This window comes from Lissotriton vulgaris, chromosome 5, assembly GCF_964263255.1.
Source record: "Lissotriton vulgaris chromosome 5, aLisVul1.2, whole genome shotgun sequence".
In the NCBI taxonomy this organism is placed as follows: Eukaryota; Metazoa; Chordata; class Amphibia; order Caudata; family Salamandridae; genus Lissotriton; species Lissotriton vulgaris.
The window spans coordinates 115879189-116023367 of NC_141693.1; the positions used below are offsets into that span (position 1 = coordinate 115879189).

The 144179-nt window shown below is 45.6% G+C and overlaps 1 protein-coding gene across 1 annotated transcript; it reads right to left on the reverse strand.

Moving 5' to 3' along the window:
- Positions 1-12912: 12912 nt before the first annotated feature.
- On the reverse strand, positions 12913-111189 carry NOTCH1 (notch receptor 1). Its single transcript, XM_086921036.1, has 34 exons — positions 110921-111189; positions 96376-96457; positions 62295-62563; positions 61464-61796; positions 53268-53390; positions 52408-52641; positions 51180-51335; positions 50801-50986; positions 50366-50479; positions 48129-48242; positions 45269-45502; positions 44919-45029; positions 43069-43261; positions 41778-41923; positions 40676-40789; positions 37744-37863; positions 36298-36450; positions 35019-35247; positions 33442-33643; positions 33024-33177; positions 32432-32616; positions 31787-31919; positions 30787-31044; positions 30588-30700; positions 24515-25083; positions 23178-23606; positions 21190-21338; positions 20320-20536; positions 19996-20080; positions 19611-19776; positions 18172-18470; positions 17177-17324; positions 16991-17088; positions 12913-16268 (listed from the first exon to the last, which is right to left on the reverse strand). The coding sequence occupies exons 1-34, from the start codon at positions 110973-110975 to the stop codon at positions 14853-14855; spliced, it is 7587 nt and encodes a 2528-aa protein (XP_086777162.1). The 5' UTR covers positions 110976-111189; the 3' UTR covers positions 12913-14852.
- Positions 111190-144179: the final 32990 nt, after the last annotated feature.

Sequence of the window (144179 nt, forward strand, 5' to 3'; positions counted from 1 at the left end):
CTCTGTGTCATCTCCATGATCTGCGAGTACCATGTCTGCCTGGCCCACTGTGGCGCGACCAGTATCAGGGTCATGTTGCTCGCTCTGCACTTGCTCAGTACTCTGTGCATCAGTGGTATCGGGGGAAAAGCGTAAGCAAATGTCCCGGACCAATCTATCCATAGGGCATTCTCCAGGGACCCCTCTTCGGGTTGTCTGGATGCGAAGTTTTGGCATTTTGCATTCTGGCGTGTTGCAAACAGGTCCACTGATGGCGTTCCCCACCTGTTGAACAACCACCTTGTCTCCTGAGCATTGAGCTCCCACTCGTGGGATGCCGATGTCTGTCTGCTGAGCCAGTCTGCTTGAATGTTCTCCTTCCCTGGTAGGTGTATGGCTAGCAGGTCTATCCTGAGGGGGATGGCCCATCTCCATATCTCCTGCGCAATTGTTGAAAGCGTGGTTGACTGTGTTCCACCCTGCTTGTTGATGTAGAACATCGCTGTGGTGTTGTCTGTCTGTAGTAACACCTTGCGCTTGTACAGTCTTATTTTGAAGGCTTTCAGTGCAAGGAAGATTGTCTTCAATTCTAGGTAATTGATGTGCTTTGTCGCTTCTGTTGGTGTCCACAGTCCCCTCACTTTGAGTTCCTCCATGTTAGCGCCCCATCCCTTCAGGGATGCGTCTGTGGTGATGGTCACTGTTGGCGTTGGGGGCGTTAGAGGCTTTCCCCTTGTTATGTTCTCCATGGTCCACCATGTCATCTCCTTCTGCACTGCGTGCGTCACAACCAATAGATCCTCCCAACTGCCTGAAGCCTGTGACCATTGTTCCTGGAGCCATTCTTGCATGGGTCTCATGTGAAGTCGTACATTCGGTACCAGGTGGATGCATGATGCCATCATCCCCAAGATCTTGCTCGCAGTCCTCACTGTCCGAGCTTGTCCCCTCCGGTAGAGGCGAGTTTCCCTCACCAGTGCCCTTGCTCTCTTCTCGCTGGGGAACACCTTGCCCTGTAAGGTGTTGATCTGTGCTCCCAGGAAGATCTTCACTTGTTCCGGCTCCATTGACGATTTCTTCCAATGGATGGAGAACCCCAGGTTTATGAGCGTGCTCGTCACTGTATGTGCGTGTTGCTTGCATTTCTGGTACGAGTTTGCTTTCACCAGCCAGTCGTCCAGGTAAGGGTATACGTGTATTCCCTGCCTTCGTAGGTGCGCTGCGACTGCCGCGAGGCACTTGTGAAGACCCTCGGTGCTGATTTTAGCCCGAAGGCTAGTGTTGTGAACTGGTAGTGGCTTTCTCCGATCGTGAACCTGAGCATATGCTTGTGCTTTACGTTCATTGGGATGTGCAGGTAGGCGTCCTTGAGGTCTATTGTGACCATGAAGTCTCCGATCTGCAATTGCGGTAGCACCTCTTGCAGGGAGGTCATTTTGAATTTTTGTGTTCTTATGAATTTGTTCAGGAACCTCAGGTCCAGAATGGGTCTCATTGTCTCGTCTACCTTTGGTACCAGGAAGTACGTTGAGTATATTCCCTTGTTTCTTTCCTTGAAGGGAACCCGTTCTATGGCCTGCTTTTGTATGAGTTCTTTTGCTTCTTCCTGAAGCCGCTCTAGCTGTTTGTGTGCAAGTGGCTTTCTCTTTGGTTTCCTGCTTGTTGGCCTCCCTTCCAACTCTATGCAGTATCCGAATTGGATGATGTTGAGGATCCACTTGTCTGATGTGATTTCTCTCCATTCCTGGAGGTAGAATCTTAATCTTCCACCCACTGGTGTTATGTGGTGGTAGGTGTACAGTTTGTCTTGACCCCTTTGTAGGTGCTGCCCCCTGGGATCTTTTCTGTGGGCGGGCACACAGATCTTTTTGAAGTCATTTAGAGGTGGGCTGCTGGCCCCCTCTTTTATGCTGTTCTCGTCCATTTCCTCTCCCCTGAAATGACTGGCCTCTTGACTGGTACTGCCAGGACTGCTTCTGCTGACTCGGTTGCGCCTGCGAGTCTGCCTGGTGCGTCTGTTGAAAAGCCTGGTGTGATGTACCTGGCTGGTTTCCACCCCTCCCGCCGGGCCTCCGTGACTGGGTGCCCCTTTTGTTGCCTCTGAACTGCAATGCTCCCATGGATCTTGCAGTTTCATTGTCCTTCTTTAGTTGACTGAGTTTTTCATCAACTGTTGTTCCGAACAGCGTCACGCCATTGAACGGTGTGTTCAAGATGCTGTGTTGCACCTCTGGTTTGAAGCCCGAAACCCTGAGCCAGGCGTGTCTTCTTTCAGTGACACCCATCATCATGAGCCTGCTGGAGGTGTCTGCTCCATCCAGGGCCATCTTGAGGCAAGAATTTGCCGGATTCTTCCTGTCTTCCACCAGTTTCTCGGCCTTCTGCCTGGCCTCCTGGGGCAGGTCTTTCACCAGCTGTCCCAGCTCCTCCATGATCTGGTACATGTGCCTGTTTATGAGGGCATTGGAATTAGCCATGCGCCATTGGGTCGCGGCATTCCGTTCTATCCTTCTGCCCACTAGGTCCATCCTTTTGCTCTCCTTATCAGGTGGTGGTCCAGAAGTAGTGGGCACATTAGCCCTCTTCCTTGCTGTGGCCGTGATGATGGAGTCCGCTGAGACCGTGCCCCGAATGTAGGCTGGGTCCTTTGAGGAATGCTTGTACTTCTTCTCCGTTCTGGGAGTGACTGCCTTGCATGTTGTGGGCTCCCTGAACGCTTCCATCCCCTGAGCCAAGACGCTTTCGAGCATTGGCAGATACTGGCTCCTTGTTTGCGTGGGGAGTAATGTCTCGAGAAGAAAGTCTGCTTTCTGCTTCTCTTCGTCGAGTTTGAGTCTAAAAGCTGCTGCCGCAGACCTTATCACCGAGTTGTAGGCCCCGATGTCGTCCGGCGGCGATGGCCTCGAGGGATATGTGTCGACCGCCTCCTCCGGGCTTTCGGTGTCGACATCCAGGTAATCCTCCTCCTGCGGGTCAGAGGTGGCCGACTCGGCGTCCATCCTGCTGTCCTCTTCTTCCCCATAGTTGTAACTCTCGTAGGGGTTCTCGTCATCTTCCTGGTCGTCGACCATTTCGACGCCCGGGTCATGTTCCTCGACGTTTTCGTCTTCATCCTTGACCAGCTCCACCACGGGTGGCTTGGTCTTGTGGGGAATCGTGAAGGTTTTCATCTTGGCGTCGAAATCTTTCTTCCGCTGCAAGATGTTTTCCATTTCGGCTTCGAGGCGCCTTCTTTTCTTCTCCATCTCGGCCGCGTGATCCGCGCCGGGTGGTTCGGCCGCTCTCTTCGGCGTTTGGCTCGGCGCCGAGATTTTCGGTGCCGGAGACTTGGACGTCGAACTGGGTTTCGGGTCCTTGGACGGCGTCGGGGCCTTAGGGTCTTTCTCCCTCGGCGTCGATCGGTCCCTTTCGGGGGCGATTTTCGACGACTTCTGCTGTTCAACAGCTCTCGGCCCCGGGGACTCCTTCTCAGAGGATCCGCTGGGCCTGTGAGTAGTCGCGGACGCCAGGTGTTTCTGCGTCAGCGCTTTCGGGCCTTGCCCTCGTTTTTTCGAGACTCAGAGTCTCTCGGGTTCTTGGGGAATGAAGAGTCTCCTACCTTATCAGAAGTCTTCGTGTAATCGGTCTCTACGACCGTGTAGCTGTCGTCTTCGGCGGCAGCGTTGTCCTCTTCCTCTGAAGACATCCCCAGCTCGTACAGCGATGGCGTCGGGGCTTTTCCCTGCAGGGTGGCGTGCGCTACCCTCTGGCTCGCTCTCACACAAAGGGTCTTCGGGGCGAAGGCGGAGCAGGCGTTGCAGTCCTCGCTTCCGTGGTCTACCGGTAGGCAAAGGTTGCAAACCGGGTGTTGGTCCTTCTGCGCGTACTTGTGGTGGCAGTTACGGCAGAACTTGAACGGCGTGTTGTCCATCATCGAGTGTTCAGAGCCTCCCTGGCCGCGTGGACGTCGACGATCGTCGAAGTTCTCGATGATTTCTCCTTCTTCTTCGCTGGTCAGTGATCGGCGAAGTCTTCCGTAGTCTTCTGGTGAATTCCTTCTCCAATTTCAGTCTTTTCCTTGTACTTTCTCCAAAAATGTCTGGAGCCCAACGGGAACGATCCAGACCCGACCGCGGAAAAAAGAATCTGAAGATGGCGCCCAAGAGTGGGAGCTTCCGCAGGAAGCATGCCGACGTCACCGGAAATACACCCGAGGAGGTGTGACGCGACGCCCACCTGGGCTACAAAAAAAAAAAAAAAAAAGAAAAGACTACGAATCTGGACCCAACCACAAGACCACGGAATATGCACAGCATAGTGAATCCAGAAAGATTCACGCTGCAAAACTCATGCTTATGTGGTTTGGATATTTTAGTATTACCCTACAGACACAACACTCATTCCGCTGTCACCTAGGGGCATCGCCTGGTACAATGGGCCAGAGTGAGTGGACTGGTTTGCAAGCATCCAAGGCATGCCTACTTAGCCACCTTTATCCGTATGAGCTATGCATGTGCTATATGGTTGTGTTGGAATATAGTTGGTTTGTTTGTCCAGCAGTGCCTCTACTTCCCAGCTTTGTTTCTTATGCCACACAATTCAACACCACTCCACTCCACACAATTCAACTCAACACCACACAATGCCACTCCACCGAACTCCAATTCACTTCATCCACCACCACACATTTCCACTCCCCTCCACACAATTTCACTCCCACTCCACTCCGCACTATTCCACACCACACCACACGTCGCACAATTCCACTCCACTCCACACAATTCCAATACACTGCATTGATCTCTACACTACTCAAATCGACACCACCCAATTTCACTCGAATCCACACCACACAATAACACATAATACACCCCAAGCCACACAACTGCACACAATTCCACTGTACTCCATGCCACATAATAACACACAACTCCACTTCCTTCCGCTCCACTCGCATGCCATTCAATGCCACACAATTCCATGCCACATGCCACTTTAGTCCACGCAATGCAACTGCGAGAAGTATGGCTCAATGGTTAGAGGAGGCATACCCGGAAGCTGAGGTCAGACCCGGGACCAGGGTTCAATTCCCGACGCGGCAGGGTCTGAGCCCAAGTGTCCATGGACTCGATAATTCTCACTTCGGTGCCTACTCGAATCACGGGTTCACACTCTGCAACTCTGGGCAATAGCTTGCTTAATCTCCACTACGGCTTTCACCTTGGGGATGCCCAGTACGGGTTATCTCACAGGGAAAAGCCAGGACGGGTTCCCAATGCAAGCGCCGGGACACCCCGTTGGGGTAGCTGTGCGCTATATAAGACACACTAAAAAAAACAAAAACTTAACTGTAATTGTATTTTTATAGTGCTTACTACCCCATATGAGGTGTTTTTTTTTTTTAACATCATTTTTATTGCATCACCATTATAATTGTACAGACAAGACAATCAGCAATATAAATTCACTTTGTACAAGAGTAGTAGTATCCAGTCCGACTTTATCCGGGAGGTCCACCCTTTCCTCTGGTGCGGGTGGCCTTGTCCATGAGTTCTTCTCGTATCAACTTACATTGTCTGACAGTAGCAGTAGTCAAGTATTGCTGGGTTGCTTTTGTGATTTTCACCCCTCCCCCTCCCCTAATTTCGGTACCCCAACAGCCCGTCAATTCTAGCTTCCTTCCCACCCCCCCCCCGTGGTCGCTCTGCGCCGAATCAGCAGTGTAAGAGTGTCTGGTGCGTTGTAGGAGGAATAGACATTCGCTAAAGTGTGCTCTCCTGTATAGTGACAGGGTCTGCCCCATCTAGCTCACCCTCTCCCTCCAGCTCCTCAGCATCCATGTCGCGGAGCGCCTGCACCATCATTTCCCATGCAGTCGCCCTCTCCAGAGCCTTCTCGTCATTCATCCTCCAGGCCACCTGGTACCTCAGGGTACTTTCACATGCGGCCCACCTCAGGCATTCCCCATACCATCTTTTATATGTGGGCCCCACTCTCGACTTCCAGTTCCTCGTTATCTCCCGCTTGGCCAGAATAAGTCCCAAGTCTATAAATTTACTAGTAGTCTTGTTTCTAGGCGTGTGCGGGAACCAATGGAGGATGCCAACCGCTTTTGTGTACTGGATACCTCTGTCCGTCGCGCTGTTAAGGGCCCACCCAACTTCCTGCCAGTAGTCTCCCAGAGAGGGGCAATCCCATAGCATGTGACCCAGGTCTGCCCCGACTGTACTACATCTGGGGCAAGCAGCATCGTCTACCCCAAAATACTGTTGTATTTTCCCCGGTGTGAGGTATGCCCTGTGAATGACATAGAAGTGGATTAATTGAAACCTGGCGTTTCTCGAGCTCTTCCGTGCTCGCCTCAGTAACTGGTCCCAGGTCGTGTCAGGTATCTCCACTTGAAGGTCCAGCTCCCACTTGGCCTTCAGGGCCGTCAATGGTTGCAAGGCCTCCCGCTGCATCCTAGAGTACAAGCAAGTGACAGCCTTAAAGTTCCCCGCAGCCATCATCGTGTATTGACAGGCCATGGAGGTGCCCGGCTCCTGCAATCCTTCCCCCCAGTGGGCTTGCATAGCGCCCGTGACCGCTGCATGCAACAAGTAGTCGCCCCTCAGCAGGCCGAAACGCTCCTGCAAATCCTGAAACGGCAGCAATACCCCATCCTCATATAGATCACCCAACATTTGTATCCCCGCCTCCTCCCAACCTAGCAAGCGCGACCAGTCACCTCCATGCGGGAGGGTACCCCATATGAGGTGTTGAAGTGGTTTGTGGCATGCTACTCCACTCCACTCCACTCCACGCCACACCACACCATGTCACATAATTCCACTCCATGCCACACAAGGAAAATGCTACTTACCAGTATGCATCTGTTCTTGGCATGTAGAGCTGCAGAATCCTACATTTAGCAATAGATCGCCACCTGGTGTTGGGCTCGGATGATTGCAGGTTGTTGTCTTCTTGGAAGAAGTCTTTTGTAGTCACGAGATAGGTGGCTCCTCCCTTGGACAATACTGCGCATGGTCATCGACTCCATCCTCAGATTGTTTTTCGCCACAATGGGAAATGATGGAGTTAGTAGAAGTAAAAGAGAAAGGATGTCCATTCGTGTGCATCTAAGTAAGATGAGTACTGGAACGGATACAAGCCCCGGGGAGGCGGGAGGGCATGTAGGATTCTGTAGTTCTACATGTCAAGAACAGATGCATACTGGTAAGTAGCATTTTCCGTTTAAAGGCATATGAGCTGCAGATCCTACATTTAGCAACGATTGTGCAGCAGTGTCTCCCCTAGCGGTGGTCGCTTGTATCCGTTGCAGCATACTGAAAGAGTGTTTTAAGGACCGCTTGGCCTACTGCAGCTTGCTGCTTGGCTTGCACTTCAACACAATAGTGTTTAGTGAAGGTGTGTATTGTAGACCATGTTGCTGTCTTGCATATATCCTCTAATGGTATGTTTCCTAAGAAAGCCATAGAGGCTTCTAGTTTGCAAGTGGAGTGTGCCCTAGGAGGAACTGTCAGTGTACGTTTAGCCTTGTGATAGCATATTTGAATACACTTTACAATCCATCTAGCAATACCTCCTTTAGAGATGGGATTGCCTTTGTGTGGGGGAGAGAAAGATACAAATAGTTGTTTTGTCTTTCTGAAGGATTTAGTCCTGTCTGTGTAATATAGTAGAGCTCTTCTAACATCTAAGGTGTGTAAAGCTCTTTCTGCAACAGAGTCTGGTTTTTGGAAAAAACACTGGTAACTCTCCTGATTGGTTTAGGTGAAAAGGAGTAATCACTTTTGGTAGGAATTTTGGATTGGGTCTAAGAACCACTTTGTTAGGATGTTTTTGAAAAAATGGTTCTTCTATTGTGAATGCTTGGATTTCACTAACTCTTCTGAGAGAGGTAATGGCAACAAGGAAAGCAGTTTTCCATGTTAGGAATTGCAGTTCACATTTATGTAACGGCTCAAAAGGGGGTCCCATGAGTCTTGTAAGGACCACATTTAGGTTCCATACTGGAGCAGGTGGTAACCTGGGTGGAATTATTCTTTTTAATCCTTCCATAAATGCTTTTATTGCAGGTACTCTAAATAGAGATAGATGTTGTCTATTTTGCAAATACGCTGCAATAGCTGCTAGATGCAGGCGTATGGAAGAGTAAGCCAAATTGGACCTTTGTAAATGTAGAAGGTAGCAACTGATATTATGGATGGAAACATCCAAAGGATCAATATGATTGTTGTTACAGTATATTGCAAATCGTTTCCACTTAGCAGCATAGCATGCACTTGTAGTGGGTCTTCTAGCTTCTTTAATTATATTCATACAGTCTGGCGGTAAGTTTAAGTAACCAAACTCTAGGACTTCAGGAGCCAGATCGCCAAATTCAGTTGGCTTGGTTCTGGGTGTCTTATTTCTCCATGGTTCTGTGTTAACAGGGATGGCGTGAGCCGTAATTTCTGATGTGGAACCAATGAGAGATCTAGTAGCGTGGTGAACCACGGTTGACGTGCCCATGTGGGGGCCACTAGTATCAGTTTGAGGGACTGTTGTCTGAGCTTGGTACTACTAGTGGAATGAGTGGGAGAGGTGGAAAAGCGTACGCAAATCTGCCTGACCAGTTCATCCATATTGCATTCCCCTCTGACCGTGGGTGTGGAAACCTGGCGGCGAAGGTTGGGCATTTTGAGTTCTCGTGGGTAACAAACAGGTCTATTTGTGGATGCCCCCACATTTGAAAGAATAGTTGAAGTGCTTGTGGGTGCCACTCACATTTGTGATTCTGTTGTGATTGACGACTTAACAGATCTGCTATCTGGTAGTGGATACCTGGAAGGTGTTCTACTGTCAGATGTATGTTTTGAGGGATGGCCCATCTCCAAATGTTCTGTGCAAGTTGGGACACATTGCCACTTCACTCCACAGAGTGACACTCCACCAAAGCCAATAGGTCTCACCTATGAGAGTTTTTGGCTTTTCCATGTTTTGTGGTCATGATGTATGACAGCGTGAATGCTTAGCAGTGTAGGTAAAACTAATTTAAAGCGCTATGAGGCAGCCTGGAGTAATGCACTTTTTTTAAAAAGTGAATTCGCGTCTGATGCATCATAGCCCATTTTTTATTACTGTTAGCCATGCTGCACAGCTGCCACACTGCTATACAGAATGGTCACAATCATTACCAACATCAGCACTGCCCATTCCGTACAGCATGAACAACAGGCAATATCAGAGACAATAGTATTGTATTGTATTTTATTTGCATTTACATAGCACTTACTACCCCAGACCAGGTGTCAAAACGCTTTTTTCGGCGAGTAGCACGCTACTCTGGAATCCATAAGAAATTAGTGGTGAATTAATATAGTGAAATATGAAATTAATTTGAGAGGTGGACATGTTAATCTGTTATTTTGATTGAAAAGGATAGTGGAGGGATAGAAGAGGGAAGGATTTAGAATATTATTTTTATTGTTTTGGAGGTCATAGCAGTAGGAGGAGGCTTGGGATGAGTAAAAGGGGTGTGGAGGTAAGCTGTCAGCACAGAAGACGGTGTTCCATGTTCATACTAGAAGATGCTGCTATCGATCATACAAACAAATGGCTCCGGTAAATGTCTTGTTGTGAAAAACAAATTCCTGTAGGACTTGCATTCGGCCCCACACATTAAATACCAGCAAAAACTTGCTGTTAACATCTATCCTTAATGTCAAACACTATTAATAAGCAAGGACACCATCTGACTAAGGAACAGCCACATGGCACACTCTCTCTCGAACTATATGGATCAAAATTCAGAAGAAATTAAATGTGAATACATTAGAAAATGGCAACCTTTTTATGTAAACTGATCAAAAGTTTTGTTTTGGATTTTAGCATTCTCTCACAGAAAACGTAGCGCAGTGTATATGTATGTACACAATTAAACTTAAAGGGAAATAATGCCAAAACTAGAGAGTAGGAATAGTCTCAAAGGCGTAACCTACTTACTCTGCCAATGCTTGTTTTTTTACAGTCAGGACAGACGGTCTTTCTCACTCAGCTTTCCCCGTAACTATGCAGATGAGGTCACAATTTTACATTACATGTTCGAGTGAGTGGCATCCCTCCAATGACTCATGAAAATAAAGGGAGAAATACACAACAATCAACAAAACTTGGAAACGAGATTGATTATTTTGAGCTTTTCCCACACAATCAATGGCTTGGTAAAATAGAAATATAGGGGCATATTAACAAGGGGGTTTATCTCCGCTTTTTTGGCTTTAAAAGCCAAGAAAGCGGAGATAAAATTATCTCCCTATTACCTAGCTGTCGCTAACACCAGTTAGCGACAGCTAGTAGGAGATAGCGACCATCTTGGGCCCGCTTTGCATGTCAGTGATATTTATCACTAATGGTATGCAAAGTGGGCGTGCCAAGATGTTAGCGACTGAAAACAGTCGCTAACATCGCTATCTCCTATTACCAACTTTTGGAGATATTCGCGCTAAGCGCGATTTTCTCCAAAAGCTAACACCTGCCCTGAGCAGTTCTTAGCCATGTTATCCAATGGGAGGTGGATATCATGGCTAAGAGCATTAGCTCTGTAATGCATGAATATCGCTGACTTTTGAGCGATATTCATGCATTGCGTCGATTTTTATCGCATTTGCGATAAACCTTGGTAATACCAAGGTTTATTTGCGGTAAAAATCGCCGCAGCTCAGCGGTAAATTTTTGTCTCTAACCAAGCAATAGCGATAATTATCGCTATTGCTTGGTAATATGCCCCATAGTTATTGTATTTATATAGTGCCTACCTCCCCTGAGGAGGCGTCAAATCGTTTTTCAGCCAGTAGCAAGCTACTCCGGAACCCAAAGGTGGACTTGTGTTGAATTAGAAGGGGGAAATATAAATTGTTATTGGGAGTGGTAGACATGCGAGTCTGTTAGATGGATGAATAGGATAAAGGATGCATAGAGGAACAAAGAGTTTGGAAGGGCTGTTTGGGAGTTCATAGCAGTAAAATAAATTTGGGGGAGTCAGAGAGCGGAGGCAGGGAATAATAAATAAAAATATAGCATAACCTGTTGCATCTGTGTATCTACCAAATTTGGTGCAGATGGTCCTATGGTTATGGTCTCGAATCGATTTGTCAGGATTTACAAAAACGTAAAACATCCTCTAACTTCCACACTCTGAACTTGATTTACAATAATATGTAGAAATCTATGCATCGTATGTTCCTGAATAAGATCTGTGTTGGTGTAGGCAATTTTATTTCACAAAATCTTAAGATGCGGGTCTGCTGAATCTATGTACAGGGCCAGTTTTCATACCTATTCTCATCCCATATGCACGCTCCTGGGGAACGGTTTAAAATGTGGAAAATTAAACTTTGTATATTTAGGTATTTATTCACAAAGGGAAGCAAAGCCTTTGTTTGCACCCCTTGAAAATATGGGCACATTGATACCCTATTGGAATATTTACTTCGGCTTTTACCCCCTCTAATTTCAAGTCCACCAAATGGGAGTGCAGCTTTGTACCACATTCCCAAAGCCCACCATCTACTGGGAACACCCATAAAACTATATTTATGACTGCTCAAGATACACCACAATGGCAGCTTCTTCCATGGATGTAAGTGGGATTTATGGTTGGAAAATTCCCTTAACACCACTCTGTGAAGCAGGAGTTGGGTATTCTGACATTAAATACAACTTTCTCCACTTTTAGATATAACTCATGACAACAATATGTGTTTATGAATTATGCCATTAATAAAAATCTATTCTTAATTTTAGCACAATTGGTCCTCTCTTTTAAGATAAAGGCAAACTGATGGATGAAATGCTTGAGCTATTTTGAACCTCTAATATAGCCTTATAGCCTGCCGTAGCGGGCTATACCGGCTATTAAAGGCCTGCTGAATCGTTAAAGGCCCAAGCCGAAGTGGAGGGACTTTAACAAGACAGCGGGACTTTAATTACCAGTATAGCCCTGCTACGAAGGGCTATAAGGCTATTAGAACATTCTGCCACTAGAGGGCAGAATGTTCTAACAAACTAAACAAAAGGGTTTTCGAAGCTCGAGGGGATATAAATCCCCTTGAGCTCAGAGAAGCCTTTGCATTGGAATGTTGCTTTGCGGGGCTTTACCGGCCCGTAGAAGCAGGGAGCACTCCATTGTCTGCAATGGAGATCCCAACATTCCAATGTTCTAATCATTATTATGGACCACAATCCATGCCATCATTTTTTGATCACTGTTCGATTTAAGACAGGGAGAAACCATATGTAGCACGTTCTCAACTCAGTGCGGAAAGAGACAGTTGAGTCCGACTGCTAGGTCATGACCTTCTGGATGGGGTCCAAAGTAAATGGTGCAGATTTTTGGGGCCTCGTGACTCTGCAAATTGCCTCCCTCCTTCAAGGAAGTCTATATTTTCCATAGGTTATGATAGGGTTCGCCCCGCTTGTTAGGAAAGGTTACTTTCTATGTCTATGCACTCTACCAATTAATGTTGGGTGACACCCCCAACTCTCATATAGTCATCTACAGGAGAGAGAGATTTTGCCACTCTTGCCTCCCAACTGAAGAATACAGTTAAGGAAGGAACATCTGAAATGCATAAAACAGGGAACGTTGCAGTGATATCTCTCCGAAAATTGAGATCCGGAAGGGGATGTAGCATGAAATATTTAACACACTGCTAATAAGCCACTGGTGCAGTCTGCAAGCCTGTTCCCACCTCAGTGTATGATTTATGTAAACTGTGATAGTCAATACTTAGATATGTTTAATAGTATACACCTTCCCCTGTTAGGTGCACAACTTAAACATTAAGTTGCAGGAAATGTAGATGATGAATTTACAATAAGATGCTTGTGACACACTGAACAATCTTGCATGGAAAGAGGGGAGAAAAGAGATATGTGGGAGGAAAAACATAAGACCACAAGAGAAAGGAATTTATGAAACAAAACAAATTAGTTTTATTAAAATCTAGACACCTTTTAGCATAAATTTTATTAGAGGAAGACACATCAGAGATTACAGATCAGTTAACAAAAAATACATTGCTTTTGCAAACTACAACTTTGCAGGTAGACACTTGTACTACAGCATTATTTTGTAAACTACGGTATAAAGTAGTTTATAAAACGTTACCGTAAGAACCGGCACCAGCTGACTTCACCATGCCTGATGGGAGGTGCTGCAAAGTCACTACTGCATAATTTCACCAGCAGATAACACAGTTAGGAATAGGTTGCAGACAAGTCTATTTGGCAGACTTCAAATCTTGGTCACTACTGGACTGTGGCACATATTGGAAATCTGCACCATCTACATCCCAAGACAAGTAGTCACAGGTATATACAGTGTTTTGTTGCAGACTGTTCCATGACATTCTTCCAAGCACCATCCCTGTTGTCGGCACATGACAAGCGCGATGCATCTGAACAACATGATATAAGAGTCACTTGCTGAGATTTTTTAAACAAAATCCTCCTTTTAAAAATATATTTACAAACATAAAACATCGCCACAGGCTTATACAACACACTACTTGGTTGCGTTTTTGTCTCAGTGAATGATGCATCCTGGTACACAGGATAAAATACACCGGCCAGACTGCAATGCCTCCTGCCTAGTCTCGTACAGAACTTTGTTCAGCTGAAAAACATCCATTTCAGTATATACATCAAGCTGATAAAAAGTTCATGCCACATTCAGAGGAAAGCGGCTGTAGTTGGGAGAGGTGAATTTGGGATTCAGATTGGGTGACATCACCTTTTGTTAACTTTCCTTAGAATCTGAATACATTTCTGATGCATTTTCTAAGGGTGTTGATCAACTGAAATGCAGAGTTCTGCCACCTTAGAAAAGTCCTGGCTAACAAACAGCTTACACAAATTTTTTACTCAACTCAATTCACAAAGTCTGGTTCACAAAAGCAGCAATTCCTGTTGGTGGGATATTTACTGCTAGTTAGATCCTATCAAAGAAGATCATTTCAAATCCTACAATAGGATGTAACCTTAAGAGTTCTCTTTTGGTTCACTTGGCCTATCAGATAAACCAATTTGCTTTTGTATAATAGTGCCTTTTCGCTAAACGTTCGTGTCCCAGCACATCATTCGGCTATTGCTATATCAAGTAAAGGGCACAAGATTTAAACTCCGTGATTAAAGGGGTTTTTCCATATATTCATATTCTTCTCAACTATGTAAATTGTCATTCAAGCAATGTGGTTATCTAAATTTAGCTTATTTACTTTTTTGAAAATCTAGGGCCTAAACTTTCAGCAGCAGCAGCTGTTTACATTCAGGACATAAGGCAAAGCATCAACTAGTTATTAAAGTCAAATATATGTACAACTTTATAATACTGAAACTTTAAACAAACATTGAAGATTCCAGGACACAGTTTATAGTACATTTTAAAAGATCAGTTTCCTGTTTCATTTCTCAGTATACTGTTGATATTCACTCCGCCACATTTCTCGCCTTTACGTTCCAGGAAAATCAATAAATACATGTATTTTTCACAATCAAGAATCTTTGCGTATATCTTTACAAAAAATATGAACATTATATTAATGATATGAATAAAAAATCTCTATGAAGAGCTAGTTTCAAATTTCTAGAAATTTGACAAAGCGTTGAGCTTTGAATCTTTAGAAACAGAATGTATAAATAAAAAAGGCAGTGTTTTCATGAAAAAGTACATAAATAAATACTAAAAAAGTTTTTTAAAAAAGTTTTCTTCTGTATAAAATTGTATAAAAGGATCCTTCAGTCAAAGCACAGTGTTTTTAGAGTTTTTTTTCCAAAAGTTTCTTTTAATTATATATTTAGGTAAAACCTTTAAGTTCCACTGTGTACCGCTGTCTCTAGAACAAATTATTTTACTTAAATGCCTCCGGGATGTGTACTATTTGTGCTTGCATGCTCGTAGGGGGGCTTGAAATACCTTCTGACCAATCGGAAATGTTGGAATGAGGAGAAGAGCTTGACCATTGGTCTGGGGATTCAGGAGATGGAGTCAAAAAGGGGTGATCGGACACCTGAAGTTGGTGGCTAGGAGTGTTGTCCATTGGAGAAGAGTAACTGTGTTGGGATGGCGGTGTTAAAAACTGTGTAGTTGCTATAGACTGGGTGAGTGAAGATGGTAGGGATGATGTGAGAAGCTGGGTATCCTGAGGCAAAATTGTGTGAACTGCCATACTGTTGCTGGTCAACTGCTGCAGATCTGCCTGGGTTAAATCGTTGCTGCAGAAGACTTGACCAATATGATTATTAGCAGATGAGCTAGAATTGTGGTGTTGCTGCATAGTTTGTTGTTGCTGCTGAATTTGCTGTTGCAGGTTCTGCTGTTGCATTTGCTGCAGCTGTTGAGCCTGCATCAAATGGGGCTGGCTGCCTATCCTTGAGTTTGGCATTGCCTGGTAGCTCATCAATTGGGACAATGTTGTTGTGGGCAAGCCGTTCTGCAGAGATGTCATCATGCTGTGAGCTTGCTGGTGGGCACTCGACTGGACATTATTCCTCAGTGCACTATACTGGTTTGAAACCATCCCGTTTTGTAATCTTGAGAGCCAATCACACTGCCCATTCATGGTTGGTGCTCCGCCCACAGTAAAGTTCAAAGAGCCGCTGCTCATTACGGTACTGGGGCTCGAGACAGAGAGATGGGAAAGACGGGGAGGCACTGGCTCAAAAGTCATTCTGTTGGAGCCAGCCATTGTCATGTCTTGTTTTCCTGCTAGGTTGTGATGATTGAGGGTCATGTGACCATCGGTCATGCCTGGAAGGTGGTTCAGAGCCATTGAAGGAGACTGTTGAAATGGAGATGTCATCAGTGGTGGGGAAGCCACGTCTGAAATGTAGCCATGGGGGGATTCAAGTGAGTCCACCGGAGATAATCCACCAGAGCTATCCAGAAGATTTTTCCCATCCTGTGATTTTTTCCTCCTAGCTTTGAGGTCCTTGGACTCCTTCCCATTGCAGCCATTACTTTTAATACTTTGCTTTCTGGCTTTCTTCCCTTGAGCAGCAGGTTTCATGTTGCTCAGGTAACTGCTGGGAGAGCAGATCTGTGGGGACAAAGTGGGTGCCCCCAGGCTGTTGTGCATCTGTGGGCTCCGGACCAAGTTATATTCATCCAGAAGTCGCACGATGTCATGGTGCATACGCTCTTGAGCAATGTCACGAGGAAGCCGGTCCATATGATCAGTGATGTCCCTGTTTGCAAAGTGGTCCAAGAGAACTTTGCCAGTCTCGTAGCTTCCTTCTCTCGCTGCAAGGAATAGCGGTGTTTCCTCCTGTAAGTATAAGGAAAAGAAAAGACAACAGACATAAGCATAGTCTTTGTTTTCATACTGATGAATATTGTTACAATGTGAATAATGTTTGCAGTTTAACCCCTTGGGCGCAGCCGGAATTGTGCCACGGTGCGGCAAAATTCCATGCATGCGCAGATCGGAGGGATCCCGATTTTCCGACGCACACGAGCACCGCGACGTCGGACGATGCAAGGGGTTAAGCAAGGATTTGTGAATTTCCTGAATATCCACATTACAACGAGGCATTTAAAGCTATGCAACATGTTTATCAGTCTGACATGCATTTAAATTAAATACATGCTAGGGGCTAGAACTGGTGATTGCACAAGCATGCATGTAAACACACACACACAAACACACGTATCCAACATGCAGGTATCTACACACACACACACGCATACACACCACAGGATGTATGAATACATCAACACACACAGTCTCACACCACATCCACACAAACATTCATTGAGCAGAAAAAAAGGCGAATCCCTTATGATATTGCCCCACTCTGTTATAAACACAATAACAAGCACAAGCATGATATAGGGATTATAAAGCACCAAGTAAACCAACATTAAGTACTGACATAAATATGCCAAGCACAGAATAAGGGATGCTTAAGAGAGACCACCGAGCTCCACCTCTGCTTTTAGTGCTTGAGGAGTAATGTGGCTTCCACATGCAGCTGCTTGATGGGTTACCTTGTTGTCCTGCATGTCTTTGTTGGCGCCGTTCTTCAGGAGCACGATGGCCGCGTCCACGTTGTTCACAGCAGCAGCCCAATGCAGAGCAGATTTACCTACAATCATCAAGGTCAGAGGGGTCAGTACTTGCTTCACAAACTGGACCCTTTCCTGTAGCATACGATGAACAAACTTTTCTCCTACCTAGGTCATCCACTGCGTTGACATCGGCATGGCAGTTGATGAGTTCTTCTACCATGCCCTCCACTGCCAATCGCGCCGCCAGGATCAATGGGGTCGTTCCATCATGCATCCGGGCATCCAGCTCAGTTGCTCTGTTCCTGATCAATATCTGGGTGCAGAAAGATAGAGGGTGGTCAAAAATACGAAAATGAAATGAAGAACTGCGGATTTAGTGAAATAAACTGAATGTACAACTAAACAGATAACGTCACACCTCTGATAATGTCCACTTTTATCACTGGCATAATCGCTGATGAATGAACAAATCTCATCTTCACTTAGTTTTATGTCTTTTTTTTTGGACCACAAAGTAGCTTGGTTGACTAAGGAGCTAACAGTAGCATGTGTGACATGGGATTGTAGGAACAATTTGCCTTTCTTCTCTTGCAAGAAAGGTGCATATTAGCAAGAATGAGCAAAACTTTTTCATACCCCTACATTTGGAAATAAATATATCCTTCTTTAAGACTTTATGTTACAATAAGATGCTACAGTATCGGGTGGGTTCTACCACAATATTTGAGGTTTAATATCGATCTGCACTTACATCGACTCCACAATATTGATTATCTTCCCTATGTATGCTAGTCAATACTGAAAGGTCAATATATTTATATTATTAACCTTGATATTATGACATAAGGACCCGCTTTTGAAAAACTATATAGGGTATTTCATTGAAATCAGGCTAACACTCAGCAAACTCTAGAGGAGCTGCACCACCACCACCATCACACAAATACCACTGCATTAACTGGGAGACACAAAGCACGCCGTCTGTAAAGAATAATAGATGATGGCAGACAGAAGCCAAAAATATTGGATGGAAGTCAGAGAGATGAGATGATTTATATCTTAATACATGCTTTTAGGTTGGAAGAGCTGATCTCATGCATCTCCTCTGCCCATTATTATCCAGAACCAAGAACACTGCAAAATCATGAACGTTCACGTACCTGGAAGACACCTTGAGCGTCAGCAGCCACAGCGGCATGGAGCGGAGTCCGTCCCATGTTGTCTTGAACATTGGCGTTAGCGCTCGCCTCCAGCAGACGTTTAGCAGCATCTGAGCGTGCGTACCGTGCAGCCAAGTGGAGAGCCGTCTCTCCCGTCCTATCGGTTTGGTTGTGTAGATTGGCACCCTGGTAGAGGAAGTCAGAAATTACGTTGGCAGATGCGTCTTCCTCCTCTTCGCTGTTCCCTGTTTCCAGTCCTCCTCCACTACACGACGCGATCATCAATGGGGTAAATCCATCTGAAAAAGGGTGGAAACAAATCACAAAATTATACAATAAGCCTTTACACAAAGAGAGCAATGATATTGTCTCATAGCAGAAAGTATGCCTGTCGACTCTACAAGACAATTCTTAGTAAGTGTGCTTATGTAATATATTCTTTCATTTTTTATGTTCCGTAAGAGGTGAAAGCAAACATGTCGTGACCCTGTTTTTAATCACTTAACAAACTGAACCAATCTTGCATACAAAAGCACATTATGAGTGTAGCAGCTTTAGGGCAAAATATATTATTTTACAGAGCTAATGAGGGGAAAGCCATTGAGTGAAGGATGTGTATTTTACCAAGATGAAGGAAGACAAAACAAAGATTCCAAATTAGAGTAGTGGGTAAACAGGGTAGAAAAGAACTTATTTAGAAACACCAAAGCCTATATTATTGGACTGAACTTGTATATTAAACCAACTAGCCTCTTCTGTGTTCTCTAACACTCTCATTATGCTACATACAAATATATATATATATCTCTGCAAGATTGTAGGTAAAACCCAAAAGGCATAAAACAAGGGTGATAGCATGTGCAAGAAGCAGCAGTTATGTGGTTCATTGCTGTAACACATCACAGGCATAACTCATTCAATTCTTCCACCGCTGGCTTCAACCCTATTAACTTCCACCCCAAACATTCCCCTATAACCTCACAAGGAGCAGGATGTTCACAACAGATCCAACTACCCGGATAAGACCATGGCATGAGGTAAGTGTGACATTCAAAACCAGTTTCCGATCCATACACTGAAGACCTAATTTCTCTCCCCATATTACCGCAGAATACATCTTTAAATGCACATTTGTGGCTGCACAATGCCAGTGCAGCCTCTTCCTTCCATTAACCCGCCGTAAATTAAACACTTTCCAAATGTATCTTGAAGCCTTTTTACTATCGCACCCCCTAGAATGAGGATCCTACTGAAATACTCAAGTCTTTTGCGCCATTTGTCCTTAAGGACCTTGAATGCCTTCCGTAAGGTCTGGCTTTGCACTCCTTTCGTTTACTCTAGTCATATTTCAGTCTTTTTCATGAGCAAAGATTAAGAGCAGGTATCAATTTTACTCATTTGCAACTCCGCTTCTCTAAAATTGAGAGTTTTCCCCTTACCAGGACCGCGGACGTTCACATCCAGGCAGTCGGGATCAATCTCGCCTTGGGGTGGTGTCGGGGCCATGGAGGAGATGCGCAGGTCAGCCGCGTCCAGGTGCTGCTGAGTCCACTGTCGGCGATCCGTCTGATCGTTCATGTCGGGCAGCATTGCCTCCTGTTCAAACTAACAGGGAAAAGGGAATAGGCACATCAGACAACAAGGAGAGAAGAGTGGACCAACAAAGACTGCCATCACACAACAAAACACAGCCACAGGAACACTTTTATACCTTGGTGCAAATGGGTCTTCGTGTTTTCCATTTGCAAACTAGAGTCCTTTAAAGTTTACACCTCAATCAACATCCTCTGGTACAACAAAAAGAACATCTTTGCAATGGCTCACCCTAAATCTTTTGCTGTCCAATGTTTCTTCATCACCCCATTCAGTCTGATTATCATCCATTAAGTCGGTGGAATTTTTCAGAGGTCTTTAAAAGAAAGAGACAAAAATGAATGAATATCTAACAAGGAGGCGAGGAGTCAAACAAAACATGATCCCAATAAGGTATTTTTGCAATAAACAAAAATCTCAAATACACTTCTAGGCTCATAATAAGCAAATTATTCCAAAGCGAAGTGTGCAGGAGCGTGCAGGACACACATTGCGCGTGCATGAAAGTTACATCGCATTCCGTGCAGTGTAGCGGAGAATTTGAAGATGACTTACTTCAGACCCACAGAATCCTCCCCCAGGGGCGGCCGCCGCTTACTCTTGTTGGTCTCAGTCACTTTGAAGCCTTCTGGGAACCAGAGCTGCCCATGTTCCCGGTGTCGCTTGCGAGACACCAGGACCCCCACGCCGATGAAAGCCAGCACGACCAGGGCCGCCATCACCACGTACATAAGATACAACTGAGACCCCTTGGAGGGCTCCCCAGTTTCACCTGGAAAGAAGCAGAGTGCGGTGAGGTCCAGAGACATCAGGCTGCATTTCAAGCCACTGACAGGAGCGAATATGAGGCGGAATGAGTTCATTACAGGGAAAAAAGCAGGAGGGAGGCTGCGATCACTCTGAAGAAATAAGGTCATTTTATGCGCTATTAATCAGAATTGCAAACTATGCCTCCTGCCTCTCCTGTAAAAGGCAGCCTGTGCGCAGAGAGTGCTTTACTTTTACCCCTCTTGAGAAAAAGGATTAACAAACTTCAAATCAGCCGCACTCGCACTGAGCTCTTAAGACAAAGGATTTAGAGGGGATTTTCAAGATACAAACTTCAACACCTTGCATAGGCCATCGATCAATTTCTTGCTTTATAAAAAAAAAAAACAGTAATGATTTTGAAATAAATCCATCGGTGAAAAATAAGGCAGAGTCTATTTACTTCATTGAGCAGAAAAAGGGGGGAATCCCTTATGATATTAAGCCGCTCTGAGCCGGGCTCGGGTGCAGTTGCTGTACTTGGTATGTGAAAAATAAAAATGATTGCAAAGGATGCTGGCCCCCCTGGCCCCCCTCCCCTCTCCCGCCCAATAGCGGCTGCATTCGATATTTCATAACCCGACGGTGGATGCCGATAGAAGCCGTAGAGCTGCTTACTTTTGACTGCCTCGATCTTGTAGGGGATGTTGAGGTTGCCGTGGGAGGCCAGGGCACCGAGGAAGGCGGCCACGTCCGTGGCACTCTGGAAACACTGGGACGAGGACTGGAAGCACTGGCGGTTGTCAATTTCCAGATACACAATTGACCTACGTGGACGACAACAATGTAGGCATTCAGATGAGAGTGGATATTCAGCAAAACAGCAACGCCAGGCTTAACAATAAACACACATCAGATCTTTAAAAAAAAAAAATAATGCACAAAGACTTCGCACTTTACTATATATATTTTCCTTTCCCAAGAGCTATTTCAGGTCGAACCTGCAGCCAGTAATGTTAGGATCGGTATGAAAGAAGGATTGTAGTACATATACAGCCTCAAATGTCATTTTGCATGCCACAGCTTTAAGCTTTTAAATGGACATTGCACACTCACTCTAGAAGGTTATGTACAATTTCTGTAATCCATCACTTTAGGTGCACAGCTTAATAAAGGCCAACAGATCCAACACAGTTACCCTGGACATGGGTGGTACTTTGTGACAAGATTCTACAGAATAGGGATTGGTGGAATATGCCAATTTCATTAAGTTGCATCGTATTCAACTTTTTCCAAGACTGTACTCACAGTTCACCCCATCCCCCCAGCCAGCCCGCATTGAATGCACTGAAGTGCTCGTTGATGCCATGCACTACCCTGAACCACATAGCAGTTTTAGCACAGTATGGGGTGTTAAAGCCCTTCTGATTGGTTGAAGCGGGACCAGTCAGATTGGCTTACACACTGGGCCCAGATTTACTCATTGTCACGCAGCGCGGCATCCACATTTACCATGCCACATTATTCCATAACTCCATAGAGTGCCAAATCTATAGAGACTACCCTGCTGGTAGTGCCATACCTTGAGCGGCGTGCACACAGGGCTGCCTTGCTTGACACAGCTGTGCTCTATGCTGCAGAGGTTAGCGCGCTCTGTTTAGGTATGGATGTGCACTGGGGCTAACCCCTTCGGTATACATTTCTATAGGTAGACAAAGTCAGAAGCTTCACATTCGTCTTCTGTGTTCTGTGCCATACATGCACTGGACATTTTGTTTGTGCAAAATGAACATGTTTTCTCTTCTGTGCATCTGCTTCAAGCAGACTTAAGTCCATAGTAATAGACAGTCCTTCAACCAATCAGAATCTGCCAATATTCAGATTTTCTCGATTGCTGAATAGCCAATAAATATGGATGTGCACTTGATGTGTTCTTGGATCAGATTGATGGTTCATCAGAGCATGATAAGGCAACGGGCCATTGGGAAATCCAGCAGCCGCATGTTGCCACAGCAGGACTCCAATAGCTGTTTTACTGTCTTGTCAATTTGGATCACAGAAATGGCAGACGTGTTTAGGAATGCGCACATAAGCTCAGTGTAAGTGAGGTACAAACGACCTCTACCAACTAGGCACACAGTCAGGTGTGTTAGGCAAGACAAAGCACCATTAGGAGGCTGAAACGCACAGGGATTTGAAAGACACGTGGTCACTGTGCGAGTGAGTACAAATACCAGCAACAGTAATCAAACTGTGGGTTATTTATAGGATTCTAGCCACAGTGGTTGCATATTTCATGGTAAAAATAGAAGCATTATCATATGCATTGAGAAAATTGCATGGTCACCGTCCCGTCTTTCAGCAAGTTCCAAAATTCAGAAATCTAAATCACCAGTACCAACCAACAACCTCGAAATCTTACTCACTGGATGTCAATGCAAGTCAATCTCAGTAACTCAACTGGTTCTTGTGTTGTGGAAATGATATTTTTTTAATCAAGGAAGTATCCCTTTGGCCTAAACCATCAAACCTCATTTCTATTTGCTCAGAAGGTGCGAGAAATCAGAAACATCCATTTAAGTAAAATTAAAACTAAACCCAGGTTTAGTTTTACTGTTGATGCCATATTCTAAAATGCTATTTTCTGATCAAATGGTTTTACTCACCCTTTGATTTCCATTTGATCCAACTCTCTGCGGTGCCTCCCATTGGATGACGTATAGAGGGACATTTTTACTTTATTGAAGACATCGGTGGAGACGTCTGACCAGGTTTCAGTCGACCTCTTGATGTGGTGTTTTGTCAGTTCTTCATCACTTCCGTAATATGGGATTATCATGTACTCGCCTTTGCTGTCCTTCTTGAACACTACGTTAGTGTGAAGGACTCGACTCAGCTCTCGCAGGAAGTTAAAGGAGTTATTCTGCAATTGTTCTGGAGGTGTGAGGACCACGATAACCAGGGTGCCATCTGCAAGCTTCTCTGGCATGTTGTTGGAGCAGTCCAAACCATCCCATTCACATTCTGCATTATTACATCCCTGGTCACAGTGGCCATCTTGAAAATGATCCCTACAGTATTGATCATACAAAGGGCTGGAGAAAAAAAAGTGGCATTTAGGTTTTTAAACATCTTTCTTTGCCCATACATTATCAAACATACCAATGAAAAACTGATCTGCCTATAACATTAAGTCATAATGAGGTAAAAAATACTAAAATCTGATTGAACGAAAAGCAGATTGAATTTTTTAGTTGTCCATTAGTGTCAGTGTTTTACAAATGTGTTGTGAGAGAACCAACTGGAAATAGCTACTTTCCCTCACTGAGTCTGAGGAGGTCTATGTTTATTGGAAATCTACCCTAGGAGAGGCCAGAAATGAAGTACCACTACACAAGCTCAACTAGATGCTAACCAACAGAGTTTTAGATCAGCTCAAAATGTAATTCTTTCACCTCAGCCAAGTAAGACTTCTGTTTATGTGGACTTCATTAAATCCATTGAACTTGAAATAAGTGCATGGACCTAGAAGAGGTTCTGTTCAGAGGTGCAGGGCAAAATGCTTAAGGCAAGTGTCATTGTTTTTAAGCTGTTAATGGCAAATCAGAGCTGAAAATCTTATCATCGGAAAATATTCCTTGAGTCAATACTAGTTAAACATTAGTGTTCATAGGCCAAATTCTGACAAAGAAAATGAAAATTTTTTACAGAACAGTGGTTGTATAATAAACTCTATGGCTAGTGTGTAAAAGAGATTTAACGACCAAAAATACAAATTACCAAGAAATGTACAATTCGCTGCACAAGGTTTTTCAAGGAAGTTATCAGAACAAACTATTTCTGAACATGCACAAAGACAAAACTAGAAAAGCAGATGCATATATTGGTTCATGAACTAAAAAAGCAGATGCATATATTGGTTCATGAAGTGACTAGCCAATAAAAGGAATGCACAAGAAGGTGTTCTCTGAGTACCCCAAAATAAAGCCAAAATCTCACTTACTTGCACTGAACTTCCACTTTCTGACAGTCAAAACCATCATAGAGGCATCCAGCGTTGTTGCACTGCGAGTCACATTTGCCATCGTTGAAATACTTCCAGCACTGTAGGGACTGAGTGCAGTTCTTCCAGGGGTCATTGAAATTTAAGGAACAGTCGCCACCGTCCCAGCCGCATGCATGGTTGTTGCACTGGGCGTTGCAGATCTTGTTCCCGGCAGAGGATGCGCACACTGGGATATCACACGGCTCTTCAATTTCGGGCGGTATGATGTCCTGCCCAACGCCCCCGCTGAACTTAAAATCCAAAATATGGCAGTAGAGCCCATTGAATTTCACGGGGCACATACACTGATAAAACGGGGCTTCAGGAACAAATTTGCACGTGCCCCCGTTGTAACAAGGGCTTGAGTTGCAAGGGCTGCTGACGGGGTACTGGCACTGGGGACCGGTGTAGGCAGCGGTGCACATGCACTGCGAGGTTTGGTGGGTGTGGACGCAGGTTCCGCCATGCAGGCAGGGGAGATTGCCACAGGACCGTGAATCGTATTGGCAGATAGCACCATCAAAGCCCTGCAAACACAATGAAAACTATCACTTTTCACATCTTTCCCCAAACATTTGATGGGTTTCTACAAACATGCAAGTGATTTTGTTAGCAACAACTAGATAGACTGGTTCGGATTAGATGGCAATGTATTCAAATGGTTCTCCTCATTCCTTCAAAACAGATCACAGCAAATCAAGCTCAGCCACTTTCTCTCTAAACCTCAACCTGTCTCACTCGGCGTCCCTCAAGGATCCATCCCCTCCCCAACCCTATTCAATCTGTTCATGGAACCACTCACCCTCATCCTCAAACAAGCTAATATCAATTACCACCTCTATGCCGATGATATCCAATTATATTACAAGATCAAATCCCACAAAGACGTTCTCCACCTCAATGAGACCTTGACCAGAATTCAAACCTGGTTCCATCGGAACCATCTCAAACGGAACCTGAATAAAACTGAAATCATCCTTTTCTCCCCCAAAAACAACTCCCTTCCCATTCAACTCTAGATAAAGGACATCAAACCTCTTAACTGCCCACTCTTCACCTCTAATTCTGTCAAATCCCTAGGCATCAGTATCGACCAGAATCTAAATCTCACCCCCCACATTAAAAATGCATCCAAAAGTGCGCTTTTCACCCTTCTCTACCTCAAGAAACTTAAACCATTTATTCCAGCAGACGTTTTCAAACTTGTTGACCAATCGCTTGTCCTTTCCAGGATTGACTATGGCAACGCCACTTTCGCTGGCACCCCTAAAATCCATCTTGCACCGATTAAATCTGTCCTCAATCTAGCTGCGAGACTCATCTCTGATTGTAAAAAATTTGATCACATCTCCCCCGTCCTCAACAATCTCAATTGGCTCCTAATAGAAGGAAGATCCACCTACAAGATTGCCTCCATCACTCACAAAGCTCGTCACCAAAACACCCCTTCGTACCTTACACCGAAACTACACAAACCTGGTTGCTCCAGGTCCCTGAGGAGCACAAACTCCCTTGTCTTGATACCACCCAGACTCAAATGTCAAAAGACCCAATCCTGTGCGTTCTCTGGTAACGCTCCTACAATTTGGAACTCTCTCCCTAAGGATCTTCGCTGCAACCTCTCTTACCCTCTCTTCAAAAAGGAACTCAAAGTACTTCTTCTCAACAAATACTGGGGTATCTAATGTTACTGACTCTGAACATGTCCACTCCTTTCTCTTCCCTTGTCCGCTCCTCTTCCCACCCCCTCTCAATCCCTTCATTTTCTCACCCCCTCTCTTCACCCCCTCTCTCTCCTAACTTTTAATATTCACTTTCCACTTAATTTTATCTCTCTGTTTCTTTGCCCCCTTAGCCCTGTTGAATGCATTATCATACTGTAACTCTTTTTCGCTTAATGGTTAATTTTATCTTATTATGTTCACCATCCTTGTAAAGCGCTCTGCTACTCTTGGGTCGAGTAGCGCTATATACAACCTTTTAAATAAATAAATAAATAAATAAATAGTGTTGTTTTTTTGTCTGTTTTTCTCTCTCAGCACTTAGATACCTTTGCGGGTGACAAGCAGTGCTTTACAAATCCACCTTATATTGCATTACATTACAAGAGCTTTAACCCCCACACCCATGGGCTTCCGCAGAAATTTTTCCAGGGGGTGGGGGCAAAATGTTAAAGTCATCACCATCCTCCGACATGATGTGTGCCAGGTGGGGCACAAGAAACACTGAGGCACAGGAGGAGCCATGGGGGGCAGGAAGCAGGCTGCATATGATCTCATACACCATAGGGTTGTTGTGCTACAACCATCTCTTTCTTTTGTGGCACCCCAAAATCCATACCTGTCCTGGTCCCTAAAAGTACCCCTAAACACCCCAAAATTCATACTCATCCTGAACCCTAAAATTACCCCTGCCCCCCAAAACTCATACCCGCCCTGAACCCTAAAATCTCCCCCCTTGCACCCCAAAACCCATACCCGCCCTGAACCCTGAAATTACCCCCCTGGCACCCCAAAAACCATACCCACCCTGAACCATAAAATGATCCCCCTGGCACCCCAATCTCTAACCCACCCTGAACCTTAAAATTACTCCCTGCCACCCTAAAACCCACACCCGCTGGCACCCCAAAAGCTTAACATTACATTCTGATTGTGTATCACACCATCTCCCTGCTCAGAGTGATCTGCTGGTCCAGGTCTGTTCGCCCTGGTCCGGTTCTGTTCGCCCTTCTCTGGAGCTGGTCTGCCTGCCCTGTCCCTCTTCCGGACCCACCGAGCCTGCCTCCTTGCACACTGCCTGGACCTACTCTGTCTGGCCTGGTTCTTTCTCCTTTGGACCCGCTGTCTTCACTGGCGAGTTCTCTGAAGCTGCTCTCTGTCACCTAGACCCTCAACCCCCACCACCCTCCACTTACTCTCTCATCTTCCTTCCTCCCTACTTCCCGGTCTCTCTTTCCCCACTTCCTGCTAATTGTGTTGCCTTGTCCCCTTCCTCCCTCCTGTTGTTTGTGTTGCCTTGACGTCACCCTCCCGCTGTCTCCACTGCCTTGCCCTCACCCTTGCTCCAGTTGTCAGTGTTGGCTTGTCCCCACCCTCTCTCCTGTTGTCTCTACTTCCTTGCCCCCACCCTTCTCCTGTTTTCTCAGTTTCCTTGCCCCCACACTCTCTCCCTTTGTCTCCGTTGCCTTGCTTCCACCTCCCTCCCATTGTTAGTGTTGTTTTACCCCCACCCTCCTTCCTATTGTCCATGTTGCCTTGCCCCCCCTCCCTCCCGTTGTCAGTGTTGCCCTGCTGGTGTCAGTGTTGCCTTGATCCTACTCTCCCACCTGGTGCCCGTGTTGCCCTGCTCCCCCTCTCCCTCTCTGTGTTCTGCCACTCTCTGTGCCCAGTCACTGTGTGTGTGTGTGACACGAACCCTCGCACTCTCTGCCACTCCCTGTGCCAACTCACTGAGTTTGTGAAGTGACCAATCTACCTCTCTGCCTCTCTCTGTGCCAACTCAATTAGTGTGTTAAGTGTCCCATCTTCCCCTCAGTGGTCACCCACTTGCTGTGCCAACTTATTGTACATGTAAAATGACCCATCTCCCTCTGTGCTATGCCACTCTCGGTCCCCACTCACCATGTGTAAAGTGCCCCCTCTCCATCTCTCTGAGCTTTAACTCTATGTGCCCACTCAATATCTGTGTGAAATACCCCCTCTCCTTCTTTGTGCTCTGCCGCTCTGTCCCCACTCACTGTGTGTGTGAAGAGCCCCCTCTACCAATCTGTGCCCTGCCACTGTCTGTGCCAACTGACTGTGTGTGTGAAACGCCCCTCTCCCTTTCTGTGCCCTGCCACTCTCTGTGCCCACTCACAGTGTGTGTGAAGTGCCCACTCTATTCTCTATGTTCTGCCGCTCTCTGTGCCCACTCACTGTGTGTGTGAAGAGCCCCCTCTACCACTCTGTGCCCTGCCACTGTCTGTGCCAACTCACTGTGTGTGTGAAGTGCCCCTCTCCCTCTCTGTGCTTTGTCACTCTATGTGTCCACACTTAGTGTACGTGAAATGTCTCCTCTCATTCTCTTTGCTCTGCCATTCTCTGTGCCCACTCACAGAGTGTGTGAAGTGGCCCCTCCAACTTGCTGGGACTCCTTGTGCCAACTCACGTGAGTGTGTTAAGTGACCCCTCTCCCTCTCTTCCACTCTCAGTGCCAGCTCACTGAGTGTGTGAAGGGCCCCATCTCCCTTTCAATAGTTACCCACTTGCTGTGCCAACTCCCCGTACATGTGAAATGACCCATCTCCCTCTGTGCCAACTCACTGTGTGTAAAGTGCCTCATCTTGCTCTCTATGCTGTGCCACTCCCTGTCCCCACTCACCATGTGTGAAGTGCCCCCTCTCAGTGCTCTGCCGCTCTCTGTGCCCACGCAATGCATGTGTGTAGAGCCCCCTCACCCTTTCTGTGCTCTGCCACGCACTTTCTATGCCCATCACTGTGTGTGTGTGAAGAACCCACTCATCCTCTATGTGCTCTGCTACTCTCTGTGCACACTCACAGTGGGTGTGACATGCCCCCTGTCCCTCTCTATGCTCTGCCACTCTCATTACGCACTCACTGTGTGTGTGTAGTGCCCCTGTGCCTCTCTGTGCTCTGCCACTCTCATTACGCACTCAGTGTGTGTGAAGTGCCCCCTGTCCCTCTCTGTGCTCTCCCACTCTCATTACGCACTCAGTGTGTGTAAAGAGCCCCCGTCCCTCTCTGTGCTCTGCCACTCTCTTTACGCACTCAGTGTGTGTGAAGGGCCCTCTCTCCCTCTCTGTGCTCTGCTACTCTCTGTGCACACTCACAGTGGGTGTGAAGTGCCCCATGTCCCTCTCTGTGCTCTGCCACTCTCATTACGCACTCACCCCCACATGCATCAAACTCCCGATTGCGATTCCTTAAATGCAATCGCATTTTCCAAAATCGCAAAATTAGCGATTTTGAACAAAAAACAATGATGCATCCCAAAAAGCATTTTTGGAATCGCAAACGGCCGATTTTAAGGAATCGCACCGTTTGCGACTCCAAAAATGCTTGATGCATGTGCCCCTCAGTGTGTGTGTAGTGCCCCCTGTCGCTCTATGTGCTCTGCCACTCTCTTTACGCACTCAGTGTGTGTGAAGAGCGCCCTCTTCCTCTCTGTGCTCTGCCACTCTCTTTACGCACTCAGTGTGTGTGAAGAGCCCCCTCTTCCTCTCTGTGCTCTGCTACTCTCTGTGCACACTCACAGTGGGTGCGAAGTGCCCCATGTCCCTCTCTGTGCTCTGCCACTCTCATTACGCACTCAGTGTGTGTGTAGTGCCCCCTGTCCCTCTATGTGCTCTGCCACTCTCTTTACGCACTCAGTGTGTGTGTGAAGAGCCCCCTCTTCCTCTCTGTGCTCTGCTACTCTCTGTGCACACTCACAGTGGGTGCGAAGTGCCCCATGTCCCTCTCTGTGCTCTGCCACTCTCATTACGCACTCAGTGTGTGTGTAGTGCCCCCTGTCCCTCTATGTGCTCTGCCACTCTCTTTATGCACTCAGTGTGCATGGGCGTCCACAGGGGGGGCAAGGAGGGGCGCTCCAGGGGGGGCAAGTGCTCCTCCTTGCCCCCTTCCCCCCCAACCCCCTGCGGACGCCCATGCCTACACCCTTCCAAAGTTCCACAGGTCAGAAATGTAGTATTTGTTTTCTAAACCATGTCGACAGAACTGGGATTATAAAAGGAGATAGTTGCCCAGGTGGCAACTGCATACATTTTGATGTAGCACTGAACAGCTATGCAGTAAATGTGGTATACTGGGAACTAGTGGTCACATCCTGTCCCCTCTGAACAGGTAGACAATCTATCTCGGACGTGCTTTATCCTCTCTGGGCCTCATCATAGAGATGAAACTTGAGGGCACAACACATATAGCCCAGGAAGTAAATTTTTAAGTGCATACACCTTGCAACCCCCGAAGATCTTAAACCTCTACAGTGGCATTTCTTTAATATTACTGGACACTGAAATGTAGCTACTTACAGGTGGGCATTTACAGATGAATCCGCGATCCGTGTTACTCGCGACAGAACATGTTCCACCATTTTTACATGGCTTGCCCTTGCATCCATCAACCACTGTGTTGCAGCGTCGTCCTGGATAAAAATGAGATGATTATTAAAGGGAACTGGCCAGAAAAGTGTAGAATGCATGGCATAATGCAGAAATAAGCTCTGCTTACCAGAATATCCATGTCGACACTCGCACCTGTAATCATTAACCAGCTGAATGCAGTTCTGAGTTCCTCGGGGGTCGCATGGGTTGGACAGGCATTCGTTGACATCTCCTTCACAGCGCTCGCCAACGAAGCCAGGTGGGCAATTGCAATTGTAACCCCCAACCCGGTCAACACACTTGCCATTGTTAAAGCATTTCGGCTCATGGTTGATGGGATCGAAGAAAGGATTGCAGTCGTCGACATTGATTTCACAGTGCACCCCTAATGTTAAGAAGGGACATACAAACAAAAGTGTCACACATTGTATGTTCTATTCTTTCAAAGTGACATACATTTTAGTGATGGAGACCACAGTGTGGTATGTGAAATCCAGTGAATGATGTCACAATACACCTCGAAAACACCTGGTGTCGTCATCAAACACAGCTACATTCCAGAATGACCATGACTGGTGATAGTTTGAGATGCAAGGTTGGGTAAAATGAACTGTTGTTATGATTTACACTGCCATGTACCTTTAATAGTAGAGTACAGAACTACACAGAGGCATATTCCAAAAGATGGCTATTGATGGCAGACAAGGATCCTCCAAGCGTATCTAGGCTTGCTACAATTCAACCTCTTCCTGGTCCTCCTTCACCCACTTTAAAATCCTTTGTTCAGCTTCGCGCAGCCGGCAGTAAAAAAAACAAGAGAAGCCCAGACGAAGGGAGCAGAAGTAGCACTGGAATGGTTATTTTTCGACAAACCCTAATACTCACAGTTGGCCAGCTTCCACACACTGGACTAGGTATGGCAATGCACCAAAGTGTGTGCTTTGTAAGGCTGTGTTAGGCTTATGCTTTTACCAATGTCGTAAGGGCACTTGACCTAGTCGCCAGTGATTTTAACACGTATCCTTTCCCTGCTGGTGATACTAAGTAAACATGGCGACCAGCAATGACACTTGCAGCAAAGCCCCCAGGTCTGCATGCATAATACTGCCTTGGATATTCAAAATTACCTTGTGTTCCTCTGGGACAGGAGCATTTGTAGGTATTGACGAGGTCGATGCAGGTTCCTCCGTTCTGGCAGGGGTGAGACTGGCATTCATTGATCTCCTGTGAGCAGTTAATCCCGTGATAGCCAGGTACACACTGTAACAAGACAACGCAAAGAAGCATGTTATGGTTAAGCTTTCTTTATATTGGAAGCATGAACAGTGTGCAAAATGAAAAGTCATAATGCATTGCAGCTACAAATTCAATTTTATTTAATACACCACAATCACGTTAAACGCCTTATGGTTCGAAAACCTTTGGATTTCAATGAAAAGGCTTGCATTTTAAAGTTTAACATTTCTGTGATCTGATGTGACATGGTTTAGACTTGGACATTTAAAATATGATCAATACCAAGGATAGGTATTAAGGTGGATAGTGGGATATTTAATGATATGCATTGCTCTTGATTATGAGTTGCCTGAGTATTTCAAATGTTCAGATATCTTCCAAGCTATTAATGGTATTTCTATAGCATGAACATAATAACCACTTTGGTGCCTGGACCACTGTTTCACTACCATCCCATCTGAATGAAGAAGGATCACAGTAGTACCTTTCTTTACCTACTAATTTCATCAGCTTGTGAAAGTAGGGTAATGTCTTACCTCACAAGAATAACCTCCGAGATAGTCTGTGCAAGTGGCGCCATTCTGGCAAGGGTTGGGTGAGCATTCGTCGACTTGCTCCTCGCAGTAGCTCCCGGTGTACCCGGCTTGGCACCGGCAGTGGTGAGTGTTGCCCGTGTCTTCGCAAAGGCCAGAGTTCCTGCACAGATTGGCAACGTCGACTCCTAGAATTGGAAAGAATGGTTAGCGGCTAAGAAACACAGAGGATCACTAAAGGATTAGCAGCCCTCACATCCAATTGTGTACAAGCAAACTTTATAGATGGAAGGAATATTATAATATCCACAAAGTAGAATAGAGAACAATTATTTGAGTCATTGGTGATTCCATCAATGTCTAGCACTCTTTTCAATATTCTAAATGCAAAGAAAAAGTAACTGCTAGACTCTAGAGTTTCCTTGGCTAGGGGAATAGTTTGGTTGAATTAGAAGCTCGCTAGTATGACGCTCCATGGCACGCATGTGATCACACACACAATATTCAGCATAGTATCCACCAAGAGGGTTGATTGTGTGATTCAAGCAAAGGCTGCAAACCTCAGCCCTGGCTATTAGAGTCACACTTTATTTACCTTGCTGTTTAGCAGCTACCTCGCAGGACACGCTGGGCACGTCGCAGTAGAGCCCAGTCCAGCCGCTGTTGCACTCGCAGCGGTACAGGTTGTTAGTTTGCCAGCACTTGCCTCCATGCTTGCAAGGGGAGGAATCACACCAGCGCACGAGATTCTGGAGGGAGAACAATCACATTGCACATTTGTGTTAGTATATGGGTGCTATGAAGAGCACAACCTCACCAGACCTGGCAAGCTGTAGATATAAAAACAGCAGTAATACATAGGAAATGCTACAGAAAGTAGGCACTTCTTCCATAGTCACAGGAGATTTAGGAACAACAATTCATTTATTGGCTTCTCCATTGAGTGGACCAATGGGTGAAAGGGAAGAGTGCGTGTCCTTTAGTAAGTTACAGTCCATTATATGCATGCCTACCTGGCAGTTCAGGCCGGTGTAACCCTGGGGACAGGTGCATTTATAGGTCCCATAGCTGTCCTGGCAAGTCCCACCATTCAGACACGGCTTGGAGTCACACTCGTTGACGTCATGCTCACAGTAACTTCCTATGAAGCCAGCTGGGCAACGGCAGGTGAACGTGTTAATGCCATCGATGCAAGTGCCACCATTGAAGCAAGAGCTGAAACCAGAGTAATGCAGGCCTGTTAGCGCTGTTAGCCATGGCATCTTCAAAGCATTATTACAGAATGGAGCCCAAGTCCAGCCCCCCACCCCTATGATGCCCAATTGGTTTAACCAGCTATGAAATGCAGTGGCTTCCTTACTGAAACCTACATTACAGGGCATGAAGGAACTGCCAATGTGGACCTTTATGGAGGATGTGCTTGAGGGCTCATCACTTATGATGGAAAGGCTGGTGGCTGATCAATAACCAAGTCTAAACATGCTCTGGTCTATGACTTCCTTACAAGGATTTATAGTTCTACATTTTGGACAATAGCAACATTACACTCTTTTAGTCTTTCTTCCTAAATTAGAGCCCTCCATACCTTGCATTCATTTTCTCACTATTCCCAAATTATCTTGTTTGACACAACTTTCCAACTCTGCCTTGGTGACAAAACTGACCAGAACATTCTTTTTGAAGAAGTATTTCTAACTTAGGTTTCACATTAAATGAATACATATTTATAGGTGTTGACGATATAATGTAGTTTATACTAAGGAACAGAATATAATAAACATTTTTCCCAGTACACTGTAAAGTGGAATTACTGCTCCCATATTGTTTCTTAATAAAGCTCTTTTCAAATGAACCAAAATTATATTTTTGTTACCAGTAAGATACCTTGACCATTAATATGTTATTCCACCATTTCTCCCATGCTCTTCTGGGAGAAGATCTAATTCTACTATCCCAACCCTTGTATTGTGTATTTTTGGGGTGTCTGACCTGTGCATGTTTCAACGCCTTTTCCATTTTTGTTTTAAAGGCAAGTTTCTATGAAAACTTTGACAATTAAACCCATGACTTTTCCACTTTTCAGCATTCTCTGCCAGTGGTTATCTAATAAGTTCTATACCCATCCAAGGAAACGTTGTGGCATGTGTGAAGAGATGGAAAGGAATGGGCGTACTATTTTTGACAAGCTGTAGAGGGAATCATTACAGAACCACACATGCACATCTGTAAATGTAAACTCTCTAAACTCTCTCCTCGCCCACATGATTACCCAAGAATTGTAGTGCTTGCCATGCTTATCCCACAAACATCTGGACCCGTTCAAAGTTATCCACTGTTCAGAGGTCTATTTTCCCCCTCAACCCTCACAATAGTAAATGCACACTCTGCGAATGAATCTCAGATTGTGGTTTGTGTTGTGGTTTGTTGTACGTGAACACAAGTCTTGTAAAACTGCAAGGCGAGGCCCTTGTAGGCTCCATATGTGACGCCTACATATTCCAAATCTGAACTGGTTTGGCTGGTAGAAAAGTGGCTTACCCTATGTGCTTGAGGTGTATGGCTTTGAAAGAACAGATGTGTAACTTTGTACCTCTCAGTGCAGTCAGGGGTGTTGTTTTCACAATGAATCCCGCTGAACCCTGATGGGCAGGTGCATGTGTAGCTATTCACGCAGTCGGTGCAGTTGGCTCCATTTTTGCAAGGGTTGCTGGCACACTCGTTGATGTCCTCCTCACACTTGGGCCCGCGGAACCCGGCGAGGCAGTTGCAAAAGAACGCGTTGATGCCATCAGAGCACGAACCGCCACTGTGACAAGGATCTGAAACAGGTCAACAAACAACATGAAGTCAAGATTTCAAATCAATGCAGACACCACACCGATTCCCTGCAATCTAGCTCATTAGGACAGACAACCAGAGGGAGGGCCTCAAAATGCATTAGGGTTTACAGCATGCACAAAGTATAAAGCCACTGAATGAAGGGCGTCAACAGTACACCATGCTCTCAGAAACCAAACGAAATGGGCCAGATCTTGATGTGTTCCCCAGTATTCAATCTGTAAAAATAATAAGTGCCTAGTCCCAAACTTTTCGTCAGAAGCCCCTCACCCGGCACTGACGAATGTTGGTATTGCTCAATACCAAGGCTGCAAAGCTGTGACCCTAACCTCATGCCTCTTTTTCATCCCTGATGTTTCCATTTGTGATTGCTTTTTGCTTCTTTCTCTTCCTCCTTTTGTGTTTTTCTCCTTCTTGCTCTGGGTCTAAGTCCTATAAGGGAAAGTAAGTACCAGTCCCCACAAATAAGTTCCGGTGGGCTCCACTTGCAACCAGCGGCCCAAATTGAGCAAGCCCTTGTTTTTGATCTCATGGTACAGAGATGGAAGCAACATCTGGAGCTCTGTATCCAGTTCACCAAAATGCCTGCAACCACTGTAAAGTTTGTGACATTGAGATGGCCATGTAGGCTTGTTTTCAGTAGCTCTGAGTGGGGCATGCCATATTTTAATGTGGATACAGGAAATGTAGGACTGCGAGACTAGCAGGACATCTGGGCAATGCACAAACAATGAAATTGAGTCTCACGCCAACTAGAAGCCACTGCAAAACAACTAATCCAGTAACATACTAAAGCCTGTTGACAAGTTAAAAGGCTCCCCTGGCAAAGACATAGTCTGTTTGACAATTCATCAACTCAAACACTTGTGTCACAGGCCAATGCCAGTCTAAACATTGATTTATGGCACCCTTTAAAAGAGATCCAGGAACCACAATTTGTGGTCCACATTATTCCAGCATCTTTTTTGCATCAATCCCTCTTTGCACAATTGTAAATTAACCACTATTACTTTTTAAAAGTGACCACTCACTTGGCAGACAGTCATCTATGTCCGTCTCGCAATGGCGGCCAGAGTAGCCAGCTTTGCAGTTGCACCGGTAGCTCCCATCTGTGTTCTGACACGCCGCGCCATTCCTGCAGGGACTTTTGACACATTCGTTGATATCAATCTCACATGTTTGGCCTAAGGACAATGAGAAAAGGGTAGCTTGAGTTAGCATTCAGCTTGCTATAAAGCATCAATGTTCAGGACAGGCATGTATTCAACAAGGGAAGGACCAGACAGACATTAGTGCAGCAGACAACTGGTACCGAAAGTCTATTCAGGATTAAGGAGCGACTGAATTTCCAAAGGAATGCTTTAAGCTATCCGATTACTTGACACAGGAATCTCTTTCATCTGAGTCCCTTGCAGATTATGCAGTGGCCGAAACAAGGGGCCACTGTTCAGCAGCAGCATTCACCTCCATCTTCAAGAAAATCATATGCAGAATTTGCTGAGCACTCCACGTTAACGCTTTCAGTCGCGTAATTTTCATGCACGCAAGAAAAACTCATGAAGATTGCAGGGTTCTCCATAAATCCCACAGAAGAAACAGTGTAAAAAAATTACATTGTCTGCAAAAAAACATTAGACCGAGGCAGGTTTTCTTCAACGCTGAACTACTTCTAGAGCTCATGTCTGTTCCCCAATTAAAAACAATAGATTATGCAATAATCCAAATATGTAATCCTGAAGCAGTTAAGGTAATATTTTTTTAGCATATGAAACAATGTGATATTACTTTGAGGAAGGGCTACTTTCAAGAACAAGCGTTGGCAAAGCCAATAGATATAGCTTGCATTTTGAGCCCTGCAAAAACGTTTTTAAAAAGGAGGCCGGAATGAAAGGGGAAAAAAAGATAGCATTCTGTATACAATGCATCTATGATATAAAGGATTATAGTATGTAATGATTCAGTGTTTTTCAACAATAGGATTGGACTGATATAACCAGCCGCCAACATGCGGTTAGAAAGTAATATTCCACTAGGTAGAGCCAAGGCCCACCCTATGTATATTTTAAAGCTTCGTTAACAATAGGTTTAGCAGACCAAGGAAAAGGCCTTTCCACTTAGGTGACGTTGAAAAAAGGCCTTTCCACATAGGTGCACCACCTTCTCATCCTGACCTGAGACTGTAAAACATACCAGAGTTCTTACAAGACAGCCATATACCCCAGCCTTTTTAGAAAAGTGGGTAAAGGTTTGGAGAAGGAGAAAAATCCTGTAGGCTGTGAAACAAAATTTCGCCAAGAGCAAAAACGTACTGCAAGTAAGAGACACAGTCGTTTTAGAGCAAAAATCTTAAGTAACCCATACACATACAATAGCATATATGATCTACATACATGATCTGCACGAAGAGGCACACATGCACTCACTCTTTGATGCACTTTTGGGAAACAGCCCCATTCAGTAAATAACTCTCACAATACCTTGCCAGCCAGCAGGACAGGAGCAGGAGAAGCTCTCATAATCATCAGATTCCCGGCATTCGCCTCCGTTTTTGCATGGGTTATCGGAGCATGGAGCCAAGACCTCCCCGCATGTGGGACCTGCAATGAAAAGTCAACCTGTATAATCGTCTTGGGAGTGGCCACACAGAAAGCCAAGCTAATGTTCAAATGGTGACAAGATGGGTTTTCCGTATTTCTGATCTGCAAGGGATCTGTCCAAAAATCCTAGTTGTGTTTTAGTGTCGGGCTCCTCTGTAGGACGCTCATGGCATTAATTAAACTTCCCACCAATGCTTTAGTTTGTGACGATGAGCGGTACATTGATTTACCGACCATATAAGTAAACAGAAAACACCCCCTTGTAAATGTGGCTTAAAAGCAGGTAATGTAAAGATCATCGGGTACATGCATCAAGGTAAACTTTTGCGATTCCTTAATTGTGATTATTAAGGAATCGCAATTAAGGAATCACAAAAGCCTTTGCATGTAGAAATCGCAAAAATAAAAATAGCGATTTCTAAACATTCCTTAATTGTGACTCGCAATTTATGTCTTCCCATTCATTCCTATGGGCCTAGAGGCCCACAGAAATTAATGGGAATTGCATTCACAATTTGCGAATACCCAATATTTACTCGCAAATTGCTCATGCAATTTCAAGGATGCAAGGGTGTCAAAAGGACACCCTGTTGCACCCATGAAATCTGCATGCGAGTACATCTTGCACACACACTTGCCCCAAGGGCATGTGTGTGTGTGTAAAATGGAACTTTGAAAAATGCACTTTACCATCAAGTACAAATTGATGGTAATTTGCTACTCCTATTAGCGAAATCACTACTATTTTACTTTAATGCATTGCATGTAAGGAATCTCAATTTGTGATTCTTTAAATGCAATTGCAATTTAGAGATTACTTAAATTGCGATTTTTGCATTTGGGATGTTGCATCCAAAATGCAGAAATACTGGTCGCAAAGGGACAGATTCTGAGAATCTGCCCGTTTGCGACTGGTTTTTCTTTTGATGCATGTCCCTGCATAAATGTTAAAATAATACTGTTCATACATGCAAAGAGACAGTAAAAAGCACAGTTGGACTTGCCTTATTTAACCTTAACGAGCATAGAACCAACATCTATGTTAAACTATGTTACGGAACATGAGAAGGAACCGATGTATAGCTCTTGTGTTTACAAATACAGTGAAAGGGATAAAAGAAATGAGGAAATGTATGCTACTTCTCAGCTGTTATCTTCTAAGGAGGCCTTCTGTGATTTTTCCAGTTACTTTTTTTTTTTACTCTACTGGTTTCTATGGTAACCAGCAGAGACAGGAAACTCGACACAGCTTCCTGCAATTGTGCATATGTTGCCATTCTGCGAGAGGAGGCAGGAAGTGAGCCTCACAACCGGGTCAGCCGCTATTCCCAGCCCGCCACAATCTCCAGGCTGTTATTCCAATGATCTGATGTGTATTTTTCCAAAATGTAGTGTCAGCGAATGGGCCAGTTTGCTTCTCCTCCCTAACATAAAACTTTAACACCCTATCGCTATGTGTTTTCTTGAATAACAGTTTGCATCATTTGCGGGGAAAAAAGAGTCTCTCTGCGCTATGGAAAATGTTATTCCATTGCTGAAATATGCACAACGCGTTCTGATACTTCCTAATCGGTCGCGGGGGTTCTGCTTTTTTAATGTTTGCAATCCTGCATATTTTGCATGAAAAGCTAAGGACACCAACTTGATCTGTCTCACATAGCTGCCTAGTCGCTCCATGTCATGTGTTTCATTTTTAGCCAGTCAAGGCTTTACCGACTGCACGCTCCATGATGCAATTTGTAGGTCCATACTGCTTATGGGAAACGTAAACTTTAAGTCGCAGAAAGAAAAGCGTTGATGGAGAAAAAAGGTTTGGAGAGCTAAAGATTTTAGACATGGTATGAGGCCACTTGTCAGCTCAGAATAAGATGCTTGACTCAAAAGCTCTTTTTTGTTTGATAGGATTCATGGCCTCAGTCACACACACCTGACCCCGCGCGAGATTCAGCAAAAGGGTTCCTAACTAGATAAAGAAGATATTGTGTGGTTTTAGAGATGAGAATTATATGTAGAGAAACAATATGATTGAATCAGTGACCAAGCTGCATCGAGTACTATAGGAAAGCAAAAACAATCAAATAAAATAAAAAACATGACTTGAAGTCACCAGCAAAGCCAGTCCTGGGCTTTCCTTTCATAAATGATGGTAAAGTGGCAGCTGAGGCCAATTGATGTGAACACAATCTGCAACATCTGGCATGCAGCTGGTTGTAAAAAGAAAAGGTCAGTCCTGCGCATAGTGTCCCTTAAGGACATGGAGTAATCTGGCAATAGTAGTTATGAGCTACAAAATGACTGCAATATTACAAAAAAGTAACTAACTCACTTCCCATGCATGTTCACCGGCCTAGGTTCATGAATTTCCTGAAAAAAGCTCAATGCGGGCGGGTGAGAAAAATGCCCCGTCTACATTGCAGGTACGAGTACATCACTGCTTTTGTAAGTCAGGAGCTTTGGTGTACAAACTAGCATTTCTTCTCTAAAGTTGGGAGGAGATATTAAACCCATCACAATTTTGTGAAAGACCCAACACACGGTCTGCTACACCAGTTCCTCCCCATGTGGCTCATTAGAGCGAATGAAATCCAAAGAGGTGTAAGCATGCCTCCTGGTTTCAAATTCATGGAAGGACCTATGGGAATAGCAGGGTCAGACCATCCCTTATGCTGCAAACCCTATATTTGCATTCAGAGACCAGCTGCAAGTGTGTGTTCCTGGGTGTATTTGTGAATATCACTTAGGCCTGGTAAGTAACCTCATGTCCTCAGCATATTAGCACCAACACTGCCCTCAGTTGACGCTCCATCCTTACCAGTATACGGCAGCAGGCAGTTACAGTTGTACCCTGCCACGTCATCAATGCAGGTTCCCTGATTCAGGCACGGGTTAGAAGCACACTCATTAATGTTAGTTTGACAATTGGGTCCTGTAATGAAAAGGCACAAAGTAAACCACTAGTAAAAAAGCAATTGGGAGGATTATCTGTTTATCAGTGGTGTTAGGGTAGCTGCAGACATTTCAAGAAACACATGTAAAAATGGTACCACATGATAACTTTACGTTCATGCTTGGAGTAAGCCCAATTCTTCACAAAAGTTCTAGTAGTCTGTCCCCTGCTTGCTCAAACCCTCTGTACCTAATCATTGAGTCCTTTATATGTTTGGCAGAAAATATGGTAACAAAAACTGCTCTATCTTTTGATGCCCAATGCCATATATATATTTATTTTAACGCCTCAAAATGCAGTGTTGTTGCAGTCTTTATGTCATTGAAACAACACGAAACGTTAGGGCTTTTGGTCTTTTGATGGGCTTAAAGCTCTCTGAACCCCTTGGTGGGCTTAAAACTGTTCAAAAATCTTTTTTTTGGATGTTGAGAGAATGCAACTGTATTGCTTCCAACAATACAGTGTGTACAAATTTGGGATATTTGTTTTGTGCAAAACAAGCTGAAAGTTAGCAGAGCGCAGTATTGGGTCAAAGGAAATAATACAGTCAACGAGTAACTGGAAGGAAAGCTGGGCTCTGAGAGCAGAGGGGGAATGCTACTGTGTTGTGGTATAGTGTTCTTTATGGGGGGTGAGGGGGGGAGCTCTTCAGCTCTTTCCTAAACTAGAGTAAGGTTTTCTGAGCTCTTGGTGAATATGGGAAAAACATTCCTAAGGCTACAGAAAGTATGCAGTTCTAAATATCACGTGATGCCTATTCGGTTACTACCCACTGCCGGTCCGTCAATGGAATTAACCCCACAGCTATACTCAACCACTCGGCTTCAGCCACCATTGATATGCTCAAAACAGAATGGGGGTTTGGGTACAAGATGCTGTGGACAGACAAATCAAAGCTCTATCGTTTCCGGCTCCGAACAGTGCCCCATACAGCTTCCACTCATCCCCAATAACAAGCTGCTCTTACCACTGAAGCCGTCCCGGCAGGCGCAGAGGTATCCGCTGGTCATGTCTTTGCAGGTTCCTCCATTCATGCAGGGATTGGAGTCACATTCGTTGTTGTTTATGTCACAGTTTGTACCGCTCCAGCCCAGGTCACAGTCACAGCGGTATCTGTAGTCCGAAAAGGCAAATATGAAAAAAATACCCAATAGCATCTTATGCTAACTGCAGTTGATTGGCTAAAGCATCAAAACTTCCTAGTGCCCAGGTGCTTTTCTTTGCCTTGTGCTCTGTTCCCCAATTCTCAAGGGAATGCAGTTATTACTTTGTTGCAATATTAGTGCACAAGAATGCCCCTTCCAGCAGAGAGCCCAGGGGCATGGTAAGGGTAAGATCAGAGGACTGCTGAAGAGAGGAGGAGCTGCTTCAGTGTTAGAGAAGGAGCTGATACAGGAGCAGTTGTAAACAGGAGCTTGGCTGGAAAAGATAATGCAGCCATCACTTCCTGGTACAAGTATCCACTTTGAGGGCAAAGGTCCACTGAATGAAGGACTTTCGCAGTGTTTGTCTTCTCTCACTGCCAACGTGAGCAAGAGGACTAGCATAGTGCAACGATGTGAATCTTCATTAGTTGCTTCCTGGGCAAAAAGACTGTATCGCTCACAGTGGCCGCATTAAATAACCAATAGGATTCTCTTTTGAATTTAAGGAACAGATACAAAAGATTATGCTTAGCTTAACCTGAGTGCATGCACAGAGTCTAGTGCACCTGGCACCTTCTGCCACACCTAAAGAAAGTGATTATAGCAACCTGCTCCATCCGCATGCCCTGAAGGGCAGCAAAAGGAAACAGGATGTGAGGAAATACCAGTAACATCATCAGCAAGCCACTTCTCTTTCGTGCCACTGGTGTAGCTCAGGACGCGGCTATCGTGGAGCAGATATAAAATGACCATTGTGCCACCATTCCAGATGATGTCAGGACAAGAAGAACCAATCCTGCACTTCACACTGAAAATTCTTTGGGGTATTAACAGTGAAATGAGAGGTGGAAACAATGAGCATTCAGAAAATTTTTATTGAACAGTTTTCTTTAAAAATTATAGTGAATCTAAAATAACATGTATCTTCCATCTGTAGTGGAAGTTTGAGACTCAAAATCAAGTTGGGACAGACTCAACAGGACTTTTTAAAAGTAAATGCGAGCTTATTCGCGCTCCCAAATGGTTAAGTCCCACCTCCCTGGACAACCATACTTCTTTCTATTCTTGCACAGTCAATGTATTCATTCATAGAGCTCAAAGTACTAAACGTACCCGTTGATACCATCATGACATCTTCCGTGAATGCAGGGGTTGCTGTTGCACTCGTTGACTTCTGAAAGGCAGGTGGGATCCTGGTAGCCCTGTGGGCAAACACAGGTGAAGCCATTGATGCCGTCCTTGCACGTGCCGCCGTTGTGACAGGGGTTCGAGTTGCACTCGTCAATGTTGATGTTACACATGATCCCTAAACATAGGAAAAAAGGTTTAAGATAATCTTGGATCTTAAAACATTTCAAGAGGCTTCGCTGTTATCAGCTAGGGGTAAATGTTCAAACTGATGCCCAAGGTTTATCTGCTGAGAGCCACACTTGGCTTTCTGTTCACACTCAACCACATTGTATTGTAATTGTATTTATATGACGCTTACTACCCCTGACGATACGTCGTCCAGATTTTTCGATGAGTAGTTCGCTACTCCGGAACCCATAAAGGATAAGTGGTGAATTAGTATAGTGAAAATATGAAAGTAATTTGAGTGGTGGAAACATGTATCCTCTTCCTCATGTAAGCAGACAAGAGATGCTTGAACAACTGGCTTAAGGTCTTGGGCCATCGCTCAACAACTTATTGCCTATTAAAAATCATGCTCATAAAGAAATTCTACGCATTATCAAATAAATGCTGCAGGCAGTTCTCCTTTACTGTGTGCCTCATCTATCGGATAATATGCTACTGGAGTCTTTCTCTTGGAAAACAACACCTGTAGCATCATACAAATAAATACTAAAGGAAGCAGTCCTTGGCTATGAAGGAAAGAAAAGCCCCTTTGTGCCTGCTTTATACGCATCCTTTGGGTGAGCAGCTCCATGATTAAGGAACCCGTATCGCAGGTGAGCAAAAGCGCCGGAGGAGAGGGTCTTCAGTTTTCAAAGGGGGCCTTTTGAGAGTTGCGGTGATCAAACAGAACCAGTCTGACAAGGCGAGCAATGCGATATCCACCAGCCTTCAACAGACTGGAAGCCTCGTTTGCGAGCTTCTCTTTCCTTTTGTCGTCTTTTGGGTCTGGCGATAACAACCTTGTGCTCAGTGCACCGTCGCTGGCTCAAAGTCGCTACCTGCGATCCCATTTCTAATTATAGTCTAGATTTAATTCACCAAAAGAAGCTCTATCCTGAGAATCACTCCTTTATTCAATGTTAGCGATATGAGTCAAAGGCGCAGAGTTGAAATAACACCAATAGCGTAGAATAGCTTGGATTATTTTGGCAGCCTCAAGACCGAAACCACTCTGATAACTCTGCCCCTCTTTATTCATTTATATCAATTTTTCATAGCAAGTAAAGCCACCACCATACACATGCATTAAATATGTTAGCTTTTCACCTGCCCTCTCCTCGACTTTTGTTGGCCTTTACTTAAACGAGCTATGGATTAGGGCTCGCGAACACTCATGTATATACGAGTGCCGAAAACCAATATGTATGAACCAGTGCAAAAAACATCGCTTTTCATGGGGAACAATGCTGTACATCTCTTTCAAGCCCCTGACCCGAGGCACTGTTTTATGTTTCAAGCAGTTATTGTAATGCACTGGGCCTGCAGATCAGGTTTTCTTTGGTTAGTTTATTTTGGTTCAAAACCTTGAATCAAGTATTGCAGCCGTGTGTAGACATGAAGGGGTGGCTAGTTGATGGCCCTTCATTCCTGTATGGCATAGAAAGGGCTGAAAGTGCTGACTAAGTTAGATTTATCAATTTCCATTTCAATATGCTTATCCGCCTGAGCTGCCCTGATGTGCAATGGGCAATGTCCTGGACATGTGATCTACCATAACCAATGGTGAACGCTCAAATGTAAGTTGCCGCAAGCATCAGAATGGGCCCTCTCCATGGCAGTCTTACCTGTGTATCCAGGCTCGCACGTGCACTCGTAGCCGTTTATCCTGTCAATGCATTTGCCGTAGTCGCAAGGGCTGCTGGCACAGTCATCCATGTTGATTTCACAATTGACCCCTTTTGAAAGGAATGTTAACAGCAGCTGTCACAGACCAGTGCGCACTCCGCAGACACAAATGATAACAATCAATAGCATGACAATTACCACCACATAGAACAAAAGAAAGACCATCATGATATTTCACATTGCTCTGCAAAAATAATGCTGTTTGGTGTCAGTATATGAAACGCCTTCGTAAGATGACCCTAAAACTGAGCTCAAAACATGAAAACATTGAGATGAAGAAGGCAGGTACCTGTGGTTCCTTTGTGGCACTTGCAGGCATAGCTGTTTTTGCGGTCCTGGCACTCTCCTCCGTTCTGGCAGGGCATGCTCTGGCACTCGTTGACGTCGATCTCACATCGGTGGCCAGTGTAGCCGGGCTCGCAGTGGCAGGTGAAATCTGCGATGCCGTCGGAGCAGGTCCCGTAGTGGCAGGGATCAGGGTCACATTCATCAATGTCCGTCTCACAGTGGAAGCCTGAATATCCTGACAATGCAAACATACACACAGCATGGGTTTACTTGAGTATTCGTACACGCTCCTGATAACCGGCTGCGGCAAAATGTCCCATGAGGTCAGTCTGTGAGAATTTTGGGTAAGGCTAATTCCCTGCGATAATAGCTTTAGCGCTTTCAAATATTCTAGATTCACATGATGCACAAGATTCTCCATCTAATGGCTGGGTCCGGAAATAACGTGTTAAATATAATCTGTTTGGAAATTGACCAAATGCGGCGTCTGTATGGAGCATACTGATGTCCACTGTACACCGACAAAGCAGTAAGGAGGGTTCCCCATCTTTAGAGCCTTTTTTACATCCGTCACCTCATTAGGATTGGAAATTGTAACCCCAGAATGGGGGTGTGTGGGACCCACTCGATCACTGATGGTGGTTGGTGAGCATGTGCAGTAGATCAGTCCAGCCTCTGAAGCCTCATCACTCTCCTAACACCTCACCTGAATAAGGCTGAGAATGTCTGAAAGGATGTTTCAGAGCAGCCAGGTGGGCTCTTTTCTTGAGGGACACCTTGTGTCAATTCACACATTGTAGGCAAGAGCACTTTGCAGTAGCAGCTTGTAGATTAACTTTTAACTATATTTATATGAACCTATTTATGGGAATCTAATGTTCTAGCGGGCAAGGAGCAGTAGATTAACAAGCCGGTACTGTCTGTAGGCATCGCCCGTGATTTAGGCAGCTATTACACCTAAGTTCACTGCATGCTTTGAACATGCCGGCACTGTCTGTAGGCATCAGCCATGACCAAGGCAGTTACTGCACCTAAGTTCACTGCATGCTTTGAACATGCCGGCACTGTCTGAAGGCATCAGCCATGACCAAGGCAGCTACTGCACCTAAGTTCACTGCATGCTTTGAACATGCCGGCACTGTCTGTAGGCATCAGCCATGACCAAGGCAGCTACTGCACCTAAGTTCACTGCATGCTTTGAACATGCCGGCACTGTCTGAAGGCATCAGCCATGACCAAGGCAGCTACTGCACCTAAGTTCACTGCATGCTTTGAACATGCCCGCACTGTCTGAAGGCATCAGCCATGACCAAGGCAGCTACTGCACCTAAGTTCACTGCATGCTTTGAACATGCCGGCACTGTCTGAAGGCATCAGCCATGACCAAGGCAGCTAACTGCACCTAAGTTCACTGCATGCTTTGAACATGCCGGCACTGTCTGAAGGCATCAGCCATGACCAAGGCAGCTACTGCACCTAAGTTCAATGCATGCATTGGGAGATGCCTGCCATTAACTCACAAGTTCGTTTCAGAAGTCCTGCATTTAGGATATGACCATGGTATGCAGTTTTGCTTGAAAGCGTGACTGCCAGTAAAAATATGCCCCCTGACTGCATCTGCCCTCGCCTTTGTGCCAGTCTCAAACCACTCAATGATGGTCACCGAGAGAACACCAGGTGTAGACCACAATGGGCTGTGCATCTTGTCTACAGACCAGAATGAAGACATGATCATTCTACCGTAAGAGACTTAAGTGAAGCCTGGCTACTTCCTGAACATGTTTATTTCATGTGAGGAAGCAATCATGCAAGCTGGAACGCGCAGATCTTGAAGAAGTTTTGTCAAAGAGACCAGCCCCTGTCCTAGCTGCAAGTGTTCACCAGAGAAACTGCAACACCAAAGGGTGCATTCTTGCTGCGACCACTGGGGCAGCAGAACACTGGAAGTGTGAGCAACTAAAGGCTGCGCCCTACAAAGGACCACTTATACCACTGCGCATGTCACATCCGCAGACAGAGGGAAAGCCATGGTGGCGGGGCATCAGATAGAAAAAAACTACCTTCAGCTTATGCTGCGCGGACTCCACATGCCATCTGTGGAATTCTACAGAATTTGGAATAATAGACATCATTATTTTGTATGTTAAAGGTAACATGAATAAATCTGTCGACTTTAAGACAGCTCCATTTTCTCGTCCATGAACTCCTCGCCAAAGACAATCCGGGGCATTAATGGCCCTGTTTTACCCTGGGCCACTGCACCGAGTGAAGCTTTTAGACAACACCCCGGATAACGTTCCCTATGGGTCATCAAGCCCGCGCAGCATCTTTTCATCGCTGCCCGCCACCAGCGGGGCCATAATTGGAGGCCGTTCAGCAGTAAGGTTCTGGCGGGAGTTCTCCACAAAAGACACTTTGTTTGCAGCCAGGGCTCATATCTTCGCTTTTTGTCCAGGCTCTCCTTTAGTTTCACTCGCAGCCTTGACAGTTGCTGCCCTCCCATTGGCTAATCTGAAGGAAATGCTCAGTGGAATGTTTTTCCCTAGAAGCAGCCTCCTCAACACTGATTAAAAGCCCCCCTTTACCCAACGACCCATGCTCATGTCTGTTGAATCGATTTGTAAACCTACTGCACTCTCTATTCACTCTGATATGTCTTTGGAAGTTGAGATGTTTAAATGTTTGTTGTGAGAACTAAAAAAGAAGACTTCCAAATAGTTATTTATTTGTGACGGATGCATTCGCGAGCATTCTCATTGCTTGCAATTTTAAAGCACTTATTAAGCATGCAGTAGGTGATTAAGGGAATTCCCAAGCATCATCTTACAACCAGTTTCCTCCTTCCCAGGCTGATAACATACCTTCGGCACAGTCGCACGTGTATGAATTTGCACCGTCCAGACATTTGGCTCCATTCTTGCAAGGGGTACTGGCACATTCATCAATGTCGAACTGGCAGAGGGGGCCATTAAAACCTGCAAGAGAGCAAAATGCGTCAATACCAAGGTTCATGGTGACTTTTGTCATTTCATTAAAGTATGACTGTATTCATTACATAGAACATCACTCTGGCCCTCTCACATGCATGACAGGACAATGAACGACAGGGACACGGGCCGTTTGTGGTCTGGTCCATGGGCCTTACTGCGACACCAGTCGTTTGCCGGCTTCCTACCCATGTGATGTGGAAATACGACTGAAACCTGTCGACAATCCCAACACAACCCTGCACCGGGAGCATGAGCTTCCACAACAAGAACCAGGGACAGCCCATTGCCGCCACGCCATCACATACATGTGTCACTAAATTAATGCAATGTGTCGCCAGTTTTTATTCACAATTCTGGTTTAATACAATTTGAAAGCAGCAATTAGTGATGCCAAAGCGAACGTGCCCTTGTCAGAAGGATCGTGGCTGTTATCCGGGGCAATTTGTTTGCAGGCTAGGGGTAAAGAAATTCTCATCTGACCCTCTTAATTCACCAAAAAGCCCCTGCCTTCTGTAAAGTTCTATACAAACTCGTGCAGCTCTCCCCAGGAAGGATTAACAGCTATGCCTGGCTTTCACCGGCTCCTCGCTGGACCCCTCCTTTCAATTCCCAACAATAAGGTGGTGAAAAGATTTCCCCTGCTGTCCCCGGGCATAAAAAGTTCCAGCATACCTCTACCTCTTACCATTGCAAACCAAATTCCTCGCGAGAACAGGCCTTTGTCCCCCTGCCTCGATTTCGCCTTTGAGTGCAGGAATGACCTCAGCCTTGCCTCGCGAGCATGCAAATCGTAAAGGATGCGAGTCTTAAAAATTCTGCAGGCGTCCGCCTTAAGAGTGCACCCATGACATGAGCCCTTTCTATGTAGGCGTAGGAAGGCGGGAGAGAGGAGCTCGTGCCCCTATGATCAAAGCTTTTACCACCCCAGGACAAAGCTACAGGATTTATTTCCATCCCTATGGATTCTGACACGTCCAGGAACCCACACCGTGTTTCCATGGATAGGACTCACGGGGAATGTGAATGGAGCCCAGGCAGGCATTGAAGCGCTGTCTCTCCATTCTGAGCAGAACATATAAATCTTCGACACCGGGATGAAAAGTCTCCCCATTCCCTGTGCACCTTCCTCTTACCCAGAGGCTCCTGCCTGGTCTCGCGCCCTCATGCCTTGGGCAAACAGGGTTCCTGTTCTAGATACTCTTAAGAAGAGGCAATGTTTGTCAGAATTCAGCTTGCCTACTTTATCAAGTTTAAAATTATCGACCTTAATGAATGTAACATTGAACCTGAAGAAGCAGGATATGGAAGAAATAATGCAGAAAACCCTGCATTTTTCATTTTTCAGGCTACTTTTCTTTACGGGTGAGTTGCACCTTTCAACCACGGTTATTTTTAATACTGTGTTCGTAATGAGTTCATTCTTACAGACGGATTATGGATAAAACAGTGAAGAGCAGATATAAAAAAAATCAAGACTGGTGTGAGGCAAGGTAAGAGAAATTGACAAAGAAGGAACGACTAATGAAAAATATTTAAAATTCTGCATGTTTGTGCAGAGTACGTACAAACATATCAGTGGCACTGGCAATGTAAACACACCCTGGACTAAAATGCACTTTGATGTCAGGCTAATAACATTGTGCTTAACAGAAATGCTAATTAACAAGAACAACAAGCAGACACACACACACATAGAACTACACATCAACAATTCAGAACACTGGAAGGAAATCATGCATCCTGAGAACACTTGCAGAAGGACTTTTACAAACTAACTCCAAAACTGATGAATTTAAGGAAGAACATAACAAGCATCTTGACTGACATCTGGAAATGCTAATCTGACAGCCACATGAAAAGAATAACTTCCCATTGGTGCAGCAGAGAATCTAAAAACAGAGGAGACAAACTGGGACACTGAGTTGACCGCTGACATCACGGTAAGTGCTATTGACTCTGTCGATGGGCGGTGCCCTAGCAAAAAACTTTAAAATACATTTCAGGACCCGAACACCATTGGGCAAAATAGTGAACAGCATGTGAATCTAGAAGAGATTCACACTGATGAAGCCTAGGCTGACAAAAGGGCCATTGATCGGGTCACTTACCTATGGGGCACTCGCAATGAAACTCGTTGATCTTGTCAATGCAGCGGCCGTTGTGCAAGCAGGGGCTGCTCGCGCACTCATCTGTGTTTGTTTGACAGAAAACACCTTCGTAACCTGGAAAGGTAAAGTATAGAAGCTCAATATAGACAGAAAGCCACTTACAAAGAATCAGTGCCGCAGGTTTTGTGACAACAAAAACAAACATGGGTTAGAATTTATTGGCTCATTCAATTTGCAACATCTGAATTGATCCACCATAATAACTTCTGCTAATAAAATGCTTCCATATTTTTTATAAAAACGATGATTGCTGATGTTTGTTCCAAGGAGTACTTACTGCACTTGACATCTGTTTTACCATGTACATTCTCCAAGTAAGGATACTGACCTAGTGGTCCATATCTGTCTGTACTTTCTCGGTGCCTATATACTGACCTGGCATGCAGATGCATTGGAATTCCCCGATCTGGTCCAGGCACGTGGCATCATTCTTGCATGGATTGGACAGGCACTCGTTGACATCCATCTCACAGCGGGGACCCGTGTATCCCGGGGAGCATTGGCACTGGAAGGATCCTAGGGTGTTCAGGCACTTGCCGGCATGCTCACAGGGGTTGGAACCTGCAAAAAGGAAGGACCTGCTTTAGGGCTAACAAGTTTACTAATTTACAATAGCAAGCTCCTTGTAACTAAAACGTTATTGAAATGTGGTTGGTCGGGCTATCTTCATGCGGTGCATGCAACAAGACCCGGTACATTGAGCTTTGAATTAGAGATTTGCAAGAAACTGGAAGATACATTAAATAATGTTTACCAAGAGAGCACTCGTCGACGTCTTGATTGCATGCTGGCCCCATGTAGCCAGAAGGACAGGTGCAGATGGCCCTTCCATTCACTGGGTTGGTATCACAGTTGGCACCCTCATTGCAAGGGCTACTGATGCAGGCGTCATTGAGGTGGCAGAGGAGCCCTGTCAAAACATAGGCATCAAGTTAGGTGGCAGCACTTGTTAGGACACCCCCCACCCCCTTATGTGTAATTAAGGGTGCTTGGTCGAAAATGTGTTGGACGAGTTTTTGTTTCTGTAAGGCAGCAAGAGGCTGACTGAGGCCTGTACCTTAAAGAGACCATCTGGTGAATGATGTCACAAAAGGTCTCAAAACCTCTGCTGACGTCATCAAACAAAGCAACGGTCTAGAAGGCCTTCTGTTGACCATTGTTACTTATGCAGGACTGGATGGCCCCTTTAAACTGCACAATAAATTCATACTACATGCCTTTTTACAACCTGGAAACATAGCAGACATTGGGTCAGTGGACGTCATATGAGAAGTATGTTACTGAGTGAGGTGGTAAGTTGAGGTTTGAAACTGACTATAACCCCATATGCTTGTTTTGATAGCCAAGAGTTCAAAATGAGGTATCTGCCCCTAGCTTAAGGCTCCTTGTAATGTCCGCAGGGTTGCAAAAGCATGTTAAATCCTCAATAATCATGCGGACGGCCACCAGAAGTGAAATTTCCACAAATATTTACCCCTGGTTGCTTTATCAATGAGTTCTTGGAGAAAGTTACTTATAGTCCATACTTTTGTCATGGAATCTAATTGTGGAAGGTGAGTTCTATGGCTTAAATCTATGCTGTGGGGCGAGCTGCCCAAAATGAACCCATTATCTGAAGAAAATGCTGTAAGACCCCTCTCTGGATAATTATTTCCAGGCAAAAATAACCTCATATGGGTCTCTTGCTCTGATATGTATACCATAACTGTGTGTATATAGTAGGTTCGATATAAGCTTTTAGAGTACCATGTTCAGTATTATGCATGTCGGCAAGTACTTGAACTTCTATGGTGGAAGTCTAGGTGGTAAGCAATGGAGCCCTGTACTCTGCCTTGGAGCATGGGGACGAAGCCCGGGAAGGGGGGGATACAAGATTGCTTATAATGGTACGGCCGAGAGAGTTCGGTTGCTGAGGTGGAGTCTGGAAGAAGTAGAGGATGCTTGTCATTGTCGAAGGTAGATAAAGATATCGGATAGCTGACCTGTTCGTCCATGCGGGCACTCGCAGTAGAAAGATGCCACCCTATCATGACAGGTGGCCCCGCCGTAGCAGGCGGCGTTGGCACAATCGTCAATGTTCTCACTGCAGTCCTCGCCAGTCCAACCATTCACGCACACGCAGTTGTATCCTCCATGGGAATTGTGGCATGTGCCCCCATTCTGGCAGGCATTTGGCATCAGCTGGCATTCGTCAACATCCTCAGTACAGTACTGCCCTGCAATGATAGACCAAAAGGCACATTTTCAAAAAATGCTTATTCCACCCAACAAAACCATGGCCCTATCAGAAACTTTTTACAAGAAGAAACATTAAGGAAGTCAGATTAGGAAATCATGCCTTCAAAATACTTCACATCCTAAATTTCATTATTGAATATTTGTGTGTATTTTTTCACAGTTTTCATCAGACTCGATTCCAGGAAATTGGAAGGTCTCTGTCATTAACGACAACGTCCACATCCAACAAAAAGGATGCCCACGAGACATATATGATGAGGAAAAGCAAAATATGTGCATATCACTAAAATCCAAGCATTGTAATTTGTTGGAAATATAACACTTATTTCTCCACCGGAAACAGGTCTTCAACATTAAGGGAGGGGAAAGATGGCGGCTGCAAAGTGTTCACTTTTAGTTATTAAAGTTGGGAAAAAGTTACAGAATTTACTCTGTACAAAATCATAAGAGGATGTTTCTGGGATTTTATGTAAAACACAATAATTTAACCCTTAAAAGGGTGGAGTGGAACTTCCCCTTTCACTTCTGATCTGTAAGGCATTAAGGGTAACACAATACAGATGGCTGTTCCTTGCAGAAGACAGGCGGCACAGCTGTGACTTACCTGTCCACTCTGGGGGGCACTGGCAGTTGTAAGTGTTCACCCCATCGACACAGGTCCCTCCGTTCTTACAGGTGTTACCGGGGCAGTCGTCAATGTTCTCCTCACAGTTCTGAGAATCGAAACCTGTGATAAGAAAAATGTTTTGAGGGATGATCCAAGGTCTCGAAAGCAAGAGCTTACATTTTCACTTTTTTTCTTTCCCAGCCTATGATGCAGACACAAAGGAAGGTTCAGGTTCAAAAACAAGTTTATTTAGACAATTGACCATAAAACATTCTAAAAGGAAGGAGCCAGAAGGAACGCATAGAAGTTGTAAAGTTGTCCATCATGCAGTTGAAAGCTAGCACTCAAGAGTGTGATAAATGGGGTGGCAGGGCTTTCTCCACGTTAGCCCCCAAATGGTGGAATGATCTTCCTCTTGACCTGAGATCCCTTCCATCTTTACAGAAATTCCGCATTGCCCTAAAAACTCGTCTCTTCCGACAAGCCTATATGTAAGGACGTCTGTTTCAATTTTGATTGTATTGTTAGGCGCCTTGATACCTGCGGGTTATTGTTCTGCGCATTATAAATTTTTATCAATTCAATTCAATTCAATAGGATACACAAACCAGCCAATAGCATTAGCTGAGATATGAATAAGCAACTGGGCGGAGCCAAGATATGACTGACAAAATGTCCAGCCAATGGTTGAAAGAGGCTAGTTGAAGAAGGCTTAAGGGGACATACCACCTATTCAGATGTGCTGGCAAACCCCAGACATAAGAATGGAGACGCAGGACCCTTTAACATTCATAAGATTAAGAATTTTGTAAAAGGTGCCTCTCATGCTCAAACCCATGACTTTATTTGTTCTGTGACACTGTGTTACCAACAACAAACGAGTCACTCTGTAAGATTTCTGAGCCAAGACACGGTCACGTGCCGCTAACCCAGTCCTGTAAACACTGATCTGTCTTTGAAAATACCTCCTTCCCAGAAAAATAAACCCGGACCTGTAGTTTGAATGGCTAACCAGACATGCGCGCACAGATTAGTCTGTATTATATGGACTCCCTGTTGTACTGGAGGCGCGGGCATCCACTGGCACACACCGGGCACCGATATCACAGGGACAGGTTACCTATTCATTTTTACAACTCTGGCTTGAGCAGCCATGATAAAGACGGGAGGTTTCCACTTAAGATGCCGCCAGACTGAAGGAGGCCATGCCGCAAGCCTCACCTGTGCCTAGTTACTGATTAACCTGCCCACGCAGCACAGGTAACTGCGCTTCGATCTGAGCGATGAGTGTTGGAAACCCTGCCCCCTTCTCACGTGCTTTGTTCTTTGGACTTTTCCACTCAGTTGCGTTTATAAAGCGCTTCCTACCCCATAGGAGGCGCCTAGGTGCTTTCTGTGGACGAGTGTCCTGTCAGTCTGCTTCCTTTGAAAATGGGCGCTAAAATTAAGCTACTTACGTACTGTACTCCCTTAGCCCAAGTGCACCTCCTCTCCCTAAAAACAGCGAGCCCCATTTTAAGAATTTCGCAACTATTACATACTGTGAGACCCGGAACATCATGAGCGGCTCGAGAATGATTGATGCCCACGTGCTCAGTGGATAGATCCGGACCATATAAGTCACATAAGTACTTACACAGAATAAGTGGGCCGTGGAGAAACATGTGAAACCTCACATGTCGGTGCTCATGAGTTATATTATATATATATATCCAAGTAAAGTCCCTCCAGAAGAAAAGACCAGAGGACAACAACGGGGATTCCAGGTAACCTTTAATTTGTCGCATTAGGGCATAATGCATTTCGGCGTTTTCGTTGCCTTCATCAGATGCCTAACCATGCCATAGGTCTGTCTTTTTCCTCTCATGGCCATCGCGGTAACTCCGAGTATTTAGAGTCATGCAGGCTCCGCCTTGATGTTATGCAGCTGAGGTTGTTACCTCCAGGACTCCATATCCCAGAATGCACTCATCAGTTCAAAGTTAGTGCGGAGGAAGCTAATGCTTCAGTGCGCCTTGATGTACCTGTTGCCAAGGGGGGAAGGGGACAAATTTGAGTCCAGACAGTCCCGTAAATAACAGACGTGAAAGGCCACCTCGGGTCCCCACCGCTGCAAACCCAAGAGCAGTTTTGGACGGAGCCGTGACGCCGTGATGCAGTGATCCAGCGTCTCTGTGCAATGTCAGACTGCATTCAGCAGCAGCCCCATGTCCATAGTGTTTCTCGCGGTGGACCCTTGCAAACTACCAATACCTTGGTATGTATATATACATATACATATACATATATGTGTAATATATATATGTGTATATTTATAAAAGACAAAAAGTCCTGTGTTTGTTCGGATCGAGGTGGCAATCGCTTGCCCCATAAAAGACAAAACACATTGGCCCCGTTTCTGCCTCGTACAAGAGACCGACGCTCATGTTTTACACCTCACTCTGCCAGGGGCCCGGCAGTGTTTAGACCAAGGGCCCACCTTTGGCCCGGCTCGGTTCTGCCAGGTGTGGAAAGTGCAGGGCGGAGCCTAATCTCCGGGTCTGACCAATCAGGGCGAAAGGATTGCTTTGTTGCTTCTGAACATTCCAAGCGAGCCGCCTTTCTGCCAAGGGCCGTTTGGACATATTTACTGTAAACAGATTCTCCTCAACCGAACCTTTAATTTGACCTTTCCCTGGTTGCAATCTCAAAACAGAGCAGTGAGCCCATGGAGGCCGAAAAAGATGGATTGCATTTGCACAACAACCCCCCAAACAGGTGCAACCTGACCCGGTTATTGCACCTGGAAGGAGGCTACCAAAACAGCCAGTCCCCATTGATACAACAATAACTGGCAAAACTAAGCCTTTGTTTCCAAAGTTACAATCTGCCTGCGCCTGCACACTCCAGCCTCTGTGTACAGACAACAAACAAAAAATCACATATTCACTCGCGGCCGTTTGAGTGAAGTGCCGACAACTGATTTTTATGTTTTTTGTGCAAACAGACCCGGGGCACAGATAGAAAAATTAAGATATTAAATGTTCTTAGGCAAACACGGGGCAGCCGTTTACTGCAAGCCAAACACCGAGAGACTGATAAAAGGTATCTTCGTGGAGGCAGGCACTGCTTGCTAAGGTGTGTCCTGCCGGTGCAGCATACAGGTGGCTTGCTTCACAGCTTCTCAAACGAGAGAGAACTTGGGGGGCAGATCGGTGATCTGATGGGGGTACAATAAAGGGCTGTCTGGAGCGCACGTGCATGCTCGTCTCCCCAGCTCTGTTGCACCTGCCTCCTGCCCCCATTTGGGATGCTGTTAAAGTGATAATGTGGGATTCTTGTTAACTTCTTTCCTATCTCTGCAGGACCACCGTTGTGGTACAGATAGGTTCACTGCTGCTCTTTTTCAGGGGCGGCAAAACAAACAAGAAGAGGGACAGAATGTTGCACAATGGCAAAACATTCACCCCCAGTCACAGATCTGGGTTTAATCCATCGTTATTTTGCTCACAAAGCCACCCCAGTTCAGACATGGCCATATGCAAATCAGTCTTGACCCTGTGCCCCATGGGTACAGTCCAGCCCGAACTGCCAAGCCATGTCATCCCTGGACCGGAATCAAGCATCCTAAGACCGGTTTCTGGCTATCAGCCGTCTTCAGCCAGGATAGCTCGACTCCAGTGGCTTAGTGAGCACGGGACCCACGTCTGGGCATACCCTTCCCACATAGGGTGAACAGCAAAACAAACAAGAAGATGGACGGAATGTTGCACAATGGCAAAACATTCACCCCCAGTCACAGGGGCGGGCAGCAAAGACTGCCTGCTTTGTAGTGTCGCAGTAGTGGCACAAACGTAACACTATATTCCAAACGAGGACGTTAATGACTGACTTGTCTACAGTGCTGCCACACGTGAACACATGTAATAGCTGATACGTTTGGTGGCCATACGTCACTGCTTAATTAATATACATATATGGCGCATCACTGCGCACTACAAGTAACAGATGTTAATTTTACCCATTTTTGGTGCCCAATTTTCTGCCCTCGACATGAGTTGGCCTAGCTGGGATTCAGACATGTGACCTTCAGACCGCCACATATTTTACAAGTCAGCATGTCACTGGCAGCGCCATCTTGTCATGTCCTCTGTATGGCTACAGGGCTAGTACAATATAAGATTTTCTACAATATACAACTTGAGAAGTGACTTTTAAGAACTTCACAACTGACACGAATGACATGTCTACTGGTGTGAACCTTATGACATGAAATCTCACCGCAGCGATGTGTAACCCCCTGACCCAGCATCGAAACAGCTCAGTAGGGCGGCCCGGCCAGAGTAGAAGCCACTGCTCCATTTTCTTCCAAAGTTTTCTTTGAAGGAAACGTGACTGGTCAAAAGGCAAAGCTTGACTTCCTGTTTCGGAAATGCTTGCGAGTCTAGTGTTGAATTAAGCGACAATCTCGCTTCCCTTTTCTGTCAATGCTGCCATCCCCCAACACAGCACATAAAACATGCGTCCTCATCGGTGTGGCGTCATGCGCCAGAGACCCTGGGGTAATTCAGTGATTCATTTGTTAAAAAAAGAAGTGCCAAGGCTCTTGTCAGGAGGCCACTGCATCTTGCACCACACATGTGGAGAAGTGTGGCTCAATGGTTAGAGCGGCAGACCCTGATGCAGAGGTCTATCCCGGGACCAGGGTTCAATTCCCGCCTCGGCGGCTCTTGGATTCCATCTCCCCGGACCTGATAATTCTCGCCTCGGTGCCTATTCCAATCACGGGTCCCACTCTGTGACTCTGGGCAATAGCTTGCTTAATCTCCACACAGACCCCAGCAGCGCTTGGATGCCTGGCTTCACCTTGGGGGTGCCCAGGAGTGGACATCTCAGAGGAAAGCCAGGAAGGGTTCCACAGCGGTAGGAATACAGCGCTATGAGACCTCTGGGTAGAAGGCGCTATATAAATACAAACACATTTACATTTACATTGCCCCTGCTATGCTAAACAAATACTAACCATCACACTCCTACAAGTCTGACAAATCGGACTGTTTCAGGCCTCCATAGCTATGAAGAATGTCTTGGGCAGCAGGGATAGTCCTCCATTGTATAAATAATTAACGGTTGTTGTGGTAATCTCTAACGTAGGCAGACAGCGCCACCCAGTGGCAGACTGCCACAAGTGCCAGTGTTGACAATTAAGTGCTGGTGCCAGCACCGGAAACCACAGGCTCAAATTAAGCACTGGGTAATATGTTCTATATACATGTGGTCATTATTAGTAAGTTGTACTACATGTGGCAGTAGCGGCTCGCACAGGTAAGAGCGGTGAGCAGTGGGGTAGGGCGGGGTGGTCGAAGTCGACAGGTTAAGTAATAGTAAATAAATACAACCACTCACCTTGCGCTCAACGCATCACTGGTTTTTATTCATTATTTAATATTACTTAACCCGTCGTCTGCTCACTTCCACACACCCCCATCACCACTCTTACCTGTGTGAGACGCTACCGACTTGTGGCTGTGGTAGAAGTGCCCCCACCCACTGCAACTTCTGGCAGTTCGTAAACAATAATGTATTGCTTGGCTAGGGGTCCAGTTGGGATATTTGATGCTTGCAAACAAATGATTGGCAGAATAGAAGCATGTTTAAAGTGGATATAATCAAAAAATTAATTAGGAGCAGTCGCATCTTGAAAAGTTTTAAAACGGAATTGTACATCTTTTACGTGCCAACGGATAAACTGTAAAGTGCTGACTTTGCTAGCTTCTACTTTGTTTGGCTCTCTTTGTAACATACAACTCAGGGCTCCTTTTACAAGCTCTGCACTGCTCCCTACTGTCGAGAGGTGGATGGGACGCCTACTGATGACATCACAGCATGGCTGTTCCCAGGCTCCCCTGAACGACAAGTCAGGCTGAGAAGACAAAGGGCTCAGGTAGGACTGCTTCTACAGGCCAGAGAGACCAACAGCAGTCAGTTTACAAGAGATTGGGTTTAGTGTCCCTCCTTTAGCAGGCATTATGTTTTCTTTGCAAGGGGATGTGAAGGGAAAAACAATCTGCATTATTATCATTCAAAACTAATCTAACCACTCTTGTCCCATTCTGCATTCAGTCAATAGATAAAAAGTTATCTGATCAACAATGGCCTCTCATAACCTTTCGATGTTGTCTTCTTCACGGAATAAACTGTTTCTCTTATGTTTGATTTGTTTTTAGAATTCAGAGCACTGAAATGTGTTAAGCTTGTCAAGTACAGCTGTGAACAGGAAATCCGTCTTCTTTCCTGTCACGAAAATATCTACAAGAAAAAAAAAACACCTCGAAACTTGTTGAACTTTTTACTTATTGGTCGGCATGTTGTAGAGTTGGCAGAAGGAAGGTGAGCAGCCGGTTCCCTTGTACAAGAAGGCGTGGCGCATAGAGTGGTCTCACCACTGTGGTATGGATGGACGCCACACTTGAACCCGCGACAGACGTTACCCCTGGGTGTCCGACACTGACGCCCACGCCAATGTGACGCTGGTATGATGAACCACGAGTGGTAGGAAGACAGGCTCTTCTAAGATACCGCCTACCAATACCAGGTCTTAGACACCGGCTTATTTGTCGATAACGCCTATTGGAATATGGCTATACAAGAAAAACACATGTATATAATATTAACAAATTCAGTTTTCTTGCTAACCACAAATGATGCTCTCAGAAAGCTCCTCAACTCATAAGCAATTTCCTTTTAGTGTCTGCACATGTGCATTCATCTAAAAAAGAACTGGCTGACACTTATGGTGTAGGGTTATTACATTACATTATTATTACATTTCTTATATAGCGCCAGAATCGACCCCCGAAGGGGTATCTCCGCGCTTGCCTTGGGAACCCGTCCTGGTTTTTCCCTGTGAGATAGCCCCTACAGGGCATCCCCAAGGTGAAAGCCAGGCATCCCGCCGCAGGGGGGCCGTTGTGGAGATTAAGCAAGCTTAATGCCCAGAGTTGCAGAGTGTGAACCCATGATTAGGTCAGGCACCGAATCGAGAATTATCGAGTCCGTGGACATTTGAGCTCAACACCCTGCCGCGTCGGGAATCGAACCCTGGTCCCGGGTCTGACCTCTGCTTCAGGGTCTGCCTGCTCTAACCAGTGAGCCACACTTCTCCACCTTGAAGCTTGGGTTGGGAGGAATCGACACACAGAAGACAAACTAGTAACTTTCTTTTTGTAGCCCTCCCAGGAGTATGCACATGATGCTGTGAAGCCTGGAGCATATTGCCTTTGCCTCTCTGGGAAGGAAGGTTGGCTCATCCTTGTTTGAAACCAGTTGCGGTCCTCTGAATGTGCACAGAGCCTAAAGTGAGGGCATCGGAGAAGGTGAGATACTTTGCTAGGGCAGGTGCCGCATGATAGCAGTTTCAAGAGAGAACCGACCTAATGGAGCCAGCAGAGCGCAGTAACTGTCAATTGAAAAAGACCTTTGCTAAGTCCTTTTGGAGTTTGTAGGTTGGGAGAGATCAGGTCATGAACATGCTCTGCAAGGAATTTCCAATAAGAATCTAGAATATGACAATAGACAAGTGTGGCCTGTCCCATTAAATCCACTACCAGCTTACACACTGAGCACTTGAGTACATATAACATGCCAAGTCTTTTCCAAGATTCTACTTCCAACATTCCCTCTGGCTCTAGGGTATTTCAGACACTAAAAAAGGTTCACTTTTATATTGCTCGTCTTTGTCTTCCTTCCCCTGAAGAATTTGAAGACCACTGTCCTCGGAGGCTGACTCTGGTGCAGAACTTCTGTAGCAAATTGAAAGGTTTTTAGATAGTTGCAGAAACTATACCTAAATATACATGTATGCTTTAAGTCAGATATGGAAACTGAATGGTCCAATGATATGATTTTGTCAATCTTTCATTTTCGGTACAGACTTGAAAATTCTTCTATATGATAAATAAACTACTTTGGCATATAATATTGAGGCTCGCCTGCTTCCAAAGGCTCTTAATTCCCAATTCCAACAGCAATTAAATTATCCTAGGAAGATTTAGCCATTTGTCCAGGAAAATAAAATTTGATTAGGGTGGATGCTGGGAAGCATGATTTACCCACCACTGTTCATTTCTCTCAACGTGTACAGGTGTTTATCACACAGGTAACAACACAAAGCTCCATGGAGCAACAGAAGAGGCAGAGGGAAACAACACATACCTGGAAGACATGCACATTCATAGGTGGTATCCCCTGTCTGGCGGCAGGTTCCGCCATTCTGGCACGGGGAGGGGTAGCAAGGCACGTAGAGATTTTCGCAGTTGCGTCCCGTGTATTCCGGTTTGCAGGTGCACTGGTATGATCCCACCTCGTTTAAGCACGAACCTCCATTCTTACATGGGGCAGAATTACATTCGTTGGTGTCCTGTTTGCAGGTGGGTCCATGGTAAGCTGGAGGGCACTTGCAGACATACTGAGCTTCGAAAGGCACACACTGTCCTCCATTGCCGCAAGGGTTCGAGGCACAGGGATCCGCCTGCAGGCAAGTTTCACCTAAAGAGCCAAAGGAAAGGAAAACATTATTTAGCTCCAGATACCCAAATGTTTCTTCCTTCCTAAATGTGTAGCCTTTGCTTAATTTATACCAAAATATGTACTGGTACCCAAAACTCTCTTGCAGGATCAGAAGGCTCAGCGAAGAGGCTCGATGGGCCAGGGAGGAAGGCTTTGCCATACCCCATGTCCTCCCAGATCTACTACATAAAACCTCCCCGGAGAGCAGCATGCTTGCCGTCAAGAGTGAGAACAACAGTCCTTCATTTACAAAAGAAGGACTGTCTATACAACAACTAGTAAAGGATAACTTTATTGGTTGTCCTTTTTCTATGTCCATAAACCATAGTGATAAATAAAAGGGACAGGGGCAGTGTGGAAATTACTGTGGAATATGAATAAGCGCATGATCCCCAGAAATAAGCGCCCACTGGTAACTACAGACACAAATTAAGTACAGTGTGACGCAGACATCTGTTCATTGGGTTTCCACTTTACCTGTCCACCCCGGGGGACATCTACACTTATGCTGGGTGAGGCTGGACAGCAGTTCGCATGTCCCACCATTGCGGCAAGGGTTGTTCAGGCAAACATTATCGGTGGGAGTCAGGCACAGCTTGTCGGAGTATCCCAAGCGGCAGATACAGCTATAATCCACGGTGTTTCCACGGATCTCGACTTGGCACGTTCCGGAGTTCATACATGGAGAGCTAAGGCAGGGGTTGGAGTATTCGCACCTTTCGCCTACAAATGCACTGCTGCTACACCTGTAACAGAAAAGAAAGTTTGGGTGATTTCAACGCAACACATATCTCATCTTGTGTCCTGAACAACAGTTTACTGTACTTCAATTTGCTTCGCGCCTTTATTTTCCTATTTCTTGGACCTCTCAAGTACCTGAGTGTAATTGACTTATTTCGGAGTGATTATCTAAATTCCATAATATCCTTCCAGCTTCGATCCAAAACCCAACAAACCACATTTCAACACTATTAAAACAACCAGCCAACATTCATCCAACACCCAACGAACAGCCATTCCATCACCCAACCAATAATTTTCCAACACCCATACTGCACTTAACCAATAGCATTCCAAAACCCTTCCAACCATTCAGCACTCAAGCAATAGCTTTCCAATACCCTCCAGCACCCAACCAATAAAATAGTCTTCCGAAACCCTTCCAGCACCCAACCAATAGCATTCTAAAACCCCTCCAACACCCATCAAATAGCCTTTCAAAACCCTTCCAACACCCATCCTGCACTTAACCAATAACATTCAAAACCCTTCCAAAAACCATTCAGCACTCAAGCAATAGCATTCCAAAACCCTCCAGCACCCAACCTATATCCTTCTGAAACCCTTCCAGGACCCAACCAATAGCATTCAAAAACCCTTCCAACACCCATCAAATAGCCTTCCAAAACCCTTCCAACACCCAACCAATAGCATTCCAGATCCCTTCTAACACCCATCAAAAAGCATTCCAAAAGCCTTCCAACAACCATTCAGCACTCAACCAATAGCATTCCAACATGCTTCCAACACCCATCAAATAGCCTTCTAAAACCCTTGCAACACCCACTCAGCAGTCACTAAGGGCCAGTCAACAGTCAGCCAAAATCCTTCCAAAAGACTTCCAGAAACCATCCACCACCCATCAAAGATCCATTCAATAGCCTTTCAAATCCTCCCCACACACTTTTACCGATTGTGTTTCAACAAAAACTACAGAGCTACTAGCAAGTCTGCTCACCAAGGTAACCGTAAATCTACTCAGAGCACTTTTCAAGACTCCTATAAATATATACATTTGTTATCCATGGACAAACAGACATCCGAAGCGGGTCCTCTTAGAATTGCAAAGTATCAAGATTACATGGAGATCACACATTGTTCGATCACAGGAAACGAATGGGATATTTCTGTGTTCATCTAGCTCGCCTTTTAATATGAATCAGTTACTCCCAGAGGAGGAGCTGTGGTCAGAAGGGAGCAAGGGAGGGTAGTGTGCAAGGAGTTTGCTGTCCAAGCGATGTGACCTTTTTTTGTGTCCTTTCATGGCAATGAGTCCACATCTGCTGTCTGTTAGGCAAGTGGTGCCCTTGTACACAACCTTGCTTACAGCACAGTTTAGGCTCTTCTTCAAAATTTAAGATGCAGATATGTATAGTGTTTGTTCCCATACAAGTGGGGTTTGCAAGAGCTGTAATAGGTACCTTACCAACAGCATGATGAATTACTAGACACTGCCTAGCTGTGTCCTGTAGGCCGGGGCGGTAAATTCCGTTCCGCTTGCGGAATATGCGGAATTTCGCGTTCTGCAGAGAACGTGGAATTGCCAAAAATTCTGTGATCCGCGGCTTCGCTGAACTTTTTGCTTGTTTGCACTTTCAAAATGCGTCTTCATGGGATATTTCCACCCCAAGCACGCGAACAGCGTTCGCGAACAGGAAAAAAGCATAACGAACGGGCGGAACAAGCAATTCCGCATGTTTGCGGAAATTCTGTGTGCTTGCGGAGATTTTTAACAGTTTCGCTGAGATTTGCGTAGCGCAACTACGCAAATTCCACCAATCCCTATCCTAGTCCCTTGCACCTGGGTTACGCAACACGCACTAAGCATTCTGGGATTCGTAGTTCAGTTTTCTCAATATAAGTAGGAATAAACAAATCCCAGAATGCTCAGTGGTGCTGGATGAAACACCAGCGATGCTTTAAAGTTTCCTTTGTGACAGGAAAGGGTCATTTGACAGCGACGACTCTGTGTTGCCTCCTCGTACAGAGCGCCCTTCTCCCATCCTTAAATGAATGGGTTTTGTTTTGGGGAGGGTGCAATCAATCAGCTCCGCCCTTAGGACGTGACCCCTCCGTCCAAGTGGACCAGCGGTTCTCTGGGAATCCCTGGTTCACACGGGCCATCCCTGCACGTTCCTACCTGCCTCCTGCATCTTCCACCGACCCCCCCTAGAGCCATAAATCATGGAGCTTAAAAGAGCTTTTCAGGAGAGTCTCCTCCTGCCCCATGCCTGCCAGATGAACCGGAAAAGAAACCCTCCAGAGACCAGTGCTCTCTGCCCCTTCTCTGAACAGATTCACTCGAGCAAGCAAGATAAATATGAGCCTCCCACCTCCCAGCCAGGCGCAAACACTGCACATCACTGCCCTGCAGATTCCAGATTAGCTGTGGCAGTTTCCATGTTTGGGGAGGGAAACTGATCCGTTTCACTTTGTGACACCCTAATGAGAATGGACACATTCCAGTGGCTGGGGGTGCGCATGCGCACTTGGTCGACAAGGTCTATTGGTTTGCTGGATGTTGCATCAAAGTACACCTGACTCAAGTAGAAGGAGCTGTGTGCCTAAAATCCCCCCCACCCCTTCTGGGGTGGGCAGCACAGGTGACAGGAGGTCAGGCTCGACATGTTTAGTTGCAAACAACTTGAACAAAACTCCTCTGCCTAGTTAATGAATATTCTGAAAATCCAGCTTGGGTCCAGACCCCCCCCCCCCAGTCATATGATAGTCAGATGTGCAGCCCGTGCCAACCCCTGGGTTACCCTGTAATGCCCATGGCAGGGACGGTGTACTTGTTTATTGGACAGTCATACGTTAGACGGCCCTGAACCCAGCAAATGAAGGGCATATGGAACCGCATTCAGACTGCGAGAACCCTCATGTGTGATGCATGCTTATAGAATAAGGCTATCATCATGCTTGTAGGGTCCAGTGGGAGACAACAGCATCAACAATCTCAAGAAAGTTACATTTATCTAAGCCTGCACTGCATGCACACCATGAAGGGGCCGTGGTGAAGACCCATAGGACCTCCATGTGCACGAAACGTCAACGAGAGGCACACAGGGCGCCGGGCACATCACAGCACGTCCAACTGTTAGAACTCAGGAACGGTGGCACGAACTCCTGCAAAGTGGACCCCCAAAGCCAATATCACAAACAAGTTATGGTTTGCCTTCAGCATCATCAGACTGATAGCTATTCTTGTATTCTTTTCGAAGGCTGTATTATGCATGACCGCTGAAATAAGGATAATGTTGTTAGAACATTGTTTTTTATGATCGAAGGCACTTCGTGGATTAGCAAAAATCAGTCAAACTGGAAAATGTGAGTTTCAGAAGTTTCACTGAGTGTCGCCTGTGCAGTTTCCCGGAAGAGCTGTGCGTCATGTGCGGCAGATCTTAGAGAGATAGACCCTGTGTTATGAGCACACCTCCTGGGCAGTGCAGGTGTGTGGGAAGCTCGCAGCCACGGGGCTGGTGCGAGGGGCGAGGAGCCCTTTTGGAAGGGGCACAAGGGCGCACCATCTGTTGCCCGAAAGCTCAAAGGTCTGGACTTGCACAAAGCAAGTGCGAGAAGACGAATTACTGGCCATTGGGGTGGGTTGTTTACTGACAGAACAAAGAGGGGTGCTCTCAGCACACAGAGCCCCGGAGGATGGGAAAGGAAGACAGACTGCAAGAGGCCAGCAGCAGGCAACAGATGGACCCTGGGTGAGCGAGGGCAGGGGACAGACACACGGCTGACAGCCTGCCTCTGGGCACCTCAACTCTCCCCTCAACTCTGAGAGGCCACGATTGCAGCTAATCCAATTAACTGCTTTGTTTTCCAAAGTTACTAATGCCTTACTCAACAGGTTCCTAATTAACACTCTGATCATGGGTCAGATATTAGAAAACTGATCCTTATTTTTCAGCTACCGAGAGTCATTCTTGTCCTGAAATGTGTACGGCAAGGTCCTCTCGTAGGCCAGGTCAGCCCCTTGGGGCAACCAGGCACTGGTGCTTGCACTTTTCACAAATATCGCTGCACGTGCATCTTAAGGACAGAGCTAAGCGCAGTCGCTGTGAGCAGAGTCAGGCTTGTGCGTGTGTGGTCTCCTTTCCTTTTAAAGTCTGGTGGTGTTGCATCTCCTGGATGTTACCAGGGGGGTTTCAGAGTGTAGCTTGCTTAGCTAAGTACTGGTTAATGACTTAGTATGTTTCCATATCCATTTCTAATGTTACTAGCATTTGTAAGGCACGCTTCTGCCTACCATTGTGCTCTGGACACTCTTTCCACCCTCTACTGGATTTTTCATCAACAGGTTGTGGTTGACAAGTGAATAAACGTCTGTTCAAGTATTACTTATTATTGGCTTGGATAAGTTCATCTGAATAATTAAGGGTGCCCGGTTGCTGTGGTTTCTATTAAAAAAAGGGTTGATGTGGATGTTTGTAGCCGGACAGTATCCCACAGTAAATCAGCAAACATCTATTGAAGACATATTTGGGGGAATGGCTTAGTACAGTACCCTACATGAATGAGAAAATGTAATCATATGTCAGGGGGCCGAAAAGTCTCAGCGAATGAGGGCCATTGATCAACATGGATCATGGGTCTTCTGAAAAACGTTTTATTTTTAATTAATAATAAGCACCTAACGTGAAACAACAAACAAACAGGGTTCCCAAACAAAGTCTTGAAGCACTGGAGATCTGGGCCATCATTGCTTGCCTGGCACACTTCCTTCGACAACCCTTCCAGTTTCAAGACTTTTCAACACAAGGTGCTGTTTCTTCCACACTCTAAACCCACCGCCCTTATCAGGGTGCTTGAAAATAATCTCTCCGAGAGGCTACACCGGTTATCAATGCAGAACAGCTATCGCAATAAAAACAAGCATGTCCCCGCTAGCAGTTTATAGCCTCAAAAAATTCAATTCTATATTAGTGGTGATATTCGTGTCCTTGTGGCATACACGACCTTCTCGGAATGTCAGGACCTTATACTGATCCACGATACTGTAAGACGTGAGAATCCGCCATTTTGGGCACTTCTCGCCATTTTGGGCCCTTCTCCGGGGTTGAGATAGAACCAGCAGCTCGAGAGAGGCAGGTTATGGCAGATACTGACAGACTGGCTCTTCGCGGACACAAAGATCACTTCTCTAATCCCAGGTCTTTACCGATGGGGAAAGACACTTCTTGTCCAGGATTTACTAGGACAAGCATCACTCAGAGATTTGGACCAGGACTTCATCAGATTCCTGTGTGTGGTCTTCGCCCGTCTGATCCCAACCCCAAACCAGGCCAGGGATCAGCATTTCTTTCTGCTCACCTGTAAATAAACCCGCCCACTGGTCCTTTGTCTGCTGACCGACCCCTTGACCTCGGGAGACACACCTGCCTAGATGAAGCTAGGTTAAAATCACGTTTGTACTTTCTTTGCTGGGTAAAGAAAGCAGGCTCGCTTTACAGTGAATCCCTTCATTCCTTAGACTCAAGCCTCTGTAGTGTGAAAAATTGAGCACGGACTTTTGAAGGACTTTTGTAACTCCAAATATCTCTTCCACTGTCAGGATGCTGATCTGTTCTAGAAACTTTACTCTGTCCAGGTGTAAGATGTCTAACTCTGCCAGCTCTGCACGATGTTCATAAAACTCGGGTAACATCACCTGCCTGGTGTTTGGAACCCCACACAATCCAGCTATTGGAATACGAAATGAAATGAAAACTGTCCACCACTTCTGACAGACGTGTTACTCAATCCTTGCAATGAACGATCAATTCATGAATATTGAAATGTTTGAGATGGAAGAGAATTGGACATAAATTGGCCACCCCACAAAAGCAGCACTTTCCAAACCTGGGGTCGATGTTTTGCCAACATGGCCTACAAGTTGTATCCAGGTCAGGAATTGGAGGGGGGGGGAAGAAGAGAGAAATGGCGGGCAAATCCGAGGGAGCACTGCGCCAACCTCGGTTTTTTCTCGCTTCCTTGCCAACCTCACCGCGGATTCACTGCTTAGAAATGCTGCGCCGGGGTGGGGGCCCGGAGACTTTTCAAGCAAACAAGTTTGCATTCTCCAGACCCAGTGAAAGAAAATGTCCAAGATAAATCTGTGCATCTGCTGCGGGAGTACAAAAGGCGCCGGGAGCAGGTGTGTGCATGCTAATGAGAGGCGGCAGCTGCTCTCCAGGGCCAGCCCCCGGCAACCTTTAATGGCTGCTGGGGGCTCGTGGAGGCGGGTGCAAGTGAATTATACAGCCCTGGGTAGTGCAGCAGGGCCGCTTTCTGAGGCCTGCTGTTGGGATGAGAGGCGGCCTTTGTCCATTGCTCCGGGCTGCACTCCCTGGGGGCCAGCAGTGGAAGCATGCTGACTGCAGAGCATTCAACAGTCCTCCCAGAAGCAATGTCTTCCTAGAACTTCTCGCCTTCTTTTCTTTAAAGTATAGATGCAAAGTTTATTAGAACATGTGAATAAGGCATCAAGTCACTCTACATACAACCCGATAAGCAAAGTCTTCCAGCAAGCCACACCATGTGAAATGCACTGTAGATTTACAACCAAACAAAAAACATTCCACCATTACTCAATTCAAACAAGTAAAGCGATAGCTACAAATTGTTTGATTGGCTGCTAGGCAGACCATTAAAATGACTCTTGCAAGAGTCGCCCATCACGGGTAGGCGATCATACTATCACAGGGTCTCGCAGTGTGGCCTAAAAAGTGGGATGCAGGTTTGTTGTATTGGGGTTCACCTTATCTCTGCGACTGCATTAGGGACCAAACACAGACCACACAGGCATTGCATTGCAGACCGCACTGAGATTTTACAACTACAGAACTTTGACTTTTCCTCTTGAAGTTTCCATATACCCTTAATGCCCTGAAAAAGTCCAGGCGAACCTACACAGGGGCGAAACATGTGGGCTCAAATGGTATTCCCTTGGAAAAAGGAAGGGAAACACAGAATACAGCAAATCTTATCGTTCTGTGTTAAAACAAGAAATACTCACACAAATATACCTTGGTGACTTCAACCTCCACTGGAACGATCATAATGATGCGGTGGTAAAAGGTCTGAAGAATTTCCTTAACGCCCTTGACCTCACTCAAATTTGCAACAGTCCAACACACAAGAAAGGCTCTATCCTCGACCTCATCATCTCCAAAGAGGCCGCTATCAAACTCGAATCTATCCAACCCTGTGATTGGTCGGACCATCATACCATCACATTCTTCATCAATGAAAAAGTTAAATTTAACCCCGTTCAACCCGCCAGGCCCAAAGTCTGGAAAAGAGACATGAAAAAACTAATCTCAAACTCTCTGCCCCCCAGCAGCTGCAACTTACTACTTCCTCCTGCTGGCGTTAAAGATGTCCAATCCTTGACTGATCACTATCTTAACACTATGACCTCAATAATTAATGAAGTCGCACCCTTGCAACTAAAAAAAGCCACCACAAAAATGTCCAATCCCTGGTACAACGGGAGTCTCAATGACGATAGACGCGCCATGCGAATGGCAGAGCGCACCTGGAGATCAGCTCCCTCCGCACTGAACCTAAAAAACCTGAAGAAAAGGAGAAACGCCTACTTCAGGAAAATAAAACGATCAAAATCAGACTTCTTCAGCCGTCAGCTTGACCAAGCCAAAAATCGTCCGAGAAAGCTGTTTGAGCTTATCCGAACACAATCCAAAGAACAACCCCAACATCTCAACACTATGTGCGAAGCTCCCTCCTGCGAGGACTTCGCCTCCTTCTTTAACCAAAAAACTGACAACATAAAAAATGACCTCCTCATAGACGCAAGCCTCTATCCCAAACCCCACCGCATAGCACCCACTAAACCAAAAAACAATGCCACCTGGTCAACCTTTCTCAACTACACGGAGGAAGAAATTGGCAAACTGCTCAGCACTCTGAAACCATCCAATCACCTCACGGACCCCCTTCCTGCTAACGCTGTCAAAGTCCTTACCCCGTCGCTCCTTCCACTCTGGACCAAAATCATTAACAGCTCACTTCAACAAGGGATCATTCCCGACTCCCTCAAAGTTGGTCAAGTCACACCTTTGCTAAAGAAACCTACAGCTGACCCCTCTGACCTAAACAACTACCGTCCCATTACCAACATTCCGACTCTTGCCAAACTGCTGGAAAAATGTGCACAAATACAATTAACTAAACACATTACTCAGTTTGATCTCCTCAACTCTCATCAATCAGGCTTCCGAGCAAATCACAGTACTGAAACTGCTATGACTCACATAATCGACGACGCCCTCCAAATCCTAGATCATAACGATACTTGCCTCCTCATCCTCCTTGATCTCTCCTCTGCATTTGACACTGTCAAACATGAGAGCTTACTCGAACTACTAAACACAAGAATGGGCCTATCTGGAACTGTGCTCAAATGGTTCACGTCCTTTCTGCATAACAGGTCGCAGAAATTCAAGAGCAACAACTTGATGTCCGCACCAAGACCTGTATCGCTAGGCGTACCACAAGGATCCTCCCTATCCCCAACTTTGTTCAACCTAGTTATGGAACCTCTCACCACCTTGCTGCAAGAATCCAATGTACACTTCCACATGTATGCTGACGACACTCAACTCTATCTCAAACTACAATCACCCAAAGACATCACGCTCTTGAACTCAACGATCAGAAGCACCCAATCGTGGTTGGCCGCTAATCATCTCAAACTCAATGCCCTTAAAACAGAGTTCCTTCTGATCTCACCACCCGCGAAGAGCACTACCGCACAAATGTGGCTTAAAGACCTAACGGCACTCAATGTCCAACCCACCATCGTGGACTCAGCAAAATCTTTGGGCATAACACTTGACACCAATCTCAGCATGCAGGAACACATCAACAAAGCAACTAAGGGAGCGAACTACCAAATCAACACCCTTAGGAAACTTAAACCTTTCCTTCCAACCAAAGACTTCCAAACTGCGGTACAATCTCTAGTCATACCTCGAATAGAATACGGCAGCACCGCCCTCTGCGGTCTCCCCCTAGCCACTACGGCACCCATCAGAGCCTCTCTAAACGCCGCAGCGAGACTTATCACTGGATCAAAAAAACACTCACACATTTCCCCTGACTTCAAATCCCTGAATTGGCTGCCGTTTGAAGCCAGAATACACCTGAAAATCGCTTGTCTGACGCACAAGGCTGTCCACCTGAGCTCACCTAGATACCTCGCTCAGAAGCTGACGATTTCTGGAGGCTCCAGAAACACTAGAGGTACAAATAATCTTTTGCTAAAGCCTAAAAGATTCCGCAAGGAAAAAACCTATAAACGCTCCTTCTCAGGAATGGCTCCCAGGATTTGGAACTCGCTCCCCCCTGAAACCAGGCTCATCACCTCTACCATACTTTTCAAGAAAGAAGTAAAAGCGATCCTCATGGCTAAATACACTTGAACCACTACTGGAGAAAAACTACAAAGACTTGATACTCATCTGTACTACTTGTCGAACCCTTTGTATTTTTATTTCGACTTTGAAATTGACTTATTGATTGCTTTATGTTATCACTTCAATGTACCTTTAACATGATTGATGTATCTGCGTATACATGCTCCCCTCCTCTGTAAAGCGCTCTGATATCTGCGAAGATCTTGTTCGCGCTATATAAAACTTTCAAAATAAAATAAATAAAATAAATAAGTGATATTATATTCAAACATGTTTCTGGTGTTGTTGGCCTGCAGATTATAGTCAAAATCTGGTCCTGTGTGCCACCCTTACAAGTAGAAACTGTGACTCACTACTGTGCAGAAACTAACAGAATGGTAAGAAATTGACAAAAGTGTCCATTTCAAGCATTTGTGCTTGACCCTCTAACTCCTTCAAGGAAGAGTTATGTCCTCAGCCAGAGCCTGCCCGGCAGCCACTCACAACATTCCTCACCACCTCTGATGGGCGCTGTCCGTCTGGCCAGCTCTGCTGAAATATGGCGGAGTAGGCATCTTTCATGCGTCGCATGGATATGCTGATGCCTTTAGTCAAACACCAAGGTTCCAAAATAGCAGCTCAGCGCACGCTCTTGGGGCATTTCTAAGTGTGGTCTTTAACTTTGCACTGGCGCGCTAAATACATCACCAGCACAAGTCGCGAATTCATGGAGCACGCGCCTACGGAACCATGGAGACGAGGATACATTCAACATGGCTGCCAGAGGTCAGACTGGAACAGCAAGTGTGGAAAACCCATCCATTCCTTCGACAAAGTTGCAAAATCCAACACTATCGATGAGTTGATAGATTTTATAGAAATCGATTGGGGCAAATTCTGTCAGGTCGGGCAGTCTGCGTAGGCGCAGCTGCGTCATCATTGGAGAGCATCCCTAAACCTCACGCATCTCACACAACACCCCGATATATGCCAGAGATCAACCATGCACTAGAGGGGGCCAGGAACTCGATATAAATCGGAGTGCTTAGAGGCCTTGTCTGGGGTTGGAAGTGCTATATACATTCCACAACAGTATGAGTAGAAGGTAATAAACCTAGGCTCTACAACTTTTGTCTGTAGCTCCCAAGGTTGGTGCATCTGCTGCACAGCAGGGTCAGTAACGTAAGAGTCTAGGCAGGGTCCACTCAGTCATATATCTATCTGAGTTATGTAAAATGAGTTCAAATGAAATGGGCTATGGCGCTACGAAGCTGCATGACTGTGGGTGTGAGCACTACACAATATATGTGTTAATATGAATAACATCACCCATCTCCATTTGATTTCTGAAGAAAACTAAGACTTTGGACGTCTCCTTCTTAGAAACAGGTACTGTATTCGTTCCAGGCAAGCAGAGGTTTTAACAGATGCCCATGGCATTCAACCAACCTTCAGAGTAAGGGCTGGAGAACATTTACTGAGACCATTTTACCAAAAATGAGACACAACATCAAAGGAATGAAATCTTAGGCCCGTGTTTACAGGACCTCCGACTTTGGCAGATAAAAGATAGATGGCAAAGGAAGATGAAGTGTTTTGCTCAACATCACACAATTTGGTCAAATGCGGAAGCCAAGATTTTTACTCGTGTTCCCCAGCTCCACAAAAAACATAAGTCGCCTGCAACAAATTAGCACCAACTGCAAGCTATGATTTTTTAAGTGTTGAGCACGGGGCTGGAATTGTGGGAGACACCCACGTGGAAATGCATAGCTCCGCGAATTTAGAAAAAGGGGAGAACAAATCAACTCAAATTTCACAAAATCGGAAGGTGCCTTTAAAATCCATTTCTCCCCAGAAGCGTCGAGTACAGCTCGCCAGAGACACGCCCACCGCAGTTGTCCAACAAACATCGTCTGCCCTTTTGTTGGCCGGCTTCAACACTTCCCTTTAACCCCTCGAGCAACAGGTTGTGTCTTTTTCACGCCCTCCCCCCCATCTGCAGAAATGTGACTCCTGGAAGCATCCAGGGGCAGATGTTCCTCTGACCTCTGACCCAAGGCGAATGCAGACTTCTGCCGTGGTCCCTTCGTCTCCATGCCTCCCCCTCCGCCTCCTCCCAGCCCCAAGCTAAGCTGCCATCTGCCGCCCTGGGACAGACAATTAAATGGAAAAAAGCTAAATGGAGGGAGGGGGCGAGAGATTAACCACTAATTACCGTAGGACTTTGGCACACGGCGTGTGATAAAACGTGAATTGTGGAGGTGAAGCGATATACCAGTGTATCTGGCGCTACCTGGCACGTTTTACCCAGGATCACACTTGTGAATGAGAGACAGCCGAGCTTAACGTGTTAAAAAGATATTGGTGACACGGCCTTGATCGGAAGTCTAAAGCACAACTGGTTTCACTAGGCAAAATCGTGGCACGTGAGCCTGTTTTGCTGTGTAACACAATAGCGCATTAGAACAGAGTATGTATACACACATTCATCAAGAATTGGAGTGAGGCGCAGAACGACGTGACCCTCTAAAGTACACAGAGGCATTTTACGCATGTCAACAAACGGGCAGAATGTGTGTGACATCATGAGCGTTGGATGAGACAGCGGAGGGAGAGAGAGACAGACACAAAAGAGAAAGAAAGCGTCAGCCATACAGTTTGATCGGCGTCTGCCCACTGGAAAGCAGCCTCACGTCAGCCTTCTTTAACACTTCGAAAAGCTAGAAGTGGTTTTCAGGGCCTGGCATTTCTCGTGGTCTCTCTTTCAATGGAGTGGCACACACCAGATGCAGTCTCACTCCATGCCAGACCCAATCCATGTGAGGGCCAGGGTACAACGTGCAGGCTTTTTTGAAACAGTAGGTGAGGTTTTTTTGACACCATCAACATTTACTTTTACTGCAAGTTGGAAAGGTGGCAGCTAAACTTCGTATAAACTCAACAGGGACACTGGACACCTCGGTCTATTCTCTCAAGGCACAGGATCCATTACAAATGCGATTTCAAGCCCCCTAACCAGGCAGACAGACCGCCTGGAAGGCGACTGGTAAGATAGCTCAGTGGGATAATGTATGTACAGCGGATAACTGTCAGTAACCTTAATGTCAGGTTTTCGACTTCTGGTGGGGCCACGCAGACTTTCATGCATATAAGGTCGATTAAATGACTATGTCCAAGAGAGCCAATAATGCCATCTAAAACAAGTACCTACATACAATTCGGTTTATATAATATGCTATGTGTTGTAATTACCTTATAAGTAGGGACAAGCACTTCACTCCATGATAGGATTTGGTTTGCAAATGGCTTACAGTTTTGCTTTTCCCATTACACACGCAGGACTACAGGTTCCAGAATTCAATGGAGGTGGACGAGGTACTGGCACCTGAGACAGTACACATCGACAATGCTATTTTGTAGGTACACAAATATAAGGCTAGCGTGGTATAAAAAATAATAAATAGTTTTTTTTTCCTGAATGAATGTGTTACTATGAATACTTCCTGCACTGAAGTCCCAGCTCCTTCCTGCATGGTTTACTTTCACTGCCCCCTTATCTCACGCACTATCGGGTATGCTTTCCAACTTCGCTCTCCTGTAAACACAAATGCCATGTTTGTTTTTCTCCATGGTAAAGGCACCGTGGGAAAGGCACCCAGAAAGCGAGGGGTCAGAGATTTAACGAGCCTCCCCCGCTTCCAGAATAAATGGTTTGTGCCAGCGGTTTGCTCTGTGCCTCCCCTACGCCTGTAATTGCCTGCAGGTGCTGGCAGGTGAGACGGCGGCCTGCCCAGCCCTGAGCGCACGGGGCTGCTGACATCTGCCTGGGAAGCCTGATTCTCCACGCCGGATCTGGTCTGCGCCCCCAGGCCATTCCCCTGGGCGCCATCGGAGATATGAAGTCCCCCCCCCTGCCCCGGGTGCTGGACAGAGACCAGGTGATCCTCACGCCTCATGGCTTACGGATGCCGAGTGGGTGATCCTTCAAAGTCAAGGTGTGACAGTTACAGACATGGTCTCTGGATTGGCTGATGGAGAATGGGCACGCTTCCGGGGTCCATACCTTGCTGAGGGAGACGAGGAGAACTTCCGGGACCACTGACCAGGTGTCATTGATGGAGACAACGAGCACTTCCGGGTCCCTTTGTTTGCTGAAGACGACTTGGTGTTCTTCTGGGTCTAGGGGTGCCATTGACGGGAGATTGTCTGGTCAATAAACATCTGTAATTCAGCGCCAAGATACCCTTGGGTGAACGTGCGCTTTAAAAATACACATTATGTCATGTCTTCTGGGCCTCTGGTGTTAAGGTAGACTGAGTGATCTTTCAAGGCTAAGTTGTCGCCGGATGCAACGTGGTAGCTGTTCCAGACCCAAGGCCTCTCTGAAGAAGACTGAATGCTATTTGGGGGACAAGGTGTGGCTGACGTTGATTGGGTGCTCTTCTGGGGCCTGGGTATCAGTGAAAGCGAGTGGCTGCTCTTCTGGGCCAGAGACGTCGCTGCTTGAAACTCGGTTACCTTCAACGTATCAGGAATCACGTACCAGAAAATGAATGTACTCCTGGGACCCATGTGCCCCTGACAATATACCCAGCACAGGGGCTTAGGCATTGACTCAATATTCTAAAACAAAAACTGCTTTCGGCAATACAGGACGCCATTTTGTTTTGCGTCCTTGCAGTTCCCAGTTCAGTGGTCACACATTCACAATTTATGCTTATAGCTCTCAACACCAATAAATGTCTCATTCTCTTCATAAGTTGCAACCATGATGGCCTGGAGGTTTAGAAACAGATTGTGCTATGGGCACTAAAGAGGTGCTATGGAAGTGCCCCAACACAATAGTTGATCAGTCCATGGTTGGAAAGCGCTATAGAAATGCTGCAACACAATACAATACTTAATTGATCTGGGGTTGAAGAGTATCAGACAATCCTACCAAAAGTAGAGATGCCAATTTTATGATGCGCCAAATATTTCCAAGATCTGAATCCTGCACAGCCAATGGTAAGCCTGCTCCTATACCAGGCACGCAGTGATGACATTTGGGATAGTGAGTAGCAGAACATCTGTGTGGCTAGCCTCCTCCGTCCAAAGCACACTTCACCGACATGCAGATCCTGCATGGCTGTATCTTTCTCTCAGCTCAGGTACCACACCAGAGCGGCGCACAGTGTCCTTGTCAGCATCAGATGTGGCAGGGAGTCCACTTTGAGCTATACGTACCTTGATGGGGGTACGATGTGCAATGCGTGCCTTAACAGGCACAAGTCGCTGTTGATCCATAGTGTGTTGGGCTCGTCTGTTCCTCATCTCTCAAATACACTGTAAATTGTTTATGTAGTACATTCATTCAATGTTCAAAGATGCCTTAATCAAGCTCACTTGGTGGAACATTGGGGACCAGCATTTCTAGCGGGGGTTGGAAGTTTTCTTTATAAATCCACCCGTGCCTTCTATAATTAGCGATATCTTGGTTCTTTGACTTCGCTGTTCTGCTAACATCAGGTGGCATTTCCTGGTGGATCAAGGTCTACCGCACTCCAGTGGGAGGGCTGGTAATCTCTGCTTAACTACAGGATTTATGGTTTTAGTACTAGGTGTGTTTTATTCTCTCTTCCACTGAGTGCAAGGACAAGCATGTGTCGGGGAGGACCGCACTTAGAATCACAGCAAACACCGAACATGGGACTCTTGCAAGCCAGAGCGACACACACTGCTACTCCGGTCCTATCGAGGAATACGGCTTTCCATGTGTGAATGCTGCTCATGACAAAGGGAGAAGCGACAGCCTGTAGGAACTGCCGTCAGTCCAGGGGTGGTGCTCCGGGTAGATTCTTGCCCAGGAGCCCACGTTGGTTATGAAGGTGCTGTTGGACGTATAATCGAAAGTACAATTTATTTTCGCATTCGAGCAAGTGCCCATGATCAACTGCCCCAAAAGAACAGACCTCATGCGTTGATTCCAAATACATCTTCCAATCACATCAATTATCCTATATAAGCCTCCTGACTTCTTGGCCAAGCTCTGACAAGTGTCTCTGGCAGATCTCCAAGCCACCTGACCTCTTGGTCAACTACAAGTGTACTATAGTAGCGTAAGGAACATAGAGGCTGCACTGGGGCATGTCTAACGTAGTAAACTGGATGAAACAGAGCTGCCTAAAGCTCAACACAGATAAAACCGAAGTCCTGACCTTCAGAAACAAGAGCTCTCCATGGGACTCCCCCTGGTGGCCAACAGACCTGGAACCCAAAATCACCCCCACTGACCACACCAAAAACCTTGGCATCATCATGGATTACAGACTCACGCTGGCCAAACATGGGTCCGCCGTCACCTCCTCCTCCTTCTTAATCCCATGTATGATCCATTGGCTCCCCAGTGACATCAGGCACATGGTCACCCAGGCCCTCATAACCAGCAGGCGAGGTTACGGCAATGCACTCTACACCAGCATCACAAATCAGCTCGTACAAAGACTCCAGAATGCACACAATGCCGCCGCCAGACTCAGCCTCATCATACCCCACAACGCACACATCTCGCCCCACCTCAGAGAGCTATACTACCAATCCAGAAGCGATGCCAATTCAAACTGCTCACAACATAATCCAGGCGCCACTACATGCACCTTAACCTCTACTGCAACAGAATCATGAGCCTCCTGTTCAGTGAACACCAGCACACAAACATGCACACACAAAGACAAACGTGACTGCACACACACAAACACACACACATACAGATGCACGCACATGGAGACACACACAGCTCTCGGCCCACTGAGGGTCTATCTTGACAGGTTGCATTAAACGTTGATGGCACATTTAGGGTAAAATGCCTACTTTTTTTGAGAATGTTGTCAGTAGACCGGCAGTGCTAGCACCAATGGTGCCTCGCTGCACTTGAGAAAGGCTGCACTCTGCTGCAAAGAGTTCCAAGTAAGGTCCTGATAACACGACAGACAGGCTGTTTGTTCCCAGGGGCAGCCTCCACGGGGAGACGTGCGGGGTTAATGAGAGTTAACAGGACACTTGCCTGGCACCCCTTCCCATCAGTGCACATATACGAGTGAGCCGGCTTGAAAGCGACACAACCACTTGGGTGTGTAATGCAAGCACACTCAACACTCCTGTGCCAGGCTGCGTCTTCTGATTGGCTTCAATGGAAGGGGTCAGGGTTTGCATACCAGGCGGCATGTCTGTGATAATGTGTGCTACAGCCCAGGCACCAGGGACCGGTTATCAGGGAATAGCTCCTGAACACTTATTCGAGGAATGCGCCTTTCTGAGCACTCCAGGAGTTTATTCTTGGCACTCAGTCCCACTGAATAACCTCGCCACACCCAATAAAGGCAAACAGCATCACATGTTTGGGCCTCAGATCCCTGACAGCAGTTAATTTCCAAGAATCTGAGCTGCTGAGGATGAGAAAGTGCCCCATTCTAGATGTGAGGCTAGGGTGAAGCAACGCTGAAAGTCTGAAACATAAATCCGGTACACACTGCAGACGTAGGACAGGGAGATAAGCACCGGTTGTGTGTCCTTCATGCATTTGAATGGGGTGTCTTTAAAATGAGGATGGTGGGGAATTTGACGAGGCGTGGCCTTCTTCTAGAAACGTTTTAGTGATTTTGTTTTGTTTAATATTTAGAATTTTTATATAAATTAAATGGTGCTATGTTCTGGAGATGATTGTCCAGGGCACGTGTTACCAACACTGTAAGTTGGTTAGTAGTGTCACCGGTTGTATGTAGGCTGGTTGTAGGAGCTGTGCTTCTAGTGAAAGCTGCATGGATCAGGGAAGGGGTACATGTGTATGTCGGACTTCTACAGGTCAACATACCAACTCCATAAAATGATTGACACGGGGTTTGTTGGCGAGATGTCTTCAGAAGGAGCTTTAAGTTCAGTGGGTGCAGAGACGCATGTGACATTTTGGATTGGGGACAGCCATCTTGTAAACCGGAAGTGATGGGATGGTGGGATCTGCCCCGTGCTGAAGACTACCCCTCGCTTCATAAATTTCCATGCTCCCCAGAGTATTGAAAACAGCACAGGCCCTGGCATTTTGGGTGCCCAGGAAGCGAGGGACGCTTCGTCATAACACAGTATTTTGGGCTGCACGTGGGGTGGGCTAGTACTCCATCTGTTTGAAACCTAACAGGCATCACCGGGGTTAAAGGTAACTCGCGTCGAGGAGCCCGGGGTCTACTTCTCACTTGTCGCCCCAGGACCTGAAGCTTTCTTTGGCTGGGTGAAACACGCCCGGATTTTACTGGCCAAAGGAGAGGCCTGTGCGCCTCACCTTAACAGAGCTCTGTGACATTCCCCCCGTCAAGGGGTGATATTTGACCTTCTGCCCGTTCTCCGTTATTCTTAATTAAACTTCACCCAGATTCACATGTTGTCGTCAGGCGCGTGATGTCTCAGGGCAGAGAGCAAGTGCTGCCCTTTAACCTCCAGAACGTCATAGAATGTTGCTAAGGCATAGAGATGGGGGGTCAGTTGGAGTCTTGGGACTGCTTTGTGTTTTAAGCCTTTGCCCGGCTCCCGGCTGTCCTTATCTAATAAAAGGGAATTTGTTTGGGTTAAAAAGCGGCCTTTCCGCCTCATGAAAGTGTGTGTTTGTGCACAGCCCCGAGAAGTGTTATTGAGGCAATGTCCTCAAAAGAATTCAAACAAAGCTCCGTATTTATCCGGGCAGTAGATATACTTCCGCATTTTGTGCCTGGACCAATTAGAGTGAACCAGTTGTTTCCCTATGTTCGAGAACTTCCAGATACAAACTTAAGAGGAGAACTTTAATTATCCCAAAATACTCTAAGTGGGGGGGGGGGAGGGGCACCTCCAGCTAGAGAATGCTTCTGCTGCTTTGGTCTTCAGACTTGGGGTGTCTGGCCCCATCACTCCTGCCCCTCCAAATTCACACGCCCTAAGGGAGAGAACAGATGCGTTAGTGCTATGCTATGGTGGTACAAAAATACGCCCCCACCTTTCTGGGTTTGCTATCTAGTGTCACTGACTGGGCAGAGAATGTCCTTATGACATGGAAGAGGAGTTGGCCTAACGGTTAGGGCAGTCGACCTCGAATCTGGGGAACCAGGTTCGAGTCTCTGCAATGACGCTGAACATCCTGTGATTCTGGGCAAATCACTTAATCTCCTCGTGCCTAACAAAAACAAAAAAATGAATGTGTCCTCATGTAACACAACTGGTGCTATGTAAAGTGCTATGATACCCAATACCGGGTCAAGTTTGCGCTATGTAAAAAAAACTCTGACCTTGATGCCTCCAATCTGGGGACACAACAAGTGGCTAGGCAGACTGCATGGCATATGACAGTTTCTGCCGTCAGCTTATTGGATTAATAGACATAGGGGGTCTCAGAAGTCTCCTTAAGTCTGCATATGGCCACTGTAGGTCAACCCAACATCAACTCCATCTCTACTGGAGTAAACCTTTGTACCAAAAACTCCAAAGGAGCAACTGGGCTGAGACGAGGAGAGGTGGCACTCCCCTGTCACCTCATAAGAAGTTTTATTTTATTTATTTTTTATTTATTTATAGAGTCTTGGGCAGTGTTTAAATTCATAAATGGTTATCTCCAAAAAAACACGTATAAGAAAATCTGCTCTTGAAAACACAGGATTCAGGGGAACACTAGCATTTTCAAATACAAATCACTTTCCCTACAAGGGCTATTGCCATTTAAGATGTAGCATAGCGATGCCTTTTCACCTACACATTTTGATGAATGTTTTCCTCTCAAAGTCAACTAACCTGGGTTTTCCATTTAATTCCTGCCAACTGTGGGGCAAATTTCAATGATGAGGCAAAGCTCTTTTACAAAACGGACACTTTCCTACACCTGTGTGGAGTGCAAATGGAAGTCATGTGCGACTGTCAGTACTGCGGTCACCCTGAAGGGAGGTCTTGTTCGACCCCCAGTACTGCACTCACCCTGAAGGGGGGTCTTGTTCGACCCTCAGTACTGCGCTCCCCCTGAGGGGGGGTCTTGTTCGACCCTCAATACTGCGCTCACCCTGAAGGGGGGTCTTGTTCGACCCTCAATACTGCTCTCACCCTGAAGGGGGGTCTTGTTCGACCCTCAGTACTGCGGTCACCCTGAAGGGGGGTCTTGTTCGACCCTCAGTACTGCGCTCACCCCGAAGAGAGGTCTTGTTCGACCCTCAGTACTGCGCTCACCCTGAAGTTAGGTCTTGTTCGATCCTCAGTACTGCGCTCACCCCGAAGAGAGGTCTTGTTCGACCCTCAGTACTGCGCTCACCCCCGAAGGGAGGTCTTGTTCGACCCACCCTACTGTGCTTACCCTGAAGGGAGGTCTTGCTTGACCTACACTACTGCAGTCACCCTGAAGGGAGGTCTTGTTCGACCCCCAGTACTGCAGTCACCCTGAAGGGAGGTCTTGTTCGACCCCCAGTACTGCACTCACTCTGAAGGGAGGTCTTGCTCAACCCTCACGACTGCAGTTACCTTGCCACCTCCCCTCCAGCCAGAAATGGTTTGGCCATCAGCAAGACTATGCAATGCAGTGGTTGCTTCTTAACACCTTACATGCGCTCCTACAGAATGTTGTCTTAACTAAACCAATGAACCGAACTGCACAAGGCAGTGCATAGACTGGGCTCTAATTCAACAAAGGCACCTCGAAAACATGCCTCCTGAATGTTACCATGCATTGCTAACCCATGCCATACACAGGCAAAAGGAAACAGGGACTATTTAGCATCAGTTTCAAGTGGAGAGACAAGAGGTTTGTAAAAAACGGCGAATGAAGAAAGAGAGCAGATGGAAGACGAGGAAAAAAAGGAGATATGTGTTTGCATAGCAAATGTGTTGCTTTGGAACTTCTTATGCGTGTAGAAATCAAAGCCATATTGACTACAAAAAGTATTGACAGATGAAATATACTTTCACGGAGGCCTTGTTTTCTTTGCTATCTCAGGATTCAGAAATGAGTCTATACAGTGGGTCCCTCATGGTGATAAATGCCATGTGTCAACACAAAGCCTTAGTGTCTAGAGGTGCACAACAGGAGCGTGCTGGCAGCTTTCAGGGCCTGCATACTTCCAACCTGCACCTTAGAAACTCGGATCCTACTGCACCTCCGAAGAAGCAGGGCGTGTGCATGCCTCGCATTTTAACTCCAAGCCCATGCATCTACCATGTTTCATAGGAGCCCATGTGTATGGTCATACACTTTTCATAAGGTGCCAAAGCACTTCCACGCTCCCTCCCACCCGAATACTCCCTCTCATGGACAGCAGAGGTCTGGGGCAGGACAGTGGATTTCTTTCACACATGAGATTGAGTCGCTGCCGGTCAACGGAGAAAGTGATGACTACAACTGAAGGATTGGAAATTTATGCCACACACACTTTTTCATTGCCACTGAAGAAGGCTTTAAACACACTTGCCATGAGTGGAATTACAATTCCAACATTGTAGAAAGGCAATCATTTCCTTATAGTCTTGCCTCTGCAACTCTGCACATCCCTTATAAGTCATCTGGCCACGAGTTGAAGTCATTACTGAGTTCCAATTTACCGGTGATTTATTCTGCAAGCAATAATGCTGCCTGTGAAGCAGGCTAAACTGGGCAAGTTTGGCTCTTTTGTGGCCTGCACTGCCCAAGACATGCAAGCCAGAGGTGTCCAATGCAAAGGATTCTGAATCCAAACTGAGCCATAAGTCAATCGTGGCTCCAAGAGTCAATACACGGGCCACCACATTGGTTTCAACACACAACAGAGCCATATACATTATACCAAGCATTCAAAGAGCCAGGGTGAAAACTAAGGGTACAAGCGGCTGCAGTGAGCATAGTAACTTTTACTTTACTAACTTAAGTTTGCTTGTTAGAGACAAGTAGATTATTTGTAAACTCGATTGCCCCTTCCAGAAAAACCTAGCACAACCCACAAAGACAATGCCCAGCCTTCATTGCTTCATTGGTTTCCCCACCTCAACCGGCAACCTGTATTAGACTCTGCATCTTCAGCAAGTGCTTTAAGGTTGACATGAACCACAAGACAAACCACGTTATTCAAACTGCAAGACAACACACACCTGCCATCACAAGGAGTTGTATACTCTTACTTTGTACATGCCAATGAGCCCCTTGTTGTTATTTTTAATCCATGTCATAGTACCTGTACAGTACAACAAGTGTGATTTTATAACAACAAAACCTTGATTATACAAGTCATCACAACAGGTATTTATACCATGTAGCTGATCTCAACTTTTCCCACTTGGTGAGTTTCTAATTCAAAATTATTTTATTGAAATTTTTTTACAAGTATAATACCATACAGTACAGTAGTGATGCGGGGGCAGGACAGACGATCTCAATGCACAGTTATGTATATCGACATTGGCATTAATGACAATTGGCATTGCTTAATGATTGCTTGGCATGTGGGTGTTGCCCTATCCTCCTTGGGTTTTAGGTCAGGGGCTAGAAAAGCTGTGGCTATTCCTTCTAGGCCTCGTTGTATGTTCCCTCCCACTATTGTGTTAATGAAGTTATACACTTTGCTCCAAAAGACCTTGTCCTTGGGGCATTCGTATATGATGTGTGTCAGGTCCCCTTTCTCTTTGAGGCAGTTCCAGCAGAAAACAAAGGGTGCCCAACATTGGTCCACGAGGGCAGGGTTGACGCCAGATGATTCTCATTGAGATTTATTGTATGTAAAATGATCCCCTGTGGATGCCAAACGCATTCGCCCCATGCAGACCTATGTTGGACGCCCTGAAACTAAGACGGTCACGAGAAGCTACCTGTAAGAGAAACGAACGGAAAACCAGTCAACATCTGCATAACTCCCATTACAGTTATGGTTGGGTGCCCGACCAAGCGCTAAGCTCCGCAGTTAAACACTTCTTTGTAGTGTTTCTCATTTATGGACGCCTTAATGGCTCGTTATGGTTAATTTCTCACCCAAGCTTTCCAATATCGTTTCTGAGCAGCCTCGGGGCTTCAGATAATGGGGGGACACGGAAACAAGCCGTAAAAAGCTGTAACGGTTTCCAACCATGGGGCCTACATCTCGTTAGACTTCGTGTTAAGGCTGGTCTGACTGAATATTAAGCGCCAATAATACACGGTTGGTGAATGATTCACTTAGTTGAAGTGTCCTGCATAAGCCAGGCACTGCCCAACAATGGCCTCTCCATTGGCCGCGGCAGGAGTCGCTTCAAAGACATGTTTTGAAGGCTGAGGGTGTGGGAAAAACATCAGGCGGTGACTTCCTTCTGGAAGTCCCACGGTAATGCTCATCTTTCTATGGTGGTAAAGTTTGCTAATTTCAGAGAAGCGTTCTGTGATCTGCTAATTGGTGCGCATGCTTGGGCCCTAGCATGTCATTACACACACCTGCACCGCCGCCAGCAAGCCCCAATTAGACGCTGCGCTGCAGGCATCCAAGGAGCCAATAAAACTTGCGGCTAACATGTATATCCACAGAAAATACAAAACAACTAGAAGAAGTAAAAAAGTCACATATTTACAGGTAAATGTGTGAAATTGTCATAGATGTGCATCACCAAAACCTAATCCAACCTGTAAACCTACCCTAAGCAAAACAACACCGCCTACCGTAAACCTAGCACTTAGCCCCGCATCTTATTCCAACCCTGATCATAACTCCTTTCCCTGTTACTTCCTCTAAATTAATCTTTACTGTAACTCATCCTCTAAAATGAATGTAACTAATTCCTAATCTAATACCCCACTGCCTCACTCTTACTGCCGCCATAACACAATATCCCTTACCCGACCCTTATTTCTATACCATACTGTGCATATCTGTATACCATACCAACCACCCCACACTTCCCACCTTACTCAAACCCAACCCTGACCCCTAAACATTACCCAAACTGTCGATTACCATCTAGCTAATCCTGTCCCTTATCTCTGTCCTTATGCGTATAGCATTCATACCATCCTGCACTCCATATCTTACTCAAACTCAATATTAACCCCTAAACATAACTTAAACAATGGGTTATTTTCTACCTAATCCTATCCCTTACCTCTATGCATATCTGTTTACCATACCTACCACCCCACACTCCATATCTTACTCAAACCCAATATTAACTCCTAATCATACCCTAAACCTTAGGTTATCTTCTACCTATTCCTATCCCGTACACCCCTGTGTGTGCATATCTGTTTACCATACCTACCACCCCACACTCCATATCTTACTCAAACCCAATATTAAATACCCTAAACCTTAGGTTATCTTCTACCTATTCCTATCCCTTACACCCCTGTGTGTGCATATCTGTTTACCATGCCTACCACCCCACACTCCATATCTTACTCAACCCTAACCATAACTTACTAAACACTACCTAAAACTTAGGTTAACTTCTACCTAATCCTATCCCCTACCCCTATCCTTTTCTGTATAGCATACCTACCATCCTGCACTCTATATTTTACTCACACCAAATCCTAATCACAAAACATAACCTAAACCTGATGTTATATGTATATTACATGTACCATCCCGCACTCCTTATCTCGCTCGAACACAATCCTACTCCCTAAATATAACCCAAACCATGGGGTATCGTATACTTCATTCTCTCCCTTGACCCCCTCCCCCAACCAATACCCATGCATTTTATTTAATACCTGTTAATCCACATTAAAAAAATATATATAATCTACTTTTTATAGTAAATTGTCAACGTTTTTACTATTTGGTTACTCTGCTTTTTCTATTTGTTTACTCTCAAGGCGGGCCTCAATCTAAAATGTGTTATGTACCATCTCAACTTCTCCCAACTGCTTATTGTTGCAGAAATGTATAGGATTGTTATCTGTATAAATACTGTTGTGTTGTTATATACACAGACTGAAAGTGGCCTCCAAGCAATTCTATTCACAATACTGTCTGGCATCGCAAACAGTCAATATTTACCCTGCTTTGTAATTCAAACTTTGTGATCACTCAGTGGATGCACTGTGTCCCGTGGCCTGTGGGACGACACAGCAATGACTCACAAATGACTACACACACCAGTATGTTTTCGAAGAACACTCAAGTAGAGTTTCCCAATTAAGTTGGTTAATATTTGTTGGAATGTGTTGCTTGGTGTGGCTCTTCACCTGGTGTTTCAATTTGTGGGTCTTCCTAAATCTTCACCCCATATAGTCAATACTTTTGAAAGAAGTTCTCTAGCCTGTGTTAATGGGAGATACCTGGAACACCCCCCTCCTGCTTTCGCCAATCCCCATATATTCCCCATAACTTCCATCAGGTCTAAGCCTTATGTCTGCAAGTATCTGATGCAGGGAATTATTATATGAATCCACTTATTCGGGGTAGAAATGCTTTCGTGGTGACGCATAATGCTCGGCCCTTCTGTCCCATACAAAGAGTCCAGCACTGGTCCACAAGTCATGGATGGGTTCACCAACCTCGCATCACAGGACATTTGCAACCAGCAGAGCATTAAACCTAAGGAATGCTACTTTATTAACCCTCTGCATTTACCTGTAGCGAAACGCACCTGCAGACAAGAAAAATGGTCTCCGCGATCCGCCTCAAAGGAAACAGGATCTGTCTGAAGCCAAGCACACGCCAGGTAAACGAAGGTTCTTGGCCAACGCAGCCGAATCCTGTCAATGATTTACCCGAATGAGTCCACTTCGGTCCAGTTCACAACTGTACCCGTTAACAGCACTGGAACATCGAATCAACTACCCGCTTCCAGTACAACCAGTGCTCGGTAAGATTTGGCCAACACGGCCATAAAGCCCATGATGGAGTTGAGTAAATCAGTAGGGCTCGAATCACAAAGATTTTTGTGCAAGTGAGGGTGACTTACAGGTGCAAACAACCTGTACGTGTATTAAAAATTGCTGCTTCTTATTGACAGAATCAGTTTCAGTGGACATTTTACCTGCAGAATTAATTTACTTCAGGAGGGAATCTGTCAGGTCTGAGGAAAGTACACTGGAGTAAGCCTGCCATCAGTGGAGGACAACAAAGTATTTTTGTGCGATTGTCGAAAAAAAGGAAGGGAACACTCTAAAATGCCTTAATTTGTGGGCATGGACAAGGAGTATCAAGGTTACAGAAAACAAAGAGGTTCAGCAAGTCCTTCCCCACCTTCAAAAGGTCACCCTGGAAAGCGCGTGGTTAATCAACAATCTGCATGGGTTTCAATGGCATACACAGCCAAATCACTGACATTTCCTAAATCAACCTAATGCAAAAGTTTCCTTTTTTCTTTTCCCTCAAGTTGAACATTGCAAACATTCGGAAAATGCCCTCCACTATAACTAGCACATAGATTGCACCTCAAGGCTAACTAGCTAGTCAAATCGTTTTTTCTTCTCGTGTAACCACACATTAAACAGCCTGAGTAGTTAAACATTTGCTAAATGTTTTTTTTTCATTGCTTAGATTAACACCCTCTCAATTAACTGCAGTCCACTGTAGTTCAAGCTGCAAAGCCGAGACATATTTAAGGCAGACACCTCACTTTCACAGAAAGTGTCTTTACAGCTGACTGAATATAAAGAGAAAAAAAAATTAACTCCTTCCCAAAACCTTTTCATCATAAATTGCTTCAAATGTGTTAACTCCTTCCCAAAAACTTTTCAGCGTAAATTGCTTCAAATGTGCCAAATCCCAAAAGCCTTCTCACCAACTTTTTAAAAAAGCAATATTTTCAAACTATTGTTTTACATAGATTTTTCATTTCTGGAATAGATGCATTACTCCATACCAAAATCAAAAGAGAGGTATTAGATGCCAAATTATTTTACGTCAGCTTGATTCCCTGTACAGTGCTTGTCCTACTTAATGCTGCATCGAGGAGCTAGCGTCGGGGTGTAAGCAGACAGAAGAGGCATGAGTGGGAGGGAAGAGAAAATGGGCCCAACCTCGAGGTATGTTCTAAGAAGGGTGAAATGTAACAAGATCCGCAATATCAGAAGTTTTCTTAAAGAGGGAAAGCCCCTTTAAAAAGGGGGTGTTGGCAAGAATGCCCAGGCAGGCGGGAGGATGAAGGTTTCATTAAGAGGGTGTTCAAGGTTTGAGTACAAAGGTGAAAGGGGTGGACTTTCCTGCACAAGGGGTAGCAATCTGCAGTGTCTCCCCCTTGCATGATTTGCCTGTCTGCCACCCTTCAATGGTTTGACCAAAGTGCATGACTCATGTTAAAAGACCGGGAAGCCGCGATTCTCAAAAACAACTCACTCAAATCGAAAAGGCGTCTGGGAACTAAACTGAAAATTGAATTCACCTATTTTTTGTTTACAATTTTTCGTAAATCCTTCGTAGAGCATCCAGGTGTTAAAACTTCAAGTAACACCTCAAGTGAATCGTGAACATTCATGTTGTTGTGGGCTATAACAGAGCCTTTGCAAATGTAATTTTTCTTAGCTTTACTGTTAACATCAATGAGGGGTTGCTCCAAACGTGCTTTCATCTAAATAAACGAAAATTCAGATTTAATGAGACCGTTCTTTTTAAATATACCTATGAGCACATCAAGTAAGTTAAGAAAAAAAGTAGTCCAGACCAAACCACTATTTGGCAGAATAAATAAGGCACAGCATGTGAATTCAGAAAAAAATCACAATAGGAAATGTAATTTCCTTAATATTTTTCCATACATTAATACTTATTTTTGCTGTTGGAAGTGCTCCTCTTAATTTACTCTGTGCCACACTGCCTACTTCACAAAACACACAGCAGTCTCAACGAAAGAAGACATTACACGAACTGCAATAGTGAGCACCTGTGCTCAAGCTGACATCAGGAAGGCACAACTTGAACCCAACATGGCTCCTGTCAATGTGCCTGTTCAACAAGTACCCGTGTTGAGTACACTAACCACAAGAACAACAAAACTAAAGGTTGGGTCAGTTTAAAGCGGGATACCCACATCAAACACAAAAAAGTGGCTGGATTAGTGCCAGATTTTCGGGATAAACACTGACCACTGACATCAATTCAACGCAGTATTCCTGTATGGTAGGGTCGGCGAGGACAGCAGGGCTTTAGCGCCACTGCTGAGCGGAGAGATCTTGTTCACTGTACTGTGCGACTCTGGAGAATGAAAGGCGAGTGGACAGGATGGAACAAAACTACATTCAGGTAATCAAAAGACAAACAGTGGCTTGTGGCCACCCAAAGAAGACACCCATATACCCTACTACTGCTATGATCTCCAAATAAACACTTTCTAGACCCCTACCTCCACTGTCCCTCTTCTGTCATCTTCAACTCCACTACTCACATGTCCACCGCTTAAATTAATTTCATATTTCCCTATACTAATTCACCACTAATCCTTTTTGGGTTCCGGAGCCACTCACCGAAAAGTACTTCAAAGCCTCATCAGGGGTAGTAAGCGCTATATAAAAGCAATTTGCAATTACAATACAAGACAACAGAGTTGTACTACTCTTCGAAAACGGCTTTGATGCCTTATCAGAGGTACCAAGGGCTATATAAATGCAAACCCTTCCCTCTTCCATTCCTCCACTATCCTTTTCAACCCAAAAACAGACTCTTATGCCCACAGCTCTAATTATTTTCATATTTCCCTACACTAATTCACCACTAATCCTTTTTGGGTTCTGGAGTAGCGTGCTACTCGCCGAAAAGCACTTCGACCCCTCGTCAGAGGTAGTAAGCACAATATAAATGCAATTAACAATTACAATACAAGACAACTAAGTTGTGCCCTTAAGACACAACTTCCATACTTGGGTCACAATCTGAAACTCCAACCCTGGCGCAAACTGGATAATGCAGGAGAAAAATATGGTGGCCTAAAAAGCAGGATATTATGTGCACGGATTCACACAATTGCTGTAGCGTGACCCTTGCAGTACAAAGAAATACACACAACACACCCCAGACAGTCCCAAATATGCCTCCCACATCAGCTCGCGGAGTCTGTCTTGTCGCGCTCCAGGCTATGAAAGAAGGGCTGAAGAAGGTACCAGGGAAGGTTGCAGAACAACTTTCCAAGATCACCACAAGCTGAGTATGCAGCCTATGTAATTAAGTACAATTTAGATTCATTGTATGCAAATAGATCCTATTTGGGTGGATATCATGCGAATCCTGCCTGTATCGAGCCCTCAGGAGCCCACCTGGCACACTCTTGCGATTAAAATGTAATATTGCCCTGCTCTGCTAACAAGCCTCGGGGTTCAGGGCGGAGAGGCTTTGCATCTCATTCACAGCTGATTTCTGCTGACGCCCCTAGAAACACATTGGGCCCATGGCCCCAGGGGCTGGCAGCCTGCTTTCACCAGTTACCCAATTTCTTAAAGGCCTGGTTTGCGACACACCACAAAGCCCACACTTCTGCATGCAGCTGCTGTGTAAAGGTCGGCGTTACCACTTCCGGTTAAAAGTCTTTTACTTTCAAGATCACTTTTAAAAAACATAAATACATTGTCACGCAACGGGTCAAATCCAGGAACACGCTGCCTGCCAAAATGAAAAAAAAGACTTGCTCAGGGTAGAGAAGTTAGAAAAAACGTGTTTTTATAAGCAGTAACAGCCGCATCAAACCACAGGTATACTGAATATTTTAGGTTCTTGCGGAAAACAGGTTATCGTGGCCGCCTCAGCAGAATAGTATTTTATCATCCGACCTCGGAAGGAGGAACAGCTAAACTGTGACAGGTCAAGGTATGACCTGCAGGCTCTAAACCAATTACAGCAGAGGAGCACAACCCGCTGAGCTAACCTGCCGGTGCACATGTGCTTATGTACATGAATTCTCAGCAATCTCAAGATACCTATGTGGGCCAAGTAGAGCAGGAGGAAGCTGCAAAAATGAGCAGGCCTCAATGTCAGATTGAGCCTGTGTTTGGACAACGCAGTGGGCGCCTTTGCTATGATATGTTAGGCGACCTGTCCTCGGATCTTCAATTCCCCCCCCTTGTACCAAGACCAAGTGAGAAGTATCAGCGATATGTTGGAGGCCAATATTCTACGGCTCGACATAGGTCAGACTAGCACCATCGGTCCTCCACCGCAGAAAGGTTAAGGTCCACCTGAGGATACCGAGCCTTTTAGAGCCCACGGAGCTAAATTCCCACTCAAAATTCATCCTTCAAGCTTTTGAAGTTTAGGGAAGCCCTCGAAGCCTGTCTGTTTCCCAGTAATGCTTCCATGTGATGTTCCGGTATAACACATCAGCACCAAGAGAGAGACTCCATTTACTGAGGTAGGTGCACCTCATAAAATCCCATAAAAAATAGAATAAAAACTCTTCAAGCCGCACCTGTGCCCCTAATCGACCATCAGGAAGGGTCCTCTCTATGTCTCCATGTTGCCTTGGTACATCACTCTGTTGGTCCCCAGCAAGAACAAGACTATGAAAGACTGTAGAAAATGTCCAATGCAAGCAAAGCGGGCATAACCCTCTTTCTGACAGGCAGTCATTTGTGTGGTTGGCGTCAGCCTTCTCCTTTTCCGTTTCTTTAAATTGATGTTTCCACATCAGCAATCAACAACATAGGTGTTTACAACGTGTTTTTTGTACTCCCCTCCAAATTGCTGTAGTAGTGTTGGTGCTCAAGGTATCCAGGTAGCCACACCATGATTAATTAAAGAGTTGGTAATATTTGTACACAGTTTAAGTAATAAATACCGCTAGTCACATATGGATGAATTATTACAAAGAGGAGGAAAGACATTCATCCAATGTATGAATGTATGGAAATTCATCCACTAGATCAAAAAATTGGTAACGGAGATCCGATGCAAGATAAACTAATTTACAACCAAAAAGTCACAGGCTTCATGTGTTTCGCCCCGTTGTGACTTTAAGCGTGCAGGCCTGGGGTCTTTTCAAGGCTCAAATGGAGTGAGATGGTGGCAAACCATTCTCAATGTATATCACTAGGTCAAAAAATCCAAAGTAAAGGATCTCAGAAGCCTTATTTATATAGTCAATGAGAAGTTGCAGCCATATTAGCATAAGGACCAGTCAAGACTGCGGTGTGGCCATTTGTCACAATGGTGTATTTCACCCAGGAAAATGCGTTATCTCCTTTCTTGCCCTCTGATCAAATGTCACCTCTTATTCTTTGCCATACACTTTACACTTTGTTATATTGATAATGTTTGTTAGCAATATATGGAGCAACCAAGACCCCAAAGAGCTCCACCATTAATTTAAGGGGCTGCCACAACTGCACATCATCTGTGGATTCCTTCTTTGAAGGACACAAGGTCACCAATGAAATAGTCAAGATTGTCTAAAGTCAAGTCACTGAGATATGTGAGTGTTTGGATCCCAGTAAAGAAGGTGCATGTGGTTATCATACAACTGTGGCCTTTCTTAAGATGTGTACGTGGTTGTCATAAGCCTGTGGCCTTTGTTAAGATTGATTTATTTTGTTGACATCAGCCCCTTTCAATGGAAATCAACCCTTTAGGCGAGTGAGGCTAAAACGTAGAAATGCATCATGTACAAACATTTTACAGACTCATAGACCAGAACTAAAAAAGTGACAACTTCTTGTAACGTGAACAATAATACATTGAGACGTTCAGTGGAAATGTCTCACTACTTTAGATGCAAGCAGTTTTAATAAAAACTCCACATAGATATTTCGAGAAAGTACAAAGGCAACCATGTAGCTAACAAACCCGCTTTACAAGTACTTATATCTCGGATTCGCTGAGGATTTGAACGTGGATAAACTTTCTGTAATTTAAAAAAGAAACAATAAAAATGGGAGATTCACTTGACTGAGTAAAAACTCCTTGTTTTTTTGCGCGGAAAGATTTTACATTCACGGAAACTCGCCAGCATGAGATTCCGATGGCAGGAGAGCGTAACACGTAAACTACCAAAAAAATGAATTGTTCATTGAAATTAAAATGAATTGCCCAGCCTGTTTTTTAACAATGGGATGACACCTGCTCTATAAAAACCTGGGCCCAGTGCCACTATTACACTGCATACTTGGAGGGCAGCGGTAATTGTGCACAGTAACACACCCCATAGCAGATGTTTCCAGTAGTGTCAAGGTTATCCCACGCCCAAGGGAGATGTTCCATGAAAACAAAGAGTGTCAAAGAAGCTATCTCATCATCTGCTCCACTGACATTTAAGTATCTGTGGGCCTGCACCAATGGGAGGCGTGACAGCAGCCTTGTTGTCAGTGCTGAGGGAATGGATAGCTGTGGAACATCAGATCTGTTGCCTCCAATATGCCAAAAAAATCAAACAGCCTAGCACACACCACTGTTCTTATCTGAATTTGCTTTCATTGAAAGAGGGCTGATGAAGGCCGAACACCTGCAGAAACAACAGCGAACAACGAATCTGATTGGTGACGCTTGCACGTTTCATGCCAGACTGCCCCAAAATGCGAAAATTACAGCATCTGTTACCTCGATAGAATGCACTTAGCCACGCCTCCTCATAACACTGTGTAATCTATAAATATGTATAATTATGTGCAATTTCACTCTTGCCACACCTGCTAAAAGTCATTACAACTGTTGTGTTGGGTGCTGTAGACATGATGCAGAATTAGGAGCAACCTCTTGCGGAAGCGTGCCACTGTGGACTACCATTCTCCAAGCAACCCTTCTCTCTAGATACCCAACTGAATATTTACTCTTCAGTTTTATGGAAGAGTTTCTGAATTTCCACTGACTTGTTTTGATGGATCTGGCAAAGACCTCTCCCGGAGCAGATTCCGCGGCCATCTGCGCATGTATTAATGCAAATCAGAAGCCGCAGGTTGTAGAAGGAGTGAAAGGCCACGAGGAAAAGGGGCCATTTATGCATTCGGGAAGCCACACATGATTAGTCACACGGCATTAATCTGTCTCCCCTAACAATGGCCGCTGGATTTCGACCGAACCCCAGCTGTCGCGCTTTCAATGGAAGAAAACAAGATTTAGAGCATCAAGCGTCCGTACGGCTTCAGTTCGCGGAAAAAGTGGCGTGCATTCATTAGCGGGCCACAAAGACATGCTCGCCTTTGTCTATTAAATTGCTCATGGGCCCGATTAATTTACAGAAGTTTTTCATTGGAGGATCGGCCTGGACGAAGGGAGTGGGCTTGGAAAAGCACTAGAGGGTCTTCAACAACACCAGTGGCGGGAGAAGATCCCCAAATACGCTACGGTTGCCCGGGAAATCCAGCACTCAACAGTTGGCATGAAGATTCCTTCTACCTTTACTGTCCAAAGATGGTTTGATATTTATGGCTTTGGAGAAATATTTTACAACTGTAAAAACCACCTCCAGAGTAGGGTGGGAGAGCGTAGTTCATTTAAATTCTGGCCTACATCTGCTCAAAAAGCAAATAGAATCTGCCTGTCAGCTCTCTCAAGAGATTGAATCTGCATTCATTGTGATAAAGTCCTTTCTTGGGGACTGGAAAGCAATCAAGGTCTACCAAACGTCTGCCTAGATCCATGGATAAAAAAAAATACAAGACCCTCCCTAATCCCAAGCAGAGAGGACACAATGCAAAGTAGAAAAGACAACCGTAGAAGTGTAGCTACACCTGCCATACAGTGTGAAGGAAATTGTTTCGACGTGTGAGGAGAGTTGTACTTTTTGCTTCTTAGCTGTATAGTTTTCGATGAATGTATGGGTTGACACCAAAACTGACATTGCGCAGAAACCCACTACACGACAACTTAACGTTTTGTGTTGAACAATAACAAGTCGAATTAATTCATGCAATGACACTGAAATTACATTATTGAAACTTCAAATTGGGAACATTACCAGATTCTTTTTTTTCTGGGAATTTTCTAGGTTTTACAGTGGTAATCCATTTCTCCGAGATATCAATACCAAACTTCAAGTTCAAGAAAAGCTTTATTCGATTGTTGAAGCAATCGTAAAAGCACACAAGTAATTCATACAAAAACACTTTCTTAAAAAAGCCATAATGATAACATTATAAGTAATAAGGTAAAAAAAATACAATGTGACAATCCTATCGATTTAACCACCGTTGCTGTGCAAAATGAGCATTCAAGTGACCATAGATTCCTTTGGTAAATCACTTTTTTCAAAAGGGATAAAATTCTTAGAACAGAGTTTTCATTGGCTAGTAACTGTAAAAGTAACGATGCCGGACGACATTGTCGTAACCCAGATCTCTTTAAAATAGACACTAAAAACCTACCTAACTTTATCGAAGCCAATAAAATCACAAGAACCCTGCTCACGCTCCTATCTCTAAAATATTCCAACCTAACATCCTAACACCAGGAGTTGCTCTCTTTTCTAGGGCTAGGCAGTTTTTTTTCTCCAAATAAGAAACCTGGATGTTTCATGCTTTTGGTAAAATGACTTACGTGCAAGTGAAAGTCCCGTTGGGAAGGGCTTCGCACTTTCCACCATTCATGCATTTTTCACTCTGTAGAGTACATCGTAGGGCTGAAAAACATAAGTAAATGTTTTGTTTCCACTTCAAAGATCATCAGACACCTTAATATTCACACAAGTAAATATAACACTCAAAGTGATATCTTTGGGCCTGTGTTCGATGCCCTTTCCTTGATTTGGTCGGATAAAGATTATAGGAAAGGAATCTAAATTTGACACTGAATGATAGTTTGTCTTATAACAAGTTTATAAGTCAATATATATTTCTTAAGGGTTTGAAAATACAGCAATTTAGGAAAACATGTTATTTACATTTGTCATATAGGTTAATAGCAGTTTCTCTTCATAGCCAAGTCTCGACATCTGATACCTTCACGAAGCAGGCCACTTCCATGGGCGACCTGTTAGTTGAAAATGCTAGTTTAAGGCCTTCTCCTTGACACGTCAGCTGTACGTCCAAGGCAGACACACAACGCTAAGGGACTTGACATGCTGAAGTTAAGAGCTGAGATAAGCAGGCAGCAGAGTCAGCCAGGGGCCACAGATTTCGATGGAGCAGATTTCTAAGCCCTGGAGGCGGCTGATAAGAGCAGCCATTGGTGTGGAAGAGGCCTGCGGCACGCACAGACTCAAGAGAGCTTAGCAGGGAGTCTGGAAGGTCTGCTGCAGTCAGTGTCTGCGGGGCTGGGAGGGAAAAACTAAAGCTGGCACCGGGTGCCCAAAACAAGAACCCATCAGTAGCGCAGCCAGTGTGTCACGGGTCCTGGTGGAAGGGTGGGAATGTCCCCCCCTGGCTGCCGTCTGAATTATAAAATACAGCAACAATTAGGGTTCACTGGGCCCCTCAGCCTCTAGGCTAGGCCCTGGTGCCACTGCACCTGCTGCACCAAAGGAAGCTAGGCACCTGGAACCCATATGGATCTTTCCTAGAATATTACAATGGAACAGGGCTTTCTTTAGACTTTGTTTTAAATATATATCATTTGAAGGTGCCTTCGTTCCTGAGACATTTCATTGATGCAAACTTTGACCAACAACAAAGGTTAATGATGCTGCGAAGGAAGACATCCAGCGTGGATGCTAGCGCCCAGAGAGGAGTGCTGCAAGGTGGATGGAGAGGCGCTACATGAACAACGGGTGCCCTTCAGCCATGGCTTGTAACATAATATAACATGTATATGATATTTAAGGACACTGGTTTTAAGATGAGTTGCCCCTGCGAGAAGAGCGACAAAATGTGGTCATTCTATTCACCTGCACCAAATTACTATCAAAAAATGAAACAAATGCGAACTTTTCAGACATTAGTAAACTGAATCCAGAAGTTAGACTTAAAGAAGGTAAATCAGAACAATACGCACAAGCCCACGCACTCAACACACACAAGATGATGCCCCTTGTGCAAAGGAACCGGTGTGCTGACCGAAGATCGCCTATAACTATTCGGCCCTGGCAATAGACTTTCATAATATTAATGTGGGGCTGAGAGACAACAGAGCATTCTTCCTAAATCACCCACTCGGAGGCTGTGGGGGGACCCCCTCAGAGATTGTCTCCCTATGGGCAAACAGTGTGCTACCAGAGCACCCGGGTGCCCTCTTGAAGAGACAACTTGCCCAAAAACATCTGCCTCGCCACAAGAATCACAGCCCAGCTGCCAGCGGTGAGGCCAGGCCTGCTTTGGCCACAGCCAAGGGACACAGCTTATGCTTGGTGTTATTCTGCGTGGGAAGAGATTTGTGTAGCTCCCCGTGGAGGGGGTGCGCAGTACTGAAGGCTACACCTCACTAGGGACAGAGGCCGCCATGATATGGAAGAACTGAATAATACCAAGTGCACTGGGGGCCCCGCGAGGACAGTCACAGGCATTCGAGTATGGCAAGACTGGGAGAGAGAGGAGATGCGCGAGACAGACTATCCAGGTGTATCATAGAGTTGAGGGTGAACATGTTCCAGATGAGCTGAGCCTTTAAAGGAAGACATGACGTGATAACATGTATAGAAGGAGTAACAAAAGAAGCGTTGGTAACAGAAAGTGTTAAGAACCTTCTATGTCATTAACATAGATGAATCTCCTGTAGCTAAGAAAATTGAAACCTGGCAGTAGGTGTGCCATGGCCATCCGTGTGCCACCAGTATACACGATAGGGCCGGCTCGCATGGTTTGCCACAGGTTCAGTGACATCTCTGCTGGCATTGTGCCAGCCAATGTGCTGATTTCCTAACTTGAAGTGCCTTCATGAGTATGTCTAAATAACTAATTTATAACTGCCCTTGCCAAGTATGTGTGCCAAGAAACCCAGTGTAATGCGTCAATGATGATGATAGCAGGGAGTGAAGTTTTGCCTGGCATAAAAAACACTTTGAAATGTTATTTCTATTATTTATGGTGGAGTACAGGCCCCTCTTTTGCACTGGAACGCTGGGATTGTGGAGACCTGGAATAACAAGCTCGCGAAGCGGTACCCTCTGTGTTCATGAGGTGTCCTGAGTTACTCTACCCCAAGGGTTGCCCAATTTCACTTCTCAGCACTGAATGAACACGTCTAAATTACTGGCCAGTGATGCTGAGACGGATGGAGTCAAGCAGGATTTCTACCACATGGACTCTCCCTAGAGTATGGCTGTCGATGGATAGTGCCTGGTTGGGTTTTATGGTTTAGAATATCTTATTGGTTGACGATGCCTGGTTGCGTTCTGTATTTTACAATATTGTATTGTTTGATGGTTCCCGGTTGGGTTCTATATTTAGGAGTATCTTACTGTTTGACAGTGTCTAGTTGGGTTCTATATTTAGGAGTATCTTACTGTTTGACAGTGTCTAGTTGGGTTCTATATTTAGGAGTATCTTACTGTTTGACAGTGTCTAGTTTGGGTTCTATATTTAGGAGTATCTTACTGTTTGACAGTGTCTAGTTTGGGTTCTATATTTAGGAGTATCTTACTGTTTGACAGTGTCTAGTTGGGTTCTATATTTAGGAGTATCTTACTGTTTGACAGTGTCTAGTTGGGTTCTATATTTTGGAATGTCTCATGCATGATGGTGTTCCGTTTGATAGTAGATTTGGGAATGTCTTTATGTTGGATGCCTTAAAATGTAGTTTTAGGTATGGAATGTCTTTTGTTAGATGGTGTCTGGTTGTTTTTTTATATTTTAGAACGCCTTATGGTTTGACAGCATCTAGTTGGCTTGTACATTTTAAAATGTTTTATTGTTTGTCAGTGTATAGTTGGGTTTTACAATTTAGGATGTCCGCTACGTGGTGGTGTGCAGTTGGATTTTCTTTATGTTGAATGCTGGTAAGTTTGGTTGTACATTCTTGAATGTCTTTTGTTTGGTGGTGTCTGGTTGGTTTTGCGCTCTGTAATTAATGTGTTGGTTTCTGACCTGGTTATGGATCCCAGGATGCATTTTGTCAGCTGGGTCACCGCTGCTGTTAAGATTCCGGATACCTTAGTTTGATGGTATTAGGCCGATATGTTCTAGAGGTTTGGTGTCTGCTCAGATCTCTGACTACAATGGGTCTGATGATGTGTGCTTGTTTTTTTAGACCACTTGTGACATCCTTCATTGATGGCCCTTGCAGAGGAGTTGAATCCTTCTAAAACTGAGCTCCAGGTCGGATATTTTAAAACGACATCTCTGCGAACCTTTTTACGGGCGGTTCAGAAATTTAGATACAAAAGGTGACTTTTCCCAAGATCTGCCGTAATGAAACTGTTGAAATATTTATTGCGGCCACTGGGTTGCAACAATAACTCCATATATTATTAATGTGATAACAGACAATGCAATCTGCAAGAAAGTGTCTGCCCTGCACAACGCTCCTCGACGACCCGAGGCTGCTTGTAATGCAGTTGCTACTTTTCAATGTACTTTTATGGCCACTTTATTTAGATCCAATCAAGTAATTTTTGATTCTGACTTAAGGCTGTTTCTGAGTGTTGTGTGGAATGGTAAAGCTAAATACGAAAAAATGCCCAGGAGCCGCGCCCGCCTGCCACCAAGATGCGCCGTGAATGGGTGTGCTGGTGCCACCGAAGGTGCGGGAAGAAAAGGACAACTGTTGCAATATTCATGGCGACCCCATCCGCGGTGCCCGGGAGGGGTCGAGGGTGTTTGTGTCTCTCCAGCAAACATACGTTGTCTTCTCTCCCGAGCTCGTGGGAAAAAATAGCAACAGCTGCTGAGCAGGGAGCGCTCTGATTTTAAACAAATGGCGCAATCAGAGCCGCCCATTGTGAAGCGCCGGGGACACTTGGCGCTTTGTTTACAGCCGTGATACCTGAACCTTCTGCCCGGGGGCCGTGGGGAGCCCCGCCCCCAGCCCAGCAGGCAGCGCACACAGCGCCTCTGTCTCCAGTGGCTGGGGGGGGTGGGGGCGCCCACAGGTACATTGATAGGGAGTCCAGGCACCTTGAGAGGTAGAGGCGGGAAGCGCCTCTCATACAGTGAGTCAACTCCAAGAAATGAGCGCTCGTTAAGTGGATCCCGAAAGGGCAGGGACCCCCCCCTGGCTTGGGAAGTCCCAAGAATCTCCGGAAACTGCACTTAAAGAAAGTTCCCTCCTCACACTTCCCGACAGACACAATCCATACGAAACAAAAAAATGCAGACGCGTCTGCTCTTTATGCAAAGTAACCGTGAAGAGAGGCGCTATATGACAACGATACATGGAGCTCTTTGTAAGGAGAGCGTTAGCCCCCCCTTGAACCGATAACAGCAGGTGGGGTACAGTCACTCGCAACACTTTCTGAGTTATCTAAAATCGGTCTGGATTGATTCAGGGGGTAATCGTCTCCACCCACTCCCCGGAACAATTCACTCAAATGGCTCGAGATAAAGGCCCCCATCAAACAGCACCTAACAGGTGTGTGCACGGTTTGCGGAGGGCTCCTTTTCATCTGCATTCTGGGACTTGTGGTCCAGCATTTCTAACACAGAAGGCACAATAGCAAGCGCCTGAAAGCCATGACAAAACGAACACAGCAGGAGCGTCTCACGCCTGACATGGGACAATCACCCCCACCCACCCCTCTTCCGAAAGTCACCCGAGGGCGCGAGGCAACGACTGGATAATATGAAAACTCTCTCCTCACAGAACTATTCCCCCACCCCGAAAGGGGTTAGCTTCCCTGCGCCAAAACGTAATCTATGTATTTATTTTGAAAGTTTGATATTTATTTTGAAAGTTTTCTATAGCATGAACACCCCTTGCGGGTATCAGAGCGCTTTGCAATTGTTTTGAGTGAGAACAACCTTGACAGCTTTCTCAGCTGTCTGCACCCGGTTGGTGGTGGGGGAGGGAGGGTGAAAGAGGGGGGTCTTGTGCGTGTAATGCGGAAGCTCCCTGGGGTAAAAGCCAGACCAGGCTCTGTGCGACAGGACCCATGACTGTGAACAAAGCTACAGTTTGCCAGGCAGGGATCGGGTGAACGACATATTTCATAATGACAACTGCATTCAGCATCAGCACGCGGCGCCCGGGTGCCCACTCATCAATGCCATCACCCCCACGAAGGTGCAGGCCTCCGCCAGAGGCAGTGTGCTGATTTGTGCGCCTGTGTGTTTGACGTCATAGTTCATCTGGGCGCTCCCCCCGCCCCTAAAAACGTGTTCTATCCGGGTCTGCGAATGCACGCCCGCCCAGAAGCACGACCGAGAAAAGCAGCCGCCAAAGCGGAAACCTGACGTCAGGGGACATTTCTGAGCTCCCGGAATCGGATGGAGTCCGACAGCGAGCATCTCTGGTGGGGGTGGGGAGGCTGCGCAGGGCTGGCCTCTGCTCCGCTCCAAAGTTTTATAGTTCAAGGACCTCACCCTACACTTTAAGGGCACCCTACAGGGTCTGAGCGCCCACACATAGAACCTCAAGGTATACGCGACCAGTCCAAAGAGTCACATTACTCAAGGGTCTCACTCTTAAAGGGACCAGGCATTAAATGATGTCACAGTGCACCTCAAATCTGGAGCTGACATCATCGAACACACATTCTAGAATGCCTATTGTTGAGATGGTTATAGGCGCAGGACAGTGGGCTTCCCTCCACACTGGATGGCACGGAGTGTGCGCCCACAGTCTGGGCTTAGAGAGTTAAAGAGTATCTTTCTAGAAAGTCAACCTTTCTTACAGCCTTAGAACGCTTATCACTGATTGGCAGTGTTCACTGATTGCCAGCAAGGGGCGACAGGACCCAACTCTCCTGTAGTCAGAACTACTAATGACTGCCAAGAGGGGCACTCATGGAGAATTCGAGGCCCCAAATACTAGCTAACTTAAAGCCACCACTCTCAGAGAAATGGTAGGCCCAGACACAAGCATGCCACTGGTGGCGAGTTTCATAGCCCATTGGTAGGGGGGGGGGGCAAGTTTTTCAACTCCTTCCAACATCCATAAACAAAGTTTCTCTTATATCAAAACAGTACCTCACATATGAAAAATAGGCGGGGATCGCAGAGATTATTTACAATAATATTAGTGAGTTGCTGTTGTATTATAATATTGAAAACAGACGTCACCGGCCCTAAATATTAGATGTAAACACGTTAAGAATTTGGACCGGAGTGTCTGTGCAGTGTCAGTGACCAAGCCAAGGAGGGCATGAAAGAGATGAAACTGAATCCTACATTTAAAGCTCTTCGGAACAGGGGCCACCAAATTACTTTTGGCCCAAGGCCCCTGAAATTCGTAAAATGTGTGCTGAGTGCCAACAAGGGTACTCTTATCCTAGATAATTCAAAGGCACCACTTTTAGAGACTCTATGCGTCCAACAATGGGGGCGCCACTCCTAGCGAGTCTGATAGTCCATTTCCAGAGGACCAAACTCTCTTATATTCTAAAAACCCCACACATTGAGTGCCGACAGGAGTACACTTATCCCAGATAATTCATGGACACCACTTTTAGAGACTCGTGGGTCCAACCCTAAGGGTGACACTCTTCGCAAGACTAATAGTCCAATTCTTGAGGGCCAATCTTTTTTTATAGTCTAAAAATCCCACCCAGTGATTTCCAAGAGGAACACTCTTGGAAAGTTGGCGGTCCTGTATTTTAGATAACTCACAGGCAGGATCCACGAGAATTGGTGAACCCAACCCCAATGGTGCCACTCTTGAGAGGGCCAGAGGGCCCACATTTGGAGAACCTAAGTGCCCCAGTCTGTGATAGCTCATCAAGAAAACCTTACCCAACAATGGCTAGATCTTGAAAGCCCAATACCCACTTTTAGATATCTCTAGTGCCCAAAAGGCACCAACCACTCTTCCTGGATAGCCAACAGGGCCCTCCCAGACAGCCCAACAGCCAGTGCCCAGGGTCCCACCTCAAGAGATCCCCATGGCCTACTCATGATGGAACATGAAGCCCACTTGGAGAACCCATGGGTGGGCAAAGGAGGTACAGCCCACAATAATAATAATACCCTTGAATTTGTAAAGCGCACAGCTACCTCCGAAGCGGTTTCCCGGCGCTGGGGGCCCTCGGGAAGATTAAGCAAGCTATTGCCCAGAGTCACATGGTGTTGGGCTGACCTGCCGCTGGCGATTGAACCGTGAATCCCGTGGTCCGGAGTCAGGCACCCTGGCCGCTGCGCCACACCTCTTCCACAAACTTGCTCCCTAAAAGCCAGACAACCATTCTTAAGTGATGCAAACACCCACTTCTGTATGGCCCAACTGATCCACTCTGCTGATGCCTAACAGATGTACTGCACGTGCAAAGGCCACAGACAGACGACCCAGGAGCCCGCTGCCTGCTGTCCCAAGGGCCCAGTGTGAGAAATCATTAAAGTTTGCTCACAGGGATCCAGGATCAGGCCTAAAATTCAGTGGGATGAGTGGTTACTAATGAGATCTGTGTGCGCGAACTTAAATCCTGTCAAGGTGTGCTTGGCTTTGCATCCTTCTGAGGGCCACACACTGAATACCATTCATCAAGGTTATTGTAAAACATGTCATTTCAAAGAAACATTTGATGGTCAATACTGCAGTACGAAGTGGTCTATAAAACAAGATGGTATTATTAATACTCCAAAAGAGGTCAAGAGCCCACTGTAGGGACATTGCATAGACAGCCAAAAGGCACACTCTCTGAGAGCTTCAAGCCCTATTGTTCGAGAATATGCTGCAAAAAAGACAGACCAGAGCCACTCGTAGACAATACAAGAGCGCGTTTTCCAATAGCCGACTCTTAGATAAAAGTTAGGATAATCTAAGGACACACTTTAGAAGAACCCAAGGACTTAGTCTAAGCAGCTTAAGGACCTTGCCTAGGAAAACTCAGGGGGTCTGTAGTAGCTGGCTCAAGGCCACCCTCTTACACAACCCATGCCCTTCTCTTAAAAGGGCCAACTGTTGGCTACTCCAGAAGGACAGTTCTTCAATAACCAAAAGCTCCCCTCATGAGGAGTCCACAGGTCCAGTCTAGAGAGTGCATGGACTCACTCGGAGAGACACCAGACAAAGCATTCGAAAGTCCCGTGGACCACTTTACGAAACACCAAATACTGACTTTAGGTACTGCAAGAGCAATTCTGAGACAAATGAACCGCCCACTAATGGAACGGTGAAGAACCTACCCTTAATCATCTCACGGGCCGCCCAGTCTTGGAGGGACCAAGGACCCTCTATAGGGCAGCCCAGGTAGTCATTCTTTAAAAACAAGGGGGTGGGGGGAGAACACATTCTTAGATAGATCAGGTAGACACATGAGGACATTGCAGCTCACGGCATACTCATAGAGAGCACACAACCCACTATTACAGAGCCCAAGATAACATAACGTAACATGTGTATTTGTAAAGCGCACATTCACCTGCAGGTCTCTTGGCACTGAATAACAGACGTTTATTGTTACCCAACTCACTGGTACTCATTTTATCGACCTCAGATGGACGAAAGGCTGAGTGGACCCACCAGGATTCGAACATGTGACCATGAGGTCGAACACAGGCCCCCTGCAATGGACGCAATAGTCCACTGAACCAACAGACCAGGCCAACAACCAACCTACAGGCCTGCTCTGGGACTGAACAAGGGAATTTAACGCAGCCCAACGACTCCACTCTTACTGAGTGGAAGAACCCTCTTCAGATCAGCCCAAGAGGACACACTGACAACGTCCAAGGCCCCACTTTTAGGGAGTTTAAGAACCCTGTCCATGTCAGCTATAGAGGACGCAAGGACACAGCCCACTCTTAAAGGGTCTAAAGACTCTGCCCAGGTCAGCCCAAGAGGGCACACCAACATAGGCCAAGGCCCTACTCTTTGAGGGTCTACTAGGCCTCTCAAGGTCAGCCCAAGAGGTCATGTTAACACAGTTCAAGGCCCCAGTCTTTGTCTACGAACCCTCTCCAGGTCAACCAAAGAAACACACGAACAGCAGTCCAAGGCTCAACTCTTAGACAGACTAAGAACCCAACTCCCATTGAACACAAGACAACACAATAACACAGACCAAGGCCCGCTCCTTGAGAGTCTAAGAACTCTTTCCAGGTCAGCCCAAGATGACAGGTTAAGATAGCCCAAGGCCCCACTCCTAGAGAGACTAAGAACCCTCATCGGGTCGGCCCAAGAGGAAGCACGAACACGGCCCAACATCCCACTCCAAAAGGGACTAAGAACTCTGTCCAGGTCAGGCAAGGAGACACACCAACACCGCCCAAGACCTCATTTTTACACAGTCTAGGAACCTGTCCAGCTCAGCCAATGAGGGCGCATGAACACAACCCAAGGCTCTGCTCCCAGAGGGCCTACAAACCCTCACCGGGTCATTCCAGGAAGATGCACAAATACAGCCCAATGCCCCGCTCTTGGAGGGCCTACAAATCCTCACTGGGTCATTCCAAGAAGATGCACAAATACAGCCCAATGCCCCGCTCTTGGAGGGCCTACAAACCCTCACTGGGTCATTCCAAGAAGATGCACAAATACAGCCCAATGCCCCGCTCTTGGAGGGCCTACAAACCCTCACCGGGTCATTCCAAGAAGATGCACAAATACAGCCCAATGCCCCGCTCTTGGAGGGCCTACAAACCCTCACCGGGTCATTCCAAGAAGATGCACAAATACAGCCCAATGCCCGGCTCTTGGAGGGCCTACAAACCCTCACTGGGTCATTCCAAGAAGATGCACAAATACAGCCCAATGCCCGCTCTTGGAGGGCCTACAAACTCTCACTGGGTCTTTCCAAGAAGATGCACAAATACAGCCCAATGCCCCGCTCTTGGAGGGCCTACAAACCCTCACCGGGTCATTCCAAGAAGATGCACAAATACAGCCCAATGCCCCGCTCTTGGAGGGCCTACAAAACCTCACCGGGTCATTCCAAGAAGATGCACAAATACAGCCCAATGCCCCGCTCTTGGAGGGCCTACAAACTCTCTCCAGGTTAACCCAAGACGATACGCTAACACAGCGCAATGCCCCTTTCTTAGACAGCCTAAGAACCCTCACTGGGTCAGCAGAAGAGGATGCATGAACACAGCCCAACACCCACTCTTACGGGGCCTGAAAACTCTGTCCAGGTGATGCCAAGAGGACACATTAACACCGCCCAAGACCTCATTTTAGAGAGTCTATGAACACTGTCCAGCTCGGCCAAAGAGAATGCAATAACACAACCCAAGACCCCGCTCTTAGAGGGCCTACGAACCCTCACGGGTCATCCCAAGACGATGCACAAACACAGCCCAAGGCCCCGCTCTTAGAGGGCCTACGAGCCCTCACCGGGTCATCCCAAGACGATGCCCAAACACAGCCCAAGGCCCCGCTCTTAGAGGGCCTACGAACCCTCACCGGGTCATCACAAGACGATGCACAAACACAGCCCAAGGCCCCGCTCTTAGAGGGCCTACGAACCCTCACCGGGTCATCCCAAGAGGATGCACAAAAACAGCCCAAGGTCCCTCTCTTTGACAGCCCATGGGCTCTCTCCAGGCCAGCCAGAGAGCACACTCCTACATAGCCCTAGGTTCACGCTATAATAGGCCAGGAACAGTCTCAAAAGGTGTCAATAAGCCACTCACTGACAGAGCTCGAAGCCATGCTGAGGGCACGATGATGTGCTTGGCGAGAGACCAATCTTTAACATCTCAAAGCATAATTACATATTTATCATTATAGTGTTTATTTGAACTTAAAGGCGTTCTGATTATCAAAAAGGAGAACAATAGTTTAAGTCAAATATTCAATGAAGGGAAATTCCACTGGCCCAAACAGAGAAATCCCACTGACCCCCTCTTAAATATCCCCAGGGCCCACTGATCTACTGTTTGAGATGCCAATGTGTCCCATGTACAGAACCCAAGAACCCACTCTTAGATATCAGAGCATCACACTCTCAGACACATTAGAACCTATTTGTGGCGATCCAAGCACCCGGGCTCAAAGACCACAAAGATCCCTTCTAAGCCATTAAAAAGCACTTTCACTGATCCCAGGAACCTACCAGTAGGGATTACCATAGTCCACTTTTGGAGATTCCAAATAACTCACTCTTAAGAGACCTTAGAGAGTCGAATGACCCATGGTTAGCGGCCCTTTTTATGAGATCCCAAGTAATCGTCTCTTGGAGACCCAGGGACCCCATATTTGAGATCCTAAAGCCCCCCACTCATAAAGATCTTAAGAACCACTCTGAGAGAGCTCGAAGGCCCACTCTTTAACAACCCTAGGATCCACTCTCACAGATCCCACGTGCCCGCTGTAGAACGGCCCAAGAACTGATGCTCAGAGCCCCCTGCGCCCGCTGTGGAACGGCCAAGAACTGATGCTCAGAGCGCCCACGTGCCCGCTGTACCAGAGCATAAGGACCACTCTTAGAGACCATCACAGCTCAAGCGTCTAACTTTCATGGAAGGTCCACTGCAGAGATCCGGCTGACCTACTCCTGAGACGTACACGTGACAACAGGTGTCTATTTCCCGTGCACACACGCCAGTGACTGCACCTCCCAAACTGCAGCCACAAACAACTCTCCCGTCTGTCTGGTGCCCGGGCGGCACTTCCACCCCGGTACCTCGCCGGAATGCACACCACGGGGCACTGTAGGACGTGGCCCCTCGTTCATCAAAAAGTGAAATATACACAGGGCTCGGGGCTGCCTTGGAGCAAACCGCACTTTGAAAGGGGACAAAAGAAACAGCATTGAAAGGGGCCAAGGCCAGGTTATCCAAATGGTGCCGTCTGCTGGGGAAGGCAGAGGGAGATAAAAGAGGGATTTATTCCGGCACGGAGCCGCCCTTTGAAGTCTTTCAGCGCGGTCTGCACAGAGCACATGACAGCAGGCAGGGCCGTGCGCCTCACACTGGCCCCTCTGTGCGCCCGGCGCTCAGCCCCGCTCTGCCCCGTTTCCTCTGTACAACATCCTCTTCTAAAGCAGCGAGTGAGTGTCTTTCCGGCCCAGGCCCGTGGCGCACTGCGCGCACCCAGGCGCACTGCACCCGCACCAGGGCTGGCCTCTCCCCCGTCCCCTGCCAGGCCCAGGGCGCACTGCACCCGCACCAGGGCTGGCCTCTCCCGTCCCCTGCCAGGCCCAGGCCCGCGGCGCACTGCGCGCACTTCACCCGCACCAGTGCTGGCCTCTCCCGTCTCCTTCCAGCATTACGGGACAAAAGCTTCATCTTCGTTTCATGTAAACCCGCCCCTCGCGTTTCTCTCTTGCCCCATCAGACCGGGCATCCTTCAGGCCTCGGTGTCAATGCCCCCGCTGACAGTGGCAGGAGCGTTCCTCCTGTGCCCATACACTCGTCAAAGTACAAGTCAAGTATCTGTGGCCATCAACCTAAACTGAAAGTGCCCCACGGAGCACAGAGGGTTCATCTCGCACCTCAGCTGTGCCCTCTGCTCCATAGGAAACGATCTCCTGGGACCCTGGAAGGGCACCGGAGTCCTGCTGCATCTGAGACCACCCTGTCTGACCTCAGGGTATGTTTATAGGCCCCCAAAGCCACCTGTGCCCTCTAAAAGTACCAAGGAAGGCACTGCACCCAACTAAAAATAACCCCTTGGGGTTCAGATGCGCACCCTAGTTCATCTGAAACTTCCCAAAAGGCCTCTCGCAAAATGTGCAGTAGAAAGCTAATTCCGCACTCCCTCGAAAGTCTGTGCATCATAATCTTTGAGAGACGTCATGCCGATCTCTGCGCCCCTAACTTTATTTGGCAGTATTCTTGCGCTCTGTTATCCATCGGGGCCTCCCGTCTCCCCGGGTGCCCACAACTTCACTCCACTCTTTCCTCAAATCCTCCTCTGAAAGGTTTCTGCTACCTCCCCCCCCCCCCCCCCTGTGCACTTAAACTATCCTGCGCCCCTTTGTGCTCCTAGTATCAGCAGCCCCCCAGCGGCGGAGGCAGTTGGTCAGTATGAGCCTCGGTGCAAGGAAGGAAATGGGCCCCTGCCTTTTTAAGCTGTGAAATATAAAACTAATCAGGGTTCGGGTGCCACACCAGGCCTCTGAGCCCCGGTGCCACTGCACATGCTGCACCAATGGAAGCTTCTCCCCTTGTGCGCACTCTGCGCCCACTGCGGGTACCACCATGCGCTTCAAACGCCACCTTAAACGTGCGCTCTGACACACCACTGTACCCGAAGCATCACCTCTGGGCCATCTACCTAACCCTGACGAAAAACTATCATGTATTCACCGGTGCCCACTTCAGCATACCTTACCGCTGCCCTTAAGTGCCACCCAATCTGTTTCCGTGACACCATCACAACCCTCGGCAGTCGGCAGTGTCTCTGCCTAAGCCCCCCGAGCGCCACTGTTGCACAACATCACCCGACGAACACCCAACTCTCCGTGGGAGGCTAGTAGCATGACCCATCTTGCACTCCGGGTAAAATATGCTGCCTGAAATACAAGTTCCGCGGGCGAGTCTCTCACGGGGGTCTGTGCGCATCCCACACCGCCTGCGCTGCGCACCTGGAAACGGGACAAGTCGCTCTGCGAAGTATGAGGAGCTTCACAGACTTTGTGAGGAATCTGCGCCTCTTGGACACTTTAGAGGCAGCCACACAGCCAGGGCATTAAAAAGAGCTGTTGTTGCTCAACCACAAAACGAGTGTTAAAACCGTTCCCCACCACTACTTAAGAGTCGGGGACACTTTTTAAAGCACGACAAATACATGATGCTCGGCGCGCGCACAAGACCTGAAACAAACTCTCGAGTTGCAGAAAGTTCTCTTGTGTTACCACAGATTACATCCGCGCAATTTTCATCCAAAAAGTTGTGCATTATTCTAATTTATAAAATCAGATTCACACATTCTGCTTCAAGTCACACACCGATAACTACGGACACACAATAATACAATATTCCGACGGGTTATTCTCACGTCCAGGGTCTCCTGGAGAGTTGTTCCCCTCTAGTTCAAGGGGCACCGCTCCTTGCTCACAAACCCAAGAGGATGTCCGGATCGAATCCAAGCTCCGGACTCCAAACAAATGAAACAAGGTGCCAAGAAGCCCGGAATGTTCTCGGACTGAGTTATCCAAGTTATCGATCCGTGTTACCTGGTGCCAGAGAGGGCAGCGTCAGTAGCAGCGCCGCGAAGCCCGGTAGCCGCATCCTCAGGCTGCAAGAGTCCGTTTTAAGGTGTCATAGGTTCCAAGCGGGGATGAAGCAGCTACTGTAAGTGTCCCTGTAGGTAAGTATCTCTCTCAGGTGCGTAAATAAATAAGCTCCGGTCCCAGGTGGGTGTCTCAGTCGCTCCGGGCACCCGGTGTCTCCTCGGAGCAGGTCGGTATCTTGCCTTCTTCTTGGCTTCGGCGCCACTGACTACAAAAGTGAAGCAGCAACCCTGCCAGCTCCTGCAGCCAGCAACCACAAAGGATTAGCAAAACAGAGCAGGAGCAGGCCCCGCCCAGAAACAACAAGGGCGGAAACAAGCCACGCCCACAAAAAGACACACGCCGTTTACTAACAAGTACTTGAGACTGACAGATTGGAAACATTTCCCTCCTGCACACATTCATTCTTCACCTTACTTTTACTATTTCGGTCGTCAGTTTGTTCCTTTGCTGTATATGGTCAGTATAGTATTTGATTACTTTTTCTTCTTCCCTTATTTACCTCTTTATGTTTTGTTTTTGCTCGTTTCATCTTTCTCACCTCCCATCTTTCTTCTTCTGTTATTTATTACTATGAGTACTTTTCTCCCTGTCCCTTGATGCTTTGCTGATTCTTTCACGCTATCATTTACTGGCTCTAAATGCTTTATGTTAAACATATTTTTGCCTTTTCTGTCAGTTTGTAAACTGTTATGGCTTCTATGTTGACTTTCCCCTTTGTGTACACTTCCTTTTACTGACTCACTCTTTATAGCTCCCCCTCTCCCGCGCTTGATTTGGGCAGTTTAGGTCGTGGTTTGGTCCATATTCTTCCTTAACCTGCATCATTACCCCCCCCCCTTTCATATGTGGCTCTGCTTTTCGCCTTTCTACTTCATTCTGTCCTTGTGTTGCCCTTTGTTTCTTTTTCTGTTACTTAACTTTTTGATGATCTTTTTGATTTTTCAGTACATTTTAATTTTTTTCGCTACGTGCAATTGCCTTTTGCTTGTTCTTGGTCCTTTTGGTTCATGGACTAGACATTTTTTATGTTTTATTCTGGATCTTTATTGCCTTTTCTCGCAATTTGCATTTTTTTGGGCCTAACCAATTGTGGGGGAGGAGTACACACTACTTTTACCTACTGGTACTTCTGAGAATTTGCATGACTCACTCTGCCTGTCTAATGAGCTTGCCTAGTGACGTACACCACACAATATTGGGCTTGGATTGGCAAAATACTACTATTTTAAATTTATGATCAGCTACTTGTAGCCAGTGTTTGGCTTGTTTTGTTGAAAGCCGCGTATTTGAAGTGATATGTATTTAACTAACCATGTATCTATTTATCATTATCTTAGCTGTATCACTCGGCCCTAGTAGATTGCCACTTTGTTTAAACAACCAAAGAAGTTAACATGCCCAGCCAGGCAGTGGCATCTTAACGCATGGGCACGCTGGGCAGTTGCCTGTGGGCTCCATGCAAAACAGAATTTAACACAAATTTTCTGCTAAACATTTTTATTCCTGTGAGTGGTTGTGTAGGCTGGGCCCGGTGCACTGCTTTGCCCAGGGCTGATAATGCTGTTAAAACAGCCCTGCAGCCAGGGCCTAATGTGAGAAAACATTCACACCATAGGTTGATGCTATATACGGTGCTAGTGTATAGAATACCAGAGCAGAATTCGTTAAACCTGTGCATGGTGCCCAAACCCTCCTGTAGGCACGTTAGTGTGGGTCATTGGCGTTGCCTAATTACTTGATGAAGGCAGGAAGGAAGCAATGCAGGGTGTAATTTTGAAGTAAAGTGGCCAACACTGATTGGGCACTCTCAGCCATTAGCCTAGTACAATCAGACTGGGAAGGGTCAATAGCTAATTTCCCCTGCCTCGTGCCTGCCATACTGCAAATTTTTAAAAAAAGAAGCGAATGATGAAAAATATAAGAAACAGCAAAAGTGGGTATAAAATTTAGAGCAAGAAAAAATAAGGAAAAAATAGAAAATGGTCACGAAAAAAAAATAGTGGAGGGAAGGACAACATTTAAGAGGATAATAAGCAAAAAATGTAAAGGATTGAGTAAAAGAGAAAAGGAGGGTTGTCAAAAATAATGCATGTGGGTAGACCATTAAGATCAATAAATGTAGGGAAGGGCAAAGAGAACTTATGAAGTAAACAAACAATATGCCGTATAAACCCACGAGGAAAACAGAAATAAGCAGGTGGTAATGCTACTTTGTTACTTCTCTATTCACTCTGGTTTACACTTATTGTCCACAAAGCTGTTCACTCGCATCCAGACCACAAGAGGCCTTAAGAGCACCACTAGTGTATTTTCAGTACCACAGCAAGCACGCGTCATAATGCACGATGATGATGGTTGGCACGAGGCTCGTACCTTGCTGTGTCCGCGCGCACCTGTTCGGGACATGACACCCCAGGACACAGATACAGTCGCTTATTCTTTAAAGATCACGTATAAACGCACAGGCCTACCGCAATAACTGGAGAATGCTTACATTCGGGGGATGAGTCACTCGGAGGTTGTCAGTGTAGATTTTTATAAACATAATGATTGCACAAAAGTGCACTTTATCATGTTAACATTTTTCTAAGTTGCAAATCGTATTGCAAAACCGTTTAAAATGTCCCCAGGATCCTGCAGCAAATGCTGCTTGGCACTCAGTGTTGTATTTTGTATGCTATCCCATAGATTTCTGGAGGGAGGTGTCAATGGCCATTCCATTCAATTGGCGGACTACTTTCATAGGCGCGAGACGGTGCGGGCGGCGGATAGATCCGCGTCATTGGACGCGGGGCAGAGCGGCAGGCGGAGGGATCCGCCTCATCTGCATGTGAATGGAAGCGTGTGGAGCGCGGCGCTGGCGGCAGCCGGCCAGTGTGAGGCAGGCCGCGGAGGGCGGGGGCGGAGGAGGCAGGCGGGAGGGAGGCTGTGCCGCCGACGCCGCCGCTGGGCCTGCCTCCCCCACTCGCCCTCCCCTGGGGCTTCTTTATTGTACTTGTGGTGACACACGGAGGGAGACGCACAAAAGGGGTTTCTTTTCTCCTCTGAAACTTCTGTCTTGTGTTGCTTGGCAGGGGCGCGCGGAGGGGGCGGGGCCGGGGACAGGCTCGCGCGCAGCGCTCCACTGCCAGGCGGACTGCGCGTTCCAAAGAGCCCTGAAAGGAAGCTGGCAGGGTGGCGTCTTTTTATTACCGGACAAAAAGCAGCCAGAGAGAGCTGCAGAAAGTAAAACTAGCGCCTTTCCATCCCCTGTGCTGAAGCAAGCTTGGATTTCTAAGAGCGAATCTAAGAAGTACAACTTTATTGCATGTCTGATGACTCATTGGAGTTTCTGTATACTTTTCTAATGGAACGTTTCTTGACTAGTATACACAGACTGCGGCTTCTGTAAAATTCGTAAGAGGCCCCGAGGCTTCCATCAAGCAAACCATATATATATTTTTTTACATATTATTCGCATACTTTCCTATACAAAGAATTATGGTCAAATACACTCAAATAACTACATACACGCACATCTATCCAAACAATGTGGCCTAAACTTCTCACTTGGATACCTAAAGCAAAATCAAAATATAAATAAAATGCTTTTTCTATGCAGATGATCTTGAGCAGCGTGAATGGTCGGTAGTTAAATCTGCAGATATTGTCCCCTATGTCATCATCAAGGTGGTTATCAACACATTGTTGTTGTAAGTCATCAGGACCGCGATAAGATCGGGACAGATGGCTAGAGCCGGGCAGCTGAAAGCAAATGAGCAGGTGCATTGCTGCGTGTTTTCCGACTCCACATTTTCAAGAGGGTTGGCCCCTGCGGTGTTGACAAAACCATTTGTTTCCCCGCCCCGTAAAATAGCGTCCAATCCTGTTTGATAGGGATTGAGTTGGATTACGCCATCTATGTAGGGCTACATTAATTATTCGACAAGGCTGACAAAATTATGGGGCAGGGTTGACAAAATGATGCATCAAGAAACGGCAAATTGTGCGGCATAATGAGGCAATTTTTTATAGCATTCATTAGTTTGTAATTTTTACACGTTAATACTATCTGGGCAAATATTTTACCTCACTAGTTCAAGTTTAACATTCAGATAAATAAGCAATTGAAAGATGACCAATTAACCTTTGCGAAGTGTCTTCTCACACCAGCAAATTCAAATTGCCACGTTTTCAGTAACTTTTGATCCATTTGAGCAAGAAACATGTTTTTTGTTAAAACCTGCAGTATTATGTAGCATATGCTAGACATCCTTAATTCTGCACACAAAAAAGCAGCATCCGCAGCCTCGCATAATTACAGTGGCCCTTGCTATAGTAGCCTAAGATTCATTCTTGCCAACTCTTAATTTTTATAGGAGCCTCTAAACTTTCCAAATGAATTTTTAAATATTCTGATGATATCAATTTCTCAGTATTGTTGATCGAAAAGTTAAACTTATCATTCTTATATGCATGAGTTTTTGCTCAAAACATATAATAATGTTTAGGTGAAAATATATAATGTTTACCACCCTACATTCCTGCCAAATTTCTATAAATGCTCTATAAGTGTTAAGATGTTTAGGTAGCTTGATGATGAAAAAACCTATCTACCGAACAGCTCTCCTGGTCCAACCAGGACCCGGCAGGATGCATAAATACCTTGTACAGCGAAGGAGCTTATTCAAATTTTGAGAAAGTGCTTTAAGCCTCATAAGAGTCATTGAAAGAACTATATAAGTATTTTAGACAACACTACCAGGATGTTGATTTCTGTCTGCTATGCCATAGGACATGTTACAATGAACGTTTGTGAATGCCCACAAACACTTCATCTTGTGAACACCATACATTTTTTTCTGTATTGTCACTTACAGTGAATTACGCTTGACTATATATGGCACATATCGGATGTGGGCAACTGGGCTATACAGCTGTGAGATGCTGGTGCCCTAGAAATCAAGAATATACATACCATGAGTCTGATCACACCAGAAATCATCATCAGGAGCTATGAAGTTGTAGCCTCACAGCTCAAATCAGTCTTTTCCCCATGCTGCCCTGTTGTGCTCGAATGCATTCAGCTGTAACATCTTAATGGTCACCTCTGACTCAGTAAACGCCAGAGGCAACGATGGACAGAGCAGGGTCTCTTAATTATGAGCTAGGTCCAGGTGAGGTCCAGTCCCCGGTCAAGACGGATGCCACATGCATCTCTTGAAGCGGAGGATATGTTGGAACATAGGTTGCATTAATTCCAACCTCTTATGTTATTTTCATTTGTTTTCTCTCCTTTTTCACTTGATTTTGAGTAAGATATATGCAGTAGCAATTTTAAGAACAGAGGTCATGACAAAAGCCTAGGGCACACTTACCCTATTGGCTGAAAGATGTTGGCCTTGATAATTTAGCAGTTATTTATTCATACTGCTCCTTGCACTGTTCTGTTTTTAGCTTAGAGGGTGAGGTGATAACTCCAATAAAGTCTGTATTTTCTCCTCATGACTCTATTTTAATATCACTTACTTTTGTTTTGTTGCCCTGCTTTTGATTTCCAAGTGGTCATAGACTTAAACAACGCATAGTCTGTCCCACTTTTCTCTGGGGTTCCTACTCTGATTCCATTGAGCGAATCCCTTTTTGGAAGTCTGTCTCTATGATCAAGAGACATATTATCCATATGGGTGGATAACCAGATGTTAAGATTGATCACACTGATAATTGATGGGAATCCAAGCTTTGCTCAATGATTTCTGGTTCCTTTAACATTCCTTTTTTTTCCTTTTTCTTCAGTTTTCTAATTCTGTTTATAGCAACCTAAAGCACTTGGTGGCTTTATATCTAGTAGACCCCCAGTTCAGTTGGTTAGTGTCATTGTGTAAATTGGGGATTGGAACTGTGGCTGGTCGGTAAAATATCCCTTTGACCCTATTTTCTCGGTTGTGTTTTTTTGAAGGTGTAGAGTGAACCAACCTGGTAAATATAAGATCACTGGTTGGCGCCATCTTGGGAGCGATCAAGGAGTATAACTCTTGCATACCTGGGCAATGAGGACTAAAAATAAATAAATAATAATAATAATAACAGTAATATTTATAATACTCACAATAGTAATCACAATCATCATAACCACAATCATAAACATAGTCATAATAAAATAAAAAGGACACTTTTAAAATAACAATAATAATAATAGTAGTTATAATCATAAAAATCATGATTATTATTAATCTTATATGGACAGAAATGTATATCTGGGACTAAAACTGTGTAGAGGATCAATTCTTGGGAACTGACATAACAAAACTTAAAAAAGCAGAGCATTGTTCTTGGGATCTTTCTAAAGACCAGTTCTCAGATGAACTGAGGTACCTCGTTGACCTCTCTCTGACCTTACTGTTAGAAAAAATGGGTATACTGACAGAAAATGTAGTGAATGAATACTAATAATATAGAATGATTAATTAATTCCTGATGAATGTTTTGATAGAGCTAACATACACAAACAACAATGTAGATTTTTTTTTCTTAATGACATTTGTGATACTTCTATGTAAAATATGATGTGTTTATGTTCAGAGAATACATATAGGTTAACTTGTGTAATATGGTTCCACATTGCCATTGAGGGCTTTTGGTGACAGTATATACCAAAAGATTGAAAGCCAAGTGGTTTGTAAATAACACCAGAAGTCCGAAATGGAACTAGAGACCCACATGACACATGTTACGTGTTATGGAATGTTCCCTTTACACTTTTATATTGGGGTCACTAGCTTAAAAATTATGTTTTCTTCAAAGTGTATATTAACAACAGGCACTGAATGGAATTATAATATATAGGTTTTATTTTCCTTTCGTAAATAAATATCTGATAAAACAATGGCGAAAAGTGAGATAATGTGGTTATTTGTGATTCTGTTGTAACAGTTCTTACAGCATAATTATGGATTTATTGCATTTGCTACATAATTTGCAGATTTTACAAAAAATATTGTTTCTATTTTTAACTGAAGAAAGTAATACTGTCAGAAAATGTGGCACATAATTAACATGTTTGCTACATAATTCAGATAAGGTGGTCGCATAATTTGGACTACTATGCTGCATAATCACAGTAGCCCTGGCAAGAGTAAATCTCTATAGAGTGGCTTGGGAGTCGACATCTTGATAATGAACTGTATATTTCACAGGAAACCATGGACTATTTCCAATATTTTATAATTACCTGTGAAATGTTTTTTTTATATACCACTGCAGTTTGTGCAACAAAAGCATCCAAACATGTAAAATAAATAGTTTAGGTGTTTTTTTAGAAGGATGTGTTTAGCTTAATAAATATAATATAGACTAGCAGCCCGTCCCGACGTTGTCCGGGTATGAATTGCTGCCGCCCAGTAGTATATTGTTTTGTAGGATTTCGTTTAGATAGCATTTCTTATCTGTGACAGGCCTGTGAAACGTTCCGATTCACAGTGCACTGCTGATGCACTTAAGAGTGCGCGTTCAGTAGTGTGTGAACTCGAGTTTCCCTACTTTATTTTTCCTTGCAATATTATATAGCGCAAACTCGACAACATGGCATGAGCACAATTTACATTACAGAAAAACACATTCATTTGGGGTAGGCACGGGGAGACAAAGCGATTTGCCTGGAATCACAGGATGTTGAGCTGATGCCGAGATTCGAACGTAGCTCCCCAGCTCTAAAGTTCGCAATTGTAGAACTTGTGGCAGGAGGTGTGTCTAAAAGTGTATGTCGGTGCTGGCCGTCAATGAGAGAGGCCTGTGCATTTTTCCAATGGGTGGTGAAAAAATATGAGTATGTTGCTGGAGATGTGGGCCGCCGTGCCACCAATGTACTTACCGGGGGAGGGTAAACACCCATTATTCCGCAACTTTCTTTCCGCATACCATCACTCCGCATACTTTCATTACGAAAGTACCATGACCCCGCAATGCCATTATAACGCATGGCATTACATTCTATATGATTTTACCACGCATACATTTACAACGAAATTCGTTGTAAATGCATGAATGGTAAAAGCATGTTTTTTAAAAATGTTTGGATACGGTAAGTATGGGTATAGGGGTATATGTTTTGGGGTACTGAGGTATATGTTTTGGGGTGTTTGGTTATTTTAAGGGTTCAGATATAGTTTTGGGTTATGGGGTACAGGGGTAGTTTTAGGGTTTAGAGATACGTATGGGTTTTGGGGTACAGGGTTATTTTTAGGGTTCAGGGCTAGGTTTGGGTTTTGGGGTACGGGGTATTTTTAGGGTTCAGGGGTAGGTTTGGGTTTTGGGGTACAGGGGTATTTTAAGGGTTCAGGGCTATGTTTGGGGTACAGGGGTATTTTAGGGTTCAGGGGTAGGTTTGGTTTTGGGGTACCGTGGTATTTTTTGGGTTCAGGGCTAGGTTTGGGTTTTGGGGTACAGGGTATTTTTAGGGTTCAGGGGTAGGTTTGGGTTTTGAGGTACAGGGGTATTTATAGGGTTCAGGGATAGGTTTGGGTTTTGGGGTACAGGCGTATTTTTAGGGTTTAGGGATAGGTTTGGGTTTTGGGGTACAGGGTATATTTATAGGGTAAAGATGGGTTAGTGTTTAAGGGTGTTGGGGTATTTTAAGGAGCAAGGGTGGGTTATGATTATGGGGTGCAGGGGTATTTAAAGGGAGCAGGGTGGGATTAGCACACAATATGAGACATGGCATGAAAGGCACATACCACACGCCCCCAGCAAACGCCCACAGCACAACGCAGACACGCCCCCAAGGGACTACTTTGCTGGCACGGTTCTTTTACCTTTTAAATGTATATGGTGGGCGTCTGCATAGCCTATGTCCTTCTGCTGCAACTGCCCTTTCCAACGCTGTATTGAGTGTTGTGATTGGTGCTGTGGTTCCTGAGTTTACCCGCCTCAAAGGTTTGGGCTCTCTCTTTATTATATTAGTATGGATATTATTCCTATTATTAAAATAGGTTTCATTAAAACAAATGACATTATTTATATACACAGAAATCCTAAATTTGCTTTGTTTCTGCCCCAAACTCAAATCTGACTTGCCTGAGTAAATCAAGGTCATAATCTTGCATGGAACGCCCTTCCGCTCCACCTCAGACAGACAACATCGCTCCCCATCTTCGCAAGAAACCTCAAAACCTGGCTCTTCGCCAGACCCCCTCCTTGATGGAATGGAACCTGCACCCCCCCACCTCCCCCACCCCTAGCGCCTTGAGACCCTTACGGGTGAGTAGTCGCGCTTTAACAAACTCCTGATTGATTGATTGAATCTATGGAATTGTGGCCAAACAAGTCGACGCTAGAACAAGGGTTTCTAGACGCAATAAATTGCAGAATGTTGAGTCTCTTTGGGTGTCACTTACAACACGAAGCCTAACACATGAGGCCTCAGATCTTCCTGTATACACACTCAGAAGAATTATGCTAAAAAGGAGAATGGCTGACCTTGGCACAGAATACGGAAGTGGTCCATGCATGAACTTCTAGGTGCTGGACCCGTGAACACAAACACACATTAAGACTGACTCAAGATACATCACAGGGAGCAGGACCACAAAGTGAAAGGAAATGTGATGGGTATATCTAAGAGAGGTGTGTATCTCTTCATGTGCTCTTGTTGACTATTACATGAAGATGTAGCAGAAGCACAACTAAATACAAGGATGGACAATATCAGACACTGAGTTAGAAAAGGCATGACAGGAGAGTTCTGAAAGGGCCTTTTCCATGCATATCTTACACAGCACACATGTATAGTAGTGGTGCATTGTAATTGGCATGCAGAGATGGCTATGACAACCTACTTGCCCACTGTCTACAGATACAACAATTGTTAAAGCCCCCATTCCTGGGTCAAAGGCCTGAATCGGAGGCGATAGCTAATAACGAGGAAGAGGATATTTTTCGAGCAGACAAACCTATATCATAATGACTGTAACATTCCACTCGCTGTGGGTAGAAGGTTCTGACTTATAGGAGGAGAAAAAGTACCATAATTGAAAGTTCAGCAGAAGGCATGTGCAGCAACTACCATTGACTCTCTGCCAGTCACAAGTCTTCAATTTAGCACCGAACATTCCATTGCTCCAATTCTATATACGCATGCAAGTCTTCGACACTCTCACATGTGGCTTGAGTTAATATTATAATCATGACCGCTGGAATTATGTGGCAATGATGGAGCAAATTATACAGCAGGGTTGACTAAATTATGCAGCAAGAAAAGACAAATTGTATAGCATAATGTGGTACATGCTCCCAGAGTATTATTTCGCAATTTTAACACACATTAATGCTGTCTGGGTAAATGTTTCACCTCATTAGTACCAGTTAGAACCTAAATATGGCAATCACCAACCTAATGCAAATCAGTTGATCTTTTTAAGAGGTTCGCCAATATACACACAGCAGGTGGTAACTTGTTTTTGGCGACTTTTCATCTGTTTGATCTAGAAATATTTTTTATCAAATCTGCGAATTATGCAGAAGATAGTGGATTGTCTGGTAAGTGTGGTAAAACTTTAATTATGTGGAAAATACAACAGCTGTCGAATCGCTTAATTCCAGTGGCTCTGATTAAAGTCTTGTGGGTCGCCAACCCGACCTGCACTCCCTCCTCCCTCCAATGAGATGCCTACACTACAATATCACAGCCCAGTTTGTGTTATATATTACCATCTTAACTCCAGGGTTCACTACACCGCTTTATTGCCACACCTGAATCCCTTATCTATGCACAGCATACCTGTGGGACCCCAGTGGGCTCATAGCCTGGAGCGCAAATATCTAAAGATATGGGGGTTATATCCAGAGATGTAAACTCCACAAGGTGATCCTTCGGCGGGTTCCTCGCATGGAAAACATCTCACACAACACTACACTGCAGGCCCTGGCTGTCACAAGTATGCTCACCTATATTGCTGCTAATATTCACCTAAGCGGTGCTTAAGTTTTCCGACACATTATCACCAGCACCACATGCAGGTAATGATTCCGCCTCCGGCACACTGTAGAAGTCGGCTTCCAAGATCAGTTGACTAACCCCTTCAGTGCTTTGCCATTGACTGAACTGAAGATGAAGCGATGAGAAAACGTCATTTCTTTGACATCTTGCAACAAACATGTGACGTCAGTGCGTGAGGAGACATCATCTTGTCTGCCCCCATCTCTACATGCAACTAAATTGAAGCTCACTCAGCCACTAAATACTAAAATGTAGGCAAGTTTTCAGACTATCCACTATAGATAGATAAATATTCACATAATACATTATATTAAGAATTATTTATATGTGTTTTGCGCATTCTGAAAACCAACTGGGTAATACTATTTGGTGACTAAAATGTTCTTGAAAAAACTGAACTTGCAGGTTTCCTCTAAAGGAGAATCACTAGGGCATAGATTAATTGAAAGGTTTCATTTTCTTAGTCCATAATGTAGATTGTTTTACTGTTATGAGGGGGTTTCCGATCAGAGGTTCTACACTACTCACGACGAGTTTTTAGTGTGCTTCTTCCGTTCACACATTGTTTCAGAGCTTCTTTATTAGGGCTTTTATTATAGTAAGTTGCAAAATCAGCTTTCCTAAGATTTTGACTTTTATCGGTCCTTTACCAACCTGAGTGATTTTAATTCTTTTTGTCCTTATCATAGATCAAGTGCTCTTCATCCAACGCACACTCATCTATCGTAAGCGATCACAAGAATTTGCACACACATCTGTTAAAATGATTGCTGTTTGAGCAGGGTCCGGAGTTTTCAAGAGATTGTCTGTCTCAGTATACTCTTCTAATCGACCTCTTCCAAAAAGGGACCTCTGGTCACTTTGAGTGCCACACAAATTTGATAGTCTAATTTCCAAAATGTATTCCAATCTGTCTTGTTTCTTCACAAGAAAACAACAGCTCTTTAAGGTGTTTCCTTTCTTGGCAGTGTGAAATGACACAGGCAAGTGTTAATTTGATGTTTGTCATGAGGAAGGTCCTGACAGCCTATGTTTTCCATATTAGCCGAAACATGGCACGCTTCAATTATGATTCTATCGAACTTGAGACTGCATTGTACAGGTATGAACACTGCCCCTTCCTGATTAGCCCTACACTTGGTACTGAAATGATCTGTGTGTTTGCTATGTCAAAAACCCTCTTCTCTCCTGAACCGCAGTTCATTCTTTAGAATGTGAGTCAAGATAGAACCATTCATTGTCTCCAATTTTTCTGTGTCAGCCCATTTACTTGTCATGTTTTGAGCATCCAAATGTCAGCACTCACAAAAATATATTTTCTGAACCAACTAACGTTAACTCTGTTTCGAATAGATAAACCCGGTTTTATAACAAGACGTTGAGATATCTTCATAAGATATGATCTGACTTACATCTTCTCACAGACTGTGGTCCAGATATTGCTTTCTTGGCTCAGCGTCATTCTCCTTGAATCTCAACTCTATTTGTGCTTTTCTTTTCTCTCCTACATGCATGAAAAAAATAAGTAGTAGAGTCTGCCTCTTACCCAGGCGCTTGCAACTTGTTACATTAATCTGTGTTGCATTGAAATCCTATTTGGTTTCTAATAATTTTTATTTCAGAAGTACTGAATAGTGTTACATACATCACGGCTCAGCGGCGCAAGGAGGTTGGTGACTGGCGTACCTCTTGGAGAAGAGTTTGAACCTCTCTTTTTGGACTTCAGTATTTGGAGGCAACCGATACATCTCTCATCTGTGTAAGTCATTAGCTTAAGAAGATGTATAATCCTCAGATCTTTTTCCTGGCAATGAATATCTGGTGGTTGAATGCCAAGCTGCCCATTCGAAAGACAGGTGCTGCTTGGCAATGCCGAGGCATGCGTGGCCTCTCTAGGGTACTCGTAGGTGCCACGTTGCACCCTGGAAATATATGAGGTGTTTCCAGAGTATATTAAATTGATGTGCTACATCATTGAAGGCCCCAAGTTAGGTACCCGCCTATTATAGTCAGGTGTCATTTTGCAGAATTCACCAAAGTGTTTTGTGGCACCATTATTATATAGTTTTCCCAGGGTATTTCCATGTGGAACCGTCCATGGATACGTCATACTCCAGACTACTCCCTGGTGCAGTATGGAATATTGGTACTGGTACCCCTGCTACTATACTTAACATACAATACACAAGATAACGCAAGATAAGCTTGGTTAACATAACATACGTGACTGTGTGTGTAGCCAAGGCGAGCCAGTGAGACAAAACATCTCAGCCTAATTGGTTGCCTGGTTGTGACTGCAGCTTTTAGGGCCAATTCCTTTCTGAGGTTCCATTAATGCAAATAACAATGCAAGCGAGACTCATCAACGTTAGCCATAGCTTGAAATTGAAATTCCCCCCTTTAATAAATTTGGCCCATAGATTTTTTACTTCCAAATAAATTCCATTCCCACAATTCGTCAAAGTAGCAGAGCAGGAAAACACATTTATTTTCTTTCAGAAGGGGGATGGGAGCACACTGCCTCACCTCCCAGCACAGTTCGCCCCTTAGTATTGTGGTAAATGCAGTTCACAGTGATTTCTTACTTGAATTTTAGCTGTAGTGGTTCACCAAAGTTGGTGCAGGTTAGTGCTGTAAATCTCTAGACACATGTGTTTCTGGATATTATCCTTCATCAGTAGAGATAAAAAACGAAAATTCCTTCTGGGGTTGCTGGAAAGGCTGCCACAGTCTCTCAGTTCTCAGTACCTCTCTCTGGCGCACAGGTGCATCTCCAAAAGCTCGTCAGCTCAGTGGCTGACAAGCTCTTGGGGATGCACCTGTGCGTCAGGGAGGGGGTACAGAGACCTGAGTGGATTGTGGCAGCTTTCTCAGCAAACCCCAGAAGATGTTCGTTTTATCTCTACTGATGAAGGATACAATCCAGAAACACATGTGTCTAGAGATTAACAGCACTAGCCTGCACCAACTTTGGTGAAACACTCTGCAAAATTTCAAGTAAGCATTTAAATTGAACTGCATTTACCAGGATGCAAAGGGGCGAACTGTGCTGGGAGGTGAAGCAGTGTGCTCCCTCCCCCCTTACATTTATTTTCTTTGTTTCAACAGAAAATAATTGTACCAGCTGTTCAGTACCAGGTTCAATTTTGCAGAAAACACTATTTAATGATGTACACTGTAGATCACATATTAACCCAGAAGTCCTATAAAAGCATATTATCAGGCATATAACTAGCAACTCACCTTTCAAGTGACATGAGTAACTAGACATTTCCTTAGCTTCAATCCTGTCCTGGTCCCTGATCAGTTAAGTCCACTGAGTGCTCTGCAGCAGCCTTTTGTCGCATGAAGCACTATATGAGCACCACAACACACCAACAGATATGCTATTGCCAGCCTTAACCACCCCCCACCACCATCACTGTACTCCTTCCCCCCTCCAGCAGCTGTGCTTTGTGCTTTCAGTCAAAGCAGACAAGCATCATCACCCTGTCAGCCTGGCCTAGAATTCCTTTCTGATTTAGCAACAGCAGGTAACTAGTTTTGGTATCAACTGGTGCTACATCAATCATAGCAGTGAATGTTCGGATTTTGAACTGGTGTAAACATAGGCATCCCACGGAAGCCATGCATAACAAATGCATTTTTAAAGGACTGCGCTCAGTTCGTTCCTCAAGGCATTTTTTTTAACTAGTGTCACATGCTTCTGTCTGCATGAATCACTCATTAATCTGATTGCAAAGATGCTGATGGGTAAATATGCGCTTCTAAATATTCACTCGGCAACTTATTCAGAACATTCAACCAGCAGCGTAGCTTGGTCAGTTTGATTGGGGAGTGGTGGTTGGGGAGGGAGGGGGGGGGGGGGGGGGGAGAGGTGAGCTGCAGATTTCCAAACAATCATGCTGGAACATCTTGTTAAAAATAATCCATAAAAACAATAATGCATTGTTGTTTTTATGGATTTTTTGAACCCTGTCCCTTTTGTTTAGAAGGGTACCTCTCTCACAATTGTGGACATCTTGTTAAAACACATTATATGAGAAGCAGGAGATGAGGGGGGTTGAAGGGACATTAGAAAGAGCGAGGAGGGTGGATGGTTAGGGGTACTTAAAATGCAATATTTTTCAAACAAATCAATATTTTCTAAGGCCTTCAAAACATAGGAGAGTGAGAGTGTAAGTTTTTGTCATTCCGGGCATGTAACAATTCCAGGTGAATTCAGACAGACACTTCACATTACCCGACTGAAAGCCTTTGCGCCTAACTATCTACTAAACAATACATTTTTTAGGGAGATGTAACACCCCAAACACCGCCCCTCAAGCTACGCCCCTGAATTTAACGCAATCAAATGCTTTCCGGCCCTTTGACTCCTGGGAGCTGTAGTTTTAAATTTACCATCATGGACATGGTCCTACAAGGCTCAATATGCAAACTGTTGTTAGCTAAAGCCAGAACTGGCGGAAGGTGTCATATTTCACATGCTGGTACCTGACAGTTATGAAATGGTAGTGCTTAAAAATGGCAAACCAATGGGATTAGGCGCTGTATAAAACTGGACATTTATGATCAACCTTCCTTCCTCTGGCTGAAGAGGAAGAAACAGAAAGGTGATTATGTCAGAAGACGCTTGATAGGAGGTTACGACAAAAAAACCTGAAATAAAATTATATCTATAACATACCTACTTATGGGTTTTCGGCCAGCTCTTTTCATCCACTGGTCTATTATCATGCCATTCACATTTTTCATCTGTCCACTACAGCTCACAGCAAGGGGTAATGGGTCAACCCACTTCAGCAATTGGCTAACTTCACTGAGAGTGACAGCATTCTTCCCTTTGCAAGGAGCAGAACACACAAAAAATGTCAGGGACTACTGCGACACCAAAAATATTTTTGCTGTTAGTCAAGGTTTTTTTAAAGATTGATGAGGGCCTGACAGATTCCCCAACAATAAAGTTTTGTAAAAATCATAAAACAACAAAAGAAACGTGTACAAAGTGAAAAGGCTGGCAGCCAATACCACTGGCTTTGCGAATACTTGAGCTTTCTCTATTACGTTCATTTATAAGAGGCATTTAAAGGAAGTGAAGGGGCGAAAGTCATTAATTTTCTATTGTTATTTTCATTTTTTAATTTTGTACTTACTTTTCAAACCATAAAAATATATACATATTTGGGGAAGTGTCTGCCATGGCTACATACACATCAGCTAAATGCAAAAAACAATAATCAATGGAAACCCCAGTTAGTGTTACATTGACGATATCACACATAATAACAGGCATTTTTAAAGGGGCGCATCCAACTCAGAGACAAAACAGTTCTCTTTACCCAGTAATGCATCGCGAACAATCACCAGCAACAGGCGTTCTAGAACGTTCCTTTGTTTTATGACGTCTACTTTGGCTTTGAGTGTATTGTGACATCATGGCCCCTTACACGTTACCGTAGGTAAAAGGGTAGCGCCTAGTGCCGGTAGCCTCAGTGTTACTTGCTAGCTGAGGGTACTCGGGCTGGTTTTACCCAATCTGAGCAAGGACTTGTTTTTTAAACTAACGTGCCACGTTTAACGCATCCAATTGGCAAACAGCCTGCTTATTCATGTGCGATAGTATTTGAACATCAACAGAACCACTGCCAAGGTGGAGCAGAGACGGCTCGCGCGCCCACCCCGAGCACAACATTTTGACAATTTTGACAAAACAGCAAACCGAGCAAAATACTCACTTCCTGTGAATCCGTTTTTTTCCCTTAATACGCCACTTACGCCCATTATTTTCTTTTAAATCCAGGAGATGTTACCAACCGCCTGCGCAGCTGCACTGTAGGGTTTCACTGCAGTGTAGTGAAACTTGCTCTGACAAAGGCATCATGGCTAACTCTGCCCCAACATGTCCAGCGTTCTGTGAGAACCGTCAACATTGCTGGTTCTCAGGTGGGAGTGCACATGGTACAGGCTAACAGGAGCCAGGTTGGATTTTCTGAAAATGCATTTTTTTTCCTTTCAAAAAATGCTTAAGTGCTGCGAAGTTTCGCTGAGTGGCAAATATTTCAAGATCCCGCAGGGTCACGGCGAGCAGGTTGCTGCATCAAAGAGCTGCGGCAGGACCCTGTATTTTTAACAAAATCTGCAAATTGTGAAAAGTCCTCGACGCTGACCAATCATAATGCTGGATATATAGACATGACCACAAAGGAGAGATGTAAGCAAGACGATGAGTAATGAATGATTGGCCTGAAATTATAAGAGGTGGAGGAATGTGTCAGTTGTGACATATAGCGCCAATATTGGTAACTGACTCTAGGTGCTGCTTTAGTCTGATTTAAGGCGCTGAGGTTTGTGTTGTTGGATACCTACTTAGAGAAGCGTCCTAATAAACATATATTTACAGGAATTGGTGTCTTGTCTTGATAAAATGCAAATCCACCTATCTCCCAAACTCGCCCATCTCTACCCCAGCTTACACCTACAGCCTATTCTTCCTCCCTTACACCTTTACTTCCTTCTTTTAAATGTTTTAAATAGCACAAACATGACCATCGCGGGTATCAGAGCGCTTTACAGAGTTTCAGGGAGCAGAGTAACAAAAATCAGTAATATCACATTCAGTGAAAATTCAAAATTCACTAACAAACCGAGTATCATAGTTCCGCCTTTAACCTCATAGGAGCGTCGAACGTTCAGCGCCCAGTGCTGAACGTTCGAAGAACGAATGCTGGCCCGTTGGCCAACGGTCGTGCGCAGCACTGGCAAGGTGGTGCTCGCGACGACTGTTGGCCGACGGCAGCACTTAAGGGGTTAAAAACAACATATTGTCATAGTTCAGACCACTGCAAGTACCAGGCAGAACGGAGAAGCAGGGCAGTAAAGACGTTACTACACAGAAAAGTAGCCGGAGATAGGTAATCATGTGAGCGCCTCAAGAGACTAGTGTCAAGGGATCTAGGGAAGAAGTTTGTTCATAAGGAGTTCCTGGACTTCTTTCGTTACCTTCGAGGTTCCCTTCTGTCTCGGCTGTGACTTCTGTTATTAACCCCCCCCTTGATGACAAAAACTTGGAACGCTCCAGTCTGCTAAAGACCTCTTCCCATTGAGGTGGAGACTTCTTGCACCCCTCCTTGAAGCTGCACCGGCCTTCTGCTGCCCCTCCCAGCGCTTTAGCAGGTAACGGGGAGACCTATCAGTAGAACCCCTAGGAGTCGGTGGAACACATTTGTGTGGGCGCTTCCCTATTCACGTGATGTCCCATGTGATCTTGGGAGCTGATCGACGTGGTCTTCTGGAGTTGAGCACTGTGCTCTATCGGCAGGGGAAACCCTCCCGCAGACAACAGTCCAGGTGACCGAATTCAATGTTTATTGCACGTGCTCCATTTTATTGTATTGTAGCATTTCTATAAGACTTATTACTCCTATCTGGGTTGCTAAAGCGATTACCCACACAGTATCTTGCTACAACGTGCGGGGCGTGTCGCTGGAATAGTTATCTGTGTCCTTTGTGGAAGGTGTTTTCATGTCATGCAGGAGCGATCGGACAGGTGCTCTTAGTTTTAGGATGCAGCACTTACCGGTGTGATGGATGAGGAGTGTGAGAGATAGGCAAGCAGTTTACTGTTTAATGCTACCCGGGGGCGTCCTGGCGCTATAGACCGGTGGGGAACCCGCCCTGGCTTTCCCTGTGAGAGGTTCCCTCCTGGGTATCTCCAAGGTCAAACCAGGCATCCCCGGCGTTTGTGGGGGGCCGTTGTGGAGATGAGGCAAGCTAATGCCCAGAGTTGCCGAGTGTGATCCCTGGTTAGAGTAGGCACCAAGGCGAGTATTTATCGAGTCCGCTGACCCTGGTTCACAACCCTGCCGCGATGGGAATTGAACCCTGGTCTCGGGCCGTCCTCTGCTTCCGGGTCTGCCGCCTCTAACCAGTGAGCCACACCACTATACTCGTCATTGCATTTGCCTCCGCAGGTGCCAATGATTCTGTTTGAGATTACTTTATATTCAAAGTCGAAGATTTATGTGATGCCTATGGCAAAAGGTTGACCATCCTGAGATCTTATGGATCTTAGGGAAGCTTTGACGTAAGAGATGGAGAACCACCAGGATGGACCGGGTTACAGTCATCCTGTGCGCAGCTGTTATGAGACATTGTAAGCTAGAAGATTCCAACTGATTTTCAGAGTACATGGCTAGTCGGGAGCTGCAGATGTGGACTGTGTTAGAGTCAGGTCTCTTTAGCAATTCAGTGAATTGGTTTCCAGTGGACATTTGTAGTGGAATGGCTGATTACATCTCATCCACATCAGCAACACCAAGATTGTCTAGGAACAGAGACGTGGTTATTCATGCAGACCTGGGATTGGCCAAAGTACCCTATATGGATGTATGACGTTACAACGCATGCTTTTACTATGCATGCCTTTACAACGCGGTTTTTACATCGCAATCCATTACAAGGCATAGCGCTTTGGGGTGCTGGATAGTGAAAAGTTTAATTTACTATTCCAACTCCAGTCCCCGTGGACACTAGGGAAGGTGTTGGATAGTAAATTAAACTTATTCCCTATCCTAGAGCGCCCCCCAGTGCAATGCGTTGTAATGGTTTGCGTTGTAAATACCGCGTTGTAAAGGCACTGCGTTGTAAAAGTTTCGTTGTAACGGTTGTTCACCACCCTATATAAGTGGAGGTGAGTTACACCCAAGAGTGACTACCCCAAGAAAAACGCAGGAGTGACTGTCCCACCCCATGAAGTAAGAGGACGGATCTGTACGGCAATATTTTTTTCCCATCTGTGCTTAGGCGAGCCAGTAATGCAATACCCCTGATAATGGTCTGTGAGTATTTTAGGGTTCTTGATTGCTTTTGGTACTTTGTTGTTATTAATGGTCTGAGTGCTTTTCAGGGAGTCTGGATGAGGAGATGTCACCTGGTGTTAGCGAGGGGTAGAAACTGATACCCCGGCTTCCATGTTGAGAGACCTCCTCCCACCCTTGGTTTTAGCTTCAAAAGACAGTGGAAAGTATAGTTTGTCTATTCACTATTTCCTCAGCAGCTAATAGGAGGCTGTTGGGAAATAAAGGGAAGAGAAATAGGTCATCTCACTGATATCATCAGAGGACAAAGGGCGCATGATGTCATTTACGCTATCCTGGACCTTTTAGTGAATCAAAGCCCATGGGCTTGGCTCTAGTCCCAGGTACTGCAAAACGTTACCTTTGCATTCTCTTTGTTTTGGGAAGTATGCAGCATCGCTGATCAGATAGCACATGGTGAACATTTTTTGCATACTCTTAAATGTCTAAAGACGACCTTGCTGGCACTTTAGCCTGTAGCCGGGGCCACTGGAATTATGGAATTCTGCAGCTTTATTTTAGCATAACTATAGATTTGCCACATTTGCCACATAATCCATCCTCTGCCGCATAATCTTCAGATTTGAACAACAACAAAAATTCTAACTCAAACGGAAACTTGGCGACATGTATTTGAGCGCAGTGGGTGGCCCTGGGCAAATGTTAATTGGTTATATTTTAATTGGTTATTTCTGTTTGTGGTTGTTAAAGTGGTACTAATAAAGTGGAATATTTGCCCAGACAGTATTACCATATCTAAACATTACAAACGTTAATAAAATACTATCAAAACATGTGCAATGCTATGCCGCATAATTTGCCCTTTGCTGCTTAATTAATCCATCCCGCCGCATAACTTGGTGATGCTCCCCTGCCGCATAATTCGTAATAATGTAGCACATGCTTTCGAATCCATTGTCCTGCGACTAGTTGTTATTTATTCGCCCCTGTTTTATAAATTTCCCCTTCAGGCCAAGGATGATCTAAGTCACCGCACGCAAGGCAGTGCAGCTCACGCACGCAAACTTTAGACCAATCTGAGCAAACAGCGCGCACCTGTCAAATGTTTTCCTTCCGTCTCCCCCGCAGGACGCGAAAATCCTAAAGAAACAAGCACATCCCACGTCTAATAATTTCCTTGACAGCTATGGAAAAATGGGCCCAAAACACAGGGTGAGTGGGAGGCGTCGGTGTGGGAATGTTGGTTTTAGCGGCAGGGCGGCCTCCAGCAAATTAAATAAAAAGAGCTTAGCGGCGCATACCTGCAGAATGGCCTCTCATGGCTACCAAGCGCCAGGAGCGCGCCAGGTTCGGTCGGAGGGACAAAGGCGGGCCGCTGGAGGGGATGCTGTTTGCTCAGGACATGATGCGGCCCGTCGCTGAACTCAGCTCGCCGGGTTCTTAGCAGCTGGGAGGGCGCAGACAGAAGACTTGACTTTGCGTCTGATAGATGGCTGGCACACAATGCAAGCGAGCAGAGTGCATTCCGGGAGGATTCCATCATGCTTTGCGGTTAGCCTTGGGGGGTGATGGGGGGTACATGTAGTACTATTGTTGTGTAGCAGGTGCACTTAATATTAGGTTTTGCATCTGGGTCCACACTCAGAAACGTACATTTCGTAATGTACTTACTACCCCTGACGAGGCGTTGAAGCCCTTTTTCGGCGAGTAGCACGCTACTCTGGGACCCATAGAGGATTAGTATTGAATTGGTATAGTGGTATAGTGAAACATGAAAGTAATTTTAAGTGGAGGATAGGTTAGTCAGTTATTTGGATTCGGAAGGATAGCAGAAGGCTAGAAGAGGAAAAGAAAAGGTTTGTATTTATATAGTACTTGTTACCCCTGATGGGGCGTTGATGCGTTTTTTTCTTCTGTTTTTTTTTGGCGAGTAGCACGCTATTCCGGAAACCCATAACGGATTAGTGGTGAAATATGAATTTGAGTGGTGGATATTAGTCAGTTATTTGGAATGAGAAGGATAGCGGAGTAAAGGCATGTCTGGTAAAGGGATATGTGTGGTAAAGATCACACCCCATCCCTGCCGCCCTGAGCCCTAAAAACAACTCTGACTCCCCCTGAGCCCTAAAATCAACCCAAAACTCCCAAGCCCTAAAACAACCCAACCCCCCTGAGCCCTAAACACAACCCCAGCCCCCAAGCCCTAAAAACAACCTGAACCCCCTGAGACCTGAAAACAACCCTGACGCCTGAAAACAACCCGACCCCCCAGCAGGGCCGGACTGGGAACCAGAACCGGCCCTGGCAAAGTGCTCAGCCGGCCCCCCTCCCCCCCTCCCGGAGGAGGGGGGTGGGGGAGGTGCAACCGCGTTCTGTGCCAGGGCCGGTTTTCGGCCGTTTTCGTTACAGGGCCGTTTTTGCAGCATAACGGCCCTGTAACAAAAACGGCCCCCAGGGGCCCAAAACCGGCCCCCAGCCATGCGGCCCACCGGGGATTTGCCCGGTGCCCGCAACGGCCAGTCCGGGCCTGCCCCCAGCCCTAAAAACTAACCCAACCCCACTAAGCCCTAAAAACAACCCTAACTCCCGAGCCCTAAAAACTACCGACCCCTCGATCCCTAAAAACAACCTCAACCCTCCCAGGCCCTGAAAACAACCCCGACCTCCCCTCACCCTCAAAACCCCAAAGCCAGCCCCAGCCCCACTTACCAGACCACATCCATGTCTCCCGATCCTGCCTCTTCCTGTGCCCGCCCATTGACGTATCTAGACCGCGCACTGCCTTCACCACGCCTATGAGTGGTTAAAGCATATGCGTGGTTGAGGCAAGCGTGGTTCTGCTTGTGGGGAATCGGCATGCATGGCTGACCCCAGTTGTAAAGGCCGCTTCCCTCATGCCATGGATGGCCACACTATACCAAGAGTTACCACCAGTATGCCAGTGCCAACATTATATCAGAGCTGGACATCATCATGTCATGGATGCTGACAATATGATAACAATTACCACTCCTTCGCCAGGGGTCGTCAGCATTGCACAAGTGGATGACCGCCATTATGTGATGTGTGGCCACAGTATCCCACATATTACAACCATTATTGCTAGGTGACATTATCCACAAATGACCATCATTATGTCACAAGACCCTGGGGTGTGCATTTACATTGTAATGGACAGCACCTGCGACACAGCTGCATGTGACTGGCTATATTACGGGCTTTATGCTAGTAATCACCCCTCCCCCCATCTCTGCTGGAGCACTTCTGAATTAGATTTTTGTCCCTAGTTCTTTGACAGAATGCCAGTTTGATTTTCATAAAGTATGGTAAGCTCAAAGTGACAGCGTAAAGGTCGTGGCATAGAATGTGATACAACCTGGATTTATTTTGAAATGCCATTTGAACCCTACACATACATATACATGTGTTACCTACTGGTGGTTGCCAGTCGGTAGTTATAGTTAGGACCAAAGTTTCCAAAAGCGTTTTTTGTTTTGGCAAAACCATTGGCGCAGCTTGACGGATCTTAACGAATTTTTCACAAAACGTCCCCTATTTGGTTCAGCTGCCTGTGTTGAAAGTTTTGGGGTGATCCGTGAAGCGGGGGACGAGAAAAAAGTGGGTGTCCCAAAACACGTTGTCCACATGTTATGTCTATGGAGATTTAACATTTTTTGAACTAGAGCCTGAGCCGCAGAATTACACCAAATTTGGCAGAAAGCTAGATATTAGTCCAGAAAGCGTGTTTTTTCTTATTTGGTGTAAATCTGTTCAGTGAGGTCATAAGCAGTGCATTGTGGGGACATAAGTTATAGTTGGTTGTATGACAGAACAATGCAGGGAATTACTCCACATGTCTTTACCACTCTTTTTTTCACCTCACATTGATTTTGGAATGCATATGCTTTTCCAATGTATACCTTTACCACAAATTGTTTATATATATATTTATACTAGCAGCCTGTCCCGACCTTGTTCGGGAGCAACAGGCTTCCCCGACCCCTGACGCCCCGACATTGTCCAGCAGCCCAGGCCCCCGCCCGGCCCATCCCCCACCTGCCCCGACCCCCGCCTGCATTCTCTTTTCTCCTGCAGCCCGGGCCCCCGCCCAGCCCGTCCCCCGCCTGCCCCGACATGGATCCCCTTACCTAAGCCGCCGCTCCTCCCGCCTGTCCGCTGCTCGCACCGCCGCTGGCCTGTCCGCTGCTCCTCACGTCACCGCTCCTCCCCCGCGCCATGTCCGCCGCTCCCTTACCTCAGCCGCCGCTGCTCCAGCCTGTCCGCTGCTCGCACCACCGCTGGCCTGTCCGCTGCTCCTCACGTCACCTCTCCTCCCCCGCGCCAAGTCCGCCACTCTTTGTCGCGCTCCTGGACGCCGCTCCTCCCCGTGCTCCTGACGTGAGCACGTACGCCGCGGCCGGCGCTACTTCGGAGGGACTACTTTTTTTTTTACTGTAAATTTTTTAAATAACGTTTTTTTTTATTTATCTAGCCTATAACCATCTACACACCCTGACGATTCCAACAGTGTATCGGGTGTGTGGATTGGTGCTGTGGTTCCCGAGTTTACCCGCCTCAAAGGCTGAAAGTTCTTCCTTTATTATAGTAGTATAGATATGTAAACAATGTATTTGTGGGGGAAGACCCCCCAGCCCACCAAACTTACCTTAAATGCGTGGTAAAGGCCTATGTTATAAAAGCATATTTGTTCTAAAAACATGCATGGTAAAAAATGAATGGTAAATGTACAATGTGGTAAAAACCATGCATTAAAGGCTGCTTCCCGTTATAGTTAGGTCAGGTAACTATGACTGCTGAATTTCACTGGTTTTGTACAAGTGAAATCTGAGCCTAACTATAACATCCCTGTAACCTTTGGTTTTTCCTGTGAATTTTTAAGATTTTTTAAATTATATTTCCTGACTATAACATCCCTGTAACCTTTGTTTTTTTAAGTGAATTTCTATGTTTTTTTAACTAGTAGTCGCGTTTGTAGAGTGATGGAGAAAGTGGTCGGGCCTCCGACCAGCTCTCAGGATTCCCTCTGCAAGTGAATTACTGGAGGTAACAGGAGGGCTTCTTGGCCCCAAGGTCCCACAGCATCCAAGAGGACTTCATCCCCAATTAGTAGTGGGCCAGGAGGTGCATTTGCAGAATGGTGGAGAAAGGGAGCATGGCCTCCAAAGTCCTTTCAGCAATCCCGCTGTTTGGGGCTTACTGGAGGTAACAGGTGGGCATGTTGGCGCGCAAGGATGCTCTGCAACCAAGAAGACTTCATCCCTCAACCAGTTGTGCGCCAGGAGGCGCATTTGCAGAGTGGTGGTGAAAGGGGGCGGGGACTCCGTCGACTTACAGGTTTTTGTTCTTCATTTTTTAAAATTTATTCGGGGAGGGGGGCTGCGTGGTACCCCTTCCCTAGGCCAATATGGGTCCTAGGGACTCCATCCCCCGGTTCCAGCCCATTTTTGAATGGGGGTGGGGGCCATGCGGCCCTCCTATTCGGCCAATTTTGGCCCCAGGGACCCAACCCCCGGGGCCCGGCCTTTTAAAAAACATTTTTTATACATTAAAGTGAGGAGGGCGAGTGGCCTCCTTCTGGGATGATTCTGGCTCCAGAGACCCCATCCCCCAGGGCCCAGCCTTTTCCTTTTAAAAAAAAGAAAATAATAACAATGGGAGTGGGTCACTCAGCCCCCATTCTGGGTCGATTTAAGCCTTGGGGACCCCATCCCCTGGGGCCCAGCCTCTAGAGAGGGAGCCCTGGTCCACCCAGGGCACTCACTTTGTAGTGTTGGGGACTGCGGGGGGAGCCTCAACGCCCCTGATATCTCCTGTGGGAACCTGCGTTTCTTTGACAGAGAACCAGCTGCTAACATGCAGCTCCCTCTCTGTCAAAGCAATTTTGCTCCGCTTCTAGCAAGCAAGAGCATTTTCAATGGAGCACAGTTTGCTATGGCTTGGTGCGAGCAGTAAAGCTCCTGCCAATCCATAGCAAACAGCTATGTCCAGGGGGTTGGCACCCCGGGACTTAGCTGGAGCCAACCCCCCTGGGGGGGGGGCTTTCCCAGGGCCACATATGGTTCCAGGAGGGGGGCAGCACGGCCCCCTCCTTTCTTGTAAATTTCCCCAAGGAGATGGGGATCCCCGGGGCTGCTGGGGGGCTGTGTGGCCCCCACACTCAATTGAAATTATGCCCTGGGGAGTTGGCGGTCCTCAGGGCTGTGGGGGGCTGTGTATCCCCCCTGCATTATTCATCATTAAAGCCCAGAGGAGGTGGCAGTCCTGGGGCTACATGGAACCCATTCTTCATTCATAATTTGAGTGTGATTTGTGGATCCAGCGCAACAATTTCTTTTACAAAAATCCTTTCTTTTTTTTTGCCCTGCAGGATCCCTGTGCGATTCCCCCTGAAGAGGCCTACGGGGTCAGGGAGTTTCTACCCTGCCGTCTTTTCTGTTTTCAAATGTTTTTTCTATCACTCTGTTCAACGAGTCACAAGAATTTTGGTTTGAAGTGTTGGCAGCCAATCAGATCTCAGCATGGGATTAGAAGGGGTCATGGATCTTCTGCTTCCCTAAATATACATCTGGAAATTTATTTAAATTACTCCACAACTACTGAAAGGATTTACACCAGATCAGAAAAAGGGCGTTTTCTGGACCAACAGCTACCTTTATGCCATATTTTGTGTAATTCCGTTCAGCAGTTTGGGCTGTAGCCATGTCTAAAGCTCCTACGGAAATTCACATTGGGAAAATGCGTTTTGGGACACCTCCTTTTTCTCAGCTCCCGCTTGACGGATCACCCTGAAATTTTCAAAACAGCAGCTGAAGTGAGCGTCAAACTAGTTTTGAAGATTTCGCGAGGATTCATCAAACAACGCTAAAGTTCTTGCCAAAACAAAAAGCGCTTTTCCTATGGCAGCTAGGTCTTAACTATAACTTCCTACTGGCTACTGTAGGAATATAGACCAAGTTGAACATGCACCACGTGCTGAACTTTTTTATTGTTACACAAAATAATTATTATAATCATTCCTCCATTATCGGCTCTGGAATTAGAAAAATCACTTGGAGAAAGACTGTGACCATTCAGGAATAGTATTACCCCAGGTGGTCATGCACCACTTCAGGAAGAGGGGCTTAGACCTCATTTGGAGTGAACTTTCCAAAAAAGAACCATCAAAGGAATATGCAAACTAAACCTGTCACAGTGACAATACTGTAGTGCTGAGGTTTGATGCCGGGCTGAGATAGGTGTGTTAACAGGGGATTAAGGAAGGTGGCTGCAGCCCCCATGGTGCAGGGGACCCACAACCCTCAAGGGGACTGGGGACCTCCAGCTGTTCAAGGGGGCCCCATTCAGCTCAAGGCCAATGAATATCTGTGAGATATAGGAGCCTTATGTACGGTGGGTGGAGGTTTCTTTAAGAGTAGCAAGAGATTGGGGTGGGGGGGGGGGGGGTTGATTCATCAGTTCAAGACAGGTCTACATTAATGCACAAAATATGGGAATGTAACTTACATACTTTCTATGTTGGACTAAGTGCAGGGGAACCAAGGTGCTTGGTTCAGGAAGGAGCAGAACAGACCTTTTCTCTAAAAGGAAGGTGCTGCCTGCTTGGCAGGAAGGCGCAGAGGACTCCTAAAGTAATGTACAGTATGGCCCTAGCTGTTTGTTTAGGCACTCCCAAATAACAGCACATTAAGCGAAGTTTACAGAGACGTGATTTACCTGCTTTGGTTTCATCACTCCCAACTGCTGCTCTACACCACTGCCCTGTTACCACTGCCTTAAACTGGATCTGTTCACCACTGCTGCTTTTGCCACCACTAGAAACCTAAACATCCTGATTTATTATTGTTTCTTATTAAGTAAAATCAACGTGTTACAGAATTTCTTTGTACTCTTTTTAACTTTGCAAGATTTTGGAACTACAGGTCGTCTGACCAGATCCTGCAACTGAACCAGTAACAAAAACAAAATATATGAACCACTTACGGCCTCATGCTGAATTCAACAGCAGAATCGGGTGCATGAGCTATCCCGTGAAAGGCATCTTATGCATTGTATAAGGTTATTGTTGCACCTGATTCCAAGTTTTGCACTCTGCAGTGAGGAATAATGTGCGAAAAAGGTCTTTCTGATGGATACTTCTAACAGCAGATTCCTCCCCTTTAGAATATTCCCAGGCAGAAGGCTGGATCCGGAGATTTTTTTCAGCAGTACTCCCTGCACACTAGTACATGGCATCATAGCATCGGTAAACAGCATTTACTTTGCATGCCAAACAGCTCATGCCATAACAAGACGGTTGTTACAAGACCACGTTGTTATTTTGCATACCTTTACAATACAAGTCGAAACCACATCTTGCGTTAGGGGCAGAAGGTATGGGATTTAAAATCCCTAGTGTCCGCACAGGCTGGAGTTGGAATAGTAAATTATACTATTACAACATCCAGCGCCCCCTAACGCAAGTCCTGGTTTCGACTTGCGTTGTAGCGATATGAGAAATAACAACGCGATCGTTGCTATGGCATACGTTGTAAACGCATGAAGAAATAAAGGCCTATATTCCATAGCATCATATGACTCCTGAGTGACTACAAACCACCTCGGACGTGGCAGAGAAGAGCTGCATAAAAGTGTTTCCCCTACATGCTGACACCAGTTCCTTTCTTTTTGTGTCCTTCAGCACAGATCCAGAGCTCTTCGCCTAATTTTGCAGCTTTTACGATGACTCTAATATTATCAAACATAGTGTGCTAGGAAGACATCTTCACCTAAAAGATCAGGATTCAAGATGCCCATGACTGTAGATGTCAGTCACGAACCCACACAGTGTGTGCCACTGGTGCATGGGCTCTAGCTATGTCTCGAAGGTGTGCCGTAAGTGGGCCCTCATGCTCCTGAAGGCAAGCAGGAAGTGAGAGTTGAAGTTTTAAGTCACTGAGCATAAGAAGAGGTCTTGTTCAAAACATAGGCCTCATTCCCACTTCAAGCCATGCAGCCATTTTTGGTTGCTGTCCTGTGCAAAGTTCCATTACTCTATTTCTTCCAGTAAGTCGAAATGCAAGAAAGCCAAGTAGGACCCGCCCCACCATTTGAAGTCTGGAGACAAGTTGCAAGGGTGACACTCGAAGGGTCCAGTGTCTCCTGACTTTGAGCCCGTCCAGGCCCACCATGACTTCCCTGGACCACCATTGCCCATGCAGGAAATTGTGGCATTTAAGGAGACCCTGTTGCAATTTTTTAAGCCTTTCAGGCCTCACAGAGCCGTAGGGGCACTCAGACTTCTGCCAGTGCGCCTTCTCTGATGCCGCCTGCCTACTTGGGGCTCATTTCAACACCTGGATTGAAGCTGATCCAGATGTCCACAACAGTTGCACTGTCCACCCTAGATGCCCCTGTGCTGGCGCTGGTATCAGGTCCCTTTGTGATGCTGGTCCCTGACCCCGAACTGACGGTGGCCTGCGTAAGTCCTATGTAGAACTATGAAATAACTAAGGCATAACCAGTGCTTGTAAAGCCAGACCTTCCGCCTCGGCCTCTCACACAAAAAAATAGTATCCGAGGATACTCGACTCCTATGAAGTACAGAGCATACCTAATGTTCCTCATTACACTGATAATGACGAGGAGTTGGACAAACTGCTCCCTCTCATTACATTGAAAAAGGGCTGTATGTAGACGTACACAGTGCCAGGGGACTGAAAAGAGACACCACCAGGTCCATCAATGGAAGAAAGTGCTTCTTTTCCTGTAGTAGTGTGAAGAGAACCAGAAGTGCTCGACTTGCAATTGCCTACTCTGGAAACCAAAGCCACCTGATTGGCTGAATTTCTACAACCGGTCTAACGTCATCTAAGCCACGGTTACCATTTAACAAGGTACGTTTGAGAAGTGGGGCTAGAGGATCTCTAGTCTCATCCCTAAGCAGGCACACATATAGTTTGTCTTTGTTGGGAACAAAAGACTTCCACTCAATGAATTTAGTTTACTGTTCTTTATATTTCATGCAAATTATATTATCCATTTGTTTTCAAAGTTCATTCTTGTCACATCAAAAATCGCTATGAACAATTTCTACTTCAGGCAATGTCTTTGTGATATATCCAATGCATTTCGGGCATTTATCTATGCCCTTCATCAGGGATTTGACAATGCCTGGCAGAAAAAGTAACCTGGAGTCTTGAATGCGGTTAGAAAATGCTTTGATCCGGCCCTCGTCTTCAGGAAACTGGCGTTCATGCAGAAGAACAAGTTACTTACCCGTTAGTAATATTCGTTCTGGTGAAGAATCCTCATTGTCCTACCACCTCCCTGTGCTGTGTAATATAATCAGGTTCTGAGTTAGATTATGACACACTGTCACTTGCAAAATGTTTGAAGTGCTCGGCTTCTGAGGGCACAGAAGGAGAAAATTAAGAAACTGATGCTGGAACGCAGGGACAGCACGTATAGCGGCTCCACTTTGTTGCTTCCAGGATGACATGAAGTCAACACAGACCTGGCTGTATGATGTTACAATGTATTCCCTTACAACGTATGCCTTTACCACGGGTGCGTTACAATGCAAATGCCACTATCACGCTTTACTTTTACTATGAATATGCCTTTACCGCGGATACCCTTACAACAAATTTCGTTGTAAAAGCATGAATGTTAAAGGCATATTTGTGGTAAAGTTTTGCCCTGACCCCTGTCCTAAGTCCTAAAACCAGTACTGTGCGCCACCCCAGCCCTTTTAAAATAATACCCTTCTCCTGAGCCCTAGAAGTGGACCCCTGCGTGACACCTTCCAGCCCTTCTAAAAACTACTCCTCCCCTGAGCCCTAAAAGAAAACCCTTCATGACTTTAAAAGTAACCAACTCCATCCCCAATCCGTAAATCCGTAGCCCAACGCCCCAGGCCCAATCCCCCTTACCTCTCCTTGACGTCACCTCCTCTCCTGCTCTTCTGAGGCGTGGCGTACGTCCTAAAGAGGAAGCGGAAGGGTCTCTCTGTTTCCTCTAACGACGCCGATCTCCTTCACCACTCTTACCACACATACACCTTTACCATATGCACCTTTACAATGAATTACATTGTAAAAGCATGCGTGGTAAAGCCTATGCGTAGTAACGGTGCACACCCTTACCACACATATACCTTTACCATAAATATCTTTACAACATAATTCATCGTAACGGCATGGTGGTAAAGACTATGTGTGGAAACTCCTCCCGGTTTCTCATGGTCTTTACATATGTCTCACAATCTTACTCAGAATCGTGGCTCTGCATGCACTGTTCGCAAATTCATGAGTATTTTCTGTTTCACCTTTGGCTTTGTGGGTTTTCTACCACAATCGGATGCTCCACTTCTCTAGGGAGTATATATTGGGGTGGTCTCAGCGTATTAGTAGCATTCACATAGAAGGGAGAGATGACGAAAACAAAATGACATCAAGGGTATAAGTAAACAAAAACAATAATATTCAACCAATGTTATTTAATCACAATGGAGATATGCATCTTATGCAAAGAACAAATCTTAAGAAAACCCAACTAGGTAACACAATTCACATGAAAGGTGCCCAGAAAGGGGGGGGGGGGGAGGGAGTGCGACAAGGTATGGTGGTGGAAGAGAAAGTTTGTGGTGGTGACAAAATATCACAGGCAATTCTGGCATATATTTTTCATATCCCGGACGGTCAAAATACACATAATAAATACATAATCGCCATATAACACATGACTTCACAGTATATTCATTACTGTTGAGTGGGTATTGGCTCAGCACAACTTTTTTATCAATTCGCCTGCATTGCTAATAGGCAATAGCTGTGTTAACAACTGCTTTCAGTCGCTACCAGTTTGGTTACGCCCACTTTGCATGTCATTAGCGATAAATATTGCTGACATGCAAAGCGGGCCCCAAACTGGTCGCTATCGCCTGGAAGCTGTCGCTAACTGCTGTTAGCGACAGCTTGCTGCTAGGGCGACAAAAATATTGCTCCTTTAGCGGCAAAAAGTGCAGCTAAAGCGGTGATAGTGCCGTTGCTAATATGCCCCAGGGTGTTATAAGATGAGACAGCGTTAACTGAAACATTTTAATTAAGGGAATAGAAAAGCAAACATTAAAATAAGGAATGAAAATCAAAAGAATTTGAATTGAATTCTAAAAAAATACTTTGGAAGCATTAAGTATATTTCATTTAAAGGGGTTTATTCTGGAAAGAAGAGACATAGGTGCTTGTTGTTTTTTTGCATTGCACTTATGACTTTATATTTGGTGGTGGTGGAGTGAGTACTACTAGCAGGAATCCTCTTTTGTTTAATACATACTATGATTTGTGCTAGTCAATATTGAAAGTGGGTGGTGCTTGGGGGGGCACTAGTTGTTGCACTTAGGTGGGAGTGGTTCAGCATAATTTTTATAAACAGTTAATGGTCTTCGTTTTTTGGTGGAAGTGGTTGGGGACAGTGGAGAGTATAAGTTGTTTCCCTACATTTTTAGGTCTAGCTTAACAGGGTGGCTGTCTGCTGAACCTATTGTTACCAATTCTTCAAAATATATACATAAAGTCAGCTTTGGCTCAACTAGAGCAATACTACTCTCTCGTGTCATCCTATTGGCCGTTTCACATATCATTCCATCTTCCCAGAAGCGCTTCCATCTGAATGCATACGGAACTATTTTAATCGGAATAGTACATTTAATCATCACAATGTTTGTCACACTGATATTTGTTTCTCCGTCATGCAGTCCAAACAGAATGAATCGTTCTTGCTGCTTTTTACCCATCTCTGGCAAAGCCAATAGGGCTGGTTTTCATGTATTTTGCTGGCGGCACAAAGGATATAAGTCAAGCTAAAGATCAAGGAGTTCCCGTCTCTTTTCTTAACTCAAGCCTTTATGCTCTGCTTGACAAAAATATCTTGAAATGGGAACTATATTCCATATTAGAATTTAATTTCAAGTCATGGTTTACATTCCGCCACTGAGCCAACACGTTTCACAACATATATTGTGGCTTAAGTATTACTTATGCAGCTTTGTTAGTGCACCATAATCACGTCCTGTTGTTTCTCATTCATAATGTCGCTTGAATACTGTAACCTGAGCACGATGCCATCACGAATTGCAGAAATCTTATCTCAGGCACATTCAAATGAGGTGACCATACATTTTAATCACTGAAGATAACGTAATAAAGGAGAAACAGCTGTTTGAGTTATAGTGCACAACTAAATGGTCATAAAAGGTTAATAAGACACCCAAGATGTCCGCCCTTCCCTCCCTGACTTTGTTTCACCTACTCTATGGAAGAATGCTGCGTCTTTATGGATGTGCTAGTGACGTGTTCACTGCTTCTGCCCTCCTCTACCTCGTCTGTGTGCAAGGGACGTGTGCACTGGCGCT

Bases quoted from the DNA above. Each gene is read 5' to 3' on its own strand.
- NOTCH1 (XM_086921036.1), bottom strand. From the start codon at position 110,975: ATGCGGCTACCGGGCTTCGCGGCGCTGCTACTGACGCTGCCCTCTCTG. The intron at 33,644-35,018 runs GTACAAAGTTAC...CTCTGGTTTCAG, and splicing joins ACCCCTGACTGCACTGAGAG to CTCTTGCTTCAATGGTGGCA. The intron at 23,607-24,514 runs GTAAGTGAGATT...TTTTTTCTCCAG, and splicing joins AAAGTGGAAGTTCAGTGCAA to CCCTTTGTATGATCAATACT.